Source organism: Dermacentor silvarum, chromosome 5 (genome assembly GCF_013339745.2).
Source record: "Dermacentor silvarum isolate Dsil-2018 chromosome 5, BIME_Dsil_1.4, whole genome shotgun sequence".
Classification (NCBI taxonomy): domain Eukaryota; kingdom Metazoa; phylum Arthropoda; class Arachnida; order Ixodida; family Ixodidae; genus Dermacentor; species Dermacentor silvarum.
Window position 1 is genome coordinate 127,823,328 of NC_051158.1, and position 134,652 is coordinate 127,957,979.

At 47.1% G+C, this 134,652-nt stretch overlaps 1 protein-coding gene across 1 annotated transcript; it reads left to right on the forward strand.

Moving 5' to 3' along the window:
• The first annotated feature begins 57,314 nt into the window (after window positions 1-57,314).
• LOC119453755 (sodium/iodide cotransporter-like) lies at window positions 57,315-121,336 on the forward strand. Its single transcript, XM_049668050.1, has 8 exons — window positions 57,315-57,391; window positions 78,143-78,208; window positions 78,824-78,875; window positions 83,196-83,263; window positions 100,583-100,740; window positions 107,399-107,539; window positions 109,816-109,945; window positions 121,133-121,336. The coding sequence occupies exons 3-8, from the start codon at window positions 78,860-78,862 to the stop codon at window positions 121,334-121,336; spliced, it is 717 nt and encodes a 238-aa protein (XP_049524007.1). The 5' UTR covers window positions 57,315-57,391; window positions 78,143-78,208; window positions 78,824-78,859.
• Window positions 121,337-134,652: the final 13,316 nt, after the last annotated feature.

The window sequence follows — 134,652 nt, forward strand, 5'->3', positions numbered from 1 at the left end:
AAAGACCGCAACGTTCGATCGCACATTGCGGTGGCTCCAGTTCCCAAGAACAAGGATCCCAAGTACCGTCCCGGACGACGCAGAGCAAGGGCAAATACTATTCACAAACGTTTCGGCATGGGATGGGGAGTGTATTACACGGATGCTAGTCGAACCAGCTCTGACAAGTTCACCGTTGTCTCTACGTGTCGGCACAACGTAACAACGGCATCTTTAAAAACTTCCTCGGTATGCGCGGTCAATGCCTCGTTTACTAGATTCCTGCCGCGTGGTCCGATAAACGCGGTTCCGTGCCCTCTCCCTGTTCGCGTCTCCGCGAAAAGGCTACAAGCGCTGCTTGTGGCGCACGTCTGCAACCTAGATAACGTGCTGCGGCCTTTGAGATTACCGTGGTATCTGTCGCCGTCTCGGTGGTGGCAGGCGCTATCAACGCGCAGGCTGAAGCATTCGGCCGCCGCGGCCGCCACCGCCTGAAGTTGAAAAGGCAACGAGCGCCGCCTCACGGAATTTATGCAGAACTAAAGGAACCGCCGCCCCAATGGGAAAGCGAGCGACGCGGCGGGAATCAAGCATCTAGTTCAGTCAAGAGCTCAGTCAAGCTGCGACAAAGCAGCTTTTTTGTCTTGCCGCCTATTTTCGTTCTATCGTGTACATGAAAGACGGAAATAATCCGATTGATTGATTGATTGATTAAAGGAGGCATTGGCGTGGCACAGGCTGCAGCCATCGGCTTGGCCATTCAGGACGCCGAGCGCAAAATCAATTCGGCGGTCATATTATCCGACTCAAAAGCTTGCGATTGTTTATAAATGGGACAGCACCCCAGTCAATAATCAAAATTTTGAGCAATCAACTTGAAGGGCACCACACTATTATATGGCGTCTGGGACACGAGGGACTGGCAGGGAACGCGAGGGCAGACCGTATTCCTCGATGATTATACGTCCGAGCAACGGCGAGGCCCAGTGACGACCTTCCACCGAGTTCTCTTGATGGCCTTATACAGCAAATACAGTAGCGGAGTTATTTTGGACGTCTTCACTCGGATTTCAACAGAAAACAAGAGAGGGGCTGGCGTAGTATTTAGACGAATACATACCCCAACGTGCACCACCTACACAGAATACACCCCACGAGGTTCACTGACGAGTGCGCGTAGTGCAGAGACACACGCACGCTAAAACACCTCACATGGGAGTGCCCCAAGAGTCTTCTGCCCATAGACAGCCCAATAATACTCAGACATGCACTAGTGAGGAATAGGCAGCGGGAAGCGTGGCTTGCGGACGAGGGCCGGGAAACCAATTGGCTTTTATGGACCAAGCCCAGCGAGCCACTCGTGCCAGTGGAACCCTGGTATAATTGCCACAACCATCCATCCTTCCTTCTAAGCTGATGAGATGCCTGTTGACGATTGCCTGCAGTCCCTTGACCTCTATATTTCCCTCGGAGATCACGCTTGCTATGAACTGGGATAAAAACGGGCGTCTTAATTTACAGTTCGGCTCACTCAAAGGTGGTTAAGCGTGGCATAGGTGCCAATTTCTCGAGCTCAGCCCTCAATAAGACGTGCGAACACCGGCTCATTGTCTTGAAGCGTGCGTCTAGGTTTCGCCGTGTGTTGGCGCATGATCACTGAAGATCTCTGCATACCCGCACCTGTTCGTGTGCTACAATCAGTTGAAGACGAGCGCCCTGCCTGTCCTTGCGTCTTACCTCTTCTCTTCATTTTTCCTATTTCTTTTAAGCGCTGGAAATGCATGAAATGTCAATTTTCCCACTAGCCCAGTTGTCCGCTTTAAGTACCGCTGTTTTTCAGGATTTTCTATATGGACAACATGCATGCATCCGTTCACTCCCGCGAATCAGTTGGGAGCAGCTCATGATGTTGCTTTTCTGTGATGTTTGCATGCATGTGTTCTTTTACGGTTGGAAGGCTTTAGAGAAAATGCTCGCCGAAGAACAAATTCCCCAAATGTTGCAGTAGAACCAGCTCATCCACTTCCACTGTATCTGGAAATCAGGCTGCACTCCTCCTGGTTTGTTTCTTCAGATGTGAGAAGCAAACTGCAAAGAATTCAAACCAGAGGGAACTGCTCATTGGTGCAATATTTACGAAAGTCTTAGTTATCAACGACCTACAAAGTAGCAATCCGGCAAGAAAGTCTTGCATTGAGATCAAAATTTAATTTTAATTAGCGTGTTCAACTAATCACCACCCGAAACGCCTAATGAGTATCTGCAAATTAGTGCTGCACACAGTGGCTACTGTCAAATACTTATTCGACTATACACAACTTCCTTTACCGCAAAGATTGCCTAATAACAGGGAAGCCATGAAACGAACTAAAGCTGCTCGCATAAATGTAACATACAAAAAAATGTTTAATAGAGATAGCTTGACTGCTTAATGGGACGATGGGCACAATGACTTTCTTTTGATTTTTGATTAACCCATTCTTCCCAATCAACGTAATGGCACGAGCGAATGCTTGTTTTGTATAATCTCTCTCTCGTCCTTGCTTATTCTTGTGCGGAATTTCCATGAAGGCATTATCATTTGTTGGAACATCAGTCGCCTCACATCCTTTTGCCTCTTAGCGACAGCCCCATGCTGTTCCAACTTTGACATTTTAATTTCGCAAGCAGCTACAATAGCACAGTGATAATTAAATTCTCATCCTGAACTCATTATGATCATAGGCGCATACACGAATTTTACTAGAGTGGATTAACTACACTGCAGCATCCACTCACCCCCATTTAGTTGCCTTTTCGCAAGCTATTCACCCTGACGTAGATAAATCATATTAAATGTGAGATAAACACCACCATAGATTTTATTATTTCCTGTTGATTCAGTAATCGTTACCGCACTTCCACATTGCAATGCGCTCTTGCTGTTGGGCAATGTTTGCTGTTGGGCAATGTTGTCCACGGCTTACTTTTAACGGCTTGTTATTGTACTGTTACGGACGATCGATGTTTATTCACACGTGAAGACTAGGATGGATGAGAGGTCGCCACGATGTCGCCACCGAAATGATTATGATGATGATGATGATGATGCCTCTACACTTGGCACAACCCACTGAGGGGGATACGCCACGAGCCGGGTGGTATTATGATTAAAATTTAAAATAAATTAATTTATAAACACATAAGTATAAGAATGAAAATAAATGACTAATTGAAAATGACAAATAAAGCAATAATAAAAGAATTAAGTAGCCTATACTAAGTTGCCTGAATAGGAATAGTAATATGAATTTAATAATAAATGAAATACAGCAAAGGAAATACGTAGATTTTGGATAATAATAATATAATTGTGGTTTTGTGACTTTACTTTCTGAATTTGCAAAATCTATAATTTATTGAAGGATAAATAAAACAATTACGTAAAAATGGGAAAATATTAATAAGGCAATCTTTTTGTGTCACATAGAAAATTATAAATGGCTCGGCAAACATTCCCGTGGCCATATCCTAACACCGTGGCTCCAAGTGAGAGTAAAACTGAACTGCTTAACGGCAGTCCTAGATTACAAAGTGGGATTTCTAAACATCGTTGTCGATGATTAGAAAACCGCCGACACGATAATAAAAAGTGATCGATAGATTCTGGTTCATTGCAGAGGTAGCATAATGGTGATGCCGCCAGACCACATCTGTGCAAGTAAAAATTTAGTTGTGGAATACGGCAACGCAGTCTTGTAAATGTTACCTCGAATTGCCGGTTAGGACACCACTGTCGATTCCAAGAATAATTTAGATGTATAAAGTCTGTTGATTTTGCTAATGCGAGGCTTTTCTTGTCTTCAGTCAAAGAAAACTGCCCATATCTGCCTGCAGTGATATACGCAGTTGCCGGTAGCACAGATATCGCCGGACCCTTTAAAGAAGCTCGTGCTAAAGAATCAGCTATTTCATTAAGTTGGATGTCTCGGTGGCCTGGTACCCATACTAAATGAAGTAACTTTAAGTGGGGAGGAGCTAATGTATAAAACGTGTTTAAAGCTGTCAAATTTGTAGATGCGTTAAGCGCGCTGCATACAGAAAGGGAATCTGTGATAATAATAACTTTTGTAACATGTAGTGGTAACTTTCGCAATGCAAGAATTATTGCCAGAAGTTCGGCCTGAAAAATTCATGTGTAATCTGGCAGGCGAAGTTAAAAAGACCAATCGAGGGATGGTGAGTATATTCCCACGCCTTCCTTCTCTTCACATGAGGAAGCATCAGTCGCTATTACATTTATTGGGAAATGGGCCAAATAATCTTGCAAAAGGGCATGCAAATATGTTGGTGGCTGCAGTTTTGCGTTATTGGTGAAAATATCCGCAAATTCTATTTTAAAGAACAATGTGGACCTATCAAACGTAATGATTTCCCTAATGCGAACATTTAAAGGTGCTAATTGTGCCTGCACAAATACAACCTGTGGGGTATGTAACCGAGGCCACGCGATCTCAAAAAATGAATTTGGTTCACTAATAAATATATATTCTGTACGTCTAAGAGGAGATTCATAAGCCCTTAAGTAGGTTTGAACCGTAAGCATACAGAATCTCGTGTGAAGAGAAGGTAATCGCGTTTCCTGGTATAACACATTATTAGCAACGAATTTAGGCAGGCCTAAAAATATTCGAAGAGCCTCTCTCTCTAAAAGTACAAGTGGTCTTATTTTATAATTTTCACCTCCGGAAAACAAAACACATCCAAATTCTAGAATCGGTCGTACATACATACGGTAGATCATAATTAATGTGTCACTTCACATACCAGAACGCCGGTTACTGATTCTACGTAATCAACCTACAGCTCGTGTCCCTTTCGTTGCAATATTTTCTATGTGCTAACGCCAGCTAAGTTTTTCATCATATGTTATACCCGGGTACTTAAGCGACTCTACTTGTGGAATTGTTCTCTGATCAATTACTAATGATAAATGTTTCGGCCCGGAAAGCGGAAAGACAAGGACTGCACTTTTGTTTACGTTTGGAGACAAGTGAAGAGTGTGAAGCCACGTCTCTAGCATACTTAGGTACGTTTGCAAGGACAGGTAAAGGCAATTGATGTCTCTTGCTGTCGCGAAAAATGCGATGTCGTCTGCATAGACATAGAGATGAACTTCCCGGCTCAGTGGAATTGAACTCATCAGCAGGTTAAATAGGACAGGACACAGAACAGCCCCCTGGGGCACCCCTCTTGTCTGATCGAATTTTGTTGAAGAAACGCCGTTTTGAAAACAATAAAATTTTCTGTTTTTTAAAAATGCAAAAATCTATGTCGTTATATATCTCGGAAAATTGTAGGACTGTAATCTGTACAGTAGTAGTGGGTACTCGACACTGTCATAAGCTTTCGCCACGTCAAGAGTCACTAAAACACTCAATTCTTTTCTATTTCGCGCATGTTGGATACGGCTTTCCAAGTGTACATGCGCACACCAAATAAAGAAACCAGGTCGGAAACCTATTTGACTTGGGCTCAGTAACGAATTTTTAGATATATGATCCATCATGCGATCATATAGAACTCTTTCAATAAGTTTTACCATATTTGAGGTAAGAGAAATAGGTCGAATATTGTAAAGATTGCAGCCAGCTTCTTGTTTTTTAAGTAGCGGAATTATTTTGGCTGTTCTCCATTCTTGAGGAATCCAAGCATTTTTTAGAGAATAATTCACTGTGTTTAGAAGTTCCTCAGGAGATATTGCAAACAAATGTTTTAGCATGGCATTGGAAATGCCACCGAAATGAAGCCGTGGCTGCTGCTGAGTTCTTCGTTCTCCTCCTCTTCTATCTCCTCCTCTTTGCCACGTTACAATCCCCCTTTCGCAGACGAAGCCCACTGGGAGAGTCACTGTTCTTCGGCGGGGTAGTAGCGCTTAAGGCGTGCAACATGAGCAAGCTGGGTTTTCTTGGAACGCCTATCTGTAGACAAAACCCGTCCACCACGTAAGTAAGGTCGCTCAGGCGATCTAAAACAACGAACGGGCCCACATAATATGACAAGAACTTGCTGCACAAGCCATGCTTGCGTTGTGGGGTCCATAGCAGCACTGGGTCACCTTTTTGAAAATAAATGGCTTGATGGGATCTATCGTACCGATCCTTCGAGCTGTTTTGCGATGCCAATGTGTGAACGCGGGCTATTCAGCGGGCTTCCTCGGCGAGGTAAAGTGTTTTGGCGACGCAATCCTCAGCGTCTAGAGAAAACGGCAGAATCGTGTCGAGGAAGCTCCACGGCGATCGAGGATAAAGCAGATAGAAAGGGCTCTAATTCGTTGTCTCATGCTTCGCAGTGTTGTAGGCGTATGTTGTGAATGGCAGCACATCAACCCAATTCTTGTGGTTAGAGGGCACATGCATAGATAGCATGTTCGTCAAAGTTCGATTCGTGCCTTCAACAAGACCGTTGGTTTGCGGACGGTAAGGCGTCGAGTGACGAAATTGTGTTCCACATAGCCGAATCAGCTCTTCAACAGCGTCGGCCACGAATTGACGACCGCGGTCACTTACGATCACGCGAGGGGGGCCATGGCGTAAGACGACATAATGCAACAAGATAGCAGCGACGCAAACAGCGGTAGATGACGGCACTGCTGCGGTCTCTGTGTAGCGTGTAAGGTGGTCTACACAAACGATGATCCATCGATTGTTATTCGATGACCGTGGGAATGGGCCCAGGAGTTCCACGCCAACTTGCTCAAAAGGTGCGTGAGGGGGAATCAACGGCTGCAGAAGACCTGGTTGGGCGGTTGAAGGTCGTTTCCGCCGTTGGCATTGGTCACAACTAGTCACATATTGCTTTGTTGTTTGACGCATGTGAGTACAGTAAAATCGCTCTTGTACACGCTGTAACGTACGGGCGAATCCGAGATGACCTGATGTTGGATCATTATGCATGGCATGTAGCACAGCACAGCGCTCTGATGAAGACACTCAGTAGGGCTTTTGCCGAAAAGGATGTGCCGATCCTGTGTCACTGCGATGACGAGCACGCGAGGATAGGATAGTTGTACGGTGTTCATCTTGAGAGAAGTCGAACACGGAAGCATACTGGGCTAGCAGTTGTACTAAGGTGTCCCGTTCACGTGAAGACAAAGACTTGCTGACCATGCGTAGAATTGTCTGCTCGTAAGGGCAAGTGGCTCGTCCTTCAGTGGAATCCTCGTCCCTGACGACCATCGATGAACAGCACGTGACGTCGTTGAAGACAGCAATCTTCATGTGTTCGGGAACACGCACAGCGACGGCAGAACAATTTAACGTTCAAAAAAACGTGCTACCATTGTTCAAAGATACAATACTATTCGGTACCAGTAGGTTCTTCTTCCCACAAGAGTCGCCAAAGGGTTGTACTACGGCGTCAAATGAAGCGTCTCTACAAGATGCGATGACGGATACCTGTGCTAAAGACCACGGAGGCAGCGTCACTCCCTCAGCAACGGCAAATTGTTTTTTGTTCAGCGGGTTGTTGATTCACGAGGTCTGATAATGACGGATCCTGACAAGCATCGACCCCAGGTTTTCCGCTATTTATCGAAAGCTTACCGGCACTACAATTTACTGAAGCCCCGCAGGCCTGCAGAAAGTCTATCCCTAATATAACATCGTGCGTGCAGCGTTCCAAAGTCACAAACTCGGCTAAATAACACCTGTCCGCCAATAACACATTCACAGCACAAACACCTAGGGGATGCAAAATTTCACCGCTTACTCCGCGGAATTTAGCATGCGTGTCGAGGGAAAACATCACCTTGCGTCGAAGCCGGTTCTTGAAAGAAAGGCTCATAACAGATCTCATAGCCCCGGTGTCCACCAGTGCCATTTTACATATACCATCAATTGTCACTTCCACTTTGTTTCTTAGCATTGTAACCGGTGGAGGTATCAGTGTCGTGTCGAGTCTGGCGACCTCACCTCCATCGGCCGCGCAGTCTAGTATGCCGACGGTGGTGGTGAGAATGAACGTCGCCTCGGTGAAGGAGAGCGACGTTGACGTGAAGAAGGTGGAGTGAGACTGCGGTCTGAAACGGCCGAGTCGCTTCGGTGATTCCGTCGAGTACTGTTGATGGGGAAGGTCGTCGACGAAGTAAAGGAGCGTGGAGGCCAGGAATTGTCGACGTTAGGACGTTCAGTGGCATAGGACTTTGACTGTGACTCGTACCACCTCCGTGCCCAACGACGCTGACGACAGAATCGAGAGATGTGTCCTTTGACACCGTCCTGTGACACGGGAGGTTCGCGGCTAACGTTCGGGTAGGATGGGTATGTCCGTGGCTCCGAGTAGGCCGTTGCTGAACAACGGGCATATCCCTCAGTACTCCCATTGCCGGTTTCCCGGTGGTAGTTCTGCGGCGTTCTCATTGGCCTTCTCGAGCGGTACTACTCGACAGTCGTTGCAGCGATGGAAACAAGAGCTGGTGGAGGATTGTACAGATGTTGACTATCACGGACCTCATTGTTCGATTCCGTGCAACGACGTAGCTCCTCTTTAACAATCTGTGTAATGGTCGTCGCGATATCGACGGATGTCGCCTTCAATGCTTGCAACAGTTGTGACGTTTGCTAGCCGACAAAACTTCGGGATTATGCGGCGAAGTTTGAGAGTCTCAAAGGTACGGCAATGACGTATTACGTCGTTGACTGAACCAAGATTCTCTTTACCAATGAGGAAGTTGTAAACGGCCTCCGCGATTCCTTTCAACAAATGGCCAACTTAGTCCTCCTCTGACATACGAGGATTGGCCGTCCTGCATAACTTGAGCACCTTTTAGATGTAGGTCGTGCACGTCTCGCCCGGAACTTGGGCGCTTTGAAGGAGCGTTTGCTCGGCCTGCTTCTTCTTTGCGATTGAATCACCCAAACGCTCCTTGATTTCGGACGTGAAACGATCCCACGTTGTCAGAGTTTCCTCGTTGATTATCGAACCACACGAGCGCCGTGTCCATCAGAAAGAAGACTACGTTGGAGAGTCGCGTTACGCTGTCCCAACGATCGTGCTTGTTCACCCGTCCGTAGTGGTTAAGCCATTCTTCGATGTCATCGCCGGGCTTCCCTCCGAATGTGCGAGGCTCTACCAGATGTTGGAGCTGCCACGGACTAGCCATCGTTGGGGTCGAAGATGCCGCTGGTTCCGTGCGAGTGTTGGCTTCGGTGTGGGACATCTGAGACACCGGAAGTAATGCGGGCAATCCAGCGATTCGACGGCTTCGACGCAGATCAGGAGGTTGGAGAACCGTGTTCTCCGTGTTGCGTGGTGGTTGGGGGTACCCAGCACCTCCACCAAAAACTATTACGTATGATCGATGTTTATTCACAGGTGAAGACAAGGATGGATGAGAGGTCGCCACGATGTCGCCACCGAAATGTAGCCGTGGCTGCTGCTGAGTTCTTCGTTCTCCTCCTCTTCTATCTCCTCTTTGCCACGTTACAATACATTAAAAACTGTAAAACTGGGCCAAGGAAACAGTACTAATGGCTCTCTACTTTTGTCCAAGAAATTCCAGAAGGTGTTGATTGTCACACCGCCATAAATATGTCAGTTTCTTTTCAATGCTCGTTATTGCACAATCGAAAACATGATACAGACGTACCATTGTCCTAGGAATAAAATACCACCACAAAAACTGTTATTGTGATTTTCAAGCTAGTAGGCATTAACTCACTTAGGTAAAGGTCCTCATGCTTGTGCATCCTGTATTCACCTCTTTCGAAAGCAGTAGCTGAATGATCGAAGCATAACTGGCAGAGAGCGCAATGTCCCGCTCAACAAGTCACAAAAGCAGCCATCAAAACCGCCCATGGGGCCAGCAACTAATGAATGAGAACTCGATATGCTCCTCCCTCCCCCTCCAAGCAGGCCAGGAAGGCCATAGCTTCCCAGACCCCCCTGTGCGCTCCTCTATGATTGCAATGATGATTCAGAGCAGCAAAAAGCTACTGCCAACGACAGAAGTATGCACAAAGTTTGCAAACGCTCATGCTATGTAAGTCGATGTCAGACGAGCGCCAACTGTCGAGATCGAGCCGCATCGAGAACGAATTTTTTATCTCGATCGTCAATTTTCGCTACTATACAGCCCAACAGTCCGGATAGATCTGACTGAGCTCTACAGCGCACGGTGTCAATGAGCAGGTCCTAACAAATTTACTTCATCTACAGCTAAAATGGCAATGCACACATCAGACAATGCGACCGATCGCGACGCAAGGATTGCAATTGAAGGGAACCGGATCGAGCTGGCGATCTAAGGTGGCGGTGTAGTACCACTCTATTCCTATCGTTCTCAATCCGTATCGGGCGCGATACGGGTGAGGAGCAAAGCACGTACCTCATATTTCAGGAGGCGTGTTAAATTAAACTGAAAACATACGAAAAACAAAATATGTGATTGTTCAGTAAATTTCAGAGTATAAAATTGGGCTGTGGATACAAATAATGAATGCACATAATAAATTGAACGCCGTGACAAATTGCAGTTCTTCTCAATGAAGGAGCAGGCCTGAGGATCAATGTGTTGAGGCAATAACAACAACACCCACCAACATGTTGAACCAGCTGATTGAGCGCAGTATTAGTGCCGATGGCTACGCCAAATGAACACAAAATAGCGCCTTAAAAAGCGAAGTACGTTCTCTTGCCCTCTAACCGAGCAGACATAGCGGATTCCTGCTCTTTAAGAGAGAATGACAACTCACTTGTCTTCGCAAGGGGGACGAATTCAGCTACGTGATCTCATTGGATTGGATTGGAACAAATTTTATTTGTGCCTGCAGTAGGGTGCTCGCGCGGCCCGATGAGCACCTACGTCATCTACGGGGTTGCCGTTACTCGGCGCGGATCTCAGCTTGCCGTTGCCGGCTCGCTAGGTCCCTGCCTTTCGAGCGCCCCGACGACCTGCTGGACAGCCCAGAGCTGTTGGCCTTGATCGTAGCTCTTCGTGGCGGCTCGGGCGGGGGCGGGATCGTTCTTGATCTTGCTTCCTCTGGGTATTTGTACTCGATGTATCGCGAGTGATGTGTGATTTGTGGTGGACTGATTTACGCACTTACGGACTTGTGCGTAGTGGACTCTTGTGCGCGCTTCTTTTGTGTTTTCTTGAATATTATTACATAATATTCTTAAATTGGGGGGCAGTGTCACAAAAGAGCGCGTAATGAAAGCGCGCGCCGCGTGTCACGCAAGCCGGCGAAAGAAACACGCCGGGCTCGCGGCAGCTTCAAAAAAGGGGGAGAGCACGTACGCCTCAAACAGCCGACGCGACCAACGGAGTCTAGACGTCTATAAGCATAGACGAAGCGATGGTAACCAGATAGAGAGTGAGAGAGCACGGGCGCCGAGACACCTTCTCACCCGGTGAGTCGAGAGAGAGATTACTACAGCATGAGCGTGCGCCAATAGGAGGAGTCATCATCCCCCCCCCTCGATGACGCTACGACAGTGGTGGTCGAAGATGTGAGAATTGACTAGAAGATTCCCAGGCTTTGGCCATGCTACGTGATCACGACTCCGACCGAGTGTTCGAGAACTAGTGGAAGGCTATATAAACACAGTGCGAGAATCAGAAGAGGAGAAGAGACCGCTCCGGTGAAAAAATATAACGCGAAGATTGACCGTCTGGGAAGACGGGGATTCCTCGGCAAGCTAGTCGATGAGTTCATCGAGCGTCTGCATTTCTGAAAGAAGTTTCTTCGTCGAGATTTCCCACGGGCTACGCCGGGATCTTCACACTCCAAGACCAGTAAGGGAGAATGCGGTTGGACACTTAGTGTTCGTATTCACTTTGTATTCTACGTGTTGGAGTTTTAATGCTTGTCGTTAATTATTTTCCTGTATTTTGTGAATACCCATCTGAATTGTATTGTGGTGTGTCTAGCCTAGGTGTGCAAGTGTGTATGTGTAACTGCCTGGTGTGAAAAATATTTTTTGTTGTGTTGTGACAGCCCTGGGCTCTCACTCGGTGTTTGGACAGCAATCGGCGTTTGTTGGCGCATCAGCGGGCCCCTTACTAATTGTCCTTGCTTTCGTGGGATTATTTTCGGAAGCTGATAAGTCGGCTTTGGAATTTGGTCCGTCGTGTGCGCCTCGTCCACGGGGTCTGCAACAATATTTATTGTGTCCGCGACAGGACCCTTTCTGGTGCAAATTGTGTGTCCATATTAGGGAGAAAGAGCCTAGGGTCGGTTACATTGCCAACGTAAACGATTTTGAGTGTTGCACCACGTTTTGCTAACTGGTGTGCAGATAGCAGTTCGATAGTTGAAATCTAGGCAGATATTTTTTGCACCCGGCTAGTTTTTGAAGGGCATCATGGATCTAGAGAAATTAGTTGCCCTTGGGGAGAAGATGTGTCTTTGAGGAGCTTAACTACGGAAGTAGGTTAGTCAGAAGGAAAAAGAAGCTGTAGAAAGAGAGAAGCTAGCAGCCGAAAGGGCCAAAGAAGAACGAGAGGCGAAGGAGCGACAGATAGAACGAAAAAAGAGGGGCGATGGAGCGAAAAGAACAAAGAGAAGCTGAAATAGCTGAGAGAGAAAGAAAGAGACAGCGCGGGTTAGAACACGAACGACTTCGTTTGCAGCAGCTCACAGACGCTCCCGCTCAGGCAAGATTTGATACAGCTGCTAAAAGCCAGAATTGGCCAGAGGATCAATGGGCCACTGCGTTGTGCACGTGTTTGAGTGGCGAAGCACTTAGTGTGTACCGTAGGCTGACGCCAACCGATGCATCTAATTATAGAACGGTGAAAGCCGCTCTACTAAAGAGATTTAGGTACACCGTTGAAGGCTTCCGAGATAAGTTTAGGACTGGGAAGCCCACCGATGGCGAGACTGCCACGCAATTTGCCGCGCGGCTCAGCCACTATTTTGATAGGTCGACCGAACTTTCAGAGACTGCACAGGAGTACGGTGCGCTTAGAGAGCTTCTGATCAAGGAGCAATTCCTCATCAGTTGCCACCCGAGCCTGTTACTCTATCTGAAAGAAAGGAAAGCTAAATAGCTTCAAGATATGTTGGAATTGGCAGACCAATTTTTGGAAGCAAAGGGCGGCACCAATCTCTCCAAGATAAAAGAAGAGGAGCCAGAGGACGCAAAGAAACCGGCATCCGATGAAAGAAGAAACCCTCAGAAGCCTGTTACGAGGTGTTACCTCTGTAACCAACAATGGATGAGAGGTCGCATGACCGCTTGTCACCATGATGGTGACAGGCCATCATCCTAGCAACTGCCGGAGCAATTTTACGCGCCGCAATCATGTAAAATGTTTGAAATGTGGGCGAACGGGGCACAAAGCCGATACTTGTCGCAACGGAGTGAAAGAAGCTCCCTAAGCATCCTGTGTGTATGCCCCGTCAAAACACCAAGACATAAACGACGACTTTGTAGAACTCCGAAACGGAAAAACAATTACGGTTGTTAATGTTGTGATTACACAACGCCCAGAATTTCCCGCTAAGGGAATGCCCGTACTTGCCGGAAAAAATGGCAGGAAAACCAATCGCGGTGTTAAGAGATACCGACAGCAGCACAGTGATCGTGCGAAGGGACTTGATCAAAGACGGAGAGCTCACGGGCGAAACCAGTTTGGTCTACCTGGACGATGGTACGGCTAAGAAGCTTGCCGAAGCCAAGATTGATGTCGAGACCCCCTATTAGTGGGAATGTCACTGCGCTTTGCATGGACAGCCCACTGTATGGCTTAATCATAGGAAACGTCGAGGGAGTTCCAGCCCCAGACGATGCGAAACCTTTGATGGGATCACCGAAGATGAAACCCTCGACGATCGAAGAAGCTCGCGGAAAACCATCAACTGCTGACGAGAACAGCGCGGCAGCTGTCTTTCGAGCTCGAGCGAAGACTCAGGCAAGGCCTTTCCAGCCCCTTTCCACGCTCGATTCCGAAAATAAACCGACCGGGACTCATAACCATCCGAAACCCTTCCATCGAAAAACTAAGGACAGGAAATTTAAATTTAAAAACCGTTGACGAATAGTGTGTGGTGCAAAGTGTTTTGATGATTGCACTGTTCGTTTATGCATGATGAAGATAGTGTTTGTGTTCTGTAAACTACCCTGTGATAGTTTTGTATGCCTGTTGTACCTGCTGTTTCGTATTTCTGCCTTGTTACGCGTGAGATGTTTATTGTACAGTGCAAGTGAACTTGTTACGCGAGGTATGTGTTTTTGTGTAGTACAAGTGTAATTGTTGCGCGAGTAGTGTGTAAATTGCATAGTACAAGTGTACTTGTTACGCGAGATATGTGTTATTGTGTAGTTCAACTGAACCTGTGTGACTCGTGTTTGTACTCGATGTATCGCGAGTGATGTGTGATTTGTGGTGGACTGATTTATTGACTTACGGACTTGTGCGTAGTAGACTCTTGTGCGCGCTTCTTTTGTGTTTTCTTGAATATTGCATAATATTCTTAAAGTGGGGGGCAGTGTCACAAAAGAGCGCATAATCAAGGCGCGCGCCGCGTGTCACGCAAGCCAGCGAAAGAAACACGCCGGGCTCGCGGCCGCTTCAACAAAGGGGAAGAGCGCGTACGCCTCAAGCAGCCGACTCGACCAACGGAGTCTATTCATCTATAAGTGAGAGAGATATTACTACAGCGTGAGCGTGCGCCAACAGGAGGAGTCAACACCCGCCCCCCTCGACGACGCTCCGACGGCGGCGGTCGAAGATGTGAGAATTGACTAGAAGATTCCCAGGCTTTGGCCATGCTACGGGATCACGAATCCGACCGAATGTTCGAGAACTACCGTCGCAGGCTATATAAACGCCGTGCGAGAATCAGAAGAGAAGAAGAGACCGCTCCGGTGAAGAAATGTAACGTGAAGTTTGACCATATGCGTAAGAAGGGGATTCCCCGGCAAGCTATTCGACGAGTTCATCGAGCGTCTGCATTTCTGAAAGAAGTTCATTCTTCGAGATTTGCCCCGAGCTACGCCGCGATCGTCCGACTCCAAGACCAGTACGGGTGAATACGGTTGGACACTTAGTATTCCTACTCACTTTGTACTTGACCTGTTGGAGTTTTAGTGCTTGTCGTTAATTATTTTCCTGTGTTTTGTGAATACCCACGTGAATTGTATTGTGTTGTGTCTAGCCTAAGTGTGCAAGTGTGTATGTGTAACTGCCTGGTGTGAAAAATATATTTTGTTTTATTGTGACAACTCTGGGCTCTGACTCGGTCTTTGGACAGCAACCGGCCTTTATTGGTGCATCAGAGGGCCCCTTACTAATTGCCCTTGCTTTAGTGGGATTATTTTCGGAAGCTGGTATGTAGAGGCCGGATCTTTAGGCATTAAAAAGTGGGTTTAGGCGCCAAAAATACGCAGGCAAAACAACGTTTTGGCCTCCAGCGTCGTAAATATAGACATAATAAAATTTTTACATAAATGCAAATAATTTCAAATGAAGATGCGCGCGCCCTATATCTACGATTGGAAAACAAGAAATGTTATTGCCTACACCCGCCGTGGTTGCTCAGTGGCTATGGTGTTGGGCTGCTGAGCACGAGGTCGCGGAATCAAATCCCGACCACGGCGGCCGCATTTCGATGGGGGCGAAATGAGAAAACACCCGGGTACTTAGATTTAGGTGCACGTTAAAGAACCCCAGGTGGTCCAAATTTCCGGAGTCCCCCCACTACGGCGTGCCTCATAATCAGATCGTGATTTTGGCACGTAAAGTCCCATAATTTAATTTAATTTTATTAAAATGTTATTGCCTACGATGGCACAAAGGCGCCAACAGTTGAACATAGCCGTGCAATTATTGTCCCATAAATCTGCTGAACTATTGAGGCTTAATTCAATAAGCACTGCTGATATTCATGTTCAATGGCCACTGTACTCGAGCGTCGCATATAGTGAAACAGGCATGAAAAAGAATACTTGAAAGCGGGGAATACTTATTAAAAAGGCGATATTTTATGTCGGCCTAACGCAATTAAAATAAGACACAGCAAAAACAGACAAATGACAAATGCAAGAGAGGCTACGATTTATTAAGAAATTAGCATGTTCTTAGATGAAGACTGTTAGGTACAACATATGCAATGGCATTATTCGAATTGTACAGGCAAGGCGTCCCAACACTGCCAAATACACTTCCGCCCATTTGAAGTGCACATGTTTGAAGAGGAGGAGGAATAAACATTTTATTGAAATAGCAGACTTAGGTTCTTGCGGGTGAAGCCCGTATTCCAGGGCCCCACTGGCTCTAGCGGCTCGTTCGGCTTGGTCCATGGTTACCTGCTGGCTTCCCAGGTCTTGCCGGGCGAGTCGCGCCTCCCACGATCTTTCAAGTTCGTTGCGTGTGACGAGGGGTGAGTTTCCATCTGCTGGTCTTTGTTTGCAATGCCAAGCGATATATATGAGGAGTGGTGTGTCGCTGCACCAAGGACCGCAGTCATCGTATTGTGACGGGTGTATTTTGCTGAGTGTGTGTATGTTGGGATATGTATTCGTTTGTAGGTGTCTGCAGTCCCTGGATTGCCAGTGTGTGAATTTAGGGTGGTGTGGCGCCATTGTCTGCCTTGCGCGTCTTTGGCTGTCGAGGATATCTCGCGGCAGCGTAGGTGTGAAGTATTTCTCCCGGGTCGATGTGTCCGCGGCTCGGAAAATTAGTCCTCGAGCCAGGCGGTCCGCCCGTTCGTTTCCCTGTACACCTTCGTGAGCGGGGCACAATGTGATGATGTGGTCTTCTCGAAGGTTGTTTCCTAGTATGCCTAGGACGCTCCGAGGGAGGACGCCCCTGAGAAACAGTCGGCAAGCTTCTTGCGAATTCGTGAGAACGTGTGCAGTTTGCCTCTTGCCCTCTGCCGCTCGTATGGCTAGTGCTATGGCCACCGCTTCGGCCATGGCCGTGATCTTGGTACGAATCGTAGCCGACGTGATTGCTTGGTTTCCTCTAGTGACGACCGCAGCAAATGCTCTCAGCCTCGAGGGGTAGGGAGTTGTGTCTGCGTAGTGAGTGTTTTGGGTCGTTGCGTAACCGATGGGGGTGCCACCGCTCGCTCGTCTGCGGCCGGCGTTAAACATGGGGTGCAGGTTCTTGGGCATTAGGTGCACGTGTGTGCGTTCCCTGTCTTGCCTGGGTATTTGGTGCGTCTTCTCCTTGCAGAATGGGGGCGCCAAGGGGTAGTGAAGTCTCTGTAGTAAAGCTCTACCTTGGGTTGTCGAGTTGAGTCTTTCTCTCTCTCTGCGCGATCAAGACTGCCGCGGCGTGTTCATCGTACGTATTGTAAATTCCCAGACTCCCTAGACGCTCTGTGCCAGTGCAGTCAGGGAGGCCCAGTGCAGCTTTGTAGGCAGTGCGTATGAGTACGTTGGCCTGCTCTGCTTCACATCTGCGTGAAAGGTGGTATGGCAGAGCATACGTAATGCGGCTGATGACGAAGGCTTCTACGAGTCTCCTGGCGTCGTCCTCCCTCATGCCGTCCTTACTGCGGGCGATTCTTCTTATGAGTCTCGATACGCTACTGGATGTGCGTTTGAGTTTGTGTAGCGTTGACGATACGCTGGCCGTCTCCTAAATTAGCATTCCTAGCACCCTGAGCTCCTGTACTTGTTTGACCTGGCTTTCGTTGATATCCAGATTGACGATGGGGGAGCGTGTCTGCTGGGTGTTTTGAGGTCTGATTTGTATAAATTCTGATTTTTCCAGTGCACACCTCATGCCTGCCCTTCTCGCGTTGATCGCTCTTTGTAGAGTGTCTTGTCTGTGCCCGTAGGACCCTTTAGAGGCCCAAAGGGTGACGTCGTCCGCGTAGATAGCTACTCCAAGTTCCGGGTCTTTCTCCAACGCTAGAGCCAATTTTCTCATACCTATGTTGAACAGTAGTGGGGAGAGTATAGAGCCTTGTGGAGTGCCCTTGTTGGCCATGTTAATCGTGTCGGATCGTAGGTGGCCCAGCCCTATGGACGCCGTTCTGACTTTGAGAAAACTGTTCACCTAAGTGTAGATCCTCTCCCCACAGCCTACCTCTTGTAGGCCGGTGAGTATCGCGCCATGTGATATGGTGTGAAATACTTTCTGCAGGTCCAAGGCAAGCAAGATTCTGTTCATGCTTCTGGGTGGTGGGTTGAGAACCGCGTCCCTAAGTAGGAGGAAGACGTCCTGCGTGGAAACCTCATGTCGGAAACCGTTCATCGAATTTGGTAGGAGTTCGTTTCCCTCTAAGTTTCTCCCAAGCTGTGTTTTGATGACTTTTTGGAAACGTTTGCCAAGGCAGGAGGTTAACGAGATGGGTCGGAGGTTCTGTAGCGATTTTGGTTTCTCTGGCTTAGGTATTAAAATGATTTCAGCTTGTTTCCGTTCAGGTGGTATGGACCCTCCTATCTTCCAAACCGTGTCGTTGAAGAGCTGCGTTAGTTTCTCTAAAGCTTCGGTGCCCAGGTTTCTGATAATGGCGTTTGTGATACGATCCGGTCCGGGCGCCGTGTTCCTCTTAAAGGACAGCGCTGCAGCGTATACTTCTGCAGACGATATCGGTTAGTCAAGGGTGGGTTAGCCGGTCCCGTATAACTTGATGTGGTGGTTGGGGACACCCTTTCTCTGACGTACGTGTTTTGGAGCTCGTTCAGTAGCTCCTCGTCTGAGCCAGCGTAGTTGTTAGCTATGCCTCTGAGGGCTAGCGTCGTTTCTCTCCGCGTCGTTGTAGGGGTGAGCATACTGGGAAGGATTGCCCACGTTTTCTTCGGTCTTAAAGTGCTGCGGAGAGAGTCACATAAATTCCTCCAGTTCGTAGGGACAGTTTATGCGAGTACGCATTGGCTGCCTCTGTGAGTTGTGCTATGCGCTCTCTAAGCTTTCGGTTGTGCCGCTGTTTCTTCCATCTTTTGGTGAGGCTTCTTCTTGCTTCCCAAAGGTGGCTTAGATGGTTGTCGACCACTCGGTTTTTCTGTGTAGCTTGAAATTGTCTGGTGGCTTTTTGCGTTGCCTCCCGTAAATACCTTGTCAAACCTCGTATCGTGTTGAAGTTCGGGGCCTCCAGTTTGGCATTCCCTAAATTTCTTCCAATCTGTCAGACGTGCCGTGCCGATCGGATGTGTTATTTTTGCCGTTTGAATGGAGACACAGAGTAATGGTCACTCCCCAATGTCTCGTCTAGGTTAGTCCAAGTGACTCCTCGTTCATCGCTTACGAAAGTGAGGTCAGGGGCCGTATCTCTTGATACGCTGTTTCCCAGTCTGGTGGGCGAGTCAGGCTCCGTGACAAGGATCAGATCGTGACTCTGAGTTGCTTTCAGCAGGCCTTCAGTTGCCTTTGGTACATTTGGCCATGTCCTTTCTGTAACCCCACTCCGTGCGCCAGGCGTTGAAATCCCCTAGCAATAGTATTCTATCTCCTCGTTTCGCGGCGTTCATGATGTGTAAGATAATTGGTATGAAGTCCGCCTTGTGGTCTCGTGGCCAGCTGTATACATTTGCTACGATGTTCTCGGGCGACCTCGCTTAACCAGCCATACCACGACTATTTGATGTGGTATTTGAATCCCCGGTATAGTTTCGACAATCACCTCCAGATCCTTCCTAGCCAATATTGCCATCCCAGTGTGATCGGTGTTTTTGTGGAGTGTGTATCCTCTCATTAAGCGTTTCGGTTTGCCTGCTTCTTGCAAGCATATAAGATCTGGTGAAATTGCCACTGCTTCCACGAACTGTGTCAGTGCCGCTTCTTTGTTGTGCAGGGAACGGCAGTTCCACTGCCACAACTCGAGCTTCTCTTGACTGCGTGTGTTTTGTTTAGCCATCATAGGAGCTCTCAAAATTTGTCTTTGTGTCAATCGTTAACAAGTCCTTGGGATCGCGGCCTCCGGGGCTTGGGTTTTCCCGTTTCCGTGTTTTTTGTACCCCTTTGATGGAGTCGTCGACATATTGGTGGAGACTTCCTATCTCCACAAAGAGAAGTTTGAGCTGGGTTTCTATGTTGCGTAGCTGTCCCTCCCCGTGTTGCGCCGCGGGGATGGCGTATTGTGTCGTGTCCGTTTGCATTTGTGTTGCTTGGTTTTGTGTGTTCTGGCTTTGGGTCGTAGTTGCTAGATGTTGTTTGAGTGTGCGAGTTCGGCCTGTAGTTCAGCAAGACTGGCACTAAGTTTCTTATTTTCTGCGATTATTCTCTAATATTCCTTTTTGTATTATTGGGGTGGTCATGGGAGCCGCGACCCTTGCCCAGCTTACCTGCGTGTTCGTAGGTCGCGTCGACTTCTGTCCCGCCGGTTCCGTGGTGGGTCGAGTGGGCAGCTGCGATCCGCCCGCTTGATGTTTAGGGCTGTTGTTTGTCGGTGAAGGCCTGGACGTCGGGGTGGAGGCGGTGTCTTGGAGTGTGCTCGGTCTCTACTTCAATCGCTGGCTGCCGGAGTCCTGTGTTAGCTTGGCGATCGCGACTTCACTTGGTTGAAAAGTTCCGATTCCTCTTCCTCAGATGTAAACCATCGGATCGCCCTACCCTTTGGGCTGGGCGAGCGCTTTCCTGGTTGCCTGGCGGGGGTTCTCGGCTGTCTGAGTCGCTGTGTACTGCTGCGGTCACCTGTGAAGTGTCCCCCCCCCCGCGCACGAGGCACACTTTGGCGCGCACATATGTCCGTCAAGCGGGTCCCTCGCACCACATATGCGGCAGACGCAAGTGTCCGGTTGGGGGCACACATCTGTACGGTACCCCTTGCTGTAGCAGGTGTTGCACACCTGCACCGTTGCTCTATACGGGTGGCAGGCTAGTTCTCCTCCGCAGTAATACACAAAGTGCGGGAGAGTCGGGCCACAGAAGGTGATCGCTGCACTCTTCGTTTCCCCCATCATGCGTGCATGTATTATTTCCACCCCTTGCGTTCTCACCCACAAGTTGGCCATGAGCGTTTCAGTGGGTGTGCTGGCTGGTATCCCGTACACCACTCTTCTGAGGGCTTCTTCGCCAGTCACCGCGTACACGTTTACGGCACGTTTGCGACCCTTTAGTGTGAGCGTGGTTATGCGACGAATTCGCTCTGCCACTTCTTGTTCCAAGGTTGATATGATATCTATGTTCGATCCAGCCTTTATCCGTAACAGAAAGTGCTTACCTGTTACGGTGTGTCGGCAGGCGGATGAGACTACCGCAGCCATTTCCGGGGTGGTGATTGTTCGTAGTGGTAAGCCCTGGTGGGGACGAATCACTATGTTGAAGTCGTCTTTCGGAAACGACGGGTATTTTGATCCCCTTCCTTTTCCTTTGGGTTCGCAGTGGGTTTTCCTCTGGTTTTCGTTCTTCGGGTCTTCTTAGTCCCTGTTTCTTCTCCCTCGCTTGTTGTTTTCTTTGCCCCAAAGTGAGGACAGTGTGCCAGTCGTCCCCGGTGGTCGTTCTTTCAATAGTTTCACAGTGAGTTGTCGTTGGCGTGATACCGTCGGTCTTGCTTGTCGAAGGTCCGGTAAGGTCCATGTCCTCTTCCTTCGTAGTAGAGGAACGAGCGCAGACGCCTCGGCCATCGTCAGCGTCTGCGTTGCCGGCACCACCGGCGAAGCTGCCAGCGTCTCCTACCTATCGGTAGGCTTGGAGCGGCTGCCGCGTAGTGGAGGGCTTCTTCTGACGTGGCGGTGTAAATAACGGCTCCCGGGTCACAAAACTGGTGTCCACGGATTCCGGGTGACTTCACGAGTCAAATGGAGTCGAACGTTCCTGCGTGTTTAGGGTGGAACACACCAAAAAACACGGAACTGCGAAGCGCGATGTGAGTGCCTCCGCACTCCTCTACGCCACCTAGCGTCTCTCGCACATGTTAGAAGAAATCTGCTTGGAGAGCACACGGAATACTCTAGCAATCACTGTGAAGATTGTGGAAACAATAGCAAACTACCACCATCTCCAGATTTTTGGATTCAAAATTGTGCCTCGTGTCACTGAGAATGATCTCATACGCTGAGAAGGAACGCCTGACGGCGGTGAGCACCTTAACAAGTAAATTACAAACAAAACAAAAGCCGCGTGCACATCATATTTTTCTTTCCTCTTTTGCTCTGGGAGAGACGCGCGAGGACGCCGACGAGACCGCCCGAGTAAATATCGGCTCCTGCTTTCGAGAATGTTTCCGGTCAGTTTCTTGCCTATTTGTGAGCGAATGTTTCTGCCACTCAACGCATAAAGTCACAAGGATTTCATCGCTACCAAGTTTTTCACGGTGGGTGGACCTTTCGACCTCTTTTTCAAGACTTTTTTGCCTACCACGCTAGGCCTAGCTGCCCATCGGCGGAGCGGCCGCCGGCCGTTCCCGCAACGGTTTTCCCGCACTCTACGCAGAAGTTGTCTATGCAAATCTCCGTCGATGGAGAGGATATCACTCCCGATGATCTTCAAGAATCTGGGTGGTCCGTGGCCATCGCTAAACGCAAACTTCGTACGACGCATACCCCCACGAACGAGACGCAAGCAAGCGTCTCGATGCCCCGCAACGCGGAGTCGTCTCATCGCTCCCGAGCGGCATTGAAGAGGCGCCTTATTGCTGCTTCGAGACTTCCTCACCTCCCAAGAGACCACCATCGAGTCTTCGTGAGACCTAGAAATGGCCTCGACATGAGAAATGTGAGTCAAATCAAGTTTGCCCAGTCACTCGCAGTGGCTGCAGCGCTCAGTGAAGAAGACGTCGCAGAAGACGTGGTTTGCCTGAACATGATGCAGAACATCGCAGTTATCAGTACCCCGGCGGAGAAGAACGCCAGGGCATACTCCAAGATCAACACTATTACTATCGGTAAGGCCACTTTTGAAGTTAGAGCCTACCGAGCTGCCCCCGCCAACACATGCAAAGGTGTCATCAGGGGTATAGACTTGGACATTGGTCAAGAACAGCCTTATTCACTTATCATGCACCAAAGGAACCCTGCTGCACTACAGGTCAAGAGAATCAAGAATTCCACCACGATGATAGTCCTCTTTGACGGACTAAAAGTCCGAAATTACATCATGTGTGGCACAAGCTTGGTGCGTTGCAATCTGTTTCGCAGGCAGACGGATATCTGTTATGCCTGTCGAACGCTCGGTCATCGTGTCGATGTTTGTCCCAATCCAGAAGAGGCGGTCTGTAGAAGCTGCGGTATTAAATCTCCTCCGGAAGGTCACGTCTGCACCCCGGAATGCAAGTTGTGCGGGGGTCCACATCCCATGGCGGACAAGACGTGTAAACAACGTTTTCAAGTGACTTACAGTAGCGCACCCAGGATCTCGGCCAGGGGGGGGGGGGGGGTTGACAATTTGGCAATACCATCTAAACAACACTAACTTCGATTTCTTCACGGGAAATTGTCAAAAAATGCGCTTTTTGCGAGTGTGCAGACGATTGCGCGTCTTACATCTTAGTTGCAGTACCCGAATGCGCAAGGAAAGAAAAGGGGTTAAACAAAGGGGGGGTTAGGTCGGCCTCAGGGGGGGGGGGGGAGTTACAACCCCCGAATCCCCCCCCCCGTCGGTGCGCCACTGGTGCCTTACGTAGTCCGAAGAACAAGAATAGAGTGACTGATGCACCATACGTCGGCCTTTGCGGAAGACATCGACGACGACATAAACTTCACAGATGGCGGCGGAGACCTCCCGCCGCTACCAGCCGGCGCAGGCGGGCGCGATACCGCTGCGGGCCCGAGCAGCAGCTGGCACTCGCCTGACGTCAGCCAACAGCTACACCCATCACGAGGGCGCTCCCGTTCCAGGGGCGGAGCGGGTGACCGTTCGGGATCCAGAGGCCGTTCGAGATCCAAGGCCCGTTCCCGCTACAGGGTACCTGCCGTCCGCATCGCTATGCAGCGAAGAGATCAGCACCAGACCTGGGCATCCAAGGTTAAGAGCATACACCCACAGATAAAGGGGGGCACTCATCCAGAGCAACATACGGAAATTTTTGTACAGATGCAGAGAGAAAATTCTAGCCTCAGAGCAATTGTTGAGCAACTTAGAGCTGAAATAACCGACTTAAGGAAATCCCAGCCGGTTTCATCACCGTCTCCTCCTATCACGCATCCCGGTACAGTGGCCGCATCGGCTACGATCTTCGATGAGGTCCCAATGGACGTCCAGCCAGGGGCAAAACCCAAAAAAAGAAGCAAAGCTAGCAAAGCTAGGAAAACGAGCAAAGCTAGCAAACCCGGCCAAGGACGAGGATGCAGATTTCAAAACGCAGGTCAAGGATACCTTAGCCGATATCAAAAAAAAGCACTAAAAGCAGTGGTCCATTCGATAGCGGCATTGGACAGCAGAGTCACAAAGATTGAAGCTCACCAAGTTAAAGTTGTACACTCAACCGAGGCTACTCCGGTCAAAGTAAATCCTAAGGTCACGATCGCACAGACGCTGCCATCCCGTAGCAATTCGCAGGAGAAACCTCCAGCGATACCCAACAATGGCGGGACACCATAACAATTTCGTAATTTGGCAATGGAACTGTTGGGGCTTCCAGTCAAAAAGGGCAGCCCTACAGCAGTACATCAAATCCCAATCAATCCGACCACAAGTTGTTATGCTACAGGAGACGCTGACAGAAATGGTGAGCCTGTCGGGCTACACACCCCACATCACGAAAAGTCCAGATGGCAAAGGTATCTGCACGTTGGTGTCTAACCAGTACACTTCAATCACGCACAATCTACACATGAGACACAGCAAGGTTGAACGCTCTCTGATAGAGATCATACCAGGCAGCAAGCTAAGAAACAGCATCTTCATACTCCACATATAGACTTCAGACTCTGGAGTTTTGCAAGACGCGTAGCGCCACCTGCCGGTGCGAAGAGGTAATAATTGAGTAGTGCAAAGTACGACTCCCTTGCTAAGTTGCCTAAGGAGCTACGAGTGCGAAACAACGATTTAACTTAATTTTCGTTCATATTGCGAATGTTTTGCGCATTTAACACCCAGAATAGGAGCTATGAATTTCGCCGCTATTCAGACGCACCGCCGCGCCGAACTGCCATAAAGTTCTTGTTGATGATGGCGAGCACGACGGCAACCGCGACAGCTCCGCGCGCTACGAAGAAACGCCGCAATCGACGTTACTGTTGCGTTGTAAATTGCCATGAACGTGAAGAACTGAATAACAACGTTCAGTTTTACCGATTTTTATCCCGGTCGTATGAAGGAGAAAGGTGAGAGTGCTGGATACGGGCCGTTCGCGCGTTGGGTAAGCGAATTACTCGCATTCTCCACAACACAGCCGCTCACATGAGAAAGTGTGATAATGTTGGTCTGCTGTAATTGTGTTGCGTAGCCCTGACGAGGGACTATGGCAAGCAAGCGAAAACTGAAGAATCTGCAGCCGCCCCTTCGTTGGCAACAGAATAAACAAAGTTGTGAACCATCCTGCGCATGTGCCATCGATTTTTCTACCTGTTTACACACGTCCGCCTCCGCTTGACTCAGCAAGTGGAACGGAGAGATTTGGCAGGTCAGTTTAACCAAACATTTTGGTTCCTTTACGAATTCAAAATCGTGTTCTGGGGCATTGTGGTATCGCGAGCTCATTTCTAGTTTCGGCTTTTCCGATAGAACAAGCACGTTTCGCAATGCACTGAGCCCTCTTGACTGCGTTTTTTTTAATCTGAGCAATAAAGTTGCTGTGGGAGCACTGGATGAGTAATTGCGAAGTAACGCACGTGTGTAGAAAAAAAAATGTCGCGTTTATTTACATTCATTTGTGCGCGTGTGTTGTTTTAAGCGTCTGCTAAAAATTCAAGGGTACTGAGCGGTGCTGTAGCTCCCGCGAGACAGGAATATGCTTCGCGGAGGGACTGTAGGAAGCTTACTTTCGTTATGTTGGCAGGCTGTTTGCTGCCCGAAGAAGGCTTTGGAAGAATTTATTCTCTGTAAATAAGTACGACATTAAACATTACGATAAAATGCTTAACCCTTTGAGGGTCGATTTTTATTTTTGCCAAGTGCGACCCTCCAGGGTCGATTGCTTTAATTGCTGATTTAAATTCTTCGAAAGAACCAATTTCGAAAAAAATGGTCGTAATTTTTAGAGTGATCGTAAAGTGCCGAGGAAATAGTTGTGTTGTAAAATACACAATGTTTATTCATGAATAAGAAGATAAGCGCACTGACAAATGGTTGTGTGCACGTCCGAAAACCGAAACAAGTGAGAAGCCTTCGTCTTATCGCCAACAAGGTGCGATAGAGCTTTCGTGGTCTCCAAAAAAGGAAACCCCAAAACGGTAGCATCGTTTGTGTATATACGCGCCTGCCCGGCAACAGATGTAATCGCGCCGCAGTGAGCGATAAACAATCGAAGAACAAGCGGTCACCCTTTGAGAGATTTGAAACCAGATAGCCATCAGTTTAGCGCGTGCAACAACTAGCGAATGCTAACACGTGTTCAAACGAATAAATCCCAAAATATCGTTCGTGACAACCTTTAGGTTTGGTTTGCCTTCAGTTGTACCCCGCGAAAGCGGACACGCACGTACCTCCATTTGCAGTAAATACAAACGGAAGACAACCATGAAGAAAACGTTCAAAGATGCGCGATAACACGCTCGAACGCCCAGGAAGCGAGAGCTGAAGCGAGAACGCAACTGAAAAGGCAAAGGTCGCCAGGGCCATTCGCCCCTGATAAAGCGAGCTTTGTACCACTGACCGTAAGCTACATAGTTAACTGACTTAATCATATATGTACTCCATCGCTTTGGCATTATGTACGTACCCAAATTTAACACATTTAGGCGCTAGAGAATGGACATCGGAGTGCTTGCCTCGAACTCAACATCGTACGATGCTCGCTGTACTTGCGAGTTGCAGCGCGCCGAAATAACACCTGAAACTTCTTTTACATTGTATACGTACTTCGCTCTCCTCCCTTTCCGAAGCGTGCATGGAAGAAAGAAGCTTTCTAGGTCCTTGATTTTTAGGAAACCGTGCCTCAACAAAACCGAAAGACGGGGCTCCATTGTGGCGTATGCAGCTTCGCTTGCTGACAGCTCTCTTTGCACTACTCAGTTTGCGCCAAGGCTGCGATGGGGGCGCTGGTGGCGGGTTTTTCCGCAGCGCCGCCTGGGCAGAGTCTGAAGTCTATATAGCTCTCCAAAAGGTAGGCACCATCGCTTCACCACGTTGTTATCGAAAGCCATTACGATTGCTAGCAATGCTGGCGCACCCATAGTGATAGCGGGGGATTTCAACGCACCCCATCACGCTTGGGGCTACCCTCGCACCACTGCCAAAGGAGCCGAGCTCTGGCAAGCGGCCTCGGATCTACGCCTCACTCTGGTAACGGACCCCGCGTTTCCTACCCGCAGTGGAAATTCTTGCTCTAGGGATACCTCCCCAGACCTCACCTTTGTTGCAGCCACGAAAGAGGTCTCCTGGTCAAACTTGGCCGAGGACTTGGGGAGCGACCACTATATTCTAAGTACAACATTACAAGTCCAGGGCAAGCCCCCTAGAACTTTCCAGTTCACAGACTGGGACCTCTTTCGTAAGATCAGATCTAGGAACACACAAGAAGGCAATGACCCACGGGATTTCGCCAAATGACTATCTCAGCTTCGCGAAGACGTCAAGTCGGCCACGAAAACGATCAAGACTGATCTTAAGGTCAGTAAAATGGATAGCAGGCTTGCCCATCTTCTGTAGGCAAAAAGCTCCCTCACCCTAAGAAAAAAAGGGTCAAAAGTGAGTCACAGCAACATGACTCTCTTTTTCTGTGCTTTTGCGTGAGTAGAGTCACAAAATAAGGGTCAACCCTTCTGCATGAGTCAATTGACTCCCAATGGCTTGCGAAGAGTCGTCGTGAAAGATCGAGACTTTGTGTGCAGCAATTGACGAAAGATTTTAATGCAGGAAAGAAATACCAGATAATTTCTTCTGGCTTTATGCTTGCTTCTGGTTTAGGCAGACCCTCAGCGTTTATGTCCTGGTTGTAATGCAATGTCTCACCCTTTCGTCCCATGAAGAAGGGTAAAAAAAGGACACCGACCACTGAAAGAATGGAAGAAAATACGTTTCGGCTCCCCTGACGGGAGCCTTGTTCACAATCTGTAGTTCAGATTGTGAACAAGGCTACAGATTGTGAACAAGGCTCCCGTCACGGAAGCCGCAACGTCTTTTCTTGCATTCTTTCAGTGGTCGGTGTCCTTTTTTACCCTTCTTCATGATTCCTCCCGACCAGACGGGCTTCCGTCAAAACCTCGACTTCTTTCGTCCCATGTTCTGCAATGTGGATTTTCCTTGACCATGTGTGTTGACAGCTCGCATGCTTAAGCGATAGCTGGTTTCCTGTGTTAAGGAATACCAGGATTTGTCACACTCGATTATGACCATTAGTAAATCTAAAAAAAAAATATTGGCTACTAAACAGAGCACATCAACGACGTAACGAGTTCAGTGCGTGCATTCAACAGTGCCGATTGTAAATGTAGTTCTGTGACGAAAAATTTTATCTTGAGGGTTTGTATGCCAAAACCGAGATCTTATTATTAGCTACACGGTGATGGGAAACTGCAGTTTAATTTTCAGCAGCTCGGGTTCTTTAACTTGCCCGGAATTCACGGTGCACGAGCGGTTTTTCATTCTGCCCCCATTGGAATGCGGTCGCCGCGGTTGTAATCGTACCCGTGACCCCGAGTTCAGTAGCACAATGCCACAGCCACTGGGCTACCACGGTTGGTTGCGTTCCGCGACCAGAAAGAAACAACAGCGTACACTACACAGCTTTTGAGCACCCTTAGAAATATAATAACAAAAAGTCGCAGTTTCGCCCGAAAGACGAAACTTTGATAGCTATAGCAATGCATTAGACAAGTGCACGAAGCAAGGTTCGTAGTTTCATCGGCTGTATAAATTGCAGTAAACATTCGATTACTACTTACATTAGCAAGCAAGAGGTCACGCGCGCACGTGCTCACTCAATTGATCGCGAACGCTTGCTGTCACAGCGCTGGCGTGATGAGCGCAAACAGAGGGGACCGAACGTCTCTGCTGCCTCTTTCCTTCAACGCGACTCCGAAACTTCAAATTACGCTACGTCGGCTCACCCCGCTTTTGGACCCATCGGAGATTACCTTAACAGGGCGAGCGTGGCGCAATACCGGTTTCAGAGCAACGGCAAGAGGAGTCGCGCGCTAAACCAAGCCCTCCCTTCCCCCGGCTTTCGCGCGTGTTATCGCGTTTCATTGCGCGCCCATCAAGCCACTATCCATCGCGGCTCACCGTCGAACACTTGCTCTCACGCGCGCAGTCAACGGCGCGGGATAGCATCTTATCGCACTTGGACTTCTTACGTAAGCTCACGGCAACGCCAAAAGATAAATTGCACCGGTTGTGTCCATATAATCGCTATCAACAATAAACGGGAATAGTTCTACCGTGTTTAAATTCATGTTTCTTTCATTCGTGAACATTATTTACGTGAAGCAAAATTATTAGTGAGCAAAACAATTTTTTTCAACGCAAGCAAGGGAAACCGAAACTAGTTCATGTGGTGTGCGGCCCCAAAGTGATCCAAAGCCGAAGTAGAGTGACTCTAGCCGAAGCCATCAAAAGCCTGGCGCCATTTTGTAGTTGTGTTGCATCATGCGGGAGCAGCTCGTGTGCGAGCACGCTGTCGTTGTTGAATGGCTCTGAAAGCACTGCGTTAGGGGTGACTGCATCCGAACGTTACCGCAAGTTACAGTCGGAGCTTCTTTCCGTGCTACGTGATTGCGACGACAAGGATGGCCAGCAGCAGCGTGTCGCCGATTTCGTCTTTGCCGACATCGAACAAGTGCAGCTCCCCGGACCGTCGCAAGCAACCGAAGTGTTGCGGTCTGCACTACGTTGTCTTTCATTGTGATGTGATAGATAGTAACGCACAGAGACGGCCAGACGCATATGAAAGCCTGCCAGCATGGAGTGACTGTGCCATTTTTCTCTTAACGTCTCAGGTGAGTATATCAGCTTTTGTTCGAGTTTACAAACGGCCCGTGCTCGGCCCTTCCGGTTTGGTTACATTTTGCGCGGCGTTTCTCTTGGCAGTTACAGACGTGCGCGCGGATGCATGCGAAAATACTATTGGCAGCCGGAGGCTTCAGGAGAGCATCTGATATTTTAACAAAGCTGTACTGCTAGGAGAAACACCGTTTTCATCGATCCTAGTAATGAGCGGCCTGTCGCATTGAAAAATCCGCAGAATAACAAGTACTGCATAGCTTGAAGTGTAGAAAAAAATAGTATCACCAATGTGACATTCGCTGTCGAAGACAAGTCGAAAACGTTGAAGACAGCTTGTGTATCTTGAAGATTCGCTAGCGCTTCAGGTACATTATCGATAATAATAAAATCACTACAATGCTGTGTAAGCATTGAAACAAAATAAATTTAATGTCTTTTTGGCTGCAGGTCAGAAACACATTAGCTAACAATCTAAACCGATATATAATGTATTATTTGTCAAGTAATCTTTATTTTCACTGTAACTATTTAAAAGCATGAATTTGCTGCAACCTTCATATAGTGAAACCTACTAGTGTTTCAAAAGCGAGGTGTGTTCGGTAGTGAATTTGTAATATTATTACTGGATTGTCTATTTTGTGTCTTGTGTTTTATAATAAAAAGGGTCCTTTCATTTATATTTTTATGTTAGTATATTTGTATTTGTATATTTGGCAAGCAGAAATGAGTTCATTGCAAAGTTTTACCTCCCAGTGAGCTGCATCTGAATCCACCCAAGTTAAACCTGTCTTGGCTATTGTAATGTACTATCGTGAGCAATAGGAGCTCGAACACGGGAGCGCGTGGAAATAGCCTCAAATAGCGTCATACGTGGATGGCGCTGCCGAAACCGGAGGGAAAAGGAGGGGCGCTCTTCCGCTAACTGTTGGCACTCCTAAAGTCCCTATATAAGAAAGGTACCGCCATCCTTTGACAAATGCCGCTTCGCTCTCTCCTGTGTTATCCAGTATCTCCTATTGGACGATGATAGCGCGCGCTTTTCCCTTCTTAATATTTTCTTTTTTTCCGCCTCAGAGCCATGTTGAAAGTCCTCTGCGCAGCCGCAGTCGCCGGCGGCGGCGGCGGCGCGCGCCCGGCCTGAAAGCTTCAACGTGAACTTTCTAGGTGCGCCACCGTCGACATGGCTTTCGCCAGCAAAAAGTAAAGAAAAAGCAAGCGCTTTAGAAGAGGAGGCGGCGGAGGAAAGAGTAGATGGCAGTACTTTTCTTATATAGGGATTTTGGCACTCCCGCTTCGCTAGCGTACAAAAAATGATAAAAGTGGCGTATCCGAACGCTCAGCCAACACCGCCTAGATTTAGTACAAGCATGACCTGTGCATTATGGCAGTCTACGTCACAGCCGATATCTCAGCAGCTTCATAGCCTGATGGGTCATTTGATGTAGCTGTGCGCGTTGATGTGAATTGATATCACCGCTAGCGGCCAGTGAAATGCTACAAGCTACCGTTATCAGCAATGATATCGAGGCGGGAGTGTGAACAGCCAACGGAAGCGCGGCGCTCTTCCCTATTTGTTTCCAAAAGCGGCCGCTGTAAATCGGCCGATGTAGAGTTCGAGGCTATTTTCCACACGCTCGCGTGTTCGAGCTCATATTGCTCACGATAGTACGTGTAAAAATTTCAAGTACAGCTGTTGTTGGCTTAATTGCTGTAGGATCTTTTATTGTAAAAGTAAAATTCTTGGTAATATTTTTCTCTGACAGCATCGAATGAAATATAATGAGGTGTGCATTATTTTACTAACTAAATTTTTAAAAATTTCGTCTGTCATGTACCACAGATTAGTTTACCTTCTTGTAGAAACAATGCTGTGTTATCTCCTACTCTACTGCTGTTTTCGTGCATATTTTTGTAATTTTGAAATCTATTTTATTTTAGGTATTGAAGCGGCAACAGCCACAGGAAGTAGCCATCTTATCCAGCATGTTATGGGTGAGAAATCGCACAGGCACATTGGAATTTCTCATTAGCAGTATGATGCTATATGTTGTAATTTTTCTGTCCTCATTTCTGTCTTATTCATTTTAGTATTATTGTGCAAACGGTAATACGTTTACATAAAGAGAGAGTAATCGCTCAAGAACGAGACATGGCAAGAGGAGACAAGACACACAAGCCTCTTTTGTTCGTGTGTCAATGTTGCGCAGTTACTCTGTCGTTATCTACCAACAAGCCAAAATTTCTCGTCAGGTACGTTTACCAATTCTCTGTTAGTCCAATTTCATCAACACAACACTGAAAAGACATATGTACACACACAGGAAGACGGGGACTTCAAATGATGAAGAGCCATAGAACAAGAAGAATTACTGGAGCCAATGTTTCGAGAAGGAGTAGGAGACAAGTCCTCTTGTTGACGCGTTGGCTCGAGCGACATTCCTTGTTCTACCACTACTTACCATTAAAAGGAACCATTATTGGTCATGCTGAAGTATTATGCATTATGGAATAAAAATTAGCAGGATGAAATGTCAAGAATGTGAAAGTTTTTCTGTATTCTAATGCTAGAGCCAAGACACAGGCTGAAAAACAAGAAAAAAGATTTAGAGAAGCACAATATTCTTCATTACCCGTTTGACCAGTTTCATATGCAGCTTGCACTTTATTGCATTAATGACCATAGAAAATCGTTAATTGAAGTAGCTTGATAATTTACATATGTCAAGAGACCTTGAACTTGGATTAATGCAGGTTGAAAAATATACAATGACATTTTAAGATGGCAGGCTTGCAGTTGACAGGCACATCACTTTATGGCGTGATCACAGGTTCGGGTTGCACTCTTTTTGTCTTTGCTGGCATTTTCATATACATAACTGCTGCTTTGTTTTTGTCGGGGTTCTAGTTGTGTTGTAGGACCTAACTGTTTACCTTTATTTGTATTGGTAACCATGTTACACAGACAACTGCTGCACTTTTGTAAATTACGAAATGGTAGAACTTGGCGGCTCCTGTTCGTGCCTTCCGCCACCACCCTGTCCCGACTGCGTCCACGAGAGAGTTGGCAGCCTTAGTGAGGATGCCAAGCAGGCCGACGGCAGAGAGCAAGATGCAGGTAAATACATGTAATCCAGCACCGTCCTTTTGACTGAAGCAGCTTGTAGCCACTCGGCAACGAATTGATTTGCAAGTAGTTTAGACGCCCCACTATTGGTGCAGCGATTCTCAAGTCCACGCAATTTGTTTTAGCCAGAAAAAGGCAATGTGGATTAGACGAACCATGATGCACATTTTGATACTAGTGGAGACCACTTCTACAATTTTTTTCTTGCTTAAAACAAAAACTATGTTGATAAAGCTTTGCCAATTTGAAAGTAATACAATGTGCTTTCAGATCTGGTATTTGGCATATTTTTCCTAGGACCGCCACACTGTTAAACCTGTGGATAAATATACGCCAAAACTGAGTTTTCTGCAAGTTCATCCTCATCTTTGTCCACTTCTGCATGATATATATCATTCTGAAACCCTTTTGTGTACTCAGCACATGTCCTGGGCACTTGGATCAAGTTAGTTGACAGCTTTTGCTAGAAGGCCACTTCTCTGAAAATAAAAATAGGCCATTTTGCCCATTTGAACGGCCCATGATAAACTGGACAATGTCCAATGCTCAAGGGATACAATTTTAGGTGGAAGACCTTTTCATTCTCCTGAGAAAAATTTGTTCTCTCAAATTGAAGGAACCGGTATCTTGCCTATGCCTTTTGGTGCCTTAGAACAAAACTCGCGTGGAACTTACGCTAGTTTGGAGGGCCAAGTAACGTACCCTTGACATTACGTTAAGGTGCAATTATTGATACATGCAAGACAAAGTAGTTCCTCAAATTTATACTTTTTGCACATTTATTTACCTTCAGTCTGGTGACCTGTGTCTGCTTTCATTATTAGCTTACCATCATAGATGGTAAGCTTTAGATTGGTCTTATGGTGAAGAATATTGTGGTGCTTATAGATGGGGGTTTCTGTTTCTCAGGTTGCCGCGAAATTCTACCCAAGCTGTGCCACACACTTGAGCCAGGACTCTTGGAAAGGACGCATAACCAGACTCCATGCGTAGATGTCAGATGATGCCAGGGATCAAGGCTGCCTGTTTTGCTCCAGAATTCAAAACTTGGTGACCCCTCTACATGTTTCACCTATTTCGCAGCTGTACCTCGGCTGCCATCTATCCAAACAGCATCGCCAGCTGTGACCACTTATCGAACCATGAGCAAATATTGGCGTGAAGTGTTCGCTGGGCTTGACATTCGATTTGCTCCTTAAGATTCCTAGCAAATACGCCTGTTATAATTTATTTGTGTTTAGTACGCAATTTTTAATATTTCCTTTCTCTTGGAATTCTTAGCACCATCTGCTTCTATTATACCTGTATTTATGCCCAGTGTCTCGTAGTTCTTTTGTACTTGTGTATGTAATTGATAGGTTCTTAACTTTTGTTATGCATAAGGCTAAAATGCTGACTTACGTCATGTTTTGTTCTATTAATAATTTGCAGCGCTGTAGAATGTTAAAACATTTTACTTAACTAGGGTTCTATGGCAAGATAAATTCAAGAGGAACATGCGGCAGTTATTTCAAGCACCTATTATTTTTGAAAAAAAGGAAAGAACATAGGAGCGTGAAAAAGAAAACAGTATTAAAGTGTGGAAACTTGGCTGCCCACCATAAGTGATGTGACTTCCTTTCACTGCAATGATGAAACCCATGATACCCTTGGCGTTCGTCAGCGTGGCAAATGGGTTTGCCACACTTAAGAATGCCAACGGTATTGTAGGTTTCATGCAGACATTGGTTGTGTTACACCTTATGAGTATTGCATTTCTCGAACATGAAGGTTTACAGCAGTGCTTTGAATGACACATATATTTCCTAATTTTCATAATTTATGAATGCAAGATTAATGGTACATGTACGCTGATGTAAAAATTATTTTACAGACTATATGCCCATAGATACACACTTCTTCTGATGACATAGCAAGGACGGGGGGTGGCGGGATGTATGTCTTTATTTCAGATTTAAATATTGCCTTCCAGGCCTGGGTTAGTCTACTACATTGATGATTCTAGGCCAGAGTCCCTCCACTAGAGGGGGAAGCGAATTAAACTAAGAATCATAAATTTGAAAATATCTTGTTCGTGGCACCAATTTGACAATCAGCAAGGTTCTTTCTGCATTCATTTCGAAATTTGCGATATATTTTATTTGACTGGCTTCATTAATGTGAGAACAAATATTTGTTTATTGTCAGCACAGTTGATGGCAGCCATTTCCACACCATTCCATTACAGGCTAAAAATTCTATGTATTAATGGGGTGTTTAAGGTTTTGCGCACTCAATGTTAAGAGATCCAAATGGTGGCATAGAACAGAATGCAAGAAAGAACAAAGGAATGCAAGTAGGGTATGGGGCTTTGTAGGCAGACGCTTTGGTGTGCTGTTTCTAAAACTCCCTATGGTCTGCCTGAAGGCATTGCCTAACGCTTCGGCTGAATACATTGGCAGCCATATATTAAGGGGAAATGCTCCTCTAAATAAATTTTTAAAATTATTTCTGCGAGAGATTCGAAAAAAAAACTTGTATAGAGTTTTGTAGATTTTAAGTATGTCAGTGGTTTTTGTGTAGCCGCTATGTTTTTTTAGTTACGTCCTACACAGTGGCAAAGTATCTGCGGGCGCTTTATTGTATATAACAGTTTCACAAGAATCATCGTGCTGTATCTTATCCAGCTCATTGTAGACCGCAAAGTGCCGATATCTACCAAAAAAGCATGTAATATTATTGAAACTATGCAAAAAATTCATCGTAATCAGCCTATATTTATGTCCACTGCAGGATGAAGGCCTCTCCCTGTGATCTCCAATTACCCCTGTCTTGTGCTAGCTGATTCCAACTTGCGCCTGCGAATTTCCTAACTTCATCGCCCACCTAGTTTTTTGCCGTCCTCGACTGCGCTTCCCTTCTCTTGGTATCCGTTCTGTAACTCTAATGGTCCACTGGTGATCCATTATATGCATTACATTGCAATTTCAAGTAGATATTAGCATCCTACATATCTTTAAGAGTATGTATGCCAAATTTCGTTAGTATTGGACAATTGTAAGTGCACGAGGTTATTCTCATGGGACTGTGAAAAAATTGTTGAAGTGTACTGAGCTTTACTTGCCTAGTCCCACTAAGTTTACATGTTATTTGGATAGATATCGGCACTTTGCACCTACAACGAGCTAAATTTGCTACAGCACAATGCTTTTATGAAAATTTAATACAGAAGAAAGTGACCGCAAATATCACTACATATTGTGCCATTGTTTAAGACATAACTGAATAAATGTAGCAGCTAAACAAAAATAACATATACGAAATCGGCTTGAAGAACTCTCTAATTAGGTTAATTTTCAAACCTCTAGAACAAAAAAAATTTTTACACCATTTAGAGTAGCATCTCCCTTGACCACAAGATTTAATAAACAAAACGTGTCCGTTGCTACAGTCACCTATAACATAGCTGGGAAGACAGCCCAGAGTCGCTTAGACAAGAGGACTTGCCTTCAAAGTTGAAGGCAAGTCATCTTGTCTAAGCGACTCTGGGTTGTCTTCCCAGGGGCTGCTGTTAAGCACTGAGTTTTCCTGCATTCTCCAGAAGTACAAGACTAAATATTTTGTGAATGTCGCCTAACAGGGGGAAAAAGTTCCCTGAAAAGCAGATAAGAATATCACTTTGTTCGACATTTACATGTTGAATCCATATCTTTGTTTTGTGTTTTGTACTGAGTGTTTCAGTGGTGACTGCCTCTAATTATTGAACATAACTGCTTCAAGACAGTGTGGCAATTTTTGCTAACAAAAATTTATAGCAGTGACAGGTTTAGAATTGCCGTACTCAAGAATTTTTGCTTTGTAAGAAATAGACTAGCACCAGTTCTGAGAAACACATCCTTAAAAGCAATGAGAGAATAGATTTCTGTTCCACACAGAATCGAGCTACAGGGCTTACAAAAGGCTTTGTGGCAATGTAATATCTGAAACAGCAAAGCATGCTCCACCAAGTATGGTAACAAATATTTCAGGGCTGCCAGTCTGAGTTCTCTTACCAACTAGCTATACGTTCAGCACTGACTAGCCTCAATAGTGCAATGTTAGCATTCTGCTGAAGTTGTTTATTTGCTGAAGTTATTCCATTTTAATTATTGTGATCTTGTTTAAGAAGACATTGCAATTATCACACACTTGTAATCTCTGTCAGTTTTGTAAATACTTGCCAGTTATTTTTTCAGCCTACGAGTCTTGGTAATAGAGAAATTCATTGCAGAAAGAGCTAGTACATTGTATTTAATTATACAGGTAGTAGTCATTCGTAGATTTTTTTGTCTTCAGCTTTTGTTGTGCCCCACAACTGTTTCTTGAAATCTAAAATGATGTACTCGCCTCCTTAGCAATGTACAGTGAAATCTGTCAGTATGTCTTGTTTAAAATACTGTTGATAGACCAGATAGGCTATTTGTTATTATAAATTATAACAATGATAGTGCAGGACGATAATAGGATTGGCGTTTACTCACAACTGCCCAGCTACATCCAAGCAGCTGTACCATACAATGTGCATGTGCTCAGAAGAGCTGAACACCACAGATAAAAAGTAATGTCCACCCAAGGCTTTTACTTGTTGAGTACCTTGTTGTCACCTTTTAAGAGCAGATTATTCGCCAGATGTAATTTATCCTCAGTAAATACATAAATCAGTTATGTGAGGTGTCTTATTTTTATGTTGCAAGTGAGAAGTTCTTGTGATCTTGCTTGCTTTGATTTTGTTTCGTTTGTGAGCATGAGTGATGTAGGTTGCCTGGACGCATATTCTAAATAATTGTTTCCTCATCACCGCGATTCATGAAAGTTAATTTACACATAACTTTCCCGGTTAATAATATCGCAGGCTTCACGTTTAATTTTCTTATGTTTGATGTTATGTTTATCTACCAAGTCGTTTTGTCGTACATTGAAATATATTCACCCATTGCACAGTGGGCACCCAAATTATGAATATCTGTTCTTTCTTTCTAACCTTGCTCTGGTGTTTTCTTAGGTTAGCATTGGTGCAATGGCCTGTCTGCACATGCAAAAAAGTAGCAAAGTGGCTAAAGTTAAAGGTCGACGAAATATAAAGATACGTAGCCGTATATTCAAAAGTTGGTATACAATTTAAAAAAAATGTGACATCCCCCTATTGTGTAAGAGTTGCTTTCGGCATGAAATGAACTGGGTAGCCTGTTTGCTAGAGTTCACAACAAAGCAAAAAGTCACTCTAGATAGGAGCGGCAGTGGAAAGTTCAGCACAGAAAATGTTTTATTTCACGCACCATCAATGTGGCTTATCAGCTGCTCCTATTGTGTGGGAACGCCTATGTTGAGTAGACTAGTCTTTGCACCAATGTTACCTTAAGGGGACACCAGAGAAAGGTAGAAATCAAAAACAGATATTCACGGCTGCCTACTGAGCATTGTGTGGACGTTTTCACTGTACAAAAGACTACTGTGGTAAGGAATCACACAGACAAAAGAATTAAAAATTAGTGTTATGTGTCAGTCAACCTTCTGTGACCTCCAGTGTTCATTGAAACCCATTTTTTCTGTATGTGCCAAGCCATAGGTAGGCTTTACGAAAATCAGTCATGCTTGCTAAGTTAAAAATCAGAACAAGAAAACTCACAAGAACTTTATATGAGTGACATGCAAAGGGTGGCACCTGTTGTAACTTAATGCGTTTACTGATGGTAGATTAGAGCCGGTACCTAATCTGCTCTTACAGGGTGACTAGTGATGAGTAGAAGGAGCCTTCCTCACGTCTCTACTTTCTGTATGTGTCTTTTGGCTCTTCATGCACCATGCGTATTGTATTGTTACAGCTTCATGTGTGTAGCTGGGTACAGTTTAGTTAACACCTGGTGTGCTTCCTTCCTTGTCCTCGTCATTCATGCGCTATCTTTGTCGTAACAAAATACAGCTACCTGTGCTACATATGTTTCGAGCGTGTTTGCTTTATGGCAAATCTTGTATTAGTGCTTATAGCAATCAGTGAAATTGTTGGTATCTTAAAAACATAGTCTTAAAATATGTTTGTCAACGTGAATGAAATGTTTAGCTTAAATATTGCTGTAGGTTTTCTCTAATATTGCCAGTTATTAAGTTTTTATGCACTGTTGCAGATTGTATGAAATAATAAAATTGATGCACAACTTTTTAATATGGTGTTGTTCAGATCAATTTTCAACTCAAGCTAAGAAACATGCATGAGTTGTGTGGGAAAAGTGCCAACAAGAGTACCGTACGGTAAGACAGCTGTTTTTACTGTTAAATTGGATTATGGATTGCCAACCAGTTACTGTCTGCAATTTGTAATGCATAGATTATGTAATCTAAGTTGGAATATTGTTCTTATTGCACTTCATTATCTGGTTCTCCTTTTTTGCACCAGTGTAGCCCTTCGTTATATTTATGTGTACTTTATTTGCATAGGAGGATAAATTAAGTTCTAAATAAAAATACGCATGTGAGAACAGTGAAATAGGTTTAGCTTAAGAACCTATTGACACATTATAACTTAATGACTTGTGTTGGGGTGAATGGAACTTTTTCAGGAGTGACATACTATTTTGGGGTGTCATTATGGCTCAGAGTGGCATTGCATGTCATACACATGCAGCTGCAAGGTGCATATTGGGTGTTTCTTTAAAACTGTTTTGCTTGGTTGGCCATTGATTCCAGTTTAATAGTAAAGAGAACTGTCTTGTGTACACGGTGATTCTCTGATGACTGATACATTTGACACTTTCAGAAGACAATAACAAAGTGTTGAAATATTCAGTTTTTGTTGCTAACCTGCCACATGCTTCTTAGCAGATTAGCTATGGATTCATTATTATTCTATGTTGTTTTTTCACAATAGTAACTTTGCTCTGTCAGCAAAAGTTTTGGACTCATTTTGAAAAGCGGCTCGACACTGCCAGCCAAGAGTCGAATGACTTAAATGGATTAGTTAGTTTACTATATTTGCAAGAGTCCTGCACCATGCGTAACGCGACACACACTAATGGAGTCAGACTCATCAAGAATAGTTACCTGACTCCTTCAGCAGTGGTCATGTGACCCTTTATCTTCACTCGTCTGACTCATCTAGAATAGTTAACAGACTCCCTCAACAGTAGTCATGTGACCCTTTATCTTCAGTCGTCTTACTCATCTAGAAGAGTTAACAGACTCCCTCAGTGGTAGTCTTGCAACCCTCTTGAAAGGGTCCAGGAGACTACTAGAAAAGATTGTGCATGACTATTGCGTGAGGAGTTAAGTAACCACCTTATATACATTACAGATTGTCTTTCGACTCTCTGGCAAAAGAGAGTTCGGGTGTCTCCCCCAAAGTGTGTCATATGTGGTGAACCCAGACTCCGCGAAAAGAGTAAGGGATACTCTTTTTTTTTCTTAGTGTGCTCGTTACCAGGTGGAAAGCACACCGCCTGAATCGCAGACTACGCAAGCGCATAGCGAGTCCTAATCGGGACATATCCGTACACTGTCAGACGCTGGAGAAAGAGCATTGGGACGAAATTTGCAACACGGCTGATGGGCAAATGAGAGTGGGGGGGAAATGGAACCTCCTCAAACACCTGCTGCAGGAGACCAAATCCAGATCCACACAGACACGTCTGGTAGACAGAATGCTACACTCGGAAAGGAAAGCGAAATCAGACGCGGACATAATGGAGTCTTTAGCCCAAACATACCTACCATTGGCGATAGCCCGACCTCTTTCTGGCTACCCGCAATACACGGGGTCGCCAGCCCTCGAGATGGACAAGCCCTTCCAGGAAGCAGAGGTCCGGAACGCGTTAACCAATCTTAATGGGAAATCCGCCCCCGGCCCAGACGGCATCACGAACCAGATGCTACGTAATCTAGACGACGATTCTGTCACCATCCTCACCAAAGAAGTCAATCGTATTTGGGAGTCGGGGGTTTTTCTCCAGCACTGGAAAATGGCGTCAGTCATTATCATCCCCAAACCGGGCCGGAGTCCCAGTCCTAACAATTTAAGACCAATTTCTCTCACGTCTTGTATAGGCAAGGTCGCAGAGCACGTCATCAACGATCGCGTATCGAAACACATTGTGGAAACAAACCTTTCTATTTCAACATGATAGGTTTCAGACCACACCTATCGACTCAGGACGTCATGAAAATGCTGAAACATAATATTATAGACCAGGAGACAAAGGACGTTAGGGCCATTCTCGGCCTCGATCTAGAGAAGGCCTTTGACAATGTTTCACACTCCCGCATACTCGAATCCATCTCTCGCCTCAACCTAGGAACCAACTTTCACAAGTCCGCCAGCTCGTTCCTTAGGGATAGAAGAGCCACTATCAAATGTGAGCCCTACGATCTGGGTTCCTTCGGCACTCCTCAGGGCTCAGTCGTCTCCCCGCTGCTGTTTAACATTGCCATGTACGGGCTTGCTGCCGAGCTCTCAAGCCTGGACGGCATCAAGTACTCCCTTTACGCGGAAGATATTGCGACACGCGTGTGGTATTTGATTGTTTGACCTAGGCGCCCGGGCGCCATCACTCGAGAAACGAAGAGGAAGAACGAGCTGGGCTCGCGATGTGAACCTAACCGGTCAGCGCTGCAACCGCTGTTGTAAATACAACCTGTAAATAGTTGCCCGTCTTACTGACTCGTTCTTCGCGTAACATCGTGGTGGAGGTGCTGGGTACCTACAACCAATCGACATTCCTGCGGAGCCATTCTTTCGGGTTGGTTTAGATTTACTTGGTCCCTTTCCTCTTTCTACCTCTGAGAACAGGTGGATCGCTGTGGCCACAGATTACGCCACGCGCTACGCCATCACCCGAGCGCTCCCTACAAGCTGCGCCACAGATGTTGCCGATTTTCTTTTACGCGACGTGATTTTATTACATGGAGCTCCGCGACAACTTCTCACAGACCGTGGCCGGACATTCCTGTCAAAAGTTATCGCGGACATCCTGCAGTCCTGTGCCACGAGGCACAAGCTATCCACGTCATACCACCCGCAAACTAATGGCCTCACGGAGCGTCTTAATCGGACTCTCACAGACATGCTCGCGAAGTATGTCTCTTCAGACCACACAGACTGGGACCTCACTCTGCCGTTTGTCACCTTTGCCTATAATTCCTCGCGCCACGACACAGCCGGCTATTCGCCATTCTCCTCCTGTTCGGCCGAGAACCAGCACTGCCCCTCGACGCAACTCTCCCTGTTCACGCAGCACCCACCAGTGAATATGCACTTGATGCCGTCGCCCGCGCTGCTCACGCAAGGGAAATTGCCCGTGACCGCCTTCTGAACTCCCAAGAGAGTCAAAGGCGTTTGTACGACCAGCGACACCGAGACGTGCACTTCCCGCCTGGTTCTTTGGTGTTTCTATGGTCTCCGTCGCGTCAGGTCGGCCTGTCAGAAAAACTGCTGTCGCGTTACACAGGCCCCTACCGAGTGCTTCGTGCCGTGACTCCCGTCACATACGAGATCGCCCCTGACGCCCCATCTGCTTCCCAGTTCAGCGATATCGTGCACGTTACACGACTGAACCAGTATCACCCTCCCAGTGATGACATTTAGACGCTCCGGGACGTCGCTTCTGCCGCCGGGGGATTATGCTACACGCGTGTGGTATTTGATTGTTAGACCGAGGCGCGCGCGCGCCATCACTCGAGAAAAGAAGAGGACGAACGAGCTGGGCTCGCGCTGTGAACCTAACCGGTCAGCGCTGTTGTAAATACAACGTGTAAATAGTTGCCCGTCTTACTGACTCGTTCTTCTCGTAACAATATTACCATATGGAGTGTCGGTGGCTCGGAGGGCTGCGTGGAGAGCTCCCTTCAGGAGGCCGTCGACTGTGTTGAAGTGTACATCAAGGAAATGGGTCTCAAGCTCTCGCCGTCAAACTCCGAACTTCTTTTATATCGGCCTACGAGAAGGGGTCCTAAACCCGAAAACTGGATACCACTGGCAGACGTCGACATTAGGCTGCACAAGGCTGCGGAGAAGCGAATCCCGAGGGTGGATTTCATACGTGTTCTGGGCATGATCATGGAAGCCAACGGACAGAACGGCCGTACGATCGACCGTCTTACTTCCAAGGCAGAAGGGGTGATCCGATTAATCGCTAGGATCTCCAACAATCGGAGTGGTCTTCGGGAGGACAACCTACTCGGACTGTTCCATGCCTTTTTGATGAGCCACATAAACTATGTCGCATCCGTGCACAAGTGGCAACGCCACGAGAGGACTCAATTAAACACTCTCATTCGAAAAAGCATCAAGAGAGTCCTAGGTCTTCCGATGCGCACGAGTACAGAGAAACTGATGGACCTTGGAATCCACAATACGCTTGAAGATGTCATCGAGGCTCAGCAAACGGCACATGTTGCCAGGCTTTCAATTACATCAGCAGGGAGAAAAATCCTGATTGACACAGCACACAACCCCATCACGCTCGAAGTGCAAAACACACATCTGTATGATCGCATGAGATCTTGCATCAAGATCTCTCCCCTTCCACGAAACATGCACCCACAATACAACGTGGGCAGGCGTGTCGCTCGAGCCTCCTCTCTTTTAGCCCACGCTCACGCCCGCTCTCCGCTTGCATGCTTTGTCGATGCCGCCCAGTACGGAGCTTCCGCTCACTTTGCAGTAGTATCCACAGATACTAAGGGTCGGATTCTGGAAATCGCACTCGCTCTCCTTGATCCGCAAAGAACTGATATTTACACTGACTCTAGATCCGCTGCTAGAGCCTTCACTTCTGGGACCGTCTGCAAGCAAGTTTTTAGAACTCTCGCTCACAAGGAACTCACACACCACACCATCACATGGTTCCCTGCTCATCTTGGCTCGAGAATCGGGGGCCTTTCCAATGTCAACGAGCTAGCCCACTCCCACGAGCAAGGTCTCACTTGCCGCTCCGGGACTTGCGCGGCTCAGGCGGAGGAACCAGCCACCAGCCTTCATTTTAGTAACATTTTGACTACTTTCAACGAGGTCACGAGACACTATCAAATGGGGCGTAGGTCCTTCCCACTCCCACACGAAAAGTTGTCTCGGCCACAGGCAATCTCTCTTCGCATACTTCAGACGGGGACATACCCCAGCCTCTCCATTTACAGTCACTACTCAGACATTTCAGCACATTGTCCAGACTGCAACGATCGCAGTGATTTCAGACGCATGCTCTGGAGGTGCCCCTCTTTACAGGGAAAGCATCACGAGTTCTATGATGATGAATTTTATTCCATGATCAAGAGGCCGGTCCTACTACAATAACTCCAGGCTGTCCAGAAGGCCCACGACGCGGCGGTGAGGCTCTGAGGCTAGGCCTCCCCGTCCCTACGTGGGAGCGGCCCGCGATGCTCCCCCTATAAAACGGGGGCGAAATCCTCCAGGACCTCAATGAAGTTCTTTAGCTATCTTTTGCTCTTCTCTCTGCTTTTTCCTGATGGCTCTCCGCGGTTTTGCATTCGCCAACCGCTCGCGCAATGTCAGCGCGGCGGCATATGCTGGCCGCCATGCCCCATTTCAATGCTGCTAGCAGCTGTTTTCCGGGAGTTGGTTGAAATAAAGGACTAGGTTTAGAGCACTGCACGGGCTCGGGCTTACCTGAAAGCCCGGGCCCGGCTCAGTTTTTTCTTGGGCTCGGGCACGGCATGCGCTTTTGACCCGGGCCTGGGCCGGGTTCGGGTTCTTTAACGCGGGCCCGGGCCGGGCTCGGACTTTCTGGTGGTGTGCATGTAACGTGCAGCGAGTTGTACTCGCACGTGTCGACTCTGAAAAACATGTCTTTTTCGGTCTCGGGCCGGGCTCGGGCCTATGGTAAAGGGGTGGCGGGCCGGGCTGGGGGGGTAACGTAGATTATTTCCGGACCCGGGCCGGGCCCGGGTCTCGCCATATAACTTTTGGTCGGGCTCGGGCGGGGAGCCCAACATAAAAACGGGCCCAAGCCGGGCCCGGGATCAAAAAATCGGCCCCTGCAGTGCTCTAACTAGGTTGAAGCCCATAGAGTTCCGAACAGTCAATGTTGCCCGGTAACATAAATCACGGGCTCTAACTGCACTCGAAAGCAAAACTTGAGGCTAAATAGTGTTCAGATTGGCACCGATATTGAAAATAGGCATCTATAGGCATTTAGGTACAAACACCAAAATAGGATTTTAAAGGCACTATAAAACACTATAAAAGCACCTGTCAACCTCTAATTCATGCTCATATATCAATGTGGGGCGATAGGAGCGCAACGAACAAAAAATACATATTCCTAAAATCCGGTCTCTACTGATCAGTCGGCTTTGGAATTTGGTTCGGCGTCGGCGCCTCGTTCATGGGGTCTGTGACAGAGTGTGGTGTCTCTCCTTGACAACTGTCAAGTTGGTCAACGATTCCGATGATACCTCTAGTCAGGGGTTATTGTGCACAGCGCGCAATATCGTGCGCTGCGGGAAACGAGACAAATGCAATTGCTAGCTCGCACGACTATCAGCGAGAGCGCGCCGTCGAGGAACAAAAAAGAAAAAAAGGCTAGAGAGAAAAAAAAGAAGGCTGGGCCCGTGACATGCGTCACGCGATCCTCAAGTCCGGTATGGCAGGATGCAGGGACGGAATTTTGCTTGTGGAGGCTAGACGGGGCAAATGTAGAGAGTGTCCTTGTTGACAGTGAGGCTCGCCTCCTTAAATCATGGTTTGCGGCACTAAAACATTTCTATCTCGGCTATTAATGAACCAATTTGAAAGATTCTTGCGATAGAACGTTCCCAAGAGGGCACGTAACAACATCCAGCGTAGAACGAAAATTTGCTATGTGGCCTGGTGAGGGGCCCGTCAAGTTTCCGGTCGACCACGCAAGATCTCGAACTGTCGTCTTTCTGTTACAGCGAAGCTGTTAATGGCTCAGTCTCCGTAGGTCGTGCCCGCGTGTAGAAAAAACTCATTGGCCGTATGCTGTATGTGCGAGGGGACGCGCGCTTTTCACGGGGAGCGAACGCACGGCTGAGAGCAAACGCGAGTTCTTCCGTCGCGCGAAACGCCGTGCGGGGACGGGAGGGAGGGAAGGGAGGCGACGTTTAGCTGCGGCGCCAAATGCGTACCTTGCGGCAGGGCGCAAGGGGAACTGGCGGTTCAATCACCCACGCGAAACGAGAAAAGCGCTAAGGCAGCGCAGGACAAAGAGAGTGAGGCTTTTGCTCTGCGAGGAATTAACAGCATACTTGTACTTTGCGCGGCGACGGGCGGTCGCGCGCACGGTATCTTGAAAGCGATCTCCAACACGGCTCCTACCTTTGTATGCGCTGTGCTTTCGCCGCTCAGTTTCCGTTGAAGCGATAGCCCGCATGAGCCTTCGCTCGCTAATGCCGCCGAGCTTGCTCACTCCAGTGTTTTCACAGCGGTTGTCTGCGGTCATCCAGTGTGTTCTATTCATGTTTGCGTATGCGCGCTGACACCATCCTTGTTAATTCAGTGAGTAAGTGAATGTGTACAAGTTTATACAGCCAATAAAACTACTATCCTTACTCCGTAGAGCTCGCTACTAATTTGCTAGCGCAATTGATGCTTCGCCTATCGGGCGAAACTGCGTCTTTTTTTTGTTTCGCACATTTAATATTTCCGTATCGGAAGATTTAACGTAAAAGCCATGCGCTGCCGATATTTTGTTTCATGACGCTTGCTTATGGGCTGCCATTCTCAAAATTCTGAGGAGCTGTATGAACTTGGACATGTAGCAGCACCAAGCAACACGCAGAACTGTTGTCCACGGCGGCGTCGTTTAGCCCGCGTTCGCACCGAACGCGCGCGGCGTTGGAGACGTGTTTATTAAGAACATGCCAACCTTTGCCGTACACCCTATGGCGGTGTACCGTAGCGACCATAAGGCCATGGTCCCAGTGGTCTATAAATAAATGAAAACCACCGGATCATATACAGGTTGTCCCAGCTATCACGCAAGATGATTTAAAGAAAGAGGAACGGCGTACGCGAAGCAAACCTAGTGTCTATTGTTCAGTAGTGCCCAGTAGTGTCAGTAGTGTCTAGTAGAGTGGAGCAGCCGCCAGTATTTTTTTCGTTACTGATGTTTCATCAGCTAATTGTAATTAATGATCTAACTCGAGAAGTACTGTCCTAATTATCAAAGTGTCAATGAGAACGTTGTAGAGCAACCTCAAAAACTCTCGATACAGCTTTCTGTTGCTCAATACGTGCTACATAAATGTGTTTTTCCAAGTGTGAAAGGAGCCCGCGAATACACGCAGAATTTCCGCGCGACTGGTCGCTCGAGGCACTTTGCGTATATTCACGGGCTTCTTTCACGCTCGGAAACACACTTTTATGTAGCACGTACTGAGCAACAGAAAGCTGTATCGGGAGTTTGTCAGGCTGCTCTACAATTTTGATGATGATGATGATGTGTGGTGTTTTATGGCGCAAGGGCCAGTTATGGCCAAAGAGCGCCATGCCAATGTTTGTAAGTTTGCAGTGGAGCGATGAATTCTGAGATGTAGATGAGGCGTGGCTGTAAAGGGGCCTAAATATATTCGCTGTAAAGTGCGTAAGATATACATGTGCTAAAATCATGGCAATGAATAATGAGGTGTACTATGCACTGAAGAATGCATTGAGAAAGAATGACACTATATTTAAAATATTTAAGATGCAGTCATTGGCAAGGAGCACTACTGCCTAAACAGATCCCTTGAACCACAAGGGCGTGGAGGCATGTGCTATTAAAAACTATCACAGCGGCATCCTCTGGAGAGAGGATGCGCTACGAACTAGTTGGGCTAATAACATGCAGCACCACATCGTTCAAAAAATCGACGACTGCTTTGGCATTAAAAATCGGTTCTTCGCCAAGAAACATAATGGCGTGAAGCGGGACATGATATCGGTACGCTTGTGGAAAATAATTCTTTCTTTCTGTTTCGGCTTCCCGGCACTCCACGAGGACATGGAGGACGGTCAGCCTCTCACTACATCTACCACAGGTTGGAGGATCATTTCCATTCAACAGAAAATTGTGAGTACCATATGTGTGTCCTATTCTTAGACGACAGAACAGGACATCAGTTCGTCGTGTTTTCGTTGCGGGGGACCAGAAACCTAACTGTGGCTTAATTAAGTGAAGCTTATTATTTGTTTCAGCGTCCCACAAGCGCTGCCAGTGGTCTCGCAGTTTTCTTCGCAGAAAAGGCTTCAGATCTGCGGGAGGGACAGTAGCCGCAGGATTAATAGCTTGTGATGTAGTTGATGTGGCCAACTGGTCTGCAAGCACATTACCCTCAATGCCTCTATGGCCAGGCACCCAGCATTGGCCAGGCACCAGGCACCCAGCATGGCCAGGCACCCAGCAGCCAGGTACCCACCCGGCCAGTCACATGCTGCTTAGATATATACGCTCTGCATAAAATGGAATAGAGCTCAGTAAGTACAGGATTTTTGTTTTTGCTGAGGGACATCAGAGCTTTCACCACACATAGGGAGTCTGTAAATATAATTGCTTTTTTGAAGTTTTGATGCCCTTATATGGATTCACAGCCGACAATAGTGCATAGGCCTCAGCCGTAAAGATACTCGTTTCTGGGTGGAGTACACCGGATTCCGAAAAGGATGGGCCGACGGCTGCATAATATTCCCCGGCATGTGACTTGGAAGCATCTGTGTAAAACTCTGAGATTACCGTGGCATCTGTTTCAGTCTCGGAGGCGGCAGGTGCTATCAACGCGCCGGCGGAACCATTCGACCGCCGCTGCCGCCACCTCCTGAAGTGGAAAAGGCAACGAGCGCCGCCTCACGGAATTTATGCAGAACTAAGGGAACCGCCGCCCCAATGGGAAAGCTAGCCACGCGGTGGGCATCTAGTAAGGGAGGCATTGGCGTGGCAGAGGCTGCAGCAATCGCCTTGGCCATTCAGGACGCCGAGCGCAAAATCAATTCGGCTGTCGTATTATCCGACTCACAAGCAGCTTGCTGATTGTTTGTAAATGGGACGGCACCCCAGGCAATAATCAAAATTTTGAGCAATCAACTTGAAGGCCACCACACCACATATGGCGTCCGGGACACGAGGGACTGGCAGGGAACGCGAGGGCAGACCGTAGTGTTCGATGAATAAACGTCCGAGCAACGGCGAGGCCCAGCGACGTCCTTCCACCGAATTCTCGTGACGGCCTTACACAGCAAAGACAGTAGCGGAGTCGTTTTGGACGTCCTTGCTCGGATTTAAACAGCCAGCAGGAGAGGGGCAGGCGTCGTATTCAGACGAATACATACCTCAGCGTACACCACCTACACAGAATACACCCCACGAGGTTCACTGTCGAGTACCCGTAGTGCACAGACACACGCATGCTAAAACACCTCCCATTGGAGTGCCCCAAGAAGCCTCCCGCCCATAGACAGCCCAATAATACTCAGACATGCACTAGTGAGGAATAGGCAGCGGGAGGCGTGGCTTGCGGACGAGGGCCGGGAAACCAATTGGCTTTTATGGACCAAGCCCAGCGAGCCACTCGTGCCAGTGGAACCCTGGTATAATTGCCACAACCATCCATCCTTCCTTCTAAGCTGATGAGATGCCTGTTGACGATTGCCTGCAGTCCCTTGACCTCTATATTTCCCTCGGAGATCACGCTTGCTATGAACTGGGATAAAAACGGGCGTCTTAAATTACAGTTCGGCTCACTCAAAAGTGGTTAAGCGTGGCATAGGTGCCAATTTCTCGAGCTCAGCCCTCAATAAGACGTGAGAACACCGGCTCATTGTCTTGAAGCGTGCGTCTAGGTTTCGCCGTGTGTTGGCGCATGATCAGTGAAGGCCTCTGCATACCCGCACCTGTTCGTGTGCTACAATGAGTTGAAGACGAGCGCCCTGCCTGTCCTTGCGTCTTACCTCTTCTCTTCATTTTTTCCTATTTCTTTAAAGCGCTGGAAATGATGAAATATCAATTTTCCCACTAGGCCAGTTGTCCGCTTTAAGTACCGCTTTTTGTCAGCAGTTTCTATATGGACAACATGCATGCATCCGTTCACTCCCGCGAATCACTTTGGAGCAGCTCATTATTTTGCTTTTCTGTGATGTTTGCATGCATGTGTTCTGTTACGGTTAGAAGGCTTTAGAGAAAATGCTCACCGAAGAACAAATGCCCCGAAAGTTGCAATAGAACCAGCTCATTCACTTCCAGAAATAATTCTAAGAAGCAATGGCAACTTGTCAATGAATTTCTGAATACACCCTAGCGTAGTATAACCATTGATAAAATAAATTATAAAAATGAAACCTGCACCGAATCATCCTGTATAGCCAACTCATTTAGTAATTACTTCTACGAAGTGCACAAGAATAGCCCGATAGCCTCTTCATATCCGTTAAAGCGTTGCAATCATACCTTCTTTCTTTTTTCTGTCTCAACCGATGAGGTCTGTTCTGCCATATTAAATCTGAACAAAAGCTAGCCCAGGACTAGATAATCTATCTACCTACCACTTAAAACTTGTTGCTCCTCGTATTGCTGAAACACTGAGCCACAGAATTAATCTAATTTTCAAATGTGGCATCTTTCCCAGTTCGCTTTAGAAGGCCAAAGTAATTCCTGTTTATAAAATGGTGATAAATCTCAGGTGTCCAATTATCGCCCAATCTCTATTTTGTCCTCCATTAGCAAACTTATCGAGAAATTATTTCTGAAGCGTTTAAACAGCTACCTAACAAAATTTAAACTATTAAAACCTTGCCAATTTGGTTTCCGTCCTGGCAGTTCGACCAGCCTAGCTTTTATAACATTAACCGATTACATCAGATGTTCTATTGATAGAGTTGAATTCGTTGGCTCAGTGTTTCTAGGCATTACTAAAGCTTTTGACACTGTTAATCATCCCATTTTGTTTAACAAACTAGAATCGTTAGGCATAACAGGTCCAGCTTTAACTTTTCTAAAAAATTGCTTACTTGACCGCGAGCAAACCGTTTGTGTAAGGGGTGCTTATTGCGAATCAAAAGTAATTAATCAAGGGGTACCACAGGGCTGAATACTGGGACCCTTATTGTTTTGCATTTACATTAACGACTTATCTGATTTTCTTAATGTTTCTAATGGAATCCTATATGCTGATGATACCACAATGTCCCTGTCAGACAAGTCTTTACCAACCTTACTCAATAAACTGAACAATGAACTAGCGAAAGTTCTAGAATGGTGTCAGTTGAATCACTTAATTTTAAACCCGGTTAAAACTCAGTTCATGATATTTAAAACAGAGGATGTTACCTTGTATACCCCAAGTTACCCTTGACAGTCATCTTATTGCTGCCGCGGACTGTGTGTCATTCCTTGGCAAAAAATTAGATGCTAACTTGAAATTCACTAATCATATTGCATTTGTTAAACAAAAAACAGCTTACGGCATAAGAGCATTGATTAAATCACGAGCATTTTTTCAGAACACGCATTACTATCTCTATACTTTGCAATCATTCATATTCATATCACTACGGTATTGCTTCCTGGGGAAACACATATAGCTCTCACCTCTCGTCTATTCAACACATACAGAACCAGGCCATTCGCATAATCACCAACAGTTACTTTTATTCAGATGCTCTCCCGCTTCTTAAGGCTAACTCTATTCTACCTGTATCTGGCTTGTTTAAGTATCATTTAAGTATTTACTTCTTTAAATTGCTTAACAAACAGCTTGCTTACGAATTTGTAGACTTCAACTCACTTACTAATACCAATTCCACTAGGTTTGCGATAATAACAACTTTCTCCTACCGTAATGTAGCACCAACTATGGAAAAATGACGTCCTCGTTTTCAGCGATAAAAATATGGAATGACCTGCCACATTCTCTTAAACAAACATCATCATTGAATACATTCAAACATGAATTGTTTTATTCTTTGTAAATAGTTTCATGCCCGATAATATTTTGTTCTGTATAATTACGCCTGTTGATATAGTCATTTCCTTGTTTTTTGTATCTTACCATTGTATTGTATTTTGCGCGTTCTTTTGTCTTCTTTCAACGTTGTTAATTGTGCTGCTTTAACCCATGCCTTGTATACATTTTTTAAAATTTGAACCGAGGGTCCCGTTGCAGTCTTTGACTTTGGGACCTTCGTCTGTATAGTATCGTTTACATAATCATTGTATTGAATGGATAATAAACTGAAACTGAAACTGTATCTGCAAATCAGGCTGCACTCCTTCTAGTTTGTTTCTGAAGATGTAAGAAGCAATCTACAAAGAATTCAAACCAGAGGGAACTGCTCATTGGTGCAATATTTACGAAAGTCTTAGTTATCAACGACCTACAAAGTAGCAATCCGGCAAGAAAGTCTTGCATTGAGATCAAAATTTAATTTTAATTAGCGTGTTCAACTAATCACCACCCGAAACGCCTAATGAGTATCTGCAAATTAGTGCTGCACACAGTGGCTACTGTCAAATACTTATTCGACTATACACAACTTCCTTTACCGCAAAGATTGCCTAATAACAGGGAAGCCATGAAACGAACTAAAGCTGCTCACATAAATGCAACATACAAAAAAATGTTTAATAGAGATAGCTTGACTGCTTAATAGGACGATGGGCACAAGGACTTTCTTTTGATTTTTGATTAACCCATCCTTCCCAATCAACGTAATGTCACGAGTAAATGCTTGTTTTGTATAATCTCTCTCTCATCCTTGCTTATTCTTGTGCGGAATTTCCATCAAGGCACTATCATTTGTTGGAACATCAGTCGCCTCACATTCTTTTCCCTCTTTGCGACAGCCCCCTGCTGTTCCAACTTTCACATTTTAATTTCGCAAGCAGCTACAATAGCACATTGATAATTAAATTCTCATCCTGAACTCATTATGATCATAGGCGCATACACGAATTTTACTAGAGTGTATAAACTACACTGCAGCATCCACTCACCCGCATTTAGTTTCCTTTTCGCAAGCTATTCACCCTGACGTAGTTAAATCATATTCAATGTGAAATAAACACCACCATAGATTTTATTATTTCCTGTTGATTCAGTAATCGTTACCGCACTTCTACATTACCATGCACTCTTGCTGTTGGCAATGTTTTGTCCACGGCTTACTTTTAACGGCTTGTTATTATACATTAAAGACTGGTGTAAAATGGGGCAAGGATACAGTATTAATGACTGTCTGCTCTTGTGCAAGAAATTCCACGAGATGTTGATTGTCATGCAGCCATAAATATGTCGCTTTCTTTTAAATGCTCGTTATTGCACAATTGAGACAGACGTAACATGGTCTAAGGAATACAATACCGCCACAAAAACTTGTTATTGTCATTTTCAAGCTAGTAGGCATTAACTCACTTAGGTAAAGGTCCTCATGCTTGTGCACCCTGTCTTCACCTCTTTCGAAAGCAGTAGCTGAATCATCGAAGCATAACTGGCAGAGAGCGCAATGTCCCGCTAAACAAGTGACAAAAGCAGCCATTGAAACCTCCCATGGGGCCAGCAACTAACGACTGAGCAGTCGATCTGCTCTTCCCCCCCCCCCCCCCCCCCTAGCAGGCCAGGAAGGCCATAGCCTCCCAGACCCCCCTGTGTGCTCCTCTAAGATTACAATGATGATTCAGAGCAGCAAAGAGCTACTGCCAACGACAGAAGGGTGCACGAAGTTTGCAAAGCTCATGCTATGTAAAGCGATGTCAGACGAGCACAAACTGTCGAGATCGAGCCGCATCGAGAACGAATTTTTTATCTCGATCGTCAATGTTCGCTATTACACCGCCCAACAGTCCGGATAGAGCTGGCTGAGCTCTACCGCACACGGTGTCAACGAGCAGGTCCTAACAAATTTGCTTCATCTACAGCTAAAATTGTAATGCACACATCAGGCAGTGCGACCGATCGGGACGTACGGATTGCGATTCAAGGGGTCCGGATCGAGCTGGCGATCTAAGGTGGCGGTGTAGTACCACTCTATTTCGATCGAGGTCATTCCGTATCGGGTGCGATACGGGTGAGGGTCAAAGGACGTAGCTCATATTTCAGGAGGTGTGTTAAATTAAACTAAAAATATACGAAAATCAAAATATGTGATTGTTCAGTAAATTTGAGAGTATAAAATTGGGCAGTGGATACAAATAATGAGTTCCACATTTTAAATTAAACGCAGCGACAGATCGCGGTTCTTCTCGATGAAGGAGCAGTCCTGAGGATCAATGTGTTGATGGCAGTAACAACAACAACAACCAGCATAGTGAACCAGCCAATTGAGCGCATTATTAGTGCCGATGGGTACGCAAAATGAACGCAAAATAACGCCTTAAAAAGCGAAGTACATTCTCTTGCCCTCTAACAGAGCCGACATAGCGGATTCCTGCTCTTCAAGAGAGAATGACAACTCACTTGTCTTCGCAAAGGGGACAACTTCAGCTACGTGATCTGATTGGATTGGATTGGTACAAACTTTATTTGTGCCTGCAGTTGGGTGCTCGCGCACCCGGACGAGGGCGTACGTCGTCTACAGGGTTGTCGTTACTTGGCGCGGGTCTCCGCTTGTCGTTGCCGGCTCGCTAGGTCCCTGCCTTTCGAGCGCCCCGACGACCTGCTGGACAGCTCAGAGCTGTTGGTCTTGATCGTAGCTCTTCGCGGCTGCTCGGGCGGGGGCGGGATCGTTCTTAAATCTTGCTTCCTTTGGGTGTTTGATGCAGTCCCACAAGATATGCGTGTGATCTGCCATCTCCCTCCGGCAGACCTTGCACTTGGCAGTCGGGTATGTTTCGCGGTACATGCGATGCATCAGTCCCGGGCTCGGTAGCGATCCGGTCTGGAGCTGTCTCAGTAGTACCGCCTCCGCTCGACTTAGCCTCGGGTGTGCGCGTGGGGGAGTCCTGCTAGCCAGGTGGTAGGCCTTCGTGATGTCGTTATAGCCCCTCATGCCGTCCTTGGCTCCGAACCACGTCGGACGGCCTCTCGTCGGGACGCGGTTGCTTAGCGCTCGCGCCGCTGCGTGTGCCGTCTCGTTGTGGTTGAGCATTGCTTCTTGTGTTCAATCTGCTTTTTATATAAGCGCGCTTCGAGAGTCTCCCTTTGGTTGGTGCGTTTTGCCTCAATTGTGGCAAGCATCGCCCAACGCGCATGTAAACATGCTGATCTTGATCGTTCTTTGACTTACCGCAAGCCACCGTTCCGTCATGGCCGAAAGAAGAAAACCGTGTTTTTGCCACTTCGGCCCACCCATCCAGACGTTTGACATTGCTTCTCTGCGCCTCGCCTAGGAATCATCAGAATATGCTTTGTGCAAGACTGACAGCGTGCGCTGCTAAGAAGCGCCCATCGAGGCTTTCTTCGCATGTGGTACCAAACATTCGCCACAACATGAGGCATGTGTATGCTGCAGCAAAAATTCTAAGACCAGTCAACACATCCTTTTGAAATGGGAAGGGATTCAGCCGAGTGGGACTCCTAGGTAACCTACACGTTCCGGAAGCGATTGGACTTAAAGTGGACGGAAGCACCAACCGGTCGGCAGTAGCGATGAGCTAGAGACTTTTAGAGAATTGGGTGGGGGGGGGGGGGGGGAGGAAGCAGGGAAGAGATTGACACGAGAGGATATGTTAAAAGCATAGCTAGCGAGGCTTTGAGGAGAAAAATTCGAGAGGTGTATACAAAAATGCTAGAATGAAAAAGAAATGTACAGCCTACCTGAACAAATCAAGCTGGATTGGTGACTATTTGTGTCTACCCGTTTCAAATGGGATGTCCATAGATCGCCATCATGAAAGAAAACAAAAGAACCAGAAAGCACGCCTTCGCGCATAGCGTACGACGCGAGCGTTTCCCGTTAACATTACGGCTATATAAGCTGCACTTGCCGGAAGGCGGCAACTGTAGCATACGAAGCAGGACGTGACGTCACTACACTGTTGTATGTAATAGAACACGCCTAGCAACTGATTTGGGTTCTGACAGTGCTATGGGAAGGCCACGTATAGTGAGAACTCATGAAGAGCAGTATGCATTGGAGGCGTGGCGAATGTGTGGTTAAATGCATTTATCTTCTCTCTGGCCCACTTCTGGTAGGTGCACGAAGCAGCGGTGTCGCAGGTCGTTCAAACCTCTTAGGCTATCCATTAGGTAAAGTGCATGTGAATGCCACCATGTGAATAATTTCAAGCTACGTCGCAATGGGTAATCGTTCTGCGGTTGCCGTTTACAGCTTCGCCGTCCAACCACCTTCACAGCGTGGATTGGAGACCGTTTTTTTAATTGAAAGTGCTTGTAAACGAGATGGTTCCTTCTTCCTAAATATAAACACTAAACAAACTATGCTACCACAGAACTAGTTGAAGTTTATTAAACACGATAAACCTTATTACTGTCTTTGTACAGTAATTACGATTCCCATTCGATACAGCTGCACATTTGTTGATTTTATACGTAAAACACAGATGGCACGGTGTCCCATATATCGCTTCTTCATCCGCTAGTTTCGTCCCTGGTTGTTATGCCGGGTCACCTTCACAGCTGCTGATACGCTTTGCAAAACATCTACCGGCAATGTCACAAACGCAACGAACAGATACAACCAGCTGCCACTACTGCAGGTATACCGCAAACACATGACACATGTCAAAGAAACTTTTCTCTACCAAACCTAAACAAACCGACCAGAAGATAAAAACCTCATTTAGGCACAAACCTATATTGCAGGTGCCAGTATGACATGAGAAATAAAGGAGGAAATGAAACAAAAAGCGGGCTGAACCGTTATTCAGCGGCATGAAGCAGCTGGCGTTCTAGAAGCACTTCACACCAGTATATATAGCTTTGCGCCAAGTTTGTGCGACGAATTCTGCGGCTAAATTGGCATTTATGTGATGCGTTTATCCCCGGAGTGCCTTGAGGAGTCGACGTAGCAGATGTTTTTGGGAAATAAGGTCAAACCAGAGTTTGCACATCTCTAGCCACCTTGACAACTTTGAAACGCTTCTTTGAAATCCTTCTCGTTTGAATCGTGCGCAATGGTGCTACTGCTGGAATACACTGTGTTCGGAGTCTTGGTGGCAGCAAACTTATCGCTGGGTCTCTATTTCTCCTTCCGGAAGAGTCGGCATTCCAGTGGAGGCGGCACCACGAAGGATGAAGTCTTTCTCGGAAATCGTGCACTCGGTATTTTTCCTCTTGCGGCTTCGTTGGTGGCCTCTGTCTACTCATCGCCTGCATTGGTAGCTTTCCCGGCCCACTTCTATGCCTACGGCTGGCATACTACGTTGAGTGCCCTGACGCCCCTGCTCTGCTTGCCTCTGGCTACACAAGTGATCGTACCATTGCTACATGGGCTACGAATTACATCAGTGTTTGAGGTGAGAACCACTCTCGTCAATAACAACAAGCGTCTTCTGTAGTTACGATGGGAAACGATCTGAAAAAAAATGGCCATTATGAACGCCTTTCTTACTGTTTTAGTTTTTATAGCTTATTACAGTTAGCACGAGTTAAGTCGTAGGCTCGGCTTGAACGGTGAAATAAATTTTATGCGTAAGTGTCAAATGACCCATTGAGCGAAATGCAGCTCCACTAAAGTGAAACCTGGGGAAGTGCGAAGCATGCAGTGATGCACCGCTAATGTGCTCATACTGCCTTTTGCAATGGCTCATAACCCTGTTAATGCGGCCTCCCCATTACGACAACAGAAGTGAAATTCTACGCTGCAATGATGAGCGTCAACGCCGCCTGCTATGGAAGACGACAACGACGACGAACGCGGGAGCTGTGGCACGAGCGAGTGCCGAACGCGAGCACGAGCCGCTTGCTTACCGTGACGACGACGACAGGAGCCGCCGACAGCCCGAGCGCATAAGGTGTGTCGCACCTAAAATAAAAAAAAAGCTGTGACTTGAAGTGCTCGATGCGTTGTTTGATATAAAAAAGAAGGTTTGTCAAAGCTGCGTAGTTCTCCCGGATGTCCTGGCGATTCCTATAGCTATCTGCCCAAGGGAAAATTAAGTTATCGGAACATCGGATTACCACGGCAGAGCATAAATAACATTACTGCGGTATCACAAGAAACTACAGTAGCGCCTTTCGGCATAAAAACCAGATATATCGCGGTTCGTTCGCTTCGGCACATTTGGTTTCCTACTCTAATATTTGTTCTAAAATGCGAAGTGTCTAGCTGAACTAGGCATTTCGTATTCGAAACAAGCTTGCATGATATTGAATAGGGGTGGACGAATATTTGAAGATCCGAATACGAAGAATGAGAGATAAAGGCAACATATTTAATGGACAAAAGGTGGCTTGATTTGGAGAAGTACAAATCATACATTACACACTAACAATCATATATTACACACTAACTATGGGGTTTTACGTGCCAAAACCCTGATGTGATTATGAGGCACACCATAGTGGGGAACTCGGGAGTAATTTCGACCACCTGCGGTTCTTTAACGTGTACTTAAATCTATGCACACGGATATTTTCGCATTTCGCCCCCATCGAAATGCGGCTGCCGTGGCCGGGATTCGATCCCGCGATCTCGTGCTTGGCAGCCCAACACCATAGCCACTAAACAACCACGGCGGGTACACTATTAGTATTCCTATTCGAAGTATTTTCGGATGTGTGAAAGTAACCAAATATTTTGCAAGAACCGAGTGGTAAAGTTTGGTTGCCGTTGGTCGCAGGCTAAAGAAAATATTGTAAATCATCAGAAGTGTGACAACGGCACATGTTTTCGAAGAAATTCAGAAAAAAAGCCCACAGATCCCACGCCCTGTGGGAATGGCTGTTATGCGAAGCAGTGTGCGGGGAACATACCACGTTAACTAAACGACCATAAGAGTACCAAGACGTAGTCCGCTGTTTCACGACCTACATGACACGCATGTCAGGACATTGATGTCATGAACTATTATTTATGTTCGTCATACACTTTGTCATACTATGCCAGTTTTGGTACATACCAAGTTTACGAAACGACCATGAGAGCACCAATACGTAGGCTGCTAGATAGATAGATAGATAGATAGATAGATAGATAGATAGATAGATACTATCAAATTGGCAAATGTTCGCCAAGAAATGCTTCGCATTTAAAAAATGGGTAATGCAAATATTCATTTTTGGTTTTGCAGTGGTAGCGTGCATGACATTTCATTTATGGTTGCTTGTAGTGTCATTTAGTGATTTGGGAGTCTAGTGCTGTAGTAGTTTCATCATTTACACTGCAGCCTGTAATGTTTTTTCTTGCTGCTGAACGACTTGTGTGCCATGCACATGAATAACCGGGTACCTTTTACATTTGTCTACGACATACGAGTACCCCAAGTCCTTAAAGAGCAATTTTTTCCCCTTTTTCCACAATTTTTTATACTTTTTTGGCAATCGTTTACTTCTAGATTTCGGGAGCCTAGTCATACAGCACCATTTTTTGTAGGAAAGCTGGTTTGCAACCAGGTTCTACAGGTGTTAAAAACTATTCGTGCAGTTTTTTCATGACATTTAGTGATCTTGTTTATGGATTCCTTTCTTCATGGTAGTCCACTGTCTTTATTGCACCATATCAGTAAATGCGGGGTACTTAATGATATCACCATAACTATACCTCTTTGAAAAATGTATGTTGGCATTTGACTATTCGATGTTTGAATTTACATTCCATGTCAGCTTTTTCGTATTCGAAAAAGCTGACATTCACCCACTTCTATTATTGAAAATTGTGTGTTGCGCTCTTCGGCTCATGAAAGTCATCATGAGAAAATGACTTGGAAATTCATGGTGAGGACAGAGCCACAAAATATAAGGAAAACTCAGACGCGGTTAAGCAGCCAAGTTTGACTCATAATGGAAATCCTGGAGCAGCGTGGTGGTCAGCTGCAGTATATGATGAGGTCATGGAAACTATCACCTTCAGTTTAGGTTTCAGTTTATTCATTCAGGATACATTGTTGGTTGTTAGTAGTATACAAGCGAGGGTCCCAGAGTCATACGACTGCAGCGGGACCCTCGGTTAACAACAAGGTTGGTACAAAATGATTGCTTGATAGAGCAGTATAAAAATTATGCAATCTACAAGTAAATAAATAGTGGACATAGTAGTGGATAGGAATACACAAGATTCTATAACGGCAGTCATACATGTAACGAAGCAAATTACGCACATTATCAATCTAAATTATGCAAACATATTTAACAATTAAATACACGCTTTATATGCAAAGCAAATTAAACAGCACAACTAGTTATACAAAATGAAATTTTTAAGTTCATACTTGAATGCATGCAAGGTTGGTGATGATTTAAGTGCGTAGGGTAAGTTATTCCAAAATTTAATTGCCGAGAAGTAAGATGTCATTTTGCCATAGTTTCTGTTACATTTAGGTAATAGAAAGTTTTGATTATGGGCAAACCTACTGCTATTGGTATTTGTGAGCAACCTAGAGTATATTAATTGAAACGCCAGCTGTTTGTTAAGTAATTTAAATAGAATATTAAGTAAAATAAATTTGAACAAACCAGATACAGGAAGAATGAAGTTCGCTTGAAGGAGCGGAGAAGCATCAGAGTAAAAAACTCTTGGTAATAGTGCGAATGGCCTGGTTCTGAATGTGCTGTATGGACGAAATGTGACAGTTATATGTATTTCCCCACGAAGTAATGCCATATGTGATGTGACTATGCATGGAGGCAAAGTATAAAGACAATAAGGCGTGAACAGAAAAAAAATGGACGAGATTTATAGAGAGCTCTTATACCGAAAGCAGTTTTTTATTTCACATAAGCAATATGATTATTGAACTTCAAGTGCGGGTTCAATTTTACACCAAGGAAAGATACATATTCAGCCACTGGGATTAAATGATGGTCTATGGATGCCTGGGGTAAATAAGGGAGAACTTTTTGAGATGTTTTATAAATCATGAACATGGTTTTAGGTGGGTTTAAAATTAGGTTGTTTAAACGACACCATTGAACAACCTGGGTTAATTCATTGTTCAGCTTAGTTATTAACGTTGTTAACGATTTATGTGACATGGAAATGGTGGTATCATCAGCGTAAAGGACAACTTTAGAAAGATTAATGCAATCAGGTAAATCATTAGAGTAGATGCAAAACAATAAAGGCCCAAGTATCGAACCCTGCGGCACCCCTTGATTAATCGCCTTAACGTTTGAATAAACGCCATCTACGCAGACTGATGGTTCGCGATCAAGCAAGTAATTTTTTATAAAAGTTAAAGGTGGACCAGTTATACCCAGTGATTCTAGTTAAGTAAATAGAATATCATGAATAACGATGTCAAAGGCTTTAGTGAAATCAAGAACTATGGAACCGACAATATCGCTGATGTCAATGGAAGCGTTTAATAAATCGGTTAATGATAGTAAAGCTAGATTGGTTGAACTACCTGCACGGAAACCAAATTGGCAAGGCTTTAGCAACTGAAATTTGCTAATGTACTTGTTAATGCGTTTCAGAAATAATTTTTCAATAACTTTGCTAATTGAAGACAAAATAGAGATAAGGCAATAGTTTAGGACCTCTGTGATATCACCTTTTTTTGTGCACCGGGACTAACTTAGCCTTCTTGAGGGAGCTCGGAAAGGTACCACATTTAAAAATGAGATTAATTATATTGCTTACTGTTTCCGCAATATATGTAGCAGCGAGCTTCAAGTGATATGCAGAAATATTATCTAGCCCGGCGCTAGAGTTTTTTAGATTTATGATTGTAGAACACACTTCATCAGGGGTGACAGGAAAGAGAAAAAAATGAATGTTTACAATGGGTAAGAGGATATGAAGAAGCTACGGGCCTATTATTGTATATCTCATGGAAGAAATCACTAAATGAGTTAGCAACGCCGGATGCCTCAGTATATTTGAGTTGTATATAATTTATTTTATCAATTATTCTACTAACCTGTTGTCTATTTAAAAAGTCATTGAAATGTTTCCATTTTTCTTGGGGTTATTTTTTGTCTTACAATATTCTTTTTCATAATAAAGTCGTGTTGATTTTTCAGCAGATTACTCGACATATTACTATACTTTTAATACCTAAGTTTTAGACCCACGTTCAATTACTCTTTTAGTTTTCCTGTAGAGATTATCTTTCTTTCACATGCTAGTTAACAAACCTTGGATTAACCATGGATTATTGGGAAATTTAAATACTTTCTTGCATTTGACAGTATTAGTGTTTGCATACACAGCTTTAAGAAACAAGGAGCAGAAATTCTCTAGTACTTTTTCAGGATCACGCAAGTTGCTAATGGAAGTCTAGTCAGTGCCGTGAATTGCATTGATAAAGTTATCCTGATGTAAGCTAGAAGTAAAATGGCACGTGTTATTGCGATGTAGTTTAGCGGCGAAAGTTGCAAATAGGGGAAGATGATCAGTGGTAAGCACATCAATCACACCTGCGTGTGGCGTTGGTGTTATATTGCTTAAAACATTGTCAAGAAGAGTACCAGCTCCATTGGGTGCAAATGGAGTGGGGGATGAAATTAGTGACTCAAGCCCGAAACCAAGAAAGCAATCACTGTATGCTATTGTGATATTGCTACCAGTATCCAATAAATTAATATTGATATCACCAACCAGCACAACTTTCTTGTTTTCAGCAGAGATTATATTGAGTACTGCGGCGAGATGTAGAAAATCCGGTATAGATGAAGATGGGGAACGGTAAATGCATGCAATAATAAAATTATTCAGATTGCTGGATGGGGAAACGTTAGCCTCAATCCACACAGATTCACAGTTCAAAACATTTAAAGACAAGTCAAACCTACGCTTGTACTTAATTTCTGACGATATAAATATAGCCGAGCCGCCATAGCGGCCAGACTCATGGTGACAATATTCTGAATTGTATGAGCGAAAACCATACAGATTGCCATCACAAGAGCCTAGCCACGTTTCAGTAACACACAGCAATGAAAAGAAATGACATAGCGATTCAGTAAACGCAGTAATGCTGTGAAGGTTTTTGCACAAATACGCGTATTGACGTGCAGTAACGAACAGGCAGAATTAGCTAGAAACGCTTTTGTTTCATCAGATGAAAGCAATGCCATTATTATATGAAAAACAATATGAAATAGTAAAGATAAACTGGAGACATCAGTGAATACGCTACGATCAGATTCCGCATTTATCCAAAAGACCCATGTCATCAGACTTGACATGACAATTCTCAGTCCAGAGGAACCGCCATTTCTTTTCAGTCTTTAGGGCAAGCGCTTTGCTAAACAGTTTCTTATTGGTCATAGTAAGATGTTCATCGACAAAAATAGAACCATAATTGCTTCCAGACATCCCCATCTGGGACTTACTTGGACGCGCTTTACGCGCTTTCCGAAGGAATTCATTTTTCTTTTCGCGTGAACAAAGCGCGTGATAATGCTTTTTCCAGCTGCTGGCCACACGGTGAACTGCGTCGATGTCTGTCAATGAAACAGGGCATTCAATTACTTGTCCAATGAGTTTCAATATAACTACGCAATCTCCGCCTTGTGTACAAGGAACACCTTTGATTTCGACATTATTCAGTCTGCTGTGTTGCTCCATATCTGCAATCCTCTTGGGCAGCTGTTCATTTTCGGCCCTGAGCGCTTTATTTGAATTGACCAGTTCATCGACCGACGCACGCACTGAATCATACTGGTCACTCATGCAACGCACACTGTCCACAAGTGAGCCAAGGTTAGCAATACCCTGATCTTCTAGCTTGGTGGAAATTTTATACACAAGATCTTTAACAAGGTTATCCAGTTTAACATGAAGCAGGGACTGAAGGTGCTCAATTTTCTTAGCAAGTTCAGAATTAGTAGGCATATTGCAATGCAAGCAATACCACAAGGCAACACTTATGAGCAGCAGCCGCAGGTGAGTACGTAACATGGACGAAGAAAATAGTACGAGGACCAACCTGTAGCGGAGAGAACAGATTCTCAGTAGTCGTCCAGTTCCTACGACCGCTGCTCAAAAAGTGTCCGGGTGCGTTGGCAGCTCCGTTATATAACCTCCGACCCCCGCAGAGGCGTCTGCGGAAGCAGGCGTTTGGTGAGTTGCGACACCACGTACCCGAGCACATGAGGTCGGACCCTCCCGCGTCTAACCATTCGTGGCTTAGCCGTGTCCGGGGAAAAGGGGATCCTGGCGGGGTTGAGCCGATGCCGGGTGTTTGGACCTTTACGGCCCCTCGGTGGAGGCAACACACCCCTTTGGCCTCGGCTTCACGTAGACGGCACTCCCGGACTGACCCATCCGGGAGAAATCGGTAGTTGCCTTTTCCTATCCTCCTCTACAGCCTTCGTCTTTCACTCTTACTTTCAATCCTTTCCTGTCTTCTCTGTTCCTCTTATTTCCGACTTCGCAGGCAGCAAGGGTTAACCTGGTGTATTCTATCCAACCTAGGATATTTATATTGGGTTAAAGTGGCTATGTACAGCTGGCGCCTTCGTGGCTTTCGGGTTTCGTATCGTCCCCTTGTTGGGCTCCGTGGTAGGCGGCTGGCATAGCTACCAAACTTATAGCAAGTTATATGGATTTTTTGTCGTTTCCCCGACTCCCCGATCGCCCTCTTTCCAAGAGAGGGCGCACCGATGACTCTCTGAAGCTTTTTGTCCAGACCAAAGAAATATACCCGAAGTACCACGTGCTAAGTTGTCAAAACAGTGATAAAACGGCAAGAACACTATCACCATTTCTTGTAGCGAAATGCCTCATTGAGAAATTAGGTCCCGGCTATAAGGTCACAAAAATGGCCAGCGGTGATCTGTTGCTAGAACTGTGACAAGAATCAGGTCGAGAAACCGTCCGGACTTGCTGAAGTTGGCAATACCCCTGTCTCGATGAACCCCCACCGATCTCTGAACAGTTCACGCGGGGTTATATCGGAACAAGATTTCCTTGACTTGAGTGAAACCGAGCTCCTTGAGGGCTGGAAGGAACAGCATGTGACAAATGTCCAAAGAATTAAGATCAGGCGGGATGACAAAGAGATCCCCACTAAACACCTAATTTTGACGTTTTGCACAAGTATCTTACCGGAATATATTGAAACAGGCTATCTGAAAATCAAACTTAGGCCCTACATTCCAAACCCTCGCCGCTTCTTTGTGCCAGCGATTTGGTCACGGCTCTCAAAGCTGCCAGGGCCGTACCACATGTGCAAAGTGAGTGTCGCACGATCCTCCTGCTGACAATTGTACTGAGACACTACACTGCGCAAATTGCGACGGTGATAACCCTGCATACTCCCGCTCATGTCCTTCCTGGAAGAGGGAAAAAGAAATAATTACGTTAAAGGTCAAAGAAAACATTTCCTTTCAGGAAGCGCGAAAGCGAATTTCCTTCCTACATATCGCAGGGTATGCTGGTGCGGTGTGTAAGGGGGCAACGCCGCAGCAGACTCCGGCATCGGCCCGGCCCACAGAGAGTGTGGCCGCGACTGTGCCACCAGCCCCCCAGGCGACAGCAGCCAGCCTGCTGCGCCATTTCTTAAGGAGGGCCCATCGACCTCTGGGTTGGTGGCCTCCAAGGCCCTGCTTTTTGAGGCAAGGCCTACCCTGAAAACACCCCGCTCGAATGAGCGGAAGTCCAGCGGCTCCCAGGAGTCGATGGACACAACTACAAGCCAGCCGGCGCACCCAGCGCCTCCTGAGCGGCGCAAATCTCGCGACCGCTCCAAGAAAGACAAAACACGGATTACGGGGCTTGGAAAGGCTCCGTAAGCAAACTGGACTCCTCTTGACACACAGCGCAAGAACACAAACAATATGGATACACAGATATTACACTAGAACGTGACAGGTCTTATGCACAACCTCGATGACGTTAAAGAACTTCTACACCAATTCAATCCAAAGGTGCAGTGCGTTCAGGACACACACCTGAAACCAACACAAGGTAACTTCCTCAGGAAATACACAATTTTCCGAAAAGATCGAGATGACGCACTCGCCTCTTCGGGCAGCGTCGCAATCATAGTAAGCAAAGATGTTGCTTGTCGGCCGTTACTTCTCCGAACGCCTCTTGAGGCAGTCGCAGTCCGAGCGATGCTCTTTCAGAAGTTGGTCACTATAATTTCTATATACATCCCTCTGAATTATGAACTCTCGCGATCAGAGTTTCTAAGCTTTATCGCTCAGCTTCCCCCACGATATATCGTTGTCGGAGATCTAAATGCCCATAACAGCCTGTGGGGCGACTCTCGTTGTGACGCGCGAGGGCGCTTAATTGAAAACTTTCTTTTCTCATCTAACGCGTCCTTGTTAAATAAAAAAGAGCCCACATTCTACAGCGTTGCACACAAAACATATTCATCTATAGATTTAAGCATCGCATCAAGTACACTCCTGCCATATCTGGAGTGGAATGTTATCAAAAACCCTTGTGGGAGTGACCACTTCCCGATCATATTAACACTGACAAAAAGTGAAGAAAACTCTCCTCATGTTCCCCAGTGGAAGATTGATTCTGCCGACTGGAAGCAATACCGAGAGCTCACCCACCTAACAATCAATCAATCAATCAATCAAAGTTTATTTCACCAGAAAATTCTGGATGGTCTTCAGGGCTAAAAGCTGCTCTAGGCAGCTTGACTGAGTCCCTGAAGACCCTTACATCGGCAGCATACAACGTTCACAGCACATATATGCATATAGGATCACAATTGCAACATACCTACAAACGTACAGTATACAAAGTTTACGTAAGGATCACTTGAAGTTAACATACACAGTTAAAGTAGGATTTGCATCAAATGTTTAATACAGGATAAACATAATCGCATAAGAAGTGTTGACTGCAAAAAATCAAACTAAATTCCAGTTAATTTAACAGGTTTCACAAAAAATAGCACTGATAACAGACATCGCGCAACGATGACAAGATCAAAAACAAAAATGCAATAAGTACAGGATAGGCAAAAAAACACGCAAACAAGACACATGCACGCCATTCCAAATATTAATATGTGACAGCTATTTACAACATTGATGCAAAGAACTGACATAGCTGCCAGGGATGACATCCGTAATCTTAACATAAACGACGTCGTAGCATATTTCACAGCATTTAATGTGAATATAGCTTCCATATGCATCCCAGAAACACAAGGAAACATTTGAAACGACGTATTCCTTGGTGGAACGGTGACTGTAAGGAAACACGAAGAAAGCAAAATAAGGCTTGGGGACGCCTTCGTGACTCTCCAACAACCGAACATCTCATAAACTTTAAGACTTAAAGTAAAGAGTGAGGGTCGAAGAACGCGCCGCCGTGCCAAAAGGGAAAGCTGGCAAAAATACATTTTAGGCATAAACTCTTACACAGACGGAAAGAAAGCCTGGAACCGAGTTACCAAATTAAACGGCCGGCAAACTAATCCTCTGCCATTAGTAAACAACCAGGGAAACACTCTTGCAGACCAGGCTGATTTTCTAGGTGCCCACTTCGAGTACATTTCTAGTTCGGCTCATTACACAGATACATCTCTACGGTACCAACGGCAAGCAGAGCGATTGCCCCTGGATCAGAAAATAACAAAGAATGAACCTTACAACCGTCCATACAGCATGGCGGAATTTCAGGCGTCACTGAGTTGCTGTAATAAGACAGCGCCAGGAAGAGACAGAATAGCTTATGACATGATCAAACACTTACACCCTGAAGCCCAAAAAACACTTCTGTCGATATTTAACTCCATATTCTGTCGTGGGTACATCCCGGCTGCCTGGAAAGAGGCAACAATAATTCCCATTCTCAAAGAGGGCAAGGACCCCTCTTCGGCCAGCCGTTATAGGCCTATTGCCCTAAAAGTTCCCTGTGCAAACTCTGAGAAAATGACTAACCAGCGCCTGATCCATTTTCTTGAAAGTAACAAAATACTAGACCCCTTACACTGCGGCTTCAGGGAAGGTATATCCACAATAGACCACCTTGTCCGCATCTAGACAAACATCCGGGATGCCTTCGTGCATAAACAGTTTTTCTTGTCGGTGTTCTTAGATATGGAGAAAGCCTATGACACCACATGGCGTTTTGGAATCCTCCGTGATCTGGCTGGAATGGGCATCCGAGGGAACTTGCTGAACGTGATTCAAAGTTATCTCTCGAACCGCACATTCCGTGGTCGCGTTGGTAATGTCTTATCTCGTCTATTCACCCAAGAGACTGGTGTACCACAAGGAGGTGTGCTGAGTTGCACTCTATTTGTTATAAAAATTAATTCTCTCCACAGTGTCATACCACGCAGAATGTTTTATTCGGTGTACGTGGATGATGTGCAAATCGGTTACAAATATTGTAATCTTGCTATCTGCGAGCGACAGGTGCAGCTTGGCCTCAACAAAATTTCCAAATGGGCGGACGAGAATGGGTTTAGACTAAACCCACCAAAACGCACGTGTGTCCTCTTCTCGAACAAAAGAGGTCTGCAACCAGACCCCGCTATTGACCTTAATGGAGAACGGCTATCTGTGAGTCATCAATATAAATTTTTAGGCCTCATCTTAGATTCTAAGTTAACTTTTGTCCCGCACCTCAAGTACCTGAAAACAAAGTGCCTGAAGGCTATGCATCTGCTGAAGCTCTTGTCACGTACATCATGGGGAAGCGACAGGAGATGCCTCCTTAACTTATATAAGCGCCTTGTACGGTCACGCCTTGACTACGGAGCCATAGTTTATAACTCTGATACACCTAGTGCTTTAAAGATGTTAGACCCCGTTCACCATCTGGGTATTCGGCTTGCTACAGGCGCCTTCAGGACTAGCCCTGTAGAAAGCCTGTATGTTGAGTCGGATGAATGGTCCCTGCATCTCCATAGAGCATATTTAGGTCTATCTTACTCCCTGAAGGTAAACGCAGATGCAGAACACCCATGTCATTCCACTATAAGCGACATATCGGCTGCCAGGCTGTATCAAAACCGGCCGTCTGTTAGGACTCCTTTGTCCATGCGTCTAGAAGCGTCGGCTGAAGAAACAGGCATACTACTACAGGAGAATGTCTTAACGGCTCCCAGTCGGCTTCCACTACCTTGTGAGTGGCAGACTATTGAGTGCGATGTCTCTTTCATAGAGATCTACAAGCACGCACCCGAGACTCATATACGCTCACACTTTCTCGAGCTTCAGGCGAATTACTCATGTGCAGAATTTTACACAGACGCTTCCAAATCTCCTGCTGGTGTTGCGTACGCAGCTCTGGGGCCGTCTTTTTCAACATCTGGTACTCTAAATCCACACACAAGTATTTTTACAGCGGAAGCATATGCAATCCTCTCGGCAGTTAAACACATAAAGCTAATGAATGTTACCAAAGCAGTTGTGTTCACAGACTCATTGAGCGTCGTTAGGGCTCTAATGAGTCTACGAAAATACAAGAATTCAGTTTTTAATGAACTCTAGAGCTGCTTATGCTCAGCCTACATGGGCAATCAAATGGTCATAGTGTGCTGGGTGCCTGGCCTAGAGGCATAAAAGGCAATGTAGCTGCAGACGAAAGTGCCACGTCAGTAGTTTTTAAGTATAGAGACACAAACATAGCTATCTCTCCCACAGACCTAAAGCCTTTCTTGCGCCATCAGTTGCGGAGATGTTGGAAAAGGCAGTGGGACAACGAAGTGTCAAACAAGCTACATATGATCAAACCAAGAATAGGGAAATGGATGTATGACAAAATGGCAAGACTCAAGGAAGTGCTTCTTTGCAGGTTAAGAATAGGTCATACTTTTGGCACACACTCGTACCTCCTTTCTGGAAGTGATCCTCCAAAATGTGATAGGTGTGGCGACCTTCTTACAGTCCTCCATGTTCTTGTCGAGTGCCCTGAAATAGAAGCCCAGCGTAAAAAGTACTTTTATCCCGCATATCGTAAGCACATCCCTCTTCACCCAGCATTCTTTCTTAGCCATGAACCGCTTTTTGATTTTAATAGAGTCTTAAAGTTTTTATCAGATGTAAACACTTTACAAATCATCTGGCCAGGGTATCTGTAGCGCAGCCTCGTCTTGCAGGCTGCAGCTGCAGTGTAAAAGTTTGTACAGCACGTGCCTCTCAGCCCTTGATTTCAAGGAACCTCTTGAGGTACTAGTGCTGTTGTATACGTTTTAATACATCATTAAATTGTAACGTAATTTTTATAGTCATAACTGTAATCATTAGTCATTGTCAATATTTTACTGCTAATGTATTTTACGCAATTTACAGCGACTTGCTTTTAGGCCTTTTTACAGCGATGTTACATCAACCATTTATAATTCATAGACCACTCTATAGTACATCGGAAAACTATCATCATTTGTCATGGCGCTCTTTGGCCATATCTGGCCCTTGCGCCAATAAAAACCACATAATATTATTATATACCCTCCGACGCAGCTAGCGCAGGCGTAGTGGTGTCCAATGGCAGAATAGCAGCACGTACGAGCAACAGAGCGCTAAAGGCCGCACAAGGCGACGATAGCGAAGGCGATGACATTCTTCCGGTAGCCACATAGCGCAGGCTCAGTTGGGCACAGGAGAAGGCTCAGCGGGGTGGCACGTGCAGGCACGGGAGTAGCTGTGCATGGTTGAATGCTGCACGGCAGGAACCACTCGCTCGACCGCACCAGTCTGTAGCGGACAAAACAGATTCTTAGTAGTCGTGCAGTTCCTACGACCCCTGCTCAAAAAGTAGCCGTTACGTAGCAGAATATGTAGCCCAGTATCATGCCTTTTGATTTATTGCATTCTGACTTTGCAAATTAGATAAATTTCTACATGCATCAAGCACACTTACAAACATACTTGTTTTTTTTTCGAACTGGCTGCCAAAATTGTCACGAGATACGAATCGTGCGTAGCTCACGATAGCAAATACTTAACTGTGTTGTCGTTAATCAACAAAGGTCATACAGGTAATCAAAATAAAATGCGTGTGGCAATATATACCTAGGCAAGATGTGCACATTGAATTTCTTCTTGGTAATAGCACATGCTGCATATTAGGTAAAAACATATGCCATTAATGCAAGGCCATGTTCTAGCCGAAAGTGTGCGATGCGGCAGCGAATCTGTGTAACACAGCATATCGTGTCCAATATCTTTTCTTAATAAAGAAAAAAAGAACATTGCGCATATGACAAGCCTTAGTCAAAATAAAATAAAGGCAATAGAATGAGGTTAATTGCGATGGGAAACGGCGGGGGGCGACGAATGATTAGTGGTCACAGATGTTAGCTATCGCGGATGTTAGATACTTAACCAAGCCCAGCAACGACGAGCTTATACCGATAACAATTTTGGGTAGGCACATGTCAATCTTATTTGCTACAATACCCCTCCGCGCGCAAAACACGCCCTTCTTGTGGCTTTAAACGAAGGCACAAGAAGTGAATCATAGTACAGCGTGGTGGGCCGGACGTTGAAAAGTTCTCGGTTTCAGTGGCAGCATGCCTGTCAACGTCGTGATTGGCTCCACGAGGTAATTAACGGAGGATGTTTGCTCCAGAACGCGGTAGCGGTCATGGTATTTAGGAGCAAGCATAGTGGAGAGGCCGGGTATCGTAGCGGGTGCCGTAAGCCAAAACAAAGAGTCAGGGGTAAAAGTTAGTCGACAACCGTCGTCAGTTAGAGTCTTGATGAATTCACATGTTTTATTGCGTCTGAATGCCGACTACCGAGGCCACTTATCACTTGCCCGCTAGGCATGGCGCAGTAGCAACACAAAAAGGCAGCGCAGCTTGGGGGCACTGTATTCCGGCAACTTAAACATTGTATCAGTCCTCCCCTCTTAAGATACCTACTACGAGGAGTACTTGATAACAGGCTTTCGAGTTCTTGTGCTACGCCGCAACCTTGAAGTGCAAGGTGCAGCCATGACAGGGTTGTCCACGGCACAGCTACTTCCAGATACATTTCCAGGCAATTGTTCCTCATGTAGCACGTCGGGTGCAGCTGGGAGATGAATGTCTGGTTCTTTCTGATGAAGCACATCTGGGACAGCTGGAGAATAGATGAGCGGCTGCTGCACTTGAGGAAAAGCTTCTGCGCCAGCAGGACGAAATGGCACTGTCTGCTCAAGGCGCAAGTGGTCATTGTGTCGGTTCCATGTCGAACCATCTTGACAAAGGACATGTGCCGACGGTCGATTGACATCCAAAACACTGGCAGGTACCCATTGTGCACCTGTGCGGAAGTTTCTTGTTTATACTTTATCTCTTGGTTGGAGTAATGGTGCCTGCGTGACCCTCTGTCAGCATTTAACTTCTGTTTCAGTTGTTTTAAGAGCACCGATGCTTGTAGACAAGGCTGCAGGACATCCAACCGAGTATTGAACACTCTCCCCATTAGGAGCTCACATGGTGGCCGACCAGTTACTTCAAGTGGGGTTGTCCGATAATGAAATAAGAACCTGGAAATCTGTGTTTTGAAATCGCCAGAGCCAGACTACTTAAGTTTCTTCTTTACGGTCTGCACCGCTCGTTCTGCAGCACTGTTCGAGGCGTGGTGATACGGTGGTACAAGCATGCGGCGTATTCCGTTGGAGTTGGGAACTCAAGGTACTGTGCACTGGTAAACGCAGGGCCATTGTCAGAGACTATTACATCAGGGAGGCCGTGGTGAGCTAATGTAGTTCTCAGGGCAGAAATGGTAGCCTCTGCAGATGCAGGTGGCACAGGGAAGACTTTTATCCACTTCGAGAAAATATCCATGATGACTAAGAACGTATGTCCTAGAAATGGTCCGCCGAAATCTATGTGAAGCCGTGACCAGGGTCTGTGGGGAAACGGCCATGGCATGTGCTGAAGCGGCTGCCCAGCCCGTTGTTGAGCCTGGCACGTAGCGCAGCGTTTCACACTGTTGGCAATGTCATTGTCTATGCCTGGCCACCATACATCGCTCCTGACAATCATTTTGCTTTTTTCAATACCAGGGTGACTGGCGTGAAGTACTCCAAGTATTTGGGCCTGCAGTGATTTTGAAACCACGACTCTTGATCCCCATAGGAGGCAGCCTTCATGGAGACTGAGTTCTGAGCTTCTTGTGTTGAAAGGGTTTCACTCTGGCCGAGTTGGGAGGCTCTCTCCTTTCAATACAGAATGCACAAGGTGACCCAGAGCTGGATCGTTCCTGGTGGCTCGTGCCACCGTGAAATAAGTCGTGGATAGGCCTCCTCCCACATGAAAATCTCGGCATGGTCAGGCACTGCGCTGCTATCGTTAGGTAGTGGCAGTCTGCTAAGAGCGTCAGCATGGCCAAGTTCTCTTCCAGGCTTGTATACAAGTGCGTACTTGTACGCGGATACCTTGAGAGCCCACCTGACCAATCTTGATGATGCTTGCACAGAGACAGGCTTGTTGGCACCCAGCAGTCCGAGAAGTGGCTTGTGGCCAGTGTATGCTTCAAACGGTATGCCCCACAAGTACTGGTGGAACCGATCTACACTTCCGCTTTTGACAAGCTCCGTGAAACAAAAGCATTGGCACGTTCTTGGCCATCATCATCTTTGTGAGCCAGAACTGCACCTATTTCATAAGGTGACGCGTCACAGCTGAGACACACAGGCCTGTCAGGGCGGAAATGCACGAGAATTGGAGCTGAGGTCACCAGGTGCTTGCAGGCTGTGAATGCATCTTGCTGATCCTGCCCCCACTCCCATTTCTTTCCATCACAAAGAAGAGAGCACAGGGGATAAAGAAGGGCAGAATGAATAGGTAAAAAACGCCGATAGAAATTGACAAGTCCCAAGAAACTCCGTAGTTCTTTGACGTCTTTTGGCGCAGGGGCATGTAGAATGGCAGCCACCTTGTCGTCGTTCGGGGAAAGGCCTTCCTTGGTGATGATGTGTCCATGATACTCCACTTGTGGCACGAAGAAATGACATTTCTCGAGTTTCACTTTGAGGCCAGATTCTTGAAGCTTGTGAAGCACAGCACGAAGGTTGTTGAAATGCTCAGCATCATTAGCACCTGTGACAAGAACGTTGTCGAAATAGACGGCCGCATGTGGTATCCCTCTCAGCAAGTTCTCCATCTCACGTTGAAATATAGCAGGCGCTGACGACACTACAGAAGGCATGCGGGTGTACTGAAGCAATCCCGTGTGTGTCGAAATTGTGACATATTCTCTGGAGGCCTCATCAAGCACTGCTTGCTGATACGCGTCACGCAAATCCAATTTGGTGAATTTGTCACCCCCTGCAAGGACAGTCCACAGGTCCTCAATCCTTGTCCACTGTCGCTACTAGGTTGATGGTGACACTAAAATCTCCACAGATTCTGATGCGCTCATTCTTTTTTACCACAGGAACAATAGATGCAGTCCACCTTGACGTTTTCACTTGAACCAGGATGGAATCTCTTCTTAATCGTTGTATTTCTTATGCGACTCCATCTGTCGAGGCATATGGCAGAAGGCGTGGCTTGAAGAAACGGGTTAGGGCATCTGAAGGAACATGTAATGACGCCTTAGCACCTTTGAACGTACCGAGAAATTCTTCGAACACCTCTGCGAACTCTTGGACTAGGGTTTTGATGCGAGAAAGTGCATGTATATTTACTTCAACATTGGAGAGGCTGATGACCAGCTCGCTCATCCAGTTGCGTCCTAGCAGAGTAGGTGAACTGTCCTCGGTCATAAAAATGGGTAGATCCGCCTCCTTGCCATGAAACTTCACAAGGACATCAGCCATGTCTTCAACTTTTTTCAGTTCTCTGGAATAGCTTCGCAGAAACATTTGCGATGGCTGCACATTAACCGAAGGCAGAAACTGTAGAAGCAGCAACTTTACAATGACGGAGACGCTTGCCCCCGTGTCCACTTCCATGCGGAGCGGCTTGCCGCAAACGTCAACGGTGACGGTGAACGGCGGAGGCGGTTCGGCGTAGTTAATTTGCCACATGTCGTAGACTTCTGAAGGCGAAGCTGTAGAGGCATTTTCATCTTTTACAGAGTACAAGCGAAGGCGCTTTCTTGACGACTGCGAACTTCGAGAAGTAGACGAACGCTGCTTGTAAGGTATTCACATGCTTGCATTCGGAGGCAAGGTGTCCACCCCTGGAGCGATAGCAGGTGACGGCCACAGAGCCTGACGAGACGCGGTGGGTTGAAAAGGTGCCGTTAGGGTTAGCTTGTGCAATCTCCCCGGCATCCATTTTTTCTGCTTCTATTGCTAGGGCTGTCTGCACGGCATCCTTGAAAGTGAGGTTCGCTTTTTCCAGCAATCTTCGTTGAATGTCTGCGTGGTACCCACCACACAGAATACGGTCGCGTATCACGTTTTCTAGTTCCGAACCGAAGTCGCAATGCTCAGATAGGCTTTTCAGCGCTGCAATGAAACCGCTGATAGATTCGCCTTCCGCGCGAACTCGGTAGTTGAAACGGAATCGCTGCACGACTGCAGACGGCTTCGGGCGATAGTAGTTTCCAAGAACCAAAAGAATCTGTTCGAAGGGTTTGTCACTCGGCCTGTCGGGTTTTACCAAGTTGCGAAGTAACGCATACATCTTCTGCCCGCAACAACTGATAAATACGGAGGTTTGCTTGTCTTAGGCGATGTCGTTCGCCGCGAAAAATGCTTCGCGTTAGTCCACATAGCAGGGCCAGTCGTTTCCTCCCCCCTCGAATGGCTCGAGACTGCCGAAATTTCGCATCTTGAAACGGATGGACAAGCCGTGCGGGAACGCCGACTCACTTGAAACTTTTCACCTTGTCGCCAGTTGATACAATTGCGTATGGCTCATTGAATGTGAACCATGTTGACCAGCGAAGTGCAGCCAGTAAAGAAACAGGACAAGCACAAAGTTGTAGTTGGCCCGCGAAGCGCAGCCACAGAAAAAGCAGGCCAAGCACGCCTAGTCAGAGTAATGAACCAACTTTGTCTTGATGAACACATATGTTTTATTGCGTCTGAACGCCGACTACCGCGGCCACTTATCACTTGCCCGCTAGGCATGGCGCAGCAGCAACTCAAGAAGGCTGCGCTGCTTGGGGGCGCTGCATTCCGGCAGCTTCAACATTGTATCGCAAACACTCATGAACACCCCCCAGACACAGCGCGTACTATTCAACTGTTTATCCAGCGAATAGAATACGTGTCTATACAGGGACACGCATGCGCAGTGACCAACATCAAAGCCAGACCTATCAAAAACAAGCAAGTAACAAACATTAAAGCCTTGAGTTCATGCGTGTGCGGGTGTGTGCGCGAATGCGGGAGTGCAAATTTCTAATTACTTCACTATGACGAGTTACCAACAAGTTAAATAGCAAGTTCTACTAAGGGATAACTTGCTGTCCAGCAGCTTCGGAAGGCGGCACGCTTCCAGATTTTTAAGCATCGTGAGCATGCTATTCGCCCAAAAATGCTCATGTGCTGTGATTTGTGTGCTGGTGATATAATCCTAGTTTGTCACATTGCGATCTGTGCCCTCCTGCAGCGCTCATTTCCTGTATGTTCCTTTGACACGTTAAACCGCGACATTCTAACAGGGACAATTAGGTTTCACCGTAAGAGATACTTAAAGTTGGAACTTTTTATGTTCTGTTACAAAAAACGTTCGACATAACAAAATAGTAATTTGGAACGTTGTTTACTTGGACCTACGCAATTATTAATTTTGTTATCTGAGTGACAACTAATGACCTTAGCTCCATGGCTTTATTCACTCTTGGAAATTAACACACTGCAATACTGTGAGCGCTTACTTGTATTTAAGGTTGCAGAACCTAATGATACCGAAGGGTGCAGTGTCCGCTTTATGGACAGTGTAGAGCTTTGTGTCGACAAACCATAAGCTGCGAACTATTGATCCATAGATTGGTCCACCTGCAACAAGATGTGTTGTTCCTCATCAAAACAGAAGCATCTCGAATCTCACATCTCCCACCTTGGAATTCAATTTTTTTTCTGAATAGCCACCCTACTGGCAAAAAATAAATATATTCCCTATAACGCCTCCATCCAATAATATCATATGACATATGGGGGAAGACGGGTTTGTGTAAGGGATCCTGTGTGATTCATGCCCGATTACTGGACATGAGAGTTGTAGGGCATATGCGTTTTTTTTCAGTAGGGCAGTATTTGCAGGCGTGGTATTCTCGGGCGATCACTTTCGGACATACTTATCCTTCGGCAAGATTCCACAGGATTCCTAAATAAAGCAGGACGTGTCAGGCGTCTAGCACAGTTGACACACAGACAGAATACTGTTGGCGGTAGACGCCTCACGCTTACGGTGCTAGTCTCGCGAAATCCCGTGAAAGTATCTCGAAAAAGCGATCGACCCAGGATATGATTCTAGATGAATCCGAACACTTGCGTTCATTCTAGTAAACTTTGTCCATGTGCGTTTTTGGGCGCTGGACACATGCATATTTACTTGATAAGCATATGTTAAATGGAATTCATGCTACCCCCCTTAAAACCAGCCGTTCTTCGTGTGATATTCCAATATATTGCGGTCGCTGTTGGCGGTTGGTTGTTTGGGCGAAGCTTTGGTTTCTGCTCTGGTTTTTAAAGGAAGTGCGCTTAAGACTGGATAGCAGCAGACCTGATCAGCTGGTATTGTGTCGAATGCACTATTGAAGTCGACATTTACACTTCTGAAATTTATATTGCAGGGCCTAATGGTGGCGGTCAATGTACACGATTAGAGATAGTCCATAAGGCTGGGAGGTAGAATTATGTTGATAAAGGATGTAGGATAATATGAATAATAGGAGCGCCCGTCAAGCTGCGATGCAAAATGCGCCATCTTATGACATTACATATGATGCATGTCTTATGCTTGGTTTATTTACATAAGTATGTAATACATATTGTGCCGTTCTCAGCTACACTTTTTATGTCAGGTATCACAACACTTATCGATGCGATTTTAGCTGTGGTTATCTACAGCATTTCACAGCGCTGCCGATAATATCGGGCACGCTTCATCACCTAAACTCCGACGCCAAATGAACGATTCACTTTGACAGTCTCGCGTGCTTGCAGAGAGCGCTGCAGTCTTCTAGATTTTATTTTTCATGGTGCTCTAACATCTCCAAATATGACAATATTGTTTTACTCATTCTTCATGCTTTAAAAAAATACCCATTTTCTGCAGTACATTCGTTGGCGCTTCAACAGAGCCATTTCCCTGACGGCGTGTGTCATCTACATTTTTCTTACGGTAAGTGGATAAAATCAATTTGGTCGCGCACAACAGTACACTGACAACACTGACAACAGTACACAACAGTACACACTGACAGGCAAGAAAATCGAAAACAAAATTTCTCACCAGTGTTGCACGTGTTATGCTTTTGACGACATGTGATTTAACCTTAGGATACCAAACACACCTCTATTGCCTGTATGTGTTGTAACTGTCATTCTTCCTTATGGTTGAACTTGGGCTGAGGGACATTTGGTAGGGAGAACAAATCACTGCCACCATATTGTTCTATAGCAAAGCATTCATGTGGACTTTAATTGAATAATAAGCCCCCACATCATTTTACCAAGTTTCGCGGAACTGATTATTTCAATGAGTACCTCCCATTCTCCTTCAGTTTCAAAACTCTGCATGCGCAATACGCGGGTAACATACATAAACGAGTTGGCTGCCAGCCTGAAAACCGTTCGCTGAAATAAAGTCGCTCACGCTCGCAAGTAGTAGGTTCGTAAAGCCTAATGCCACGCACATGAAATATTGATTAAAATACTCAGCCAGATCCATATTGCAAAATAAGAGAACATTTGCCATTACATTGTCTTTGTTCATTTTTCGCCATTGTTGTTTCAGCAAAGTATTGGCGCCATCTCTATTTTGGCAGCATCAATGATGCTGGTCACAGGTACGTATAAAATATTGTCGCAAGCGGGTTGGAGATGAGATGGTCAATGAAAGGGGACGTAGTGCCACAGGAAAATATTATCCGAAATAAAATATGTTCCTCACCAGTGTCGCTATACTGAACATATCTCGTGATACTGGAAAACTATATGCTCTAGGACGAATGATGATGTAAGAAATCATGTACTACTGGTGGCAACTGCAAAGAATAAACTGTTCCGAAACAGCGGATGTTTTTATGGAGCATCTGTCATTGATCATACACAGGCACACAAGCAGGAAAATATTCTAGTACCAATGCAACATGTATTGTAGAAGCCATGGCGCTTAGCACAGCTGCACACCCCTGTCGGAAATAAAAGCACATGACTTACGAGATGCCGTTGCAACCGTGCTGACATCGGACATCATCGCAAATACAGAGAATATGGGAAACTTATGTGCAATTAACACGCCATTTCCCGGCTCACTTAACGCACTGGTCGCTTTTGCGCCTGTGAGTCACGTCGACATCCGTCTAACTCTCGCGAATACCGAGAAATTGTAAAGGATATCTACAGATACATGGAAGAGATTGACGTTGTCCGCTCAAACCTGATTTATGCACGTGGCGCCCTACCTTTGGATATACAAATTGTAAACTATGGCGCTAGTTAAAGGTCATAAGCCTAAATACACTGCGGGCAGGATGACTCTCTAGCGGCTCCAGTTACACGTATCTTGAGCCCCACTCGCCGCGGTGGCTCAGACTTAGCTTGGGGGCTATGGTGTGGTGCTGCTAAGCACGAGGTCGCGGAACCAAATCCGGGCCGCGGTAGCCGCATTTCGTAGGTGGCGAAATGCAAACGTGCCCAGGTTAAAATACCCATCGGGGGCACTTTACCATTCACTAGGTTGCCCAAACTTTCCGGAGTCCCCACTACGGCCTGCCGCACAATGATATTGTGGTTTTGGCACGCGAAACCCTAGAACTTATCTTGCGCCACGTGACTAATATTAGCGCTTGCACTCCACGTATCTTCAGATGCATAGTCTAGTTCTAATATAACTAATATAACTAATTCGGATAGCTGCAGTTTCCTGAATGTGCTTGAAGCCACACCACCGAGAGGTAAACGTACCTCTCGAGGATCCGTAGTTCCTCTCTGAGGATCCGTAGTTGCATTGGAGTTAGAAGGCACGCCGTAGAGTGGGGCAGAATATAAAATTAGAACCACATAATGCGAATCCAAGCCATGAACCAACCCAACCCATGAACCCCCCACCCCCCACCACTTTTGGATTGTGATCGACTTGGTTCCTAATGAAATACACGACCTTAAGGACCACAGCAAAAATGCATATTCCGAAAAGCCATGACCACGAAAGCCGTGACCACTGACTCGAAGCAATGAATCATTGCCGGTTTTACAAAGATAGGTAATAGAGAGGAAATCCTCAGAATAGAGTGTGTTACTGATGAAGCCCTCTGCATAAGCACGTGCTAATCTGAGCACCAACGACAAAAAAAGGATGCCAATGTTTATTTACAAACCCGTAACCAACATTTAACGCGCCAGTGTTAAGGGCCCCGTGTCGCCGAACATCCGGCGTCGGCGTCGAGGTTAAGCATCGGCGTCTGGCGAAAATAATCATGCCGAACCATGTAATCCCGAACCAGCCCGACCGGGCGGGCCCTTCACGTGGCGCAAAACGTTAGTGAACAAAAATTGAATTTATCAAAGTAAAACCCGTCAGAAAATCGTAAAGTACGACTTAACCACAACGTACAGACGTGATAGTATCGGATTGTAATTTGAATATATAAGAAAAAATTGTGATAAGCAGCCAGGGATCTTTGAATGCTATCGCGTTCCACTCTTAAAGGCGAAGCTTAAGTGTCCTCCAATTCTGATGGTGGTTCGCTTTACTTTTGTTCTAGGCAACATTGAGGGGAATGTTGAAAACCGAGCCTTTGTAAATTTTTATCGGGCCCCATGTCGCAGAAAATATGGTGTCGGTGTCGGCGTCAACAGCGTCCAAGAGCTCTATCGCGTTCCACTCTTAAAGACGAAGCTTAAGCGTACTTAAAGGTTCTTTTTTACATTCCGATAGGATTTACATGGGCACTCCAGGCAAATTTTTGCCGTCGCCGTTATGTGCTGGTTAAATATACGTAAAATTAAATTGTATGAATATTTGCATGATGATTATTGCAACGGAACGCGGGTGAATGGGCAGCAGTCGAAAATGTTCAGTCAAGCACAGCAACTAAGAGCTCACGCAGGCGTTGATTCGGCTTAGGCAGCGGCTGCCCTTCTTCGTTACGAAACATAAATAAAAGTCACCAGTGGCGGGATTCGAATAAATGAGCTCACGAACAGAAGCCAGACACTCTACTCATTAGGCCACGCAAGTTTGCCTCTGCAGGCGGAATCAACACAAAATCATGCACACACGCACACGCACTCTCATTTATGTACAGATCGCATAGAGATGATATTGCGCATAACTCTCTGTAAGAGTGAGATGGTATGTCGAAAATTGTGGAACACCGACTGCTAACGCCATGTGTCGACAATGGGTGCAGAGGTGTCAATTTTTATATGAGGTTTTGAGTGCTTGAGCACAGAGCTGGTTGTCTTTTTCGAACCACACAACCGAAATTCTGAAAAAGATACTATATTCTATATATAGTATATATACTATATAAATAGTATAAAAATACTATATTCTGAAAAATACCACACAACCTGTAGCGAAGAGAGACACTAGTGGGTCCAGCTCTAGTCTGCCCAGACGCTAGTGGGTCCAGCGCTTTGGCTCGCAACGGCGCTCGTGCTTGAAAGCTGTGGCTCGTTTGACTGTCGACGCTGCGCTGCTCCGATCACTAATAAACCCCTTACAAACCTATATTCTGAAAAACCGGGAATGTTAGACTGCGCAGCCAATGGGTAGTGGTAAAAACACGAACGTTTACTCTCTGACGTTGGAGCCTTTTCAGTGCATTGAAACGGCGACGGGACCGATTAGGATATGTGAAATAGCGACATGCGTACATCGCGTGCCATAGAGAAGTGAGCGGGGTCGATTACACTCCAACCACATCCTTCGAACGATATTCCTCGTCAAAGCGGCTCTCCAGAGCATATTGTACTCGCAAAAAAAAAAAACGCAAAGGAGAACGCAACTGCACGCGAACGGGGTAAGGAAAGCTCGGATATTGGGGCTTACTCAGAATCCAACTATTATTGGAGGCAGACTTGTACACACGTACCTAGGGCGACAGGCAACAAACAACGAAAAGCAAACGCACCGATCTGCTATTGTGTACTCGCCACAACGCTTCCTTTAGCGGCGCTGGCAAATGTCCAAATGGTCAATATTTATTATTTCATGCCGTTTTTCTGTGCTTTAGATAGACGTATGGTAGATGCATGCTTCTCGGTTCTTTTAAACACAACATCCATCTGTGATAAGGCGAGTAGCATTGCGTCTAGGCTTCGTAATCGTGTTAGTATTGGTACAGCCGGCTTACCCCCACACCAGTGCAGGTAGATGTACGCGCCCTTGATGATCGTTCTGTATTTTTGAACTTTCAATTTTACCCTATTGCACCTTAGGCTGACTGGGCTATGTAACTACATCTACGCGACAACGGCATACGATGTACTATGCCTGTCGTACGTGGCTTGAACTCGCCATTTAGGTGAAATTATACCGCCAGGCCATGACGACGGCTTTCAGCGGCTATGCACGTGGTCGCGGGTTCAATTCCAAACTAAGGTGACCTAAGCCGCAATGCAACAACGCTCGTGAACTTAGTTTAGGCACACGTTGAAAAAAGGCCATGTGGTTGAAATTAATCAGTTGACCTCTACTATAGTGTTCCACATAATGAACTCGGCAGTTTCGCGAGCTTAATTGACAAAAGTGCAGATTACTCTAGCTAGAAAGACGCAACTGGTGCACGTGCTCGCCTTGTAAAGACTGCTGCCCTAACAAACGCATGAGACTGGCCCAGCGGATTTCGCCTAGGCAAAATGTGGTGTTAGGCTTCTGTTCAGGAGAATGGACAATCATAAAAAAAAAACTGAGTGACAGCAATGTGCGTGCTCGAACAGAGATTATATATTTTGCGAAATCCAGTTTCTGCGTCAACAATTACTGGTGTCGGTAAATATTTGCCTGGCAAGACAGTTTCGCTCTAGTCAAATAGTGCGGGTGCTGAAAACACAATCACGCATTGTTTGCATGCTAGTTAGTCTGCCTTCTTCAAGAACAACGCACACCGCCATTTCTATCTTGTTCGTAAAAATTTTCATAAAACGACCTTTTGCAGTGTTCAACGCTCCCTTGTTGTGGTGCAACATTGCCATTGGACTTTCCGGAACAATCTATACAGCATTGGTATGAAAATCGTATTCTTCTTCTTGCTCTGTTTGAACAGTAATGTTAGGATGAGTTCTTGTGCACAACTTAATGATTTAGAATTTTTTAAAATTAGTCAAGAGAATGATATTGCAATCAATGATGTCAATAGCTTTTCAGTTTCCGCATTGAATAATACTTTGCCGTGTTTGCGCAATCTCGAGTTTCCTACGTTTCTACCCCAACAATTCTTACTTACGCAAACTGCTATATTCCACTCTTATTACGATCACTTTTTCGGCTACTGTTAAAGCAGAGTTGCGTAATAGATATAGAGTACCTCAGCTTGCTACCCCAGTGTCTTATCGCAGCTTAGGAATGTGAATCGCTGCGCATATCGTGGACATACATGAATATGCTTGACAATCCCGGCTACCTATCACCTCCTTTATTTATTTTTTGATGTCACCTTTATCAGTCTTTTGCATGTACGGCGTTTTCAAACACGTTATTCCCTTCTATTTTCGAGTATAAGCCCGGAATTTACTATGGCTGGCCCTCTTGCCTTTATCTTTTCTAATAGAATATTCTCAGGCAAGTCTACCTAGTGATGTATCCATACTGAGTGACCTGTCAAAACCGAATCACCGCCGTTCCTTACAGCGTATGGCGTTGTGTTGCTGAGCTTGAAGTTTGATCGCGGCTGTGGCAGCCGCACTTAAATCCGAAAGTGAAGGGAAACCCCTCGTCCACTGGGATATGGATGCATGTGAAAGAATCCAGGGTTGTCTACGGCGTAGCTCTTAATGAGATTGTGGCTTTTACACGTAACAACCCGAAATTTATTGAAGTTCAAGAAAGCAGAAGTCGTAAGGTCCAAGAACATGTCATATATATACATATATGGCCTTTCGTCTAAATTACTGGCCCGAAATCATGGACCCTACCGCATCCTCGCCCCGCCGCTTCTTGACGTGTGTCTGTCATTTGTCGCCGTTCCTTGACGTTCACACGTCAATAAACCACGTGGCAATATATATATATATATATATATATATATATATATATATATATGTGTGTGTGTGTGAGAAGCACAACTTCGCGGTTATCTTAGGTTTATTTACCCAACAATTTCGGTCGGTGGACCGACCTTTTTCAAGGGATACAGGAAGTACTCGCAACAGTCTTTTTATATTTTCAGGTAGAGAAAGAACACGCCAAAAAAGAAAGAAGGGAGAGAGAGAGGAAACAAAAAAGCTGAAGATATAAAAAGACTGTTGCGAGACTTTCCTGCATCCCTTGAAAAAGATCGGCCCACCGACCGACACTGTTGGATAAATAACCCTAAGATATCCGCGAAGTTGTGCTGCTCATTTCCCTAAATACGCTTGGCCCATTGAAAAATCCAGTTACTTATATATATTGTGAGCGCATTTTGGGCATATCGTCTTCGTCATCTGTACATACGACTCATCATCTTGTGTGAGCGCTATTTGTGCATATCGTCGTCGTCATTTGTACATACGACTCATCATCATCTTTTGTCTCGTGCGGTGCTTCGTCTCCGACTCGGGCGGCTGCTCGGAAATAAAGGCATCGCATCGGCCGACGTCTCACAAGTGGTGGAGAGTGCTTCGATTCCCACGTCCTCTTACTTTTCTGATTCCCCTGGAGCTCCGATCCGGTCGTCGTTTGCTCTTGCCTACCACGGTGATGGCAGAAACCAACCCGTCCACCGGTGCTGCTACCACCTCTGCTCAGCCCGCTGGGCCTACCTGGACGGTGAACACCACACAGCGAGATCCTCCCGTCTTTGCCGGCCTCCGCGGCGACGACGTCGACGATTGGCTCGATCACTGCAACAGAGCCAGCGACGCCAATCATTGGGACGACACGCACAAATTGCGGTATGTCGCTTTTTACTTAACCGAAGTTGCGAAGACATGGATTTTTAACCACGAAAGTGACTTTTCGGACTGGCCATCATTCACCCAGCAATTTCGCCAGATATTCGGCATGTCCTCTGGACGCTCCGCAGTCGCGAAACAGAAGCTGGCAACGCGCATACAAGAGGAGGACGAGTCCTATACGTACTTCATTGAGGACGTCCTCGCTCTCTGCCACCGCGCACAGAGTGACATGGCGGAAGCTGATCGCGTTCGCCACATACTGAAAGGCATCAACACGGTCGCCTTTAATGCTCTCGTAATGCAGAACCCACACTGCGTTGGGGATATTATCACGGCCTGCCAGCGTCTAGACACGCTCCAGTCTATTCGCCTGCCACGCGCCTCTTGCGACCCTCGTCTCAACGGTGATGCTGAGTTGCGAGCCCTGATACGCACTCTCATCAGGGAGGAACTTCACGGACACCTTTCTGGACCTGCGACGCTTGCGACCGTTCGCCCCGCTCCTACTGGACTGCGTGACATGATCAAGGACGAACTGGCGTCGATGACAAACGCTAAAATGGAAAAGTCTACTGCACCATTTCGTCCGCCAAGTTATGCCGGAATTGCCTCCCGGCCTCCCTCGACCGTTCGGTCTCGACCTGCCGAAGCTAACCGCGACCCCCTAGCTTCGCTGGCAGCGAATACTCCTGCACAGCCGTACTACTCTCCGTGGCGGTCGTCGCGCCCTGTTTGTTTCTACTGCGGTATTTTCGGCCACATTTCTCGCTTCTGTCGTCGGCGTCAGCACGATGAAAGGCGGGGCTATGCTACCTTTCAGCAAAACAGCGCACATAGGTTTGACTCCTGCGTTCCCGGGCGTCACCCGGGTGAAAGGCGAGGCTATGACACCTTTGAGCGAGAAAGGATACCAGGGCTCTCGTACGTTCCCGGACCGCACACAACCTCTTCTGGTCGCTCTCCTTCACCTTCCCAGGACATGGCTCGAGCATCCCGCTCGCCCCGGCGTCGCTCTCCTTCACCTTACCGCCGTTCCTCATCGCCCTTGCGTGCTGCTTCGCATGTTGTGGACACCCCTTCGGAAAACTAGAGGCTGCAGTTTTCGGAGGAGAAACTGCATCGTATCGGACTATCCCAATTCCTCCTGCTCGCCCCGCCAATTTGCTCTCAGTTTGTGTGGAAAGTGTTTCCGTCGACGCCCTTGTAGATACTGGAGCCGCTATTTCTGTTATACATCGTGAACTGTGCTTCCGTCTGCGAAAAGTGCAAACGCCGTATGTTGGTCCTGTCCTATGTGGTGCCAATGACGTTCCCATCTTTCCTACCGGACAGTGCACAGCTCGCGTCCTGATAGACGGTATTCATCATCATGTGCAACTTGCGGTGCTTTCGACGTGCGCTCATCAGATGATATTACGCTGGGACTTCCTGTCCGCTGCTTCTGCACTAATTTCGTGCGGCGACCCAAGCATCAACATCAGCGACACCGAGACTTATCCCGTTTTCGATTCCCCGTGTCCCAACCTCATTGCAGCAGCGGATTTTATTATACAACCAGACGAAGAACGTGTTCTTACCCTTGAGTCAACAGACATTGTCGACGGAGACGCATTGGTTGTAGCTTCTCAGCGCTGCATTTCTCGAGGACTCGCCATCGCTTCTTGCTTGGTCCGGTTCTCGAGTGGCTATGCCAGCCTCACAGCCTTTAATACGACTCCTGAGCCACTACTACTGCCGAAAGGGTCTACCGTCGCCAAGCTCGCCGACGCTGCGCCGGTATGTGTCGTCAGTGGTTCGCCTGCCACATCTTCGCGCATTGTACGCCCGCAGAAGGCCACACTAGTGCTATTAAGGGCACCTTGAGTGCAGATCTCAATCCGGCCCAGACGGATGCACTCCTCACCATTTTAATGAAGCATGAAGTTTGTTTTGACGTTCCTTCGCGAGGCCTGGGTCAGACCAGTGTAACTACTCATCGAATTGAAACAGACGGCTCTCGCATCATTCGCCGTCGCCCGTACCGTGCGTCACCTTCGGAGCGAAAAGTTATCGAAGAACAAGTGAACGGCATGCTGACACGCAACATTATCAGACCTTCAGCAAGCCCTTGGTCTTCTCCTGTTGTGCTTGTTAAAAAAAAGGATGGTTCTGTGCGCTTTTGCATCGATTATCGGACGCTAAACAAAATTACCCGCAAGGATGTTTATCGAATGCCTCGTATTGACGATGCTTTGAATACCTTGCAAGGTGCCGAGTATTTCTCGAGCCTCGACTTGCGCTCCGGATATTGGCAGATTCCAATGCATGAGCAAGATAAAGAAAAGACTGCGTTTGCTACACCTGATGGCCTTTTTTAGTTTAACGTGATGCCTTTTGGACTGTGCAATGCGCCAGCTACGTTTGAACGTATGATAGATACAGTACTCCGTGGCTTAAAATGGAAGACATGGCTTTGTTACTTGGACGACATTGTCATATTTTCGTCGAGTTTCTCCCAGCACCTACAACGTCTAGACCAAGTTCTGACGTGTCTAGCAAAGGCTGGTCTCCAACTCAATACTAAAAAGTGCCGCTTTGCAAGCCGAAGCATTAAAGTATTGGGCCACGTCGTCAGTAAGCATGGCATCGAGCCTGATCCCGATAAAATCGCTGCAGTTCTCCAATTTCCGCCACCAACCACACTTAAAGAACTCCACAGCTTTCTAGGACTCCCGTCCTACTTCCGCCGCTTTGTCAGTGGCTTCGCCACCTGTGCCGCTCCTCTACAAAAACTTCTGACTTTGAGCGCGTCCTTTGTGTGGTCGGACGACTGTGAAGCCGCCTTCCAGACCCTCAAATGACTTCTCATGTCAGGGCCCGTGCTCCGTCATTTCGATGCAACCGCCCCTACTATTCTACACACTAATGGCAGTGGCCATGAAATTGGCGCTGTCCTGCTGCAGCGGAATCAGAAGTCTGAAGAGCAAGTCGGGGATTATGCAAGTCGTAGTCTTCCTCCTGCTGAGCGCAACTACACTATTACAGAAGAGGAATGCCTCGCCATCGTGTGGTCAATACAAAAATTTCGACCCTATTTCTACGGCCGCCAATTCACAATTGTGACCGACCATCATGCTCTCTGTTGGTTGTCGTCCCTGAAAAACTTGTCTGGACGCCTCGACCGTTGGGTACTGCGCTTGCAGGAATATGACTTTACTGTCGCGTATAGGTCCGGCAAACAACATCAAGATGCCGACGCTTTGTCACGCTGCTCGCTGTCTCCAAACGCCCATGCTTCACCTTCGGTATGCACGTCACCATCTAGCCACACGTCTCAGCACACGTCCAGTAGCCCGGGACAGGCGGTTGCCTCAGTTGACTTTCTTCCGTCCACTGACCTCGTCTCACTCCAGTGTACTGACCCATACTGCCGAACGCTGATCGACCGACTTACTGGCTTGGCACGACCCCCCAACAGCCGCTTAAGATGACAACTTTCACGTTTCAAGCTTCAGGGTGGAGCGTTATTTCGATTAATCTACCATCCTTCCGGTAACCGGTGGGTACTAGTCATACCTCGCTCATATCGCCTCCAAGTATTAGAAGCATTTCACGACGACGCGACGGCTGGCCACTTCGGCTTTCTTAAGACCTACGACCGCATCAAAACGCTTTGTTTCTGGCCCGGCCTTTCCATCTCTGTCGCCAAATACGTTAGCTCCTGCGCGTCATGCCAACACAGAAAACGCTCGACATCCCTTCCAGTCGCTCCTCTGCAGCCTCTACCATGCCCGTCCACCCCCTTCCTAATTGTGGGCATAGACTTGTACAGACCCCTCCCACTCACGCCGGCTGGTCACCGCTGGATCGTTACCGCATCGGGTCATCTAACGCGGTACGCTGAGACAGCTGCTCTTTGCTCTGGTACTGCCTCAGAAGTCGCCGAGTTTTTAGTGCATGGTATCGTTTTGCGCCACGGCGCACGTCGTGTGCTCCTGAGTGACCGTGGCAAGACGTTTCTTTCGCATGTCCTTCGTGAAGTCCTCCAGGCCTCTGACACCAGCCATAAGACCACATCAGCGTACCATCCGCAAACAAATGGCCTTACCGAGCGTTTTCATCCAACTTTGTCCGACATGATGTCAATGTATGTTCGACCCGATCACACCAACTGGGACACCATCCTACCTTTCATGACGTTTGCGTACAATACTGCCGTCCAACGTACAACCAATTACAGTCCCTTCTTCCTTGTGTACGGTCATGCGCCGTCTTTCGCCTTGGACACTACACTCCTTTCAGCACCTGCTGCTCCATCCGCGTCTCTTTCTGAAGAATTTGCTGCTCGCATCGCCCGATGCCGTGAAATTGCCCGCGCCAACACCGCTACCATTCAGGACAAAAGGATTATTCGCTATGATTCGACGCGTCGCATTGCTTCGTTCCGCCCAGGCGACGAAGTTCTTTTGTGGACACCTGTTCGCGCACCGGGCCTCTGTGAAAAGTTTCTCCACAGATATCTCGGCCCCTACACCGTTCTTCAAAAAACTTCGGCCGTTAATTACCGCGTCACTCCTCTCAGCTCAGCTACTGACCGCCGCCGCCGCACTACGGAAATCGTTCACGTCTCTCGCCAGAAACCTTACATTCGCCGTACCTACCCTATCTAGCTTGCGGTCATGCTGACCGCTTTACTGAAAGGGGGGGAAGTTAGTGTGAGCGCATTTTGGGCATATCGTCGTCGTCATCTGTACATACGACTCATCATCTTGTGTGAGCGCTATTTGTGCAAATCGTCGTCGTCATTTGTACATACGACTCATCATCATCTTTTGTCTCGTGCGGTGCTTCGTCTCTGACTCGGGCGGCTGCTCGGAAATAAAGGCGTCGCATCGGCCGACGTCTCAGAATATATATATATATGTATATATATATATATATATATATATATATATATATATATATATATATATATATATATATGTATATATATATATATATATATATATATATATATATATATATTCAACAGGAGGTCCCATTGCAGTCTCTGATTGCGGGACCTCCATCCGTATATTAAGCATACTGTAACCTAATGCACAACAGGCCAGAACAGCCGAAATTATCAGGTGTGGCAAGACAGCTCCAGTACAAGCCGGTTGTTTCAAGACGACGTTAGCATTCACTTCTTACAGGCCTCGAGTACGAAGAACCCCTTTAAGAACCTGCCGTTTGTGTGAACGTGTGACAACGCTGAGATGTGACTGAAGAGGCCGAATGACCCTGTAGATCTTGTTCCAGACACGCGAACACAAGAAACCACCCCGTCAGGATGAAGAGTTTTGCAATGCAAGCGTTGAAGATGGCACAGGCGAAGACATACGTAGGCGCGAACAATAAGCGATGGGAGGGAGGCCTGTGTAAGCGTTCTCCTAAAGGTCATTCACCGCTGCATTCTTGAGACTGCTTAGGGGTGAATATTATGCGCAGGCTCAATATAGCCGCTAAAATTGCGGACATCTTACAGTACTGTATGTCGGGGCCAGAAAGTTCATCAAGTGTGGTGTCCTGCGGTTGGGTGTAATACTGTTCTCTCGACTACAAAGTTTGATACTTTATGAGTCATGTGTACAAATATATGGGGGACAAAATATGCGTCCCAGTAAGTCCACGATAACTATAGGTGTTTGGAATCATTTCTACTTTTATAATAAGGGATCTAGCTGAACCACTCCCACGTAAAAGTTGACAGCTGATAGGCCACATATGATCAGTATGCGGTTCATAAGCTTTTTTTTTTTCTTTCACAGCGGACGCACGAATTCAGAGCATAGGCTGGAATTTAGGCATTCCAGATGTTTGGTGGTGTCAAATTGTGATACGGCAGAAGCGGGGAGGAGGGGGGGGGGCTGGTGGCGCTTCACCCTGCCCATCTACTTCTTTCAAAATTTTATCTACCCTTGATGCACGGCGACCATGGTAACAACTTGTGCTGGAAGTCACCCTTGGCTTTTTTCATGCACGTTTCATTTTTTCAAATTACTGCAGCAGTTCGTCATCTCTGTCGGCAACAGGGCGGGAACATCAAGTTATTGACCCTGTAAAACTGCACCAACATTACCTGTTAAAAAAACATGTCGCCCAGCAGTAACCGCTAACAACTTGCTCGTTAACTATTGAAAAACAGCTTCGCAAAGCAAACAGTTATGTTCTCTGACTCTTCGCCACCTCGCAGCAGTCGCGCAATCTTTTGGTATTGTCACGTGCACTTTTAGTGAACCTAATGTTTCGCGTCCCTGCAGGTGCTCCCTTCGCGGTTAGTTGCGCCAGTTGCAGGGAAAGGGGCACCTCAATCAAGCCCTTTCTATTGAAGAGATCCCAAGATTTCAGAGAACACTTGGTTCCTTCTGAAGGGTTGACTGAAATGGAAATTCGTAAAAATCTGAAAAAGCAAATATAGTCGTATTCGCCTCTATGCTGAAGACCAATACTATTATATTGACACTTGTAATTGTTCTTTTTCTGGTGACCGAATTTCACCGGCTAACGGCTAACAAATGTGAAACGTTATCATGCGGCAAAAACGCTGCCTGCATGTACAAAAAGGTTTTCAATTTTTTAGCGTTTGTATTCTTCTATCGGCACGGCGTGGACAATCGCGTGAGAGGAAACCGAACGTTGCCTTTTCGAACGCGTGCAAGATCGCGGCCCAGATCTGCGTTGATTCAGTAGCCGACACCCGACGGCGCTGTCCGATTAGACATAAAGGGCTAGACAGTTTGGCCACTAAGAAGTTTGGTCGAGACAAATATTTACCACCGGTCGATGTGATAATAGACCGCACATCTTAGCGAAAAGGTTAGCACTAATATTTGCCTACGGGTGGCCCATCAGTCATCGGTCGCGAGATAACACATACAGGTTATAATGGTGGCCGTTGAAGCGGTGTTCAGGTCCGTGGTCGACAAGCCGGTAAGTACTGCGAGAGCACGTGTCCCTATCGTCTGTGTGCTCGCATGTGGGTAGAAAGCTCCGAACTGAGGGACTGCGTGTGCGGACACTGAACTCGCATATTGGATGCGACCAGCGTGCGTTCAGGTGGCTAATCGGCCCGATCTTCGCACAGGCTTCCGTGCTTTCCATAGGCGCTGCTTGTTGCCGTTGCCGCTGTTACCGTAGCGTTAATCATTCCAATCAGCCCGGTCGACCTGGTCGAACCTTGTATAGATAAAGATAGCGCGTGCCGAGGCACCGACCATGGCCAGGCCATTCACAAAAAATGCCGATCTTCAAAATGTTGAGTATTCGAAACATCGAATACGATGCGTGAATCGAGCTATTCGAACATTCAAATAATTTCACGCCCCAATTTTGATGTCACTGCTGGGTGACATTCGTATTTCCAGTAAAATGATCCTATATATTATCCCACTTGTTTCAAAAAAACGTGTATTGAAAGTCAGCGCTTCTGGTCTCTTCGTGTTACTAAGTCATCATGAATGCCTCATTATGCATAAGGGGAAATTTCGGCCACTTGCTTGCTCTACAGTTAACGTGATGCGTGACGTCTGCATTTTAATGTGTTTTCTATATCCGCTACAATAACTGTCAGCGGATCTAGCTAACACTCATTTAAAGATGCCCTAAGCCAAAGTCCAGCAAAATAATGCATGGGGCATCATTCCATATCAAGGAATATGTACAGCGCCGTAGTCGTCGATTGTGGTAATGTGTTCGGTTCGATCGAGTGGAAAGCTGTCTTTTATTTTATTTTCCTTTATTGAGACCGAAGATATAGCCTTAACTATTATTTAATTTGGAAATATATTAGCTCACTAACAACAAGGTATTTCCTTGTGCTTTCCTGGAATCTTTGTCAGCTGCTTTAGCATGCACCTTGTGCGTTTTCTGAAAATTTTTGTTTTTGTTCTAATTGGTTTTCTAGCACTTCAACCTTGCACTCAGCATCCTACGAACGTTCTTGTTGAGTGGAGGGAATTTGACATGCCCTGTATGCAGATTATTTAACCATGTGGACGCTTGGGGTATCGACTGGAAAACAGCAAGAAGCCTTACAGGAGGCTGTTGAGAGAACTGAAAGGTACCTGGATGATTGTGGACTATGACGTGCCCCTATGAAATCGGAACTCCCGATTCTGAGAAAGAAAACAAGAGGGCGGCCCCCACAAGATACAGCTAATCCCGATGTAACGCTGAATGGAATCCACATCCGAAAGGTTAATACACTTCGAATCCTTGGATAGGTCTTCCAGAAGAATGGAGTGGGGCTTGCCACCGAGCACTGGCTTCAAGAAACGAATAATTACGCAGGTTACTAACCTGGTGAAGAGGGTCATAACTAGAAGTCATGGAATAAAGGAACAAGACGCCCTAAATCTCTTACAAACATTGGTGATCAGCAGGATCACCTACAGTACAACGTACTTAGATATTGTTACACGGCTCAGCACAATATTGCTACATGCCGAGGAAGAGGAACACGAGCTGGGGGGCTGAAGAAGACGACGCTTCAGTGACTGACTGGTGGTGTGAATCATTGTCAATCGTGTAAATATTGTAAATATATTTTCCCGTCTTGCTTCTTCCCTCCGTCACATATTTGGTGGAAGTGCTGGGTACTACTGTGCACGACGGAGCTCCGCAGCGGACGTAGCCTGGCCACTAACAACATGACGACCGCTGGAGCCGGTGCTGGGACAGCCGCCATGCCGACAGGAGCAACCGCTACCCCAACTCCGGCGGTCATCTTGTCCCAGCCCCGCGACCCAGGCACAATTTCGGGGACCGACAGCCTTGACGTCGATGAGTGGCTCCACATGTACGAGCTTGTCAGCGCCCATAACAAGTGGGATCCAACTGTTATGCTGGCAAACATAATTTTCTAGCTGCAAGGCACCGGACGGGTCTGGTTTAGAAACCACGATGAAGAATTGACTAGCTGGGAGCAATGCAAGCAAAGATCGCTTTAGGAATCAGAGGAATAAATTCGAATTTTCATTCCGTAAATTGGGTATTTCACTAACTACTGAAAATATCCTCTCCTTCGAGGCTTCTTCAACGGGCTTTAGCCACAGGAACATCTGCGTGGCCCTCTGTGACTATATCTGTGACACAAAAAGACTACCCAGTTAATTCTCGAAATAAATAATTGGATAACTCATTAAATCGCTAATTGGTGTTTCGAAATTTTTGTGCTGTTTTTATACAATTACAATGATTTTAATTCTGTCTGAACAATGATTTTAATTCTGTCTCTGCCCTGTAAATCTCTTTCCAAATTATCATAAACACTATACTTCACCCTGATTTAGTTTTCCGTCTAGTTTTTTTTCCATCTCCCGTTGCGTTTAACCTTTAACCGCCGGCTTCTTGGCCAATCCCCCGTAATGGGTAAGCGCCACGGATGAGGATAAAGCAAGCAAGCAAGCTCCGCGAGTTATTCGGCAAGCCTGTTGGCCGTCAGCGAGCTGCGCAAAAGGAGTTTGGGTCTCGCGTCCAGACGTCGACCGAATCATACCGGACGTACATCCAGGATGTTTTCGCCCTTTTCCGCAAGGTTGACGAGCGGATGTCGGAAGAAGACAAAGTGAACCATGTACTGAAGGGCATAGCGGACGACGCTTTTCATCTGCTCGTATATAAGAATTTTTCCACCATCGACGACGTCATTAATGAATGCGGACGCTTCGAAGAAGCAAAAAGTCGCATCGCACACCAATTCACGCGTCTTCCAAACACAGCTGCTACGTCGTCGTGCGAGGATCTTCACTCTCCGCTTCAGCCGCCAACGTCCGAGCGCCTCGTTCGTGTCGTTCGGCGAGAGATCGAAGCCGCGGCACCGGTTGGCTTCCAGACCTATGCTACCGATTCTCGACCGACAATTTCCCTCGTGCAGTCTGTCGTACGCGAAGAGTTGGCGAACCTTGGCATTCAGTCTGTCTGTTCCGTCAACCGATCGGATACCTATGCCTTCCCTACGATCCCTGCTTCGCGACGCCAGTACCCCTGTCGGCCTTTTCGCAAGCCAGCTGAATGGCGAACATCCGATGACAGGCCGATTTGCTTCAACTGCCGACGCGTTGGCCACATTTCCCGTCACTGCCGCAATACCTGGACGTCATTGCAATATCAGTCTGCGTCCCCGCCTTACCGCCGCTCACCCGGTACTCGACCACCGCCGGAAGATTCCACAGAGCCATACTACTCTACTCAGGCGTCCGCATCTACACGGCAGAGTCGTTCACCCTCACCACGACGTCCCCTGTCTCGCTCACCCCCTATTCGCCGTTCTCCGTCCCCCATGTACCGGCGCTCTACGGGAAACTGACGGGTGCAGCTCCGAGGGGTGACGCTGCAAGATCGACCCGGACTGCAATACCTCTACTGACCTTACCGACGGATAGGAATTTACTTGATGTGTATGTGGATGGTGTCCCTCTTACTGCTCTGCTTGATACCGGTGCGCACATCTCTGTGATGAGCGACCAGCTTCGTCGACGGCTCACTAAAGTCCTGACACCTGCGGCGTCCTGTGTTGTGCGAGTCGCTGATGGAAGAACACTGGCCACAATAAGAATGTGTGCCGCTCGTGTAGGCGTCGCTGGCCGCCAAACATCTGTATTATTTACTGTTATTCGAGAGTGTCCCCATGACGTTATTCTAGGCCTTGATTTTCTATCCGCTCACTCCGCACTTATCAACTGCTCCGCTGGACTTGTTCAACTCCATTTACCTTGCCCTGACCCACCCGAGGAAGTTCCCAGCAGACTGTGCTCAGCTGAGCACATTCGACTCCCCCCACAAGCCACGACCTGCGTCCTCCTCTCCCCCGCTCCACCTGTGCCTGACGGTCACTATATTGTTTCTCCTCTCACGGACGTCCTCCTTGCCCATCACGTTGCTCTTCCGCACACCGTCGTCAGTATCACCAACAACTCCACCAGCCTTCCTCTCGTAAACTTTGAAATTGGGGACCACGTCCTCCCGCAAGGCATAGCCTTGGGTGCGCTGTCCTCCTCCCAAGATTACCAGTTATCAACCTTGACTGCTGATATTACGTCGTCTACCCTTGACTCTGCATCTTCTTTGCCGGCTGTCTATCCGGAGTTAACAAACATGATGGCTCCCGATCTTCCGCCACACCACGCCGACCAGTTACGCCACCTGCTTGCCTCGTTCAGCGACATTTTGACCTGCATGGTTGCCCTTTAGGCTAGACCTCGCTGACGACACACCGTATTGACACCGGTGACGCACACCCTATTCACAGGCGACCATACCGCGTGTCTTTGCATGAACGACAAGTCATTCACACGGAGGTCGAAAAGATGCTCTCTCGAGGTATCGTCGAACCGTCATCCAGTCCTTGGGCGTCCCCTGTCGTTCTAGATAAAAAGAAGGACGACACCTGGCGCTTCTGGGTGGATTACTGGCACCTTAACAAGATCACAAAGAAAGACGTTTATCCTCTACCACGCATTGATGACTCCCTCGACTGCCTCCACGGTGCGAAGTACTTTTCTTCCATCGACCTTCGTTCCGGCTACTGGCAGATTGCCGTCGACGACTTGGACCGCGAGAAGACTGCCTTTATAACGACCGACGGCTTATACCACTTCAAAGTCATGCCGTTCGGCTTATGTAATGCTCCAGCTACATTTGAACGCATGATGGACACACTCCTGCATGGCCTATGGTCCATCTGTCTTCGTTACTTAGACGACGTCATCGTTTTTGCTCCTACATTTGCCTCGCACCTGGAGCGCCTCTCGCTCGTTCTTTCTGCTTTTCGTATTGCTGGCCTTCAACTTAACTCATCTAAATGCCACTTCGGCCGCCGCCAAATTGCTATCCTCGGTCATGTTGTTGACTCATCTGGTGTGCGCCCAGACCCGGACAAAGATAGTGCCGTACAGAACTTTCCTGTCCCAACCTGTACTAAAGATGTCCGGAGCTTGGTGAGTCTGTGCTCATACTTCCGCTGCTTCGTGCACAATTTTTCGGAAGTCGCCCGTCCTCTTACTGCTCTTCTGAAGGCAACAGTTTCATTTTCCTGGGGCCCTGCGCAGGCAACCGCCTTCTCGAAGTTTATCTCCCTCCTGACGTCTCCACCCATCCTGGCGCACTTCGACCCGTCTGCTCCTACAGAAGTCCACACTGATGCCAGTGGTCATGGAATCGGTGCCATTTTATGCCAACATCAGCGAGATCACGACCGCGTAATTGCATACGCCAGCCGTCTGCTTTCTCCCGCTGAGCGTAATTATTCCATCACTGAACGTGAGTGTCTTGCGCTTGTCTGGGCAGTGGCGAAATTTCGCCCTTATCTATATGGTCGCCCATTTAAGGTCGCCACAGACCACCATGCACTGTGCTGGCTTTCATCCATGAAAGACCCTACCGGTCGCCTAGGGCGCTGGGCGCTACGCTTACACGAATACTCGTACACAGGTGCCTACAAGTCCGGCCGTTTACACCAAGATGCTGACTGCTTGTCCCGCCATCCAGTCGACCCTCCTGATGTCCCTGCGACCGATGCTTCTGTATTTTCGCTATCTGCTTTTGCTGACCTCGGTACCGAGCAGCGCTGAGATGCAACCGTACATGGTATCGTGGACAAGCTCACATCTGGGTCAAGCGATCCCTCCCTTCGCTTGTTCGTACTCCAGGACGGCATTCTACATCGGCGCAGCATGCACCCTACCGGATCTGAGATGCTGCTTGTCATTCCCCGGCATCTTCGTACCACTGTTCTGTCCCAGCTGCACGATCTACCAACTTCTGGTCACCTTGGGGAATCTCGTACGTACGACCGGGTCCGGCGATGATTCTTTTGGCCTGGTCTGTACCGATCTGTCCGCCACTATGTCGCTTCGTGTGAGTTATGTCAGCGCCGGAAGAAGCCGTCTGCGCTCCCTGCTGGTCGACTCCAACCTCTTGACGTTCCTGCCGATTCCTTCTCTCGCGTTGGTGTAGACCTCCTGGGACCTTTCCCCACATCTACCTCCGGCAATAAGTAGATTGCCGTCGCAACCGATAATACAACTCGGTTTGCGATCACCAGAGCCCTCCCAACCTCCTGTGCAACAGACGTAGCCGACTTCCTGTTGCACGGCATCATTCTACACCACGGCGCTCCTCGTCAACTTCTTACCGACCGGGGTCGCTACTTCCTCTCTACAGTTGTGGACGACTTGCTCCGCTCCTGTTCTACCAAACACAAACTTACTACTGCATACCATCCGCAGACGAACGGTCTTACTGAGCGGCTTAATGGAACAATAATGGACATGCTCTCCATGTATGTGTCTGGTGACCATCGTGACTGGGATACTGCTCTCCCTTTTGTCACATTCGCGCACAATTCCTCGCGCCACGACACTGCCGGTTACTCGCCATTTTATTTGTTGTACGGCCGCGATCCCGTATTGCCTTTTGACACAATACTGCCTACCCCTCAAGAGCCCGTGTCTGAGTATGCCCGCGACGTCATTGCCCGAGCCGAAGAAGCACGCCAAGTTGCTCACCATCGCCTTTGTGCTTCCCATATCAAACAGAAAAGCATTTATGACAGTCGTCGCCGTGACGCTTACTATGCTCCCGGGGATCTTGTCCTTCTATGGTCTCCGACCCGCCGCGTCGGCCTCTCTGAAAAACTAATGTCTCGCTACTCCGGTCCTTATCGGGTCCTTCGTCAGGTGACCGACGAGACCTACGAGATCTCTCCGGTCACACCTATTACTCGCTCCTCCAGACTTCCCACGACATCGTTCATGTCAGCCGCCTCAAACGCTACCAGTCCTCTTCTACCTAGGAAGCACCGGGACGGCGCTTCCACGCCGGGCGGACATATGTTACACGGCTCCGCACAATATTGCTACATGACGAGGAAGAGGAACACGAGCTGGGGGGCTGAAGAAGACGACGCTTCAGTGACTGACTGGTGGTGTGAATCATTGTCAATCGTGTAAATATTGTAAATATATTTTCCCGTCTTGCTTCTTCCCTCCGTCACAATATGAAGAGTAGTGAAAGGGACAAGCTATACATACTGATAAGAAAGACATACAAACTGGCAATAGGACTACCACCCATCACGTCAACAGAAATACTGCTAAAACTTGAGGTACATATTACCTCGGAAGATTTGGCGGATGCTCACAAGACGAACCAAATATAAAGACTAAACTCACCACTGCTCGTACAAATCAAAGAAGACTTGGATACCCTCTCCAAGAAGAACAAAATAGTCCTGAAAGTGTACCCCCGAGCCTGAGAGCAACGATACACGTAGCACCCATACTAAGAAACACGTACCCAGAATACAACAGATACAGAAGACAAGCGAGAGCCGCAGCGCTACAAAAATGTTCAACAAAGATAGCAATAAGGCAGAAATAATATACACGGATGCCGCGATATACGAGGCAGGGAGATATTTTAGCTCCGTAACCAACAAGCAGAACGCGAGATAGCAGCTGCGTCAGTAGTTGCTAGGGACATTGAGGTAGCCAAACAGGTCGCCGTAGCAATTCCCATGCGGACCTGCCGATGGGACGTGCCGGTAATCGTCGTCACAGAGTGGCAGGCAGCCTATCACAATTTTCGGGCAGGTATAATTATCAAGACCACTCTTAACATTATCTAGAACCCATGCATTCTTGTCTTGCGCGGCCGATATCCTGATGGGCTTGACATCGTCTACCGTCAGACCAATACGAGATTATCGAAAGCAAATACTACAACACTCTGGAACATAACAAGAAAAGGCGAGAATATCCTCCATCACACTGAAAACTTAACAGACAAGAAGCCGTCATACTACGCCGACATCAGATGGGCAATTACCTCCACGGCACTCTAGTGCGGGCCATGTACTCCTCAACATGTACGAGATACTACCAGTTCGGCAATACACGAAACACCTTTAACCACATGCTCTGCGAATGGAAAAAGCAACCCGCGGACAACACCCATCCAAGCACCAACAGAAGACAAGTGGGAGGCCCAGCTGACAAGCCTAAGAGCTGAGGACCAGCTACGGCTGGTGAACATTGCTAGGCTACCAGCACAGGGCCACGGCTACCTGGAATAGGGTGGCCGCCCACCTTCGGATACTATCAGCTTGGTCTGTGTAATAATGATCATTCCCTCACTCCTAGCACTTATGAAGGTATTCGCACTTGAAGATTTCAAATCAGTATGCGTAATTTTTTAAGTCTTTGCTGGTTCTGCGCGGATTCTACGCTTTAGTTTAACAATAATTTTACACCCTGTCTCTCAAAAATTGGAGGATTGTGATTGCCTAATTTGATGTGAGTGTTTTCTAATGTTAGATATGTGACTCTGAGGCGATATAAAACAAAAACGTTCTTTCTATTATTAGCTGAAATTTAAACTACCGTTCTCGTCTCAGCTTCTGCCTGTTTACGTCCTATGTGATTTTTAGGGGGGCCTTCGTGGAGTGGTGTGGACGGATTGTATGCAGTTTATTATTATCTTGGTCGCCCCTACCGCACTGTTTGCAAAGATCATGGTGGACTCGCTGTCCGCCAACTCAACGGTTCAGCCACTGAGTGACATGGACGCCGGGATGTATATAGGAGAGTAAGTAAACAAATGTAGGGATTTTGGAAGCACAATAAACATAATAGTATCTTTTTTTACAATATATAACATTCTTCACTGTATGTGTGAACACAAACTTAGCAAAGGGTGGTTCGCTTTCTATACTGCAAGTTGATGCCCATTGGTTGTACAGAACCTTTGAATTTATATTTCGCCTATGTTTAAACTAGCAGTCAACGAGCCCATTTTTATTCATTTTTTGACAGTGCAAGAACACCATTTCTATAAATAGCAGACCAGGTTAAAAAGCGCGCACTTTACCACAGGATGAAAAAACAAAACAAATACAGAAGTAGCTCCTGTTAAACCAGCAAGCACGAACCAACTAGTGCAGGAGCATGTTGTTCTAATAAACGTACAAGATTAGTCATCGCACATTCCGAAATTTCATTGTTTGGAACAACTGACTGTGTGATAATAGCCTACGTGGGGTGCAAAAAAAAAAAGGAATACGCAAATATGCGCTCCTTAGCATTTATTGTCCATCTGCAGTTATCTTTACTCCCCTTAATCGTACAAGCAATGGTGTCACATGCCGATATTTCGGCTGCTGAAGGTAACTATAGTACTAACGCACATTCATAACCACGTGGCTTAAAGTATACGTCAGCTACATTGAAGTGGGTTGCTATAATGTCGCAGATCTTAATAACGCGTTCACAACTGCATTTCAGGCATATGTCCTGCCAAAATTGCACATGAAGTAAGCTCAAGCATTTTTTTAGTTTTGCCTCATATTGGCGCTTATGTAATTAGTATAATAATGATGGACTACACCCCAACACTAGTATTCTTCATTCGAGATGAAATGAATTTGCCAAAATTATTACAGAGGCACCTTACACTGATTCATTCAGTTACTTTGGCTTAAAAATGTATTTCAAGGTGTGAACAAAGGCATGTCGTGCCTATGATCTTTAAAATTGTTCTAAAATATTCTCAACTAAAGCTACCGCAGTACCGAAAGCTTTGCTATTCTATGGAACTTTGTTTTTGCGAGCCTGGGTCGCTCTTGCCATTTATTTAGGCATAAACGCTGATTTAAACCCAGGTATTCGGGATGTTGAAATATATCTGGCACCTGCGGTATACCGATGCGCGTCAAAACTGTTTTAGGGGCGAAGCTCCTTATAGCGGCACCCGTTCGTCCCCGTCGTGGTCGTCGTAGTAGTAGTGTGTAACCAGTCTGAGAAAAATGAGAAACAAAATTCCGAAGTTGTGTCCGCAGCGCGAAATCGAACCAGGGACCCCTCGCTTCGGAGCGCGCGGCGTTAGCCCACTACGCCACGAAGCGGACATGGACACACGCACCACGATGGCAATAAATACCAAACATTAACGAAAGGCCGCGTTTCTAGCGCGTTTCTAACGCGTTTGTGCTAGCGCGTTACGGCCCGTGTAAGAAGCTGGTGTAAGACGCTGTGGCCTCTCCGCCTTACCTTCAACGCGTTTTGAACGCGCTGCCCAAAGCGGTGGCAAGTCAAGTTCAAATCGAGGAGCGTTTATGAATACGGGGGGTATACTCTCTCGGCAGTTATGTGATGGCGTCGGCAAACGCGGTGCACGTTCCGGCATGTGTAAATGACAGCGTAAGACGCTGTGGCCGCTCCCCCTTACTAGAGAGTCCTGCACGTTTCTAACGCGTTTGTGCTAGCGTCCCCTTAAGCGGGAGATCCGATTGTTCCCTCCGGAGCTTCGCCCACTCATCATCATTCACCCCGTGGATATGCTGTGATTTTTTGACAATGTGCTCGCTCAAGCCTCAAAGGATGCAGCTATGCTTTCTCAGACGTATATTTTGTAAAAAAATTTGTCGCAGTTTCACCCGAAAGGCGAAGCACCAATTGCGATAGCAAAATAGTAGAGAGCTATACGGAGTAAGGACAGTAGTTTTATCAGCTGTATAAACTTGGACATGCAGCCGCAGCAGCAACGCGCAGAACTGTTTTCGATGGCGTCGGCGTTTTGCCCGCGTTCGCGCCGAACGCGTGCGGCGTTTTTATGTTAAAAAAATGTCACAGTTTCGCCCTAAGGGCGAAGCAATGAATGCGATAGCAACACAGCAATGTCATACGAAGTAAGGCGAGCGGCTTTGGTAGGAATATGAATTGTAGTAAACATGAGCTGATTAAGTAAGCAGGTGTGCTTCGGCGTAAGTAGACCGACATGAAGAGAGACTCGATGACCACGAGAAGGCGCGTGTGAAACGGTGGTGTTGATGAGAAGCACTTCCCATGGGCAGCGCTTGCGAAGGGACACACCTGTAGCGCTGCACTGCCGATCTGGGCAGCATTGCATGTGTAGCGTGCGTTGGAAAATGTGGCCCGACTATTACTATCTGAATGAACAAGCGTGGTGTGAGTACGCACAAACATGAATAGATCACACTGAATGACTGCAGCCAACGACTGTCAAAACGCTGGCAGCGAGCGCATACGCCGCGCAGCGGGCGAAGGTACGTGCGGTCTATCGCTTCAACGGAAACTGAGCGGCGAATGCACGGCGCATAAAGGTCAGAGCCGTGTGGAGATAAGAGACTGTGCGGGCGAGCGAGCGACGCGCGCTGTTGGCAGAGTAGAAGTGCGCCCCCCCCCCCCCCCCGCGCTCCCTCCGGCGCTGGCTTCCGGCTTCCTTGCTTGCGCGTGGGTCATTGAGTGCGCTCGCTCTCCGTGATAGCGCGCGTCCCCGCACGCTTCCGCTCGGGCATACGGCGCGCGGCGAAGATTTTATCTATAGGGAACCTCACGGCGACGACGACGGCGACGGCAGAAATCCGGTTGAAGTTTCCATATAATTGCTATCGCAATAATACGTATTTGTTGCCGCAGCTAAACGTCGCCTCCCCTCCCTCTGTCCCGTCCCCTCACAGCCTTTCGCGCGACGAAAAAACTTGCGTTTGCTCTCTGTATATGGAAAGGAGGAAAGAGACGCTTAATTCTGCAGCCCTTCAGGGAGCACGGCGCAGAACGCGCGTTTTCTCTTCCACGTGCGTTCGCTCCCTGTGAAAGCGCGCTTCCCTAGCGCCCTTTTACTCGCACATAAAGCGTCCGGAGCGCGGCGACGATTTCATCGCCATTGACGTCATACGGAACCTCACGGCAATGGCGACGACGACGGCAGAAATCTGCTTTGGAGTGTCCATATAATTGCTATCGCAATAAAACGTTTCTGACTGCTGAGAGCCAGTCACAGCTTTTTCCTGAAATCACTGCGCGAAACGCGTGTGTAAGAGTCGATACAGGAAAATGCTCGAGCTGGAAAATAATAGCACCTCTCTGTTTCCTGAGCTTCCATATGAAGTAGTACTGCTGCTTTAATGCACGTCTACTGGATCCCATAGTATGCACGTCATTCGAAGGCTCAGTTACCGGATATGTATGTATGAGCAGCCAGTTTAGTGGCACTAGTACAGCTGAATATTTATATTCATATTTCACCTCAATATTCATTTCGTTGCAGTGACATTTCATATTCTGCTGCTGGTGAAACGCGTCGTCAACTACATAATCATTAACACGTTGCCATTATTCTTCCTGTCAACAGGAACACTCACGCATTGCAACAAGATTTCAAAAGCGTTACAGTTAACACAATATTTTTTAAAGAGAAATACTCTCTGTTATTCTGAAACATGGCTTACAGGTGGAGATTTGAACCGTCGCAGATCAACGTACACGCAAGGTAATGCGGGCGAAATGCGAGAACACCCGTGTACTTAGATTTAGGTGCACGTTAAAGATCCCCAGGTGGTCCAAATTCCCGGAGTCCCCCACTACAGCGTGCCTCATAATCAGATCGTGGTTTTAGCACGTAAAACTCGATAATTTATTTTTTACGCAGGATAAACGCTGAAAAGTATCGCCGGTATTGCCTGGCTTTGATCCATCAGACATTTGCTTTGCGTGACAAAGAATATAAATTTCATCATTTAGCAACGCGTACAGCTAAAGGTGAACTTATGCATACCAGACATTTCGGATCCCACCCGACACTTTCTTTATGAATTAACGACTGATGGTGGTGGGGTGCAGCTTTTAAAAGTATTTGATAATATGAGAAGGAAATGGTGGGAGGGTTTAACTACGAATTCTGACTCTTTCCTTCTTGACAGTAAAGAACGTGACAAAAAAAAAAAACAAGGTGACAAAAGGCAACCAGACGAAACAAGGACTGTACGAATATATACACATGCGCGGAAAGGATTACAATATACGTACATATGTGTTTGCAACGAAAAAGAGAAAGAACCAACAAGAACCAAAAAGCGAAAGAGCGAAAGCTTAGACAGCCACAGACGCCCGCTGCGAATGCTTCCACCTTCTAAATATCTCAGTTCTTTACTGGATATTGGAACCAACAGTTTGCTCACGCAGACGCGTTGTTTCCTAGCCGCATGAGCTGCTGGCTGATTAAAGGCATTTTCGCATATTTACATTCACAAATCACTGTGGTTCGCTGTAATTGTGGGGTACATACACACGTGCTGGCCTGCAGAGCATGAAAGCATTCCTTTACATTTGCGACGTTATTAGCTGCTCCAGCAAGCACTCAATGAGGCATCTGCCCGTCTGTCCCACGTACCTTGCACCCCATGACGAAGGGAATTCGGTACACTACGCTCTGTACGCAGTTCACGAACTGTGTTCTGTGTTTAATGGACCATTGGCTCCTGCTTTTCTTACCAGGACAGGCACTTCTTGCCAACTGAGACAGCTTGTTAGGAGCGCTGCAAACAACTTTACCGTCCATGTGTTGTCTTATGTTCCTAAGATGATGGCATGACAGCGACATTGTTGCGCTTCTCCTCTATACGTTCGCTATCCTTCCTCCCTAACGCTGCCTCGCTGTCTTCTTTTCCTATGCGTTGCCTCAGCTACTGATACAAGCAACGGTCCTGGCAGGCCTGCTCCTTTTAGACGTTGCGCCTGCGCGATGAAGCTGCCTCCCAGGGCATGGTGGCAGGACTTGTCCAGAGCGCTTGTGAAATGTGACTCCACCATTGCTAATTTCCTATGAGCAGATGTCAATGTAAGGAGTGAGTTCTGCGCACGGGACTCATGGAGTCAGCGCCTGTAGCCCACTGAGAACACCCTACAAATATCTAAAAACTAAATGGAGTCCTTTTCTGGCATCTGATGTGTCAACACAACTGGACTGAGGCATGCCCGAAATACGTCTAGTACTTGCGCGGCTTGCGGCGAGAAAGTTTTGGGTCACAACGAATAAAAATGAAAAACTCTATTAAAATGATCTGTCGCATTTCACCAAGGACAAGTACCTTAGAAATGGTGTTATGGAAGATGTAATTGAAACCCCCTCTTTCTGAATGCAAGTGCTGTGATTCCGTTCCATGAAACTGGACGGGAGCAGCAACAATAAGAGGTCACGCAACCCATGAGAGCTCATAACAGCCCTGTTTTGGAATTGCAAAACTCCAAAAGTATCAGTACTTTCTTCAATGCACTTCAGTAAACCTTTGTGATGTATGAATTTACACAATTAATCTATGTCGACAGAGAAAGCTTTGACGCAGCCACGTGACTGCGACCTCTAAAATTCTTCCTTGTGAGAACCGGCCCAAATCATTCGGCGACGATTATTTCTGAGACAACGTGAACGGCATCGCGTCCTTGTGCGTCTTGGGAGAGAACTTGTTTCGTCTGGTTGCTTTTCGTCCCTGTGTTTTTTCGCACTGTTTACTGTCAGTATGAATCCCCAACCAGCCAACGTAGTCACCTTGCTATGTTTCCTTGTGTCCATGACTGACCGGGAAGAGCGATGTGCGTGGAGGCCCCTCTGCTTGCCCAACCTTAACTTTAGCCACAACCTCAACAAATGTTGGGGCGGTGTCGGCGCTTGAGACAGGAGCCTATTGTTCTGCCACGGTACCTTTTCTCTTCTCACTCGTTGTGGTGCTGAGGCCATGGACATACACGGCCCCGAGGTTGCTTTTCTAGCGCTTTCTATTGTTTGGCTAATTCTGTATGTTCCTTCGCACTTATAACAGCTTTTCCCGGCGGTTAGTCTTAGTCTGTATGACGTCACTTTCAAGAAATAAAACAAAAAATGACGCAAGAAGACACGCTACCATCGCTAGTGAAACTAGCCCATTATCAAGGACTTTTAAAAGCTGCACGCCACGAGAATCAGTCGTTAATTGCTTCAGATGTTGAGTTGGCCCCGAAACGCCGAGATTAAATAAATCCGCGGCTTATTTGGAGGTGCTATTGATTTTTTATTTATGTAACTCAAAAGCCGAGCTAAAATTGTCAGGTTGTCTTGCTTCGATAGTAGTACTTATACGTTTGGTACACACAATCAAGCCATTTGTTACCAATGAATGGCGCAGCTGTACTAGTGCGGTACAGTTAGAGCTTTGACTCATTGTTGGCTTTTCTATACAAATAACTATTGTTCTTGGTAAACAAATGAAATAGCTAAGAACAAAGGGGTCCTCTATTCTCTGTAATGCCATGGACGCTTTCTTGTTATGCGTCTTTGCGTTGTGAGATTCGTTGGAAATAAGCGGAGTTTTTGTATGTTTATGCATCCTGCTCAGGTGAAGCTCCTGTCGCGACACGATATTACTGCCGTTGTGTATTAGGTAGGAAAATGCCGACGTCGCTTCTTTTGACAGTTTCAGGTTCGACTTGACCAGCGACGAAAACGTATGGTCCTGTATAGTGGGAGCGTCAACACTGGCAATGTATCGACTATGTCTTGACCAAATGGTTGTACAGCGGATTATGTCATCTCCATCAGTGAAGAAAGCTAAAAGGTATGCAATTCTTGCGCTGGAATGACGAGCTGAACGTTCGGGTTTAGCTCGTTCTATTTCTGAATTACATTTGACACAGCGGTGTTTCTCGCTTATTTATTCATATGAATTCAATATGCTCGCTGCAAGCAGATCATTCCTTTTTCTTGGAGCAATATTTTTTTTATCTTCCTTAAGATAAACTATAACGTCGATTTAGCATTTTAGGGCTCTCGCATGCATCACATAGTCAAGACGTTAACCCACATGCAAAAACAACAGTTCGAAGGTGATTCAAGGTAAACATACCTGGTAGCGAGCTTCCATAGAAGCCCATACTTTCAAAACATGGCGGTTCATCTGCGGTTCATGGGGCTTAGCGCCATCTGTGTGAGGAGGGAACACTTCCGGCGGAAGGAAAAATAATTTGACGTCATATCCGTTAAAAACAGAAGTGACGTCATTTTGTTCTCAAAGGCGCGAAATTTGTTTTCGAAGGCTGGCAATTAGAGCTGTACATTCAAATGCCCTGCTATTAGAATTGATGGGCGTTTCGAGCTTTCAGCGCGGAAAGCGATGCAGGAAAAGTTCAGCCGTACGGGTGTCGAAATCGCATCGCTTCACGTCACATACTTTCTTTGGAGGCCGACGAACGCTTGGTAGTCGAGTGCTCGTTCTTTCGTCGGACGCCAAGCCCGTCGGCCAGCGCTGTCCTTCGAAAACACCTAAAGTAAACAACTAACTGGCGGTCGCAACTCACTGCTTTTGACTGAACATGTTAAGAAACAATGAAACTACTCGCGTCACCAAACTGAGACAAACGTCGACAAGCAAAGCAACACAACATGTGAGGGGGGCGTGAACTTTACGAGTGCGCCTTTCTGTCCACTTAAGAGCTACATTGCATTGCAAGTGATAATGGCGTCAACGCCCGCCGCTATCGGTGGGCGCTCTCACGGTGGGCGCTGAAAGAATGTATTTATTGATAATGATCAAGTAAAATATAATTGTTCTTTTTTCGCCATGCGTACATAAAATTGATTAGCAATTTTATTTTCGCCGAATGAATCTATGCCTCTCTTTAATTAAAAAACGCTTTTTTCTTTCCCGATGTTTGTTCCCTCCAAACATAGTCGCACTTCAGTCGCTGCTCCCATAACCACCCTTGCTGATGTCGGTGACAATTCGTTCTGAACTGCTTTTCGCCCGAAGCTTCGCGACCATTTAGATCGATCTTGGCTGATTCTCCAGCATGTATTTGCTCACGCGAACGTTGTGTGAAATATCATGATGTAAACGGTTAGACATTTCACGTGTTAAACGCTGCGAAACATTTTACCCTGAAAAAATGAATACTTTTGATTATCTTGTGCACCACTTGAGTGTAGTACAAAGTGGTCACTGCATCGCCTTTCCATTCGGTGTAAAATAACGGCACCTGCGGTTTTGAGCCTGTCAGGTTTCAACCAATCACAACATCGAATGTACTATAATTAGTATTTTTTGAAATTTCGTTACCTATATACTCCAACGGCTGTTTCCGATATCACCGTGAGTTCCTTCTTTCTAATGAGCAATATTTTAACAACATAGCACGCTGTGGAACCTAAATACAACTCTAAAATCTAAAAGAACTCTAACCCCCAACCACGCAAGCCGGATTATTACGCTCTCTCGAGGGTCGCTCACCAGTTCACCCCGCTCTAGCCTGGACCAGCCCAGTTAACGATTTCACTATCTTCTTCACTGGCCTTATTTACTTGAAAAGGGGTGAAGCGAAAAGACGTATCAAATCCGGCGAAAGAAGGCATAGAACGATCCGCTTTGCAAAAGTATTTGTGGCTAAAGTGACCTATATTTCTTGCTCTGAGGATATATATGTCGAAGTATGTTTCTACCGGATATCAGAGCCAATAAGAAGGGGCGCCTCTGTGGCTCACTGACCCCTTTTTGTGCCACAAGCTTTACTTCGGGAAAATTTATGCTGACTTTTAGTCACTCTCATTCGATCTCACGCACATCACGACAATAGAACGGTAAGATCACCAAAGATTGATGAAAACGTTGTTACAATCAATGAAGTATAGTTGTACCAGTGAGAAATAACAACTACCAATATGTCGAAACCCGCTTTTTCAAATAATATATCTGTATACCGCAGTGATATGCACCATTGAAGACCAATTTAATGCCGTGAAAACAGGAAGCATGGTCAAGGTCCTTGAACCTCGCCGTATAATCGTTAAACGAAGGAAGTGCTGGCAGTTTTTTTCCTAATTCTCTTTGTGTCTGTGCAGAACCGTGATCTCTGGTGCTTTCTTACTTCTTCTACCATACGCTTCGTGTACTTTATTGGGGATTTCGATAACAATATGGTACAGAGGATGTGATCCAGTGCTGTCAGGTGCCATAAAGAGGGTTGACCAGGTGAGCGTTTTATTCCAGCAGTTTATCTTGATGTACTTATCTATTGTACTGCTGGAGCTGGTATATCATTTCAAATATCAACTCCAGCAAATTATCAAGGCCAACATATCTCAACAAAACCTAAATTATGGGGTTTTACGTGCCAAAACCACGAGCTGGTTATGAGGCACGCCGTTTTGGAGGACTCCGGAAATTTGGACCACCTGGGGTTCTTTAACGTGCCCCTAAATCTATCTCAACATAACCTTTTTTATATGCTGTTTTCGGGACTGTAGTCATCTCTGCCAAAAAACCGTACGGCTGAAAATTTTCAGTTTGACTGGGAGAAAATTTCGCTGCGACCGCAGTTAATTGCTCCAAACTAGGTTTTCCGTTCCTTGTTCGTCCGGCAATTTTATTGCGCTTGCGATAGCCGCTGTCATCATCGACATTATCTTTTCGTCATCGGAGCCCGCCTCATTATACACAGCTTGATTTTCTCCATAAGACGAACAAAACTAGACATTTTTCATGACAGATTCCACTTGAATTCCAACCCATGTCAGTGCAGGAATGTACTTTTTAAGGTCGGGCCCACTACCCACTTCGATATGATAAAATTTATTTTTTTCTTGCTTGTAAAAAAAGTAGCCCATCTAAAAGTAAAGACGTTTAGGTACACGCATAGTAATTACTCAGACGGTTAAACAAATGCCACTAACGAAAAGATTATTTCTGGCGCAGGCTCTTTAGCCGCACATAAGCTATGTACATATTCCACACCTTCCAGAGAGAGAGAGAGATACAACTTTAATGGTGCCAGCAATTCACGAGGGCGGACGCAGCCTCCCTCCGCCTAGCAGACGGCCGAGATCCCCTGGGTCTCAGCGGCTGCCTCGGCTAGCTGGACGGCCCAGACCTGGTCTTGCTGGTCTGAGCTGAGCATTGTGCGTAATCAAAACATACACCTTCCAGAAAAAAAACTATGTTGTTGATCGCGGAGTTTCTGCATGCTATTCGCACGTCCTACGTTTCCAGATAATATGACACCAAGTATTATGAACATATCACATGGCGGATCTCCTGGATTTTTGAAAGCCGAGAAAAGAATTGATAGGGGTGTTACATCATTATCTTTCTTCAGCGTTCTTAGGAGGACAGGCTATGAAGCAATGTTTTATAGTGTCTTCACAAGGGCTACGCGGCAATTTGTTCACCAAGGCACATGACAACCTCTTGTCTGCTACTATGTCTTAACTGGGAGGGTTGCTGTCTGCACTAAAAAGAAAACGATGAAGCACCATGCGTCAAGCACCAATTGGCGTACGCGTTTCAAAACATCCTACGTATGCACATATCATGTAGAGAACGCGATTAATTCCTGCAGGTGGTGCTTTAATAAAAATATACTTCACGCGGAAACGAACCCTTATGAAAAGAAATGTGTTAACATGCTCTCTAAGAAACCAGCCAGAGACATCTGACATTACAGAGAGGTGGACGTTGCTATGATGATGATGTATGTTTATTGGCGCAAGGGCCAGGTATGGCCAAAGAGCGCCAGGCCAGTGTTAATAAGTTGACAATGGAGCAATGAATTGCGAAAGGTAGATGTGTCGTGGCTGTAAAAGGGCCTAAAAACAATCGCTGTAAAATGCGTAAAATATATCTGTAATAAAATTATGGCAATGGCTAATGAGGTGCACTATGAACACGAAAGAACAAATTGCAAGTTAATGATGATAAATGAAAATTTATCACTGATAAATCTTTTCAAAAAGCACTACTGCCTTGACAGGCCCTTTGAAACGCAAGGGCCTGGAGACGCGCGCTATACAAAACTACTATCGCAGCGGCATCCTCTGGAGAGAGGATGCGCTATGAAACTATTGGGCCAATAACATGCAATATAACATCGCTAAGAAAACCCAGGACAGCTTTGGTGTTAAAGAGGGGTTTGTCGCCCAGAAACATAGCGGGATGGAGAGGGAGACAGTACCGGTACGCTAGAGGAAACTGCCTTTTTCTCTCTGTTTCGGCTTCCCTGCACTCCACGAGGGCGTGGAGCACGGCAAACCTCTCTTCACATCTACCACAGGTTGGTGGATCATTTCCAGTTAAGAGAAAATTGTGGGTGCCGTATGTATGTCCTATTCTCAAACGAGACAATAGGACATTAGTTTTTCGTATTTTCGTAACGGGATGCCAGGGACCTATCTGTGGCTTAACTATGTGGAGCTTATTGTTCGTTTCGGCATCCCACTAGCGCTGCCAGTGGCTTCGAAGATTATTTCTTAAGTAGGGCTTGAGATCTGCGGCAGGGATAGAAGCGGTAGGGTTAAGGGCTCCCGATGTAGTTGATGAGGCCATTTGATCAGCCAGAACATTGCCCTCGATGCCTCTATGGCCAGGCACCCAGCACAAAATAATATGCTGGTTAGATATGTATGCTTTGCACAGAGCAGAATACAGTTTACAACGCTTAGGGAGTCTGTAAATATTATTGATGGTTTGAGTTTTGACTTGCCTATACTCTTCACGGCTGATAAAAGTGCATAGGCTTCAGCCGTAAAAATGCTTGTTTCCGGGTGCAGTACATCGGACTCAGACAACGATGGGCCGACTACTGCATAAGAAACCCCTGCATGTGACTTGGAAGCGTCAGTGTAAAACTGAGTGCAGGACGAGTACTTGAACTGGATTTCTAGAAAATGCATCCGGATATGTGCCTCTGGAGCGTCTTTTGTGACCTCTACAAACGAGGTATCGCACTCAATGAGTTGCCAGTGCCACGGTGGCACTGGATTTGCTGGGGCCATCAAATTATTTTCGAGTAGTGGGATATCCATTTCTGCACTAATTTTTCTTATACGTAGTGAGAAGGGTTCTCTTGCTGTCGGCCGGTTATTAAAGACTGTGGCACTGGTCATATCATTTATGATTGAGAAGGAGGGATGCTCTGAGTTCGAATTTACTTTCAGGAAATAGGTAAGGCTTAAGTATGAACGTTGCATGTCAAGCGACCACACGCCTGCTTCTACATACAAGCTTGACACAGGACTTGTCCTGAAGGCACCAGTGGCTAGGCGAATGCCTAGATGGTGTACAGGATCGAGCATCCTTAGGGCGCTTGGCGTAGCGGAATGGTACACTATGACGCCGTAATCTAGTCGTGTGAGTATGAGGCTCTTATACAGATTTAAAAGGCACTTTGTGGCACTACCCCAAACGGTGCGTGACAACACTTTTAGAATATTTATTGTTTTCATGCACTTGTTTCTTATATACTCTATGTGTGCCACAAATGTATGTTTCGTATTTACAATCACACCTAAAATTTTATGTTCTGTTTTTACGGCCACACGTTGTCCCTGCAACTCAATGTCAGGATCGGGGTGCAGACCCCTCTTCCTGGAGAACAGGACGCAGGTGGTCTTTTGTGCGTTAAGGCTAAATCCATTCTCGTCTGCCCACTTAGACACCTTGTTCAGACCAAGCTGAATCTGCCGCTCACAGACTGCAAGATTGCACGAGGCGAAACCTAACTGTACATCATCGACGTATGAAGAGTAAAACATGTTTCTTGGGATATACAGACGCAAAGAACTCATTTTTACGATAAAGAGAGTGCAACTCAGCACCCCGCCCTGTGACACTCCAGTTTCCTGCACAAATGGTCTTGATACAGCATTTCCCACATGAACACGGAATGAGCGATTAGATAAATAACTTTCTATGACATTTAACATGTTACCACGTATACCAACGTGTGAGAGGTCTCTAAGTATTCCGAACCGCCACGTGGTATCCTAGGCTTTTTCCATATCAAGGAATACAGACAGAAAGAACTGCTTATGGACAAAAGCTTCACGAATTTGCGTTTCAATACGTATCAAATGGTCGGCGGTGGATCGACCCTCTCGAAACCCGCATTGGTACGGGTCAAGCAATTTGTTTGATTCGAGAAAATGTATTAGTCGGCGGTTAATCATTTTTTCGAACAGTTTGCAGAGGCAGCTTGTTAGTGCTATAGGGCGGTAACTCGAAGCAGACGATGGGTCCTTGCCCTGCTTCAGTATAGCAACGACAATGGCCTCTTTCCAGGCAGAGGGGATCTTGCCGGAGGACCATATAGCATTGTAAAGGCCGAGGAGAGTCAGAGCCTGGGGCAGACTTGTTGCAACAACTAAGCGACGCATATAGCTCAGCGATGCAAAATGGCTGGTTGTATGCCTCTTCTCCGGTGCATTTTCTTTCTGTTTTCTGTTTTTCTATGGTAGCCTTGTGTCTTTTAAATGTTGGAGAATAATGGGATGAGCTTGCCACATGTTCAAAATGTGCTCCGAGGCAGTTAGCTTGGTGTTCCAGACTGTCGCCTTGTGTATTTACCAACGGGAGTGAATAAGTTTGCAGCCCTTTTATCTTATTAACTTTCTTCCAGACTCTGCCCTCGTCTGTATACGAGTTGATGCCTGATAAAAACTTCTCCCAACTCTCTCTCCTGGCCTGTCGACGCGTTTTTCTCCCCTGCGATTTTATCTTCTTAAAATTGACAAGATTCTCCGCAGTCGGGGAGTCGCGTAGCAACCCCCACGCTTTGTTCTGTTTCCTACGAGCGTTCCGACGTTCCTCGTTCCACCATGGGACACGGCGTTTGCAGGTCGCACCACTTATTTCAGGTATGCATTCAGAAGCGGCATCAATTATAAAAGATGTAAAATACTCGACAGCAGCATCAATTCCCAGCGAAGATATGTCAGACCACGAGATACTACTTGTAAGACTTTGGAATTTCTCCCCAATCTGCCATATCCAACTTCCAGCGGGGTGCCTGTGGTGGAGGTTCGTTTTGTAGTGGTGATCTCAGCAGTATCGGGAAGTGGTCACTCCCGTAAGGATTTTTTATAACTTCCCATTTAAGTTCAGCAAACATAGACGGGGAAGCTACACTGAGATCAATGGAAGAAAACGTTTTGTTTGCGAGATTGTAGTAGGTGGGTTCCTTCTTATTCAGGAGACACGCGCCAGAGGAGAAAAGAAATTGTTCGATTAGGCGTCCTCGCGCATCGATACGTGTGTCGCCCCACAAGCTGCTGTGTGCACTGAAATCGCCAAGAACGAGGTAGGGTTCTGGTAATTCATCTATAAATGACTGAAATTCATGTTTGTGTAATTGGTAATGGGGGGGGGTATGTAAAGCGAGCAAATGGTGATCAGTGTGTTTAGGAGAACAAGTCGAACTGCCACTACTTCGAGGGGCGTTTGTAGCTGCAAACATTGGCATGCTATACTTTTATGAATTATAATGGCAACACCGCCTGATGATGCTATCGCATCATCACGATCTTTACGAAACGTAACATATTGTCGGAGAAAGTTTGTATGTGTCGATTTTAAATGAGTTTCCTGTACACATAGCACTTTTGGATTGTGTTCCTGGAGAAGTTCTTGCACATCATCGAGGTTCCTAAGAAGGCCTCTGCCGTTCCATTGTATGATTTGTGTTTCCATACTGATAGTAAATTGGTGCTGTGTGTACTAAAAAAAGGGAAGTGTTGCCTTAGATTACAGAGCACTTTCCAGGCCCTGTAACGCGGGATTTGTCCTTTCTGAAGCGGTCGAGCGAACCTTGCCACTCCTTAGGCGCTTGGTGCGCCGTCAGAATGGGTGTGGTGTCCATTGCCTCTTGTGAGGCGCCAGACACGCGCTCTTGCGAGCGAGAAGTTTCACGAGAAAGTCTCGCCGCGAAGGACGAGACATTTGCGCCCATCAGCCCGGAGGTCGATGGGGCTGCCTTTGGGCCTGAGCTGCGCCGGCTGTTGCCAGCGCCAGCAGGGGCCGGTGAGGGTGAGGTAGCCTTGACTGCACCCACCGTGGGAACTGCTGGCGGGCCTGCGAGTTCGCTACGCGTAGCGCAGGCTGCCACCGAGGACTGTTATGTTGCCGGCAACCCTAGGGTAACCGGGCCTGTTTGCTGGTTGGGTGGAGTAGACTTAGCTCCTTCCACCCTGGGGCAGGAGCCACAAGCGACAGCTCGCTGCGCGCGGGCTGGGCAGGTGGCAGTAGCCTCTGCGACGCTGCCCCTTGACGCGCCGCACTAGCATAAGTGGTTGTGGGGAATGGTGAGCACCTTTTGCGTGCTTTCCTGAACGATATGTTTTCACGGACTTTCAGTGTTATAATTTCCTTCTCTTTTTTCCAACTTGGACAAGACCGGGAGTACGCTGGATGCTCACCATCGCAATTAACGCAGTGAGGTGTGGCCTCGCAATTGCCTGAGGCATGACCATGTACTCCACACTTAGCACAGGTGAGTCGACCACGGCAGCTCTGCGAGCCATGGCCGAATCTTTGACATTGGTAGCAACGCCTAGGGTTTGGTATGTAAGGTCTTACGGCTATCTTTGTGTAGCCTGTTTCAATGCTTTCTGGCAAAATGCTCAATTCGAAAGTGAGTATCACGTGTTTCGTGAGAATGTCTTTGTTGTCCCGCCTCATAACAATGCGCTGCACATTCGTGACGTTCTGTTCCTTCCATCCTTCTAACAATTCGGTTTCAGATAGTTCGATGAGGTCTGCTTCGGATACTACCCCCCATACTGTGTTCATGGAACGATGCGGTGAAACAGTAACTGGGACATCACCAAAAGTAACAAGCTTGCCGAGTCTGTTGTATTGGTCTTTATCACGTAGCTCAAGCAGAAGGTCTCCGCTTGGCATTTTGGTGACCTTGTAGCCAGGACCCAGTTTGTTGGTTGAGCTTTTCGCAACTACAAATGGGAATATGGTTCTTGCCAGTTTTTCTGTTCTTTCGCTATGCACTACTTGAAACCGTGGGAAAATGTCTTTTGGTCGGGTGAACAAGTTCAAAAACTCATCGGTGCGTCCCCACTTTTGAGGGAGACGATCAAGAAGTCGTGGAAAAGGGGGTGTTCCCATAGGAGTATTGTACTTCGGCAGCAATGGCAGCCACTCACCACGGAGTCCAATAAAGGGACGCTGCAGCACTTAATGTGTAAGGCTACAGGTTCCAGCCGTACATTGCCGCTATAACCTTATATATAAACCCAAGAGAGGGCACCTACACAAGGTTAACCCGAGCCGCCTATGAAAACGTAGAAGTAAGAGAAGAGAAGAGGAGACAGGACAGTAAAGAAAAGAGATAGGAAAGAAAAAGAAGGGCAGAGAGGGGGATAGGAAAAGGCGATCAGCCGGTTTCCCCTTGGTGGGTCAGCCCAGGGGGGCCGTCTACGTGAAGCAGAGGCCCACGAGGTGTGTTGCCTCTGCCGAAGGGCCGTAATCGTCCAGACAGCCGGCTTCGGCTCAACCCCCAGGATCCCCTTTTCCCCGGACACGGCTAAGCCACGCACGGCGACACGCAGGGGGGTCCAACCCTCATGTGCTCGGGTACGTGGTGTCGCAACACACCAAACGCCTGCTCACGCAGACGCCCCTGCGGGGAGGTGGACGTTGCTAGTAGGTCGGGAAAATGTTGAAAAAGACGAAGCTATAACATCCCTCACCAGAACGTATCATCAGCCTTACGTAGGAAAAATCGGCGGAGCCAAGCTGCCTGACAAACAGGTTGACCAGGCCTAGATAGCCCCGTTAAAGAGAAAGAGATTGTCTCATTGTTTCACCCAGAGAGCTCCAAAGGAAGGAGGGAAAACACGAAGTAGCGCCTCCACCTTCAACATCAAGCATTATACCACTTGCAGCACATAGGTAATACAGGGTACTAGAAACATAATGCAAGTTCTAGCGTTCGACAAAAATTCAGAGCCCTTCCACTACAGTGAAGATGGAAGCCAGCGAAGCTGTGAGTATTGGGGGTTTGCTATAGTGAATATTCCTACAGTGAATTTATATATTATCATGATTGACTATATTGAGCGTCTTCAGCATGTTAGTCAGACAGGAAGGGCACCGGCGTCTTGCTTTCGCCCGGCGCGATGGCCAAGTAGTGCGTTTGCTGCGCCAAGTCCGCCCCACCTTCATAAACTAGCGTATGAGCCACAGCGTTCATAGCTACGGCACAATGCACGGCATCGTCAGGATCATGGAAGATGTGGTTAAACGAGCCTCCGTGCTATAGCGAGTACAAAGGGCAACTGGTGATAACAGAGCGATCTCTGCGTCACGAGAAAAAAGCGCACAAAGATTGGTGGGACGTGGCGCCGTCGAGTATCGCGACACTTGTGAAAGAGGTACCGGCGGTGGCGAGTCGTGTAACAATGGGCCATCCATAATCTGTTTGGACACTTGTGCTAAGGCACAACTGACGGGAAACCACCACCCACATGAAGCCAAAGCGAATGCTAACGATAGTTCTTTTTCTACACGCGGACACGACCCTGCGGAACCTAGCCATTAACAGCTTCGCTGCAACAGAAGACAGGCGGGAGCCAGAGAGAGCCGGGGGCACAGGTGGCCGAGGCCGGCGAGGCTGCAGCATACGCCGTAGTCGCAGAGCGGACACACACGCGCACAGTCATGCGTGGCAGCCGCTTATCTCTCCCCCGCCATCGGGCCGCTGCGCCGCGCCCTTCTCGCCTTACTTCCATTTATCACTGGCCCTGTATAGACGGTTTCAGCCAGCGCCACCGCGCTCTGGCAACGCTGTGCGCCGGCATCCGGCGCCCCTAGGAAACGTCCGGTAGCCGTTCCTTTTGCTCGTTTTTGTAGCGTTAGCTACACTGGCCTAGCCAAGCCCGTTTCGCGCGGCACATCAAGAGCCGTGCTGCGCATGCGCAAGGATCCGTGATGTCACACGGCTTGCGCACCGGAGCCACCAGAGCCGGCACCTCTCGCGCACTCCGCCGCCGCCGCGCGCGACTCACCGCCGCCGGTCTGCGCATTCCAGAGGAGTGACGTCGTAGCCGTGGTAGACGCACTGGCGCCGGCGCGCGCAGTGCGTCTACCACGCACTGCGCGCGCCTGGGCAGTCGCCGTCTGACACTGCGCTGGAGCCGCTGCGCTTCTGACTGGCGTTTGCCAGTGTGGTATAGCCATGGAGAATGAGAGCGCAAATGCTTATGCCAGTCGTGTTGACGCTGCCAGAAGCTCGGGAGTCTGCATCTATGTCAGGAATGGGATAGCTGCCAGTGAACTGCCAAACGTAGCGGTGCCTAAGCGTGAAGCCTGTGCCGTTCAGCTTAACGAAAGTGGTGTGATAATCGAAGCCGTGTATGTGCCACCGAACAATTCCGTTAAAGACACTATAGACGTAGTTACGGCTACGTGTATACCTAGTCGGGCGGCAATTGAACTGTGTGTGGTGGCTGGTGACTTCAATCGTGCTCCAGACTCTCTTTGTGTTCTTTTGAAGGACAAGTTTAACCTCGACTTAGCCAGTCTTCCAACTGCACAGACGACCCAATGGGGAAGCACCATTGATCTTGTCTATCAGAGACAGACAAACTCCAAATACTGTGTTGGGGCCATAGAGACGGCAGCGTGTTACTTCACTGATCACCGAGCCGTCTTTATGGCAATAGAGAAGCAACGAGACGTTGAGCAAAAATAAATATACATGTGCCACATAATACGTATACCGCGTGTGTGTCATTGGAGCAGCAGTAAGCATGACAATCAAGCTAATCCTTGACCATCTAGACAACCATGAAAGCTAAGAATAATCAGCTGAACCTTTGCTAACGCTACGTATATCCTGGCATAGCCGAGCTAAGCCACTGCAACTTTTTTGCTGGTATTCGATTGCTCGCGCGCTCGTCCTGCACATATTCCAGGTTATTTTTCGGGTATATCGATATAAGTGCGACTTGTGGCATTTAGTGTGTTGCGTGACGGCGAGTAGCTCTTGGAGCATTGACTGTTTTCATTACGTTTACTCCTCAACGGTGTTTTTCAAATCTGGGAGCCTACCAAGAGCTCCCAGATTTGCTCTGCTCACTTCATCCAAGGTACGTTACTACGTGGAGTAGCCGGGCTGCTATAATGCTGAATAATAAAAGTGCTACTGCACGATTGTTCTGGCCGTATGTCGTGTAACTCACGCGAGAGCAGCTCGACTCTCGCCCCGAGATTGCCCGCTCGTCCAGTTTCTTGCCTCGGCGTGGATCGGCATGCTACGAACATGAGTTAAATTATTGTTTAGCAGGTGCCATGCTGCCGCCGTTTTTTTTAATGTTTTTCGTATCTGGCGCACAAGTGCACTTCTGCAGCTTTACTACCTAGGTACATGTGTACACTGGTTTATCATGTTGAACGTCCCAAAGCGACTCAGGCTATGATGGACGCCGCAGTGGAGGGCTCCGGATAATTTCGACCACCTGTGGTTCTTTAACGTGCGCTGACATCGCACAGTACGCGGACCTCTAGCATTTCGCCTCGATCGAAATGCGACAGCCGGGGCCCAAACGGCGTCTTTCGTGTCAGCAACCGGGCACCGTAACCGCTGAGCCACCGCGGCGGCATGGGAGCATTCGTATCGGTATCGCAGAGCAGAATCGCAGGAAAGTTAGCGATTTCCGTGCATGCATGTAGGAAGTTTCGGCCACATTCTAAAAGCATTTACGAATTAACGGAGGTCAATTATAGATTACAATCTCGTGCCCAACACTACAGGTTCCATTTTGTTTTAAGTGTGGTAAATTCGTGAGCATTTAAGTTAGTCCCATTTCAGTCGACAAAGGCTTCTTGCACTAAACGAATTTTGAGAACGAGCACTCTACTCCATCTACGCCCAAAGCGTTCATTGGCCTCCAAAGAAAGTATGTTCTGTGCAGCGATGCGATTTCGACACCCATACGGCTCTGATGGCAAGCCTCCGAAAACAAATTTCGCGCCTATGAGAGCAAAATGACGTCCCTTCTGTTTTTAACGGATATGACGTCAAATTATTTTTTCTTCTGCCGGAAATGTTCCCTCCTCACACAGATGGCGCTAAGCCCTATGAGCCACCGATAAGCCGCCATGTTTTGAACGTATGGGCTTCTATGGAAGCTTCGCTACCAGGTGTATTTACCTTGGTTGGTGTATAACGCATCTAAAGCATCAATGGCCTCTTCTTCTTTCTGGGGTTTTTCGTGCCAAAACGATTTCTGATTACGAGGCGTCATTCATAGCACCATAAAATATGGTCGGCATAAAGTGCGCAATAAATCAACACAACTGGTTGACTAGCAAGCCTTTCGAAAAACGGAAAACTTACCGTTTTACCAGCCGCCCAATTCCTATGACGAATAGGCACGAACCCTCATAAAACTCAAGCAGGAAGTGACCAAGACAATAGCAACTGACCCGGAAACACCAGAATTTGATCAGCATCTGCTCCATCTCTGGGATGCAAGACAGCAACTGACCAGACGTTGGGAGCGCCAGAAGCTCAACCGCAAGCTCAGACTGCGCATCGCGGAGGTCACGGCACAGGCAGAGGAATATGCCACGTAACGTGCCAAAAAAATTGGTTCGCCAAGAGTGACGCACTTACGGGCACATTCACACTAAATCAGCCTGGCACATACTCAGGTATCTAATAGACCCGGAACAATCACGTGGAGCCGCCAGTCGAAATCTTCAGCGGGCAATTCATGCTAATGCCGGGGACACGGCTCAACTCTTTCGAGATCTGGAGGACAAATACATCAATACCTCCGTGAGCGCTGACCCCATTTCAGCATGCAACGGAACCGCAAACCCGGAAATGGACCGTGACTTCACGACTGCACAGATTAGAGTGGCAATTGACAGGATGCGTCGAGGAACGGCTCCAGGTCCAGACCAAATTACTACCACCCTTATGGCCAACTTAAGTGACGACATGCTCGAGCTCTTTACCGACCAAATTAATAAGTATTGGTAAGAAGGTATGCTCCCGCAGGAATGGAAATCGGCTGAAATTGTCTTTACTCCCAAACCCGGAAAGTCCATCAATATTATGGCGTCTCTGTTGGCACGACGTTTATTCGGCCCGAGTACTCGGCAGCGAACCAGCAAAAGCACACACCCGATGATGATGATCACACTTAACTGAAGATGAGGATCGCACAACGTAGGATGATGATGATAATATACAGATGAAGAAGACGTGCGTAATAAACGCCCACACTAATTTCCCCCCTACGTGGAAGCGGCCATCCTGGCCGCAAGTCAAGGCGACGAAGACCGCCGCGTGAACGGTTTCATGCGGGAGACATGAACGACCTCGGTGCTGCGACAACGGCGGTCTGTGGCGGCGACAACAGGAGTCACGCGATAATTGACGGGTGATGTCTGCTCCAGGACGATGTAAGGCCCGATGAAACGCGGCTGGAACTTGTCGCACAAACCAGGCGTGCGAAAGGGCGTAAATAGAAGTATTTCGTCACCAGGTCGGAAGGACACAACGCGATGGAGGGTGTCATAAATGATCTTCCGGTCGTGTTGCCTGGCCGCCGTGTTGACGCGAGCACGCTGGCGACACTGGGCGAGTCGTGAAAGGAATTCTTCGCTAGACGATGCAGATGGATTGACAGGAGCATCGAAGAAAGAAACGTCTAGAAGGGAAGTAGGCGACCGTCCGTAAACTAAGTAAAATGGCGAGTAGCCGGTGGTACGCTGAACGGCCGTGTTGTAGGCGAAAGTGACGAACGGTAGAAGCTTGTCCCAATTCTTGTGATCAGGCTGAATATACGGCGATCATGTCGGCAAGCGTGATTGAAATCGCTCTGTCAAGCCGTTAGTCTGTGGATGGTAACTCGACGCCGTTTTGTGGGTGGTACCAGAGGCGCGCAGGACTTCGTTTAAAAGTTGCGAGAGAAAGACCTTTCCACGGTCGCTGAGCAGTACTCGAGGAGCACCATGGCGCAGAATTATAGCTTGAAGGACGAAGTCGGCAGCCTCCGAAGCTGAGCCAGTGATCACTGATGTTGTCTCAGCGTAGCGCGTCAGGTGGTCGATGGCGGTCACTATCCACCGATTTCCAGCTGCAGTAACAGGAAGGGGCCCGTAAAGGTCGATACCAACAACCTCAAATGGTGCGTCAGGACAAGGAATAGGCAGTAATTCGCCGGCAGGAGCAGAGGTTGGGAGTTTGCGACGCTGACACGGAGAACAGGAACCCACGTATTTCGCCACACTAGTAGAAAGGCCAGGCCAATAGTAACGGCTTCGAATGCGATCGTAGGTTTTGTGGAAATCGAGATGGCCAGCAGTCATGTCATCGTGGAATGCTCTGAGGACATGGGCTCGAAGAGAGCGTGGTAGAACGGGCACCCAGCGTTGACCGTCAAGGTGGTAAATGCGCCGATACAGCACGTGATTGTTCAGCTTGAATTGTGCGAGTTGGCGTCGAAGCCGCGCATTAGGTGGGCGAGAAGCGCCAGAGAGGTGGTCTATCATACGCCGACAATATGGGTCAGCCCTTTGGCGAAATGCAAATGTTTGATCGTCGTCCGGAGAAAGGCGGTCTATGGTAGCTAGAGAGGAAACCAGCGCAGAAGTGACATCCGAAGAGCTGCTTTGCGACGCAGTTGCCGAGGTGTCAAATGGGTGCGCAGGAAGCGGGCAACGAGAAAGAGCGTCAGCATCTTGGTGTTTTTTGCCTGACTTATGAATAATGTCAAAGTCATATTCTTGCAGGCGGAGAACCCAGCGACCCAGCCGTCCAGTCAAGCTCTTGAGAGTGGAGAGCCAGCATAATGCGTGGTGGTCAGTAACAATTGTAAAATGACGCCCGTGCAAATAGGGACGAAACTTCTGTACGGACCAAAAAATCGCCAGGCACTCCTGCTCAGTTATTGTATAGTTCTTCTCGGCATCGGTGAGTACGCGGCTGGCGTATGCAACGACTCTCTCGTGCGAAGAGTTGTTGCGTTGCAGAAGAATGGCACCGATGCCGTGGCCGCTAGCGTCTGTGTGCAAGAGAGTCGGTGCAGTCTCATCAAAATGGCAAAGCACAGGTTCAGACGTGAGGGCGCCCTTTAACATGCCAAAGGCTGCTTCACAATCTTGAGACCAGTGAAAGGGTACACCGGAAGCAAGTAGTTTGTGTAGTGGCGCAGCGATGGAGGCAAAGTTCCGTATAAAGCGACGGAAATAAGAAGCGAGGCCAAGGAAGCTTCGCAAGTCTTTAGGCTTTTCTGGGCGAGGGAAGCGAAGGACCGCAGCAATCTTGTCAGGGTCAGGACGTATGCCCTCCTTGCTCACGACATGCCCCAGGACCTTAATAGATCTGCTGGCGAAATGGCATTTCTTCGTGTTGAGCTGAAGACCAGCGTCGGCAAGGCACGTCAGAACTTCATCTAAGCGTTGCAGGTGCTGAGGAAATGTGGATGAAAAGACGACAATGTCATCCAGGTAGCAGAGGCAAGTTTTCCATTTCAGGCCACGCAGCACGGTATCAATCATGCGTTCAAAAGTCGCAGGTGCGATGCATTGCCCGAAAGGCATGACGTTGAATTCGTAAAGTCCATCAGGGGTCGCAAACGCTGTTTTTTCTTTATCGTCTTCGTGCATGGGAATTTGCCAATAGCCAAAACGCAGATCGAGGCTCGAAAAGTATTGTGCACCTTGTAGTGAATCAAGGGCGTCGTCAATGCGAGGCATAGGGTATACGTCCTTTTTGAGTGATCTTATTGAGGGCCCGGTAATCGACGCAAAAACGCACGGAACCGTCTTTTTTCGCACCAAAACAACCGGGGATGACCAAGGGCTAGCTGAGGGCCGGATGACCTTCTGTTGTAACATGTCCGCGACATTTTCTTCTATGATTTTCCGCTCGGCTAGGGACACGCGGTACGGGCGTCGGCGCACTATCGACGCTTCGTCTGTCTGAATGCGATGCGCTGCAGCTGTGGTTTGGCCCAGAGTCGACGAATGGACATCAAATAAACTTGCGTGTTTGTTCAACAAAGCAAGCAGCTGCTGCATATGTGAAGGTGGCAAGTCACTGCTGATGGCTGCAGTAAGGGCGGAGGGAGAAGCAGTAGCACAAGTAGAAGGGTCTTTGGAAGACATAGTCGTAAGGGGCACGACGCATACAGGCCCTGGGTCGGCCGCGCAAGCCACTGTGGTGCTTTGCGGAAGGAGAATTTTCTCCGATGTCGCGTTCGTGGCGGTGACAAGCGCCGAGCCATTGTAAAATCGAACCATACCTGGCGCAAAAGCGATGCCTTTATGAAGGCAACGGGAAGAGGGCAAGACCAAGACGTCACCATGGTCGATATCGGTCGACATAATGGTAATAATGCGCTGTCGGCCGGGAGGCAGTTCGGTATCTTCCGAAGCGAGCAGACGCAACGGCGTGTACCTGTCTTCCCCAAGTAAGTAGTCGGTGTCCGTAAGATAGACGACGCGTTGGCCACAACAAATAGCCGCGGAAGCAGAAGAGAGAAAATCCCACCCTAAAATAAGTTGATGAGCGCACGGGGACAGCACAGCTAATTGTATATGGTGCAGGATATCATCGATCAGGATACGGGCAGTGCAAAGAGCGGAAGGTTGAACAGGGTCTCCTTGGGCTGCAACTAGCGTCGGTCCATCGTATGGCGTCGTGACTTTTCTGAGACGGGAACATAAATCAGCGTGAATAACAGAAATTGTCGCACCTGTGTCCACCAAAGCATCGACGGGCACTCCTTGGACAAACACCGAGAGCATATTGGACGGGCGCGCTGGAGGAATATCAGTCCTGGTGTCGTATGCAGTTTGTCCTCCAAAAACTGCATCGCTTAGTTTTCCGGACGAATGTTAGAGTGGAGGGAGACGGGCCGTAGTGTTGACGTGGAGCGGCGGAACGGCGAAGGGGAGCGGCGTCTACCTGAACGGTAAGTGCTTCGGTCTTCAGTCGATGCGGGCGGAGAAGTAGAGCGGGGCGGAGGTGAAGAGAAACGCCGGCGTTGGGAAGAGACTCCACCGGAAAAGTTGCGTTCGGAGATGTCGTATCCCCGACGCTCGTCCTGCTGGCGCTTGCGGCAGAAACGTGAAATATGGCCGCGATAGCCGCAGTCATAGCACGTGGGACGTGACGGACGCCATGGTGGATAGTACAGGGGGCTAGGTGATCCGGGAGTCAGTGCAGTCAAATGGGCTGATGAAAGCTCGGGCGGCATCGACGAAATGCTTACTGGAGGCGCGGCAGCAACCGACGCGTACGTGCGCAGCGGCACCGTGGAGTTGACGTTGCCTGGAGGCGTGGCAGCAACTTCCGCGTACGTTGGCAGGGGTCGAGAGACGGAGGGTTGCACGTGCGTGGAGCAGGTCAAGGACGCCAGTTCATCCCTGATGATGTCACGCAAGGCTGCGCTAGAAGGCGCGCTGGGGCACACGGATGGTGAAGACAAGCCCATTGACTGTAATTCTTCGCGTATCATTGCTCGTATCACGACACGCAGATGTGGGTCCGCCGTAGAAGAATAGTCACCAACGTCCGGCTGAAGGCGAACAGACTCGAGTTCGTCCAGGCGCTGACACGTTGTAACAACGTCAGCGATTGTAGCGGGGTTCTTAATGGCAAGGGCATTGAAGGCGACTGATCTAATGCCTTTCAGAATGTGGCGCACTTTGACTCTGGCATAGATGAACTCATAGGGCGGCAAAGCGCAAGAACATCCTCTATGTACGATGTGTAAGACTCGCCTGGCTGTTGTTGGCGAGTATCGAGGGTTTTCTTTGCGATGGTAGAACGAACGGCCGGTGTACCAAATACTTGGCGCAGCCGCTGCTTGAAGGCAGCCCAGTCAGTAAAGTCGATCTCGTGGTTGAAGAACCATGTCTTCGCCACACCCGTCAGGTAGAAGGAGACGTGGCGGAGCATGTTAAGGTCGTCCCAACGATTAGCGGAACTGACTGGCTCGTAGTCGTCGAGCCAGTCCTCCACGTCTTCTTCACGAAGACCAGCGAAGAGATGGGGTCACGCTGGTGGCTGCTGAGGATGTAAGGGGTGGCTGGTGGTGTCAGAACGGTAGCGGTAGAAGTGGAAGGTGGTGCGTCCTCAGACATGCTAGCGGACAGTGGGCCCAAGCGGCGGCCTGAACGTAGCTCCAGGAGGTAGACTGAGCGGGCAGAGGACTGAGGATCGAAGAGCACCTCCACCACTTATGGCGTCTCTGTTGGCATGACGTTTATTCGGCCCGAGTACTCGGCAGCGAACCAGCAAAAGCACACACCCGATGATGATGATCACACATAACTGAAGATGAGGATCGCACAACGTAGGATGATGATGATAATATACAGACGAAGAAGACGTGCGTAATAAACGCCCACAATATTGACAGCCTTCGTCCCATCTCACTCACCTCCTGCCTGTGCAGGGAAGGTCATGGAGAAAGCACTTAAAATCAGGATCACTGAATACATGGAAGCTAACGACCTCTTCCCACATGCAATGTTTGGCTTTAGAGCGCATTTATCGGCACAAGACGTTCTATTCCAACTCAAGTACGACATAATCGATCGCCCCAACGGAGCCACGCAACAGGAGCGCGCCATTCGGGCGACTGACTTTCAGGGAGCCTTTGATAATGTCCGGCACTGAGCCATCCTGATGAACTTGGCTAGAATCGGAAACGGACAGCGTACATACGACTATGTGCGCGACTTCCTGCACAACCGTCACGTGACCATACGAGCTGGCGACGCCAAATCTGACCCCATCACAATGGGGGACTCTGGCACACCGCAAGGGGCAGTAATTTCGACACTGCTATTTAATATAGCACTGCTGGACTTGCCTAGAGCACTCAACGAGATACCCGGAATCAAGCACGCTCTATACGCAGATGATATTACTATATGGACCAACACCGGCAGCATGGGACAGATGGAAGAAGCACTCCAACGGGCAGCGGACACTGTAGAGCGCATCGACCTCGCTTGCTGACTTCGATGCTCTTGTACTAAATCAGAACTCGTGGTATTTAGGAAGCGTGGCAACCAAATTCCGTTGAATATTCAACTCCATCAATCCCCGGTCAAGGAATGGACACTATCCGCGTCCTGGGAGCATACATTAAAATCAGGGCAACAACAACGCAGCAATTCAAAAACTCCGCACTACCTGCACCAATATCTCCCGAATGATATCCAGAATTGCCAATCGACACCGTGGCATTAAAGAAGCGGACGTACTGCGTCTCGTACAGGCCTTTGTGATCAGTCGTGGTACAGCATCCCGTACCTGCGCATTCACAAAAAAGGTCGAACTCAAACTGGACCGTCTACTTCGCCTTACATATCGGAAAGCCCTCACTCTACCACCATGTGCCATGAATGACAGGCTCCTTGAAATGGGCATCTGTAATACAGCGTCCGAGCTCTTCCAAGCTCATTACATGAACCAAGTCATTCGGCTCGCACGAACCAAAGCACGTCGCACCACGCTAGAAGAACTGGGCATCAATCCACCCACTCAGGTCACCAGCAAGCCATCACTACAACCAGAATGGCAGCAGGACATCATCACTCGCCCGTTGCCACGTAATATGCACCCCGTCCACCACGAAAACAGGAGAGCTGCCAGAGCCAAAGCCTACGACAAGTATTCGGATCAAGCAGGTGCCTTCTTTGTAGATGCCGCCGGACCCCTGCACAACCGCTCCACGGCCGCTGTTGTACACAGGGGACAGGTGGTAGACTGCATATCGGCCACTGGAATAGACATCACAGCCATGGAAGAGGCCGGTATAGCCTTAGCCATGCGTAATCCAAGAGCCACCTGTGTCCTCACGGATTTCCAGGCGGCGTATAGCAATTTCGCAAGAGGTCAAGTCGGCCATCTCGCACACTCAATACGGCAACAGGCTGCGGCCAATTGTCAAGAGGGTCAGTGGAAACAGCTGCTGTGGGTACCAGGGCACGCGTCAGTTCGAGGCAATGAGATTGCTCATGCCTTCGCCCGAGAACTTTTACACCGGGACTCCGCCGAATCCTCCACAGCACAACTTCTCGCTGACCAGGACGATCCTCAGCCCCTTCTTTCATATTCTGAGATCCTAGAGCACCTCCGGCTGAGTAGACGCACTTTACCTCTGCCTGATCCCAAATTAGATAAGGAAACGCAGGTAGCATGGAGACGCTTACAAACATTGTCCTTTCCAAATCCTTATGTATTATCAAAGATAGATTCTATTCATTTTTTTAAATTTTTGTGTGCAAACAAACAGGGATGATGAAACAGGATACACAAGGACGAGCGCTTTCTAACAACTGATTTGTATTATGGAAGAACCACCGGCTTAAATACCCACAGATCTGCGCGATCCTGTCAATAGAACACATCAAGAGCGCATAAAATAACGCTTGTCATGGAATGTCGCTACCCGGTCAGCATAAAAAGCAGCAATGTTCATAAAACAAGCACAAAAGGCGAAAATTCTTTAAAGATATGATGACAGGAGCGAATTCTCTTTATCTAACAATGAAACAGAAGGATGACTGATGCATTTTTCCTTTAGTTTTTCAATCCAGTGAGCTTCTACAATTTCTCTCGCGGTTTGGTTTCTATGACTAAACAAAATGGCGGTGCTTCCAAGACAAGGTGAGCACGCATGTCCTTCACAATGCATCGCCAAATGCGTACTAGGGCGACCTTTGAGACTAGAAAAGTGCTCCCTTAGTCTCGTGTTAACGCATCTCTAAGTCTGCCCTACGTACACATGACCACACGTCAAAGGAATCTGATAAACAACGTTCATCGCGCAATCGACAAATGGGTTCTTACGTGGATGTTTTATACTACATCCTTTCTTAGCATCATCCTTACTTTCAAACTTACTTTTGACCTTAGAACACACACTACCTATTTTGTTTTTTGCCGAAAACACCACTTTTACTTCGTAACTCCCAGCCACCTTTTTAAGTCTGTGTGAAAGGCCATGAACATACGGAATCACTGACACCTTAGAAGCTAAATATTTCTGTCTTTGATTGCTTGTGCATGATTCTTTATCCTGTTTAAGTTTTTTCATTAGTCTAGAGCATGACGCCAGCATCACAGCGAGCGGGTACCCAGCCTTTCGCAACCGATTAACTTGTTCAAGAAATGCAATGTTTACAGTGTGGTAACATGATTTCAACAACTGTGACCTGAAACATGAAATGACTATACCATTCTTCACAAGCCTGGAATGGTTAGAGGCATAATTCATTAGCGGTTTTCCATCTCGGGGCGAGAATGACCAACACACATGTTCCGGTAGAAATTCTAACTTGACATCTAGAAACTGTAGTTTATTATCTGCTGGTACTTCAGAAGTGAATGTCAAGCCCTTGCCCAGAAAATTAAAGGCTTTTACTACCCTATTTCTGGCAAGGGCTTGGCATTCACTTCTGAAGTACTAGTAGATAATAAGCTACAGTTTCTAGATGTCAAGTTAGAATTTCTACCGGAACATGTGTGTTGTTCATTCTCGCCCCGAGATGGAAAACCGCTAATGAATTATGCCTCTAACCATTCCAGGCTTGTGAAGAATGGTATAGTCATTTCATGTTTCAGGTCAGAGTTGTTGAAATCATGTTACCACACTGTAAACATTGCATTTCTTGAGCAAGTTAATCGGTTGAGAAAGGCTGGGTACCCGCTCGCTGTGATGCTGGCGTCATGCTCTAGACTAATGAAAAAACTTAAACAGGATAAAGAATCATGCACAAGCAATCAAAGACAGAAAGATTTAGCTTCTAAGGTGTCAGTGATTCCGTATGTTCATGGCCTTTCACACAGACTTAAAAAGGTGGCTGGGAGTTACGAAGTAAAAGTGGTGTTTTCGGCAAAAAACAAATTAGGTAGTGTGTGTTCTAAGGTCAAAAGTAAGTTTGAAAGTAAGGATGATGCTAAGAAAGGATGTAGTATAAAACATCCACGTAAGAACCAATTTGTCGATTGCGCGATGAACGTTGTTTATCAGATTCCTTTGACGTGTGGTCATGGGTACGTAGGGCAGACTTAGATATGCGTTAACACGAGACTAAGGGAGCACTTTTCTAGTCTCAAAGGTCGCCCTAGTACGCATTTGGCGATGCATTGTGAAGGACATGCGTGCTCACCTTGTCTTGGAAGCGCCGCCATTTTGTTTAGGCATAGAAACAAAACCACGAGAGAAATTGTAGAAGCTCACTGGATTGAAAAACTAAAGGAAAAGTGCATCAGTCATCCTTCTGTTTCATTGTTAGATAGAGAGAATTCGCTCCTGTCATCATATCTTTAACGCATTTTCGCCTTTTGTGCTTGTTTTATGAACATTGCTGCTTTTTATGCTGACCGGGTAGCGACATTTCATGACAAGCGTTATTTTATGCGCTCTTGATGTGTTCTATTGACAGGATCGCGCAGATCTGTGGGTATTTAAGCCGGTGGTTCTTCCATAATAAAAATCAGCTGTTAGAAAGCGCTCGTCCTTGTGTCTCCTGTTTCTTCGTCCCTGTTTGTTTGCGCACAAAAATTTAAGAAAATGAATCTGTTCCAAGTAGGCCGACTCGCACTTATAGATTCTATGACATACAATCCGCAATGCAAATTCTGTCACCAGACGGCCAAGTTATACCACATGGTCTGGGTGTGCCAACAGAATCCCAAAATATTGGCCAAGCAAAATCCGACGATAGTCGAGTGGGAGGCGATGCTGTCCAGGTCGTACCCAGAACAGCAACAGGCCCTGATCAACCGAGCCCGGACGGCGGCAAAAGCCAATGGTCTTCCGGACTAGGAGGTCCGACCACAAAACCACTATTAATTTACACTAATAAATGTTTTATTCTCTCTCTGATTACGAAGCACGCCACAGCGGAGGGCTCCGGATGATTTTTGACAACCTGGGGTACTTTAGCGTGCACTACAACGCAAGCACACGGGCGTTTTTGCATTTCGCACCCATCAAAATGCAGCCGCTGTGGCCGGGATTCGATCCCGCGACCTCGTGCTCAGGAACGGAATGCCTTAGCTAACTGAGCCACCACGGCGGGTCTCAATTCGAACATTGAAGTCGCAACGATAGCGCCAGCTATTTTATTGCGATAGCAATCACATGGACACACAAAGTGGATTTCTGCCCTCGTCGTCGCCATGAGGTTCCGTATGACGTCAACGGCGATGAAATCGTCGCCGTGATGATGATAAGTGGTTCTTGAGGGAAAGGGAAAGGTTGACGCTATCTTCTGCAGCCCTTGAGGGAGCACGGCTCAGCGCCCGTCGCCGTGCGCCGGACGCTGTATGTGCCAGTGAAAGGGCGCGAGGGACACGCGCGTTCACGGGGAGCGAACGCACGGCGGAGAACAAACGCGCGTTCTGCATCGTGTTCCCTGAAGAGCTGCACAATTAAGCGTCTCTTTCCTCCTTTAGTCACCATATATATATATACTTTCCTCCTTTAGTCACCATATATATATATATATATATATAGATAGAGAGCAAACGCGACATCTTCAGTCGCGCGAAAGGCCGTGGGGAAACGGGAGGGAGGGAGGGTAGGCGACGCTTAGCTGCGGCACCAAATGCGTATTTATATAAAAACGTTGCGAGGCGAGAAGGTGGTAAAGACTTCTGACGCTGCTCGACCAGTTTCCCGCTCTCACCTTGTCGAAATCCTCTGAGCCGCCCCCAGAGGCCCTGGCAACAGTCATCAACGCCGCGCGCGTTCGGTGCGAACGCGGGCAAAACGGCGACGGCGCCGACAACAGTTCTGCGCGTTGCTGGTGCTGCGGCATGTCAAGTTTATACAGCCGATAAAACTACTATCCTTACTCCGTTTAGCTCTCTACTAAGTTGCTATCGCAATTGATGCTTGGCCTTTCGGGTGAAACTGCGACAATTTTTTTATCACATTTTACGCGTAACTCACAAGATTCACAGCCGCAGAGTGCCCGGTATAGCAGCCGCATGTTTTGGCCTAAGAATAGATTCATCCCCAAACCGCACCTTCACAAACGACTCACTAAGCCGGAAAAGCAAGAAGCATTTAACAAGGCAACTGCTTCCTGTCCGTCGGCCTAAACAATGCTTTAGACATAAGCTTCATTTCAAGAATAGTGCCACGAAACTTTATATTTAGAAGTATTCTCAAATGCCACGCTGCCGACACGTTGGTCTCTTAGGTGCTTGTACGTTGTCCTCCTGCTTAATGGAAACAGGTAATACGGCTGCTTTACCCAAGTTCACAAAATAAATGACAATGACCACAAGGCCATCTTACCATAACAGCACACGAAAGAAACGAATTTAAGCATGATGCACCGTGATTGTTGGAATTAAATATATTCTTATAGTAATGTGTGGATCCATTCCGAAGAAAAATTAGCATCACCCTTTCGCCAAGCAACTGCATTCGTACAGTTCCTTAAAGCTGTACATTTGGACTAAATAATTTTAGCCTACTTAGACATGGGGTGTCACGGGGTGTTGAGTGCTGTACTCGGTTAAAGGTTGTACATAACTTTAAAGAACCTGCAAATTGTTTTCTCGCGGAAGTGTGCACTTCCCTGGCTTTGCAGCAAATGACTTACAGCAAATCGCGCTGGCAGTTTTCTGCAGAAATGTACATGGCATTGACCCACCTTCAGAAAGCACTACAATGTGCACTGCCAGCAAAATCAAAGCCGCGCACTAGAATGTCTCCTTGAGCAGCTACCCGCAGTGTGGGTATTTTGAATTCGGCAAAATGCATTATTTTGCAATATTCAAATGATGATACGTTAATCGCAAGGGAAGTACACGGAAGATATATTTATTTATACAACACTTTTCATTCTATATTTAAAAAAAATACAATTACCGTTTAAAGACTACAATATATACGCAATTTCCTTTCAAATTTTTACTTTGTTAGATTATTTTGCGGCCGCACACCTAACAGACAGCGCTGCAATCGCTGGCTTCTCCTCCATTCCTCAGCAGTGCGTGAGCGTAATTATTTGATGAAAAAACAGGCAAGCGATAATTCCATGGGGGTCTAGCCTGTACGTGCTTATCAAGTAGTCACTCACTACGAATGCTCGTCGCGGCAAGGGCCATTCATCGACCTGTAGGTGCAGTGTACTCTGGCATAGCGTTAACCAAGAGCCACCGAATGCTGCTTATTTTCCGCTATCGTTCAGCGAGTTCACTGGGACTGTGCCGCCACCAATCCCCGTGCACAACAAATAGTCGACTTATGTAGGGCTGTAAAATGACCTGCAAATTACGGGACAATGCATGAGCGCAATTGTGTTCTACACAATAAATAAAAAACAGTATGCTGGGACACTTAATTAATAATATTATTATTTGGGTTGTGTACATATAACACAAGGACACGATGGAAATAGAGAAGGAGCAAGCTGACAACTGCCACCGAGAGGGGCACAATGCCTTTCAGGCGGAGGGAATAGAGGAAATGAAAACAGGTCACTGAAACGTAAAGCCATTCCAGTCAGTTTTAAGTGCAATCTCCTGGAAACAAATTTATATAACCGCTGACGCAAGGATCAGGTGGCGGTCTGCCGCGTTGCCTGAACCGCTATATCAAGCGCTCTCCTCATTCATAGCCGATCAGTTTTGTTTGCTTTCAAAGGAACTAGGGGCCCTGTAGCGTAAAACTATTACAATCTGTTTTTATTTCAATCTCCCGTCGTCAAATTCACCTAACCACCGACGCAAGCATCGGGCGGTGACCCGCAGCGTTGTATGAACAGCCCAATCTCACGCTCTCCTCTTTGATAGGCGGTTACGTTTGTTTGCTTTCAAAACGAATAAAATAACCGGCCTTCAGAGGCCTTTCTTTCCTCATTGGGTGACAAGAGACGAGGAGCACTTTCAA

What these genes read in the sequence shown, in the direction of transcription:
- LOC119453755 (XM_049668050.1), top strand. An exon ending in GCCGGGATGTATATAGGAGA is followed by an intron (nt 100,741 to 107,398) that starts GTAAGTAAACAA and finishes TTCTTTTGACAG; the next exon opens with TTTCAGGTTCGACTTGACCA. An exon ending in TCAGTGAAGAAAGCTAAAAG is followed by an intron (nt 107,540 to 109,815) that starts GTATGCAATTCT and finishes GTGTCTGTGCAG; the next exon opens with AACCGTGATCTCTGGTGCTT.